The sequence below is a fragment of the Rhineura floridana genome, chromosome 2, assembly GCF_030035675.1.
Source record: "Rhineura floridana isolate rRhiFlo1 chromosome 2, rRhiFlo1.hap2, whole genome shotgun sequence".
In the NCBI taxonomy this organism is placed as follows: domain Eukaryota; kingdom Metazoa; phylum Chordata; class Lepidosauria; order Squamata; family Rhineuridae; genus Rhineura; species Rhineura floridana.
Window position 1 is genome coordinate 239,997,919 of NC_084481.1, and position 101,860 is coordinate 240,099,778.

The 101,860-nt window shown below is 44.8% G+C and overlaps 2 protein-coding genes across 2 annotated transcripts; both read left to right on the forward strand.

The window, feature by feature from the left end:
• The first annotated feature begins 3,679 nt into the window (after positions 1–3,679).
• LOC133378467 (cytochrome P450 2H1-like) lies at positions 3,680–48,610 on the forward strand. Its single transcript, XM_061613328.1, has 9 exons — positions 3,680–3,859; positions 4,680–4,842; positions 6,987–7,136; positions 34,529–34,689; positions 38,261–38,437; positions 42,233–42,374; positions 45,574–45,761; positions 47,917–48,058; positions 48,408–48,610. The coding sequence occupies exons 1-9, from the start codon at positions 3,680–3,682 to the stop codon at positions 48,587–48,589; spliced, it is 1,485 nt and encodes a 494-aa protein (XP_061469312.1). The 3' UTR covers positions 48,590–48,610.
• A 24,650-nt stretch (positions 48,611–73,260) lies between these two features.
• Positions 73,261–77,949, forward strand: LOC133377883 (serine palmitoyltransferase small subunit A-like). The gene is made up of 2 exons (XM_061612681.1): positions 73,261–73,474; positions 77,057–77,949. The coding sequence occupies exons 1-2, from the start codon at positions 73,372–73,374 to the stop codon at positions 77,158–77,160; spliced, it is 207 nt and encodes a 68-aa protein (XP_061468665.1). The 5' UTR covers positions 73,261–73,371; the 3' UTR covers positions 77,161–77,949.
• The last annotated feature ends 23,911 nt before the right edge of the window (positions 77,950–101,860 follow it).

Sequence of the window (101,860 nt, forward strand, 5' to 3'; positions counted from 1 at the left end):
CGAATGCTGAAGACACCTTCAACACCCTATTTTCTGTGGATGTTGTTTACATTGTTTTAACTGTTTTTAATTATGTGTTTGGAATTGTAACCTGCTCTGGGGACCTTTGGGTGAAGGGCAGGTAATTAACAACAACAGCAGCAGCAGCAGCACAGAATGAAGTATATTTGTTTTTAATGTTTTAATTGTTGTAAACCGCCCAGAGAGCTTCAGCTATGGGGCGGTATACAAATGCAATAAATAAATAAATAAATTTGGGTGGGGTGGGTGAATTGCTATGGTCTATACATTTTCTGTCTTACTCACCAGGAGAACTCTCCATCTGGGGGCTGGCCTTGAGGGCCTGCGTATGTGTCAGGCCAAAGGGAGAGACTGGGGATTCAGCTGGTAAATCACCCACCCTGCTGCCTAGGAGCTTCCCTAACTAAGCTAGTGGGGGTGGTCTCTCATGTGGGGTAGGAGAATCCTCTGACTATTGTCCTAGGGGACTTCACTGACTCTGCTGAGGCTGAGCTCATTGGTTCATCTTGGGGCTTCATGGTTTCTCTCAAGTAGTCCTCAGCCCAAAGCACAATGCAGGACACTCTTGATTTGGGTTTGCCCCTGGTGTGAGGTTGATGGTCTAGAAATAACGTGGCCTTGCTCCCAGGCTCCACTGCTGCTCCCCTGAAAAATGGGTCAAATAGGCCCCATTTGCAAGCAGGACCCTCCCCCTCCCACTCTTGTCTCACTGCTTTTGACAGTGACAGATTTTGCAGTTAAAACTAGAGGCCGTTGCAGGGATCTGCCAGTTCTGGATTCTTCTACAGATTGCACCATTGATACTAGGCCAGAGGAACCAGAAATACAACATGACAGAACATAAACAACACATGAAGACCAGAACAGCATTCTGCTGGTCAGTGTGGCTAAATGCGCAAGTTGAAGACAGATATTCTCTATGGAGAACCCGGTTTGAGGTGTCCTTGTAAATACCAGTTGCTGGAAACTGCAGGAGGGGAGAGTCCTCTTGTGCTCAGATCCTGCTTTTGGGCTTCCCTTGGGGACATCTGTGTTGTAAGCCCTGCTGGAGGGGGGTGGACGGATGAGAACAAAGCAGAAGAGGAGGAGGACTTAGAGTGGGATGCTTGAGCCAGTGAGGGGCTGAGCGGGAGTGGGACTCAGAAGGCGCCCCAGCTCTGGACTTGGACAGTCCAACCGCAGCAGCTCTAATACCCCTGTGGAGAGTCAGCCTGGCCAGCCGGTTGTTTCCCAGCCTGACGCTTCCCCTCTCCTTGTGCCTGCGTCGCCATTAGGCAGTCCCCCTCTGTTGAGGGAGGAAGACTTGATGGTGACGGAGGCTCAGTCTTTGCCTCGCACCAGGAGGCGGATGGGGTGGGAGATTCAACAGACACAGTTGAGGAGGAGCTTTCACCCACGTGCACGTTCCCAGCAGTGACAGTTGGCGCAAGCAAGCAAGGTGCCCGCCCAGCCTTACTTAAGCCAAGTAAGGGGGGGAAGTAGTTGCTGAGTCAACGTCTTAGTGCCGCGAAGTTGTGCCTAGTTAGTCCTAGAGAGGTGCTGAGTTCTGAGTAAGCCCTGGTTAGATTCATGAAGTGCACTGAATTGAAACAGTCTCTTACTACAATAAAAGAAGAAACCACAGCAGTGTCTGACTCTGAGTTCTTCGAGTTTGGGCAAGACAATCTGGTTGGCCACTATGAGAACAGGATGCTGGGGTAGAAGGCCTCTTGTGGATCAGGAATTGTCTAGGAAACAGAAAGTAGAGAGTAGGGAAAAAATGGACAGTTCTCCCAATGGAGGGCTATAGAAAGTGGCGTCCCCCAATAATTGGTATTGGGTTAGGAATGAGCAGCGTGGTGGCCAAGTTTGCTGACGATACTAAATTGTTCAGCACTGTTAAAACAAAAAGGGATTGTGAAGAGCTCCAAAAGGACCTCTCCAAACTGAGTCAATGGGTGGTAAAATGGCAAATGCAAATCCATGCATGTTGAAGCAAACAATCTTAATTTCACATATATGTTCATGGGGTCTGAACTTGGAGTGACTGGCCAGGAATAAGACCTTGTGGTCCTAGGGGATAGCTCGATGAAGATGTCGACCCAGTGTGAGGCAGCTGTGAAAAAGGCAAATTCCATGCTAGGGATCATCAGGAAAGGTATTGAAAATAAAACTGCTGATATCATAATGCTGTTGTATGAACCTATGGTGAAGCTGCATTTGGAATAGTGTATACAGATCTGGTTGCTTCACCTCAAAAACGACATTGTAGAGTTGGAAAAGGCTCAGAAAAGGGCAACCAAAATAATCAAGAGTGACTCCCATATGAGGAAAGGTTGCAGCATTTGGAACTTTTTAGTCTAGAAAAAAGGTGAGTAGGAGGTTATAGAATCACAGAACAGTAGAGTTGGAAGGTGTCTATAAGGCCATTGAGTCCAACCCCCTGCTCAATGCAGGAATCCAAGTTTATTTATTATTTATTTGTTGTTTGATTTATATCCTGCCCTTCCTCCCAGCAGGAGCCCAGGGAGGCAAACAAAAGCACTAAAAACACTTTAAAATATCATAAAAACAGACATTAAAATACATTAAAACAAAACAACTTTAAAAACATTTTTAAAAACCTTTGAAGATATATATATATTTAAAACATTGTTTTTTTAAAAAAGATTTAAAAGCGTATTAAAAAGCAATTCCAACACAGCAGCAGACTGGGTTAGTTAAAGCATAGACTTAAAGGTGACAAGATAGAAGCGTGTAGGTTGTGCAAGGGATGGAGAAAATGGACAGAGATAAGTTTTTCCCCCTCTCATAATACTAGAACTTGTGGACATCTAATGAACTTAAACATTGGAAGATTCAGGACAGACAAAAACTTCTTCATGCAGCTTACAGTTAAACTATGGAATTCATTCACACAAGAGGCAGTGACACCACCAACTTGAATGGCTTTAAAAGAAAATTAGACAAATTCATAGAGGAAAAGGCTGTCAAGGGCTCCTGTCCACTTTAGGAGGCGGGATGCTTCTGGATACCAATTGCTGGAAACTACAGGGAGGGAGAGGGTGCTCTTGCACGCAGGTCCTGCTTATGGGCTTCTTCCCTTTGGTTGGCCACTGTGAGAACAGGGTTGGACGGGAGTAGATGGGCCGCTGGCTTTACTCAGCAGGCTGCTCCTTCTTATGTTCTCATCTACTTCTCCTCCTCTTGAAGAGCAGGACAGGCTGCAGCGGATGGGAAAGAGGCCTGAGCCGTGTGCAAGGGTGGAACTGGGGGAGGGGAGGCACCCAAGCAGTGAGCCTTGACGTGGTCTGGTGGGTTTCCAGGAGGTCTCTGGTGGACCTCTGTGGGAAGCTGCATGGTGGATCCAGCTTGCTGTGAGTCAGCAGGACTTCTTATCTTGGCAAGTACCCGGAGTGTCCTGAATCCTGGAGGAGGCTCTGCAAGTTGCTGGGTGTGCCTGTGGGCACCATAGCCCCCCTTGAAGGGACAGGGCCTCCCACTGAATTCCAGCAGTGACCTTTGACAGCCAAGAAACCTGGTTCTTATCTTGAAGATCAGCTGATGGAGATTGGCTAACAGTGGAGCCACACCTTCACCTGCTCAGTTTTGTACATTTTGGACAGTGAACGGCAGCTTCACTCCATTCTACAGTCCAGAGGAGCCACAGCCTTCTGCCATGGAGCCTTTGGGGGCTACAAACATTTGTCTCATGCTTTGTGCTGCCTGCCTCTTTTTTCTTTCAGCCTGGAGGAAGGTGTCTGGGCGGGAGAGGCTGCCTCCTGGCCCCTACCCTCTGCCCTTGGTTGGAAACATATTGCAGTTGGACACAAGGGACTTCCCCAGATCCTTGGAGAAGGTAAGCAAGATAGATGGATGGAGGAGCGAAGCAGGCCCTGGTTGGAGCCAGGTGGGAGGCAGACCCTGGTTGGAGCCAGGTGTTGACTGACGGCTGGGCAGTCCCAGAGCCCTTCACCCCTCGTGTGTTTCCCCTCCGGAGTGGTGTAGGTTTGTCCTCTGATCTTTGCTTTCACATGCTGGAGGGAATGCTCCTTGGAGGAAAGGCCACTCCCAGCAACCCCCTCGCCCCGGGAAAGGCTTTTGGCGAAGCTGCAGGTCAGGCAAGGAGATAGCAGAGGGCACTTGAGCCCAACATGGGAATCCCTTCCCTCCTTGCCTAGCCAGAGGCATCTCTGACAAGCTCCTCACAACCCCAGGTGGACGAGGGAACCACTGAGGTAGGCATGGTGGTGCCACACCTGGCTCTGAGGGCCTGTTTTTCCTGGTCCCAAGAGACTTACACCAGCCCCTTGCAATACATGGCAGGGACGTGGCTCAGTGGTGGAGCCCACAATCTGCATGCAGAAGATCTCAGGTTCAGTCCCCGACAACATCTCGGCTAGGGCTGGGGAAAGACTCCTGCCTAAGCGCTAGAGAGCTGCTCCAGTCACTGTAGAGGGAATATTCTGAGCTGGATGGACTGAAGGCCTGACTCTGTGATCGCAAACGTGCACCTCACCCTGCATGAGCAGTTCTCTAGCAGCGAGATGGGGCAGCCTGAGCCCCTTTGCTGGCCTGGCCCCGGCAGGGCAGTGTGCTGGCATTGCCGCGAGGAGCCCTTGTTGTCCTTGGCTTGCGCGGATGAAGGCAACCCACCTGCCTGCCTCCCTCCTTTGCAGCTCAGCCTGACGTACGGGTCGGTGTTCACAATCTACCTGGGCTCTCAACCGGCCGTGGTGCTCTACGGGCACGAAGTGGTGACGGAGGCCTTGCTTGCCCAAGGGGACGAGTTCAGTGCCAGAGGAAACAGCCCCATCCTTGAGAAAACAGCCAATGGGACAGGTTTGTTTCTAGCAGCGAGCTGAGTACCACGAAGAGCCACACGCCATCACCTCTGACAGAACCTGTGCTTCTTTATTTTGTAAGATTATTTATAGGCTGTCTTTTGCAGCAGCTTAGACAACATAACCCCCCCCCAACACACACACTCTCCACCATGCTGGTCCTTTTGAGCTAGTTCTTTCTGGGCATTACTAGTTCAGTGGGCCTCTCTCTCTTCAATGTCCAGTCAGAGTTATACTGGGGGGAGGCTCATGGGTTAGGGGGTTCACAGAACAAGAAGAAACTGAGTTCAGGTGGCGCAGCTCCATGTTCCATGTAGTTCTGTGACCCACATGACCCCCACTCTCCTGTTCAGGCAAAGCAGTTGGGTGGGGGGCCCCCTTCAAACTGAGCCAAAGGGAAAGGGGCTGTTTCAACCCTTTACAGTCATTCAACTGCTGAAGATACCCACCACAATCTTTTTCCACAGAGGAGACAGAGTCCCTGTGACCCATCATCATTTCTTAAATGAAATAGTAGGAGGAGGTACCAAGGAACAGATAATTGTACCCATTTGCCTGATAGCAGCTGGTGAGGGTATCCCCATTCGGTCACTCTGCCTCTCTATAAATAAAAATATAAGCCCTGTATCCGTCACGCTGCAGTTCACAGCCCAACAGACAGGTGGCACTGCAAACGATGTTGGAGCGGTGGAGTAGAGAGGAGGCCGCGGGGAGCAGCCCAGGTTACAGGAACATTCCCGACACGCCACTCTAACGGGAGGGGGAAAAGGGAGGGCGCTTAGCCATCTCTAAAGGGGAGGGAGAAAGTGGGAGAGGGGCTTAGCCAGCTCTAATGGGGAGGGGGAAGTGGGGGAGGGACCTAGCCAGCAATAAAGGGGAGGGCGAAAGCAGGGGGGGCATAGCCAGCTCTAAAGTTGAGGGAGGAAAACGTGGGTGGGGCTTAATCAGCAATAAAGGGGAGGGCAGAAAGTGTGGGAAGGGCTTAGCCAGCTCTAGAGGGGTGGGGGGAAAGCAGGCGGGTTTTTGCCAGGTATAACCCCCCCACACTAACTCATTAGACCAGTGGTGGGGAACCTTTTTTGCTCCCACCCTGTGAGCCAACTTTGACATCTGTCAGTCATGTGACATTGCAGTTATGTCATATGATTGACATTGGGGTTGCCCTGCCCATCTGCTCAAGTTGGCCCACAGGGTGAGAGTGAAGAAAGGGACACCGTCCCTGGTTTAATGTTCGTCTGGGGAGGTTGGTGAGATCTAAAGGTACAGGTATTAGTGAGGGGTTGGGGGCAGGATTATAGGTGTGGTGGGATCTCTCAGTGTCCTATTTTCTCAATCTGAAATACAGTTCTCCACATTTCTGCAGCAATTTGTGATTTTTTAAAAAAAGACTCATGAAAATTCTCCAGCATTTTAGTGTGAATTTCTTCTAATAAACACACATTTTGTAGGCAGTTATTGACTCATATACACCTTTTTTGAAAGCAATTTCTCATCATATGATTCATTTCTATGTGTTATTTTTCACTCATATATTCTTTTTTATTCACACTTTCCCCTAATGCATGCATTTTTTGGGAACATTATTTGATTGGCAAACTGTATTGCAAAATCCAAAAGTGGAATTTTGATAGATTCAGCTTCAAACACAAACTGAATTGAATTGCTTGCCCATTGTGCGTGTGTGTGCGCATGTGCGTGCTTTAGCCTGGGGTGTGTGGGGAAATTCCACATTCTATCAGCGCAAAGTGGTTGAGGGCCACGTATTGGCAGTTGGTGGGGTCGAAGTCCAAAATGGCTGGAGACAAATCCAAAACTATGGCCATCAGAAGGGCAGGATACAATTTTTTTATATACAACAAACAAAAATGTGAGCAAGATCAAATCATACATCCTTCCCCTATTTGCGCTCTCTTTCTTACACTTACACACACACACACACTTTCAGCTTGCTTGGTTTCTGTGCAGGGTGGGTATGTGTGTGCATGTGTGTGTGAGAAAATTATGGGAGTCTTGCCCCCTCCTGCTCAGCTAATTGGAGATTACAGCTCAGTACCACAGTGGGGAAATGCATGTTCACATGAGAGCCCTTTGGGGCTCTGCCTGTTCCTGAAATTCATTACATTCTTCTTGGGCCATCCTCAGGAATTGGCTTCAGCAACGGGGAAACATGGAAGCAACTCCGACAGTTTGCGGTTGCCACACTGCACAATTTGGGGATGGGGGGAAAGAGCATCGAGGAGAGGATCCAAGAGGAAGCCGGTTTCTTGGTGGAGAGACTCCGAAGCACAAATGGTAAGGAGAACTCAGTTTCTCACTCCAGGCCACTTGGCCCCATGGACTCCTCAAGCAGTCCGATTTGAACCAGACCTCTTTTGTTTCAAGCAGTGATGATGGTATATGCAGACACTGTACTCTGGAAACATAAATGAGGAGATAAAGACTGGTAGTTTGGGTTGCACAAATCCCTCCCCCCAAGCCGCCCCTTGATATTATTATTATTATTGTTGTTGTTGTTATTGTTATTGTTATTGTTGTTGTTGGTTTTTTGTTGTTATTGTTATTGTTGTTGTTGTTATTATTATTATTATTATTATTGCGAAGAGCTCCAAAAAGACCTCTCCAAACTGAGTGAATGGGCGGAAAAATGGCAAATGCAATTCAATATAAACAAGTGTAAAATTATGCATATTGGAGCAAAAAATCTTCATTTCACATATACGCTCATGGGGTCTGAACTGGTGGTGATCGACCAGGAGAGAGACGTCGGGGTTGTAGTGGACAGCACGATGAAAATGTTGACCCAGTGTGCGGTAGCTGTGAAAAAGGCCAATTCCATGCTAGGGATAATTAGGAAAGGTATTGAAAATAAAACAGCAGATATCATAATGCCGTTGTATAAATCTATGGTGCAGCTGCATTTGGAATACTGTGTACAGTTCTGGTCGCCTCATCTCAAAAAGGATATTATAGAGTTGGAAAAGGTTCAGAAGAGGGCAACCAGAATGATCAAGGGGATGGAGCGACTCCCTTACGAGGAAAGGTTGCAGCATTTGGGGCTTTTTAGTTTAGAGAAAAGGCGGGTCAGAGGAGACATGATAGAAGTGTATAAAATTATGCATGGCATTGAGAAAGTGGATAGAGAAAAGTTCTTCTTAGTCAGGCCTCATCTGGAATACTGCGTTCAGTTCTGGGCACCTCATTTTAAGAAAGATATAGACAAGTTAGAGCGGGTTCAGAAGAGGGCGACGAGGATGATAGCCGGTATGGAGAACAAGTCTTTTGAGGAACTTGGCATGTTCAGTCTGATGAAGAGAAGGCTGAGGGGTGACATGATTGCACTCTTTAAGTACCTGAAGGGCTGTCACATAGAGGAGGGTACAGATTTGTTCTCTGCTGCCCCAGAGGGTAGGACTAGGTCTAATGGTTTTAAGTTGCAGGAGCGTAGATTCGGATTGGACATTAGAAGGAACTTCTTGACAGTAAGGGCAGCTCTGCAATGGAACCGACTGCCTAGGGAGGTGGTGGGATCCCCTTCGTTGGACGTCTTCAAGCAGAGGCTGGACAGCTATCTGCGGGAGATGCTCTAGCTGTGGATTTCCTGCTGTGAGCAGGGAGTTGGACTCGATGGCCTACAAGGCCCCTTCCAACTCTATGATTCTATGATTCTCCCTCTCTCATAATACTAGAACTCGTGGACATTCAAAGAAGCTGAATGTTGGAAGATTCAGGACAGACAAAAGGAAGTACTTCTTTACTCAGCGCATAGTTAAACTATGGAATTTGCTCCCACAAGATGCAGTAATGGCCACCAGCTTGGACGGCTTTAAAAGAAGACTAGACCAATTCATGGAGGACAGGGCTATCAATGGCTACTAGCCATGATGGCTGTGCTGTGCCACCCTAGTCAGAGGCAGCATGCTTCTGAAAACCAGTTGCCGGAAGCCTCAGGAGGGGAGAGTGTTCTTGCACTCGGGTCCTGCTTGCGGGCTTCCCCCAGGCACCTGGTTGGCCACTGTGAGAACAGGATGCTGGACTAGATGGGCCACTGGCCTGATCCAGCAGGCTCTTCTTCTTCTTCTTCTTCTTCTTATATCCCACCCTTCCTCCCAGCAGGACACCAGGGCGGCAAACAGAAACGCTAAAAACACTTTAAAACATCATAAAAAGACCTTAAAATACATTAAAATAAAATGTTAAAACATTTTTAAAAAGCCTTAAAAACATTTTTAAAAAAGGGGTTAAAAACATATTATTAAAGAAAACATATTAAAAGCAATTCTAACACAGATGCAGACTGGGATAGGTCTCAACTTAAAAGGCTTGTTGAAAGAGGAAAGTCTTCAAGAGGCGCCGAAAAGATAACAGAGATGGTGCCTGCCTAATATTTAAGGGGAGGGATTTCCACAGGGTCGGTGCCACTACACTAAAGGTCCACTTTATATGTTGTGGAACGGACCTCCTGATAAGATGGTATCTGCAGGAGGCCCTCACTTGCAGAGCGCAGTGATCGACTGGGTATGTAAGGAACAAGACGGTCTTTCAGGTATCGTGGTCCCGAGCTGTATAGGGCTTTGTACACCAAAACTATGGGAGGGAAGAGGCCCTTGGCCCCACTGGGCCCCTGCAGCATCATTTGGGGCATGGGGAAAGTGATTTTTGCCAGGCCCGCATTGCAGGAAGAAAGGCTGAAACTCCCTCCTTTATTGATAATTTTTAAAAGAATCACACACGGACACATGCAGTTTGTCCCTCAGTTGCCTGCCATGATGCCATGCGGGCGCACCAGAATGTGGAAGGAGGACATGGAAGGCATGAGCACAGCTTCACTGGAGGAGGAGCCACTCCCAGGGACCAGTTAAGTTCCTCTCTGCTTTCAAGCGCCTGAGAGCGTTATGTGCCTGGTGGAGCAGTGATCACTCTGCAGCCTTAGTGCAGGCAGGATCTTTTGCCCAAAGGGTTACTTGCATCATTCCCAACTTACCAGTTGTTTACCGGGCCCAATTCAAGGTGTTGGTACTGACCTTTAAAACCCTATACGGTTTCGGCCCAGTTTATCTGAAGGAACGCCTCCAGTATCACTAATTATGCCGCCAAACAAGATCAGCCTCACAAGACCTTCTCTCGGTCCCACGGGTGAAAACAGCTAGGCTGGTGCGGACCAGAGAGAGGGCATTTTCGGTTGTGGCCCCCACCCTCTGGAACTTGCTTCCTTTTGACCTCCGTCATGCCCCCTCCCTGATGGTCTTTCGCCGGGCCTTAAAGACCTGGCTATTCAGGCAGGCCTATGGGATTGCCGGGGCAGATTAAGGTTATAGTGTATTAATTGAAAGATGTTTTAGATGATTGTTGACTGTATTTGTATTATATTGTATTTTATATTGTTGTACGTCGCCCAGAGTGTCCGTTAATTCGGACAGATGGGTGACTAATAAATACAAATTTATTACTTTATTATTATTATTATTATTATACCTGAAGAGAGAGCCTCCCTGCCAGGTGGCATTGCTGGCCCCTTCCTCTCACTGTGGGAGGGGTGGCATCCAGGCACAGACAGAAATGGCCAGCAGAGAGGCTGGCCTAAGAAGCCTAAGCATGAGAGGACCTGAAAGGAGTTAGGCAGCTTAACCCTAAAGGCAGGCTGCTGAAGAGAGTTGCTTTATGCAGCAGAGTTCATTGGAGATATAAAAAGAATATGAAAAGGAGTAGATATCTTAAACAAAATAAACTCATTTTATTAAGAACATGGATAGGAAAACCTAATCATCTACACTAGCTGAATTCAAAAGGGAGGGCAGGAGAGAATTGTGGGAAGAAGGAGGAGGAGGAACTGGAAGTGATGATAGCCCTCAGAATATCAGTCTAACTAATCAGAGGCATGCTTAAACATGGGGAAAGTAACAAGGAGAGAATTCAAGCAAGGGCCCTTTCAACTGACTTGCTATATCTATTGCCACCAAAGGTCAACAGATTCAGAGCACACAGCGAGACAGTGCATTGATTGAAGTGAAACTTCCAACACCCCTTCTCATTTTCTTGCACTCCCACTCACAACCCCCATCACTTCACGGAGATCCTGAAAACGCTCTCTGGGGTGTGGCTTGGTAAGAACATCTCCCACAATTTCTTCTGTTGGGCAGTACTCAACGAGCCCTTTCTGTTGCGCATCCCCATGCTGTGGTATTTGGTATCAATGTGCTTTGTCTGCTGTGTCACCCTTTCTGACTGGGAGAGCAAAATACAGCTCTTGTTGTCTTCATGCATTCTAGTTGGCTTTGGTTCATTGATTCCAAGGTCTAAGAGTAGTCTGTGTAACCAGGTTGCTTCTTGACATGCTTGTGCTGCAGATATGTCTTCTGCTTCTGTAGAGCAGAGGGCTACAACTGACTATTTCTTACTAGTCCAACTGATGACGAGTCCTCCTCCATAATAGAACAGATTACCACTAGTGGACTTTCGGTCTTCTCTGTTTTCAGCACAGTTTGCATCCATATAGTTCACCAGCACGGGATCACTATTTGCAGGTAGCATCAATTTCAGATCTGCAGTTCCCTTCAGATATCTTCCTATCCTCTTGACTGCAGTCCAGTCTTTCTTTGTTGGTGCATTAACTTTTCTGCACAGTATCCCAACTTCTGCTGCAACGTCCGGTCTTGTTGCAGCTGATATGTACAGGAGCTTTCCAATTGCTGTCCTGTTCTGACTGCTGTCTTGCAGTAGTTCCTTGGTCACATTGTCTTTAAAGAAGCCTACTTCCATTGGAGTTTCTGCTACATTGGGTTGTCTCAGCCCAAGGTGCTCTATCAGGTCCATTATCTTCTGTTTCTGGTTAATGGTTTCATCTTCTCCCCTTTCCACCTGGATTCCAAGATAGTAAGAGATGTCTCCCAGGTCTTTCACTTCTATTTCTAAGATTTCTCATGATTTCATCACTATCTTCCTTCCTTCCTTCTGTCACCTTGTCTTGGTGACATAAGACCAAATCATCCACATAGGTCAAGATGAATGTCCATAGAATCATAGAATAGTAGAGTTGGAAGGGGCCTACAAGGCCATTGAGTCCAACCCCCTGCTCAATGCAGGAATCCAAATCAAAGCATTCCAGACAGATGGCTGTCCAGCTGCCTCTTGCATGCTTCCAGTGTCGGAGAGCCCATTACCTCTCTAGGTAATTGGATCCATTGTCGTATGGCTCTAACAGTTAGAAAGTTTTTCCTGATGTCCAGTCAAAATCTGGCTTCCTGCAACTTGAGCCCATTATTCTGTGTCCTGCACTCTGGGACGATCGAGAAGAGATCCCGGCCCTCCTCTATGTGACAACCTTTCATGTACTTGAAGAGTGCTCTCATATCTCCCCTCAGTCTTCTCTTCTCCAGGCTAAACATGCCCAGCTCTTTCAGTCTCTCCTCATAGGGCTTGGTTTCCAGTCCCCTGATCATCTTTGTTGCCCTCCTCTGAACATGTTCCAGTTCGTCTGCATCCTTCTTGAAGTGCGGAGACCAGAACTGGATGCAGTACTCAAGATGAGGCTTAACCAGTGCTGAATAGAGGGGAACTAGTACTTCACGCGATTTGGAAACTATATTTCTGTTAATGTAGCCTAATATAGCATTTGCCTTTTTTGCAGCCACATCACACTGTTGGCTCATATTCAGCTTGTGATCAATGACAATTCCAAGATCCTTCTCACATGTCGCACTGCTGAGCCAAGTATCCCCCATCTTATAACTGTGAATTTGGTTTCTTTTTCCTAAGTGTAGAACTTTGCATTTATCCCTATTGAATGTCATTCTGTTGTTTTCAGCCCAATGCTCCAGCCTATCAAGGTCCTTTTGAATTTTGTTTCTGTCTTCCACAGTATTAGCTACGACCCCCAACTTTGTATCATCTGCAAATTTGATAAGCATGCTCTGTACCTCCTCATCCAAGTCATTAATAAAAATGTTAAAGAGTACTGGGCCCACGACCGAGTCCTGTGTTACCCCACTCATTACTTCTGCCCAGTTTGAGAAGGACCCATTGATAAGCACTCTTGAGTACGATTCTGGACCCAGCTGTGGATCCACCTGATAGTTGTCCCATCCAGCCCACATTTAGCTAGCTTGCTAATCAGAATATCATGGGGCACTTTGTCAAAAGCTTTGCTGAAGTCGAGATATATTATGTCCACAGCATTCCCACAGTCTACAAGGGAGGTTACCCGATCAAAGAATGAGATGAGATTAGTTTGGCAGGATTTGTTCTTCATAAATCCATGTTGGCTTCTAGTAATCACGGCATTGCTTTCAAGGTGCTTACAGATTGATTGCTTTATAATCTGCTCCAGAATTTTTCCAGGGATTGATGTTAGGCTGACTGGTCTGTAGTTCCCCAGTTTCTCCTTCTTGCCCTTTTTGAAGATAGGGACGTTAGCTCTCCTCCATCTATCATTCTTGAACCTTGAGTATGGGCAGGGGTCAGGCTTTCTTTGCATGAACCCTTCCCTAAGTAGTAGTTGGTTTAGTTTGTCATTCCAGGCCCTAGTGGCTTGCTTCAGGCCATAAATGATTTTCTGAAGCTTGCGCATCACTCTTTCTTTCCCAGGTTCTTCAAACCCTGGTGGTTGCTGCATATATATCTTCTTCAATGTCTCCATATAGGAAGGCTGTCTTTACATCCTGGTGTTGAACCTGCGTCTTCCTTGAGGTGGCAATACTGAGAAGTGTCCTTATAGAAGTGCATTTGACCACAGATGCAAAAGTTTCATAATAATCTTCACTGTACTTTTGGGAGTATCCCTTAGCCACTAGCCTAGCTTTGTAGCACTGCATATCCCCTTCTGCACCTCGTTTGGTTGTAAAGACCCATTTATATCCAATGGTCTTTCTCCCATTTTGTAGTTCTGTAAGAGTCCATGTTTTGTTCTTGTGAAGAGATTCTATTTCTTCTCCAGCAGCTTGCAGCCATTTGTCTGTCTCACTATCTGGCATCCCTTCAATGTCTTACCAATTGGAGGACTTTGCTGTCTCTTCCACCCTGGTTCGAAGAGACAGCCTATTGGGTGGCATCCCTTTGTTGGGTCTGCTTGAGTGTCTCACCTCTGAATCAGCTCTTGCACCTCCTTCTTGATCAGGTTCACTTGACGTTTCAAAGGTCACAATCTCTTCTTACTGCAACTGCTGCATTGTTTCTTCTCCTTTTGGGATGTCTAGTTTGATTTCTGACATTTTACGTATTTGATTTTTGTCTCTCATCGAATTATGTGATACTATGCACCTTGATAGTTTCTGTGGTAGGATCAAGTGTTCCGTAGCCTTTGCAGCCCAATTCATAGCCAACAAATATGCCTTCTTCACTTCTGCAGTCTAGTTTGCCTCTCTTTTCTTTGGGAATGTAAGCATACAGCTTAGATCAAAACACTCTAGTGTGCTTTACACTTGGTTTGGTTCCACAGTTGTGCGGGAGAAAAGTGGGTCAGAGAAAACAGAGTTATTATTTTCACAACTCTCATCCAAGTTGTGCAACTGCAAAAATATTGGCCAGTCTTGATGTCTGTTCTTCAGGGCTGCAGTCATCCTCTTGATGATCAGGGATCTCTCCTGCAGCCCTTACCTGGACAATTGAGCCTGAGGGCTCATCCAGACGACTGTATAATCTGCAATATGATCGCTTTGTGTGTTCATTAATTTTCCATGGTCCATACGACGTCACCTGTTAAAGCAGACTTTCTTGCGGTTAAATCTGCTTTGACATTACCGCAAAAAATGCAATTTGCTTTTTTAAACCAGGAATCATCCGCTGTACCTTCAGGCGCTCAGATGCAATACCGCGGACTTTAGAGCAGGAGGCATTCCGTGGGAGGTGTTTGGGCATTTCCCCATACCCCTTCTCTCATTCCCAGCCAATCATGTATTTCCACTTTTGCTCATGTTCGAAAATGACCAGGAAAAGCCAGGGAAAACTGAACCAATCAGAGCAATGGGGTGATGTTGGAGGGGGCTCTGCAACTTCTTCTGCACAGATGCAAAAAAGCACATTTGCGCAGAAGCAGAAACAGCCGTTAATTTTTAGCCAGCGTGCGAACTGGCCGGCAATTGTGGTTGTTTGTAAAGCCCCCCTTTTCCTGGCTGGTCTCACTCAAGTGTGGCTGGTTGGTGCAGGGAGCTCGCTTTGCTCTTTCCTCCTCGCTGGGAGGTAGACAGACATGCACAGGCACACAAAGCGGAGAAAAGTGAGACCCTGCTGCTTTGTAAAGGGCCACGGGAAGGAAAGGGAGGAGGGGGTGAAGCGAGAGGCAGGCAGAGTGAGAGTGAGAGAGAGAATGGGGAGGAGCTGGGAGCCGCCACAGAGAGCTGCACTCTAGAAAAGCTTTGGGGGTGCTCCCCATTAAATGCTCAGCTTTCCTGCCATTCTTTACAAAAGAAGCAAGTAGTAGCAGCTCCTCAGTGCCCCAATACCTCCCCTTTCAGTTCTGGAGAAATAAGTGGAATTGCCAGCCGTGTGTATCTCCAGAAACTGTAATATGCATAAAGGCAGAAAAGCATACAGTTGGTTTTGCGAAATATCGCAAACAGAAGGAAATAAAAACACAGGAATTATTGGCATATAAGTGGTTTGCTAGAGCGTCTCGGACGCCCGCAACCATACAGACTGGTGGTCTGCCTTCCTAGACATGACACATGGTTACTTGCTGTTCTGGAGAAATAAGTGGAATTGCAAGCTGTGTGTATCTCCAGAATGTTTAGTATGCATAAAGGCAAAAACACATACATTCGTTTTTACGAAATATCACAAATACAAGCAAACGAAAATACAGGAATTATTGGCATATAGGCACCTGGAGACACCCCCCTGCTGGCCCTGCTCCAGAGTGGCGAGCGGCAAGGAACTCCATTACAGCCACAGGAAATTCAAACTTTCACGCTCTTGCGTTCAAGCGCATGCGCCTTATTGTGCCTCGTTGCAAAGGGGGAGAGGAGCATACGTCATATTTTGCGGACCAATTGGCTGATGGGGGGAGTGTTATGGGCGGATCTGGGAAAAAGCGAGAAGAAGTACGGATCCTCCCGCTGTGTGTACGGGTGCAAAAAAAGCATTTTTTTTAATCGGGAAAGAGCGAATAAACAGGCAAAGTGAGGACTGTCAGATGACAACCCGAATATGGAAAACATGGATTATCCTGCTCCGTTTGGATGAGCCCTGAGTCAAGACTTTCCTCAGCTGCCTCATCAGCCACAGATCAGTCTCCTCTGGTTTGGAGGTTGGTGGTGGTACCTCTCCGCTGCTTGGGTCAACTGTTCTGCGGGCAGGGCTTGCATGTGTCCACGAGGCTCTCTCCTTTACTCTTTTAGCTGTGTTAGTAGTCAGCAGGAGGCAGTTCTTCCTTCTCTGGTCCCTGACGAAAATGCAGTCACCTGGCTGGATGGAATGCAAGGGCACATCTACAGGAGCTGAGAGGGCCTTCTGTACCTTAGAAGAAAAACTAACAATTTTGTACAAATGTATAACATCACTAGTTCATCATAGTGGTCAGAAGGTTCAAAGGTCTTGAGTTTCTGAGGTGACTCAATTCCTAATAATACAGATCTACCAAGTACTATTTAATGAGGAGTTAATCCATGTTTTCTAATATACATATGCACCAAGGCAAAAGCTAAGGTCATTTGAAACCAAAATTTCCTTTTTGTCTGCACAGGTTTAAATTGCAATGCTGTGCATAATTTCTACATTATTTTTCTGTGTAGTAAATCTATCTTATATGGGATACCCATCTATGAAGCAGTAATGAACCAAATCAATTTGCAGATTTGAAAGAAATTTGAAAGAAATGTGCAGATTGCAGATTTTGAAAAGGCCCTGTTATCACCACTTGTTAGTGCTTTGGATGGTGGTCTCTTTCTGTTGACAAGTGAATACCTGGCGCATACCAGTTTCTGAGGAAATCCTCAGCCTATTGGTTCAGCTAAGCTCTACTACCCCCCTTTTGCTCATGACCCATTTCATGGGTCACTGAGCAAGGGATGGATCAGGAGTCTGGGGGTTTCCTTTGCAAATCTGCTGCTAACATCTAATAGGCATAGAGAGACAACTAAGAAATGAGAAAGGAGCCGGTGATCTGTGAGTTAGGCAGCTGTCAGCTTTCTGAGTACCTAGGGAAATAGAACCTGTTAGATTAGTATGTGCCTTGCAATAAATAACAGAAATGACAGATGGAAGGAGAATCAAATCAAATCAATTAATCAAATGTCCATGTGACACAGGGGACTCAGAAGAAGTTGGGAATCCCATTTTCTTTTCTTTTTTTAATATAAATTTTATTCAGATTTCTAAAACAAAACAAAAGAAAAAGAAAAAGAAAAAGAACAAATTAATAACTAATACAATAAAAATACTGACTTCCAATTTGTCTTAAATCAGCTATAGGTCTATAGTATATAACAAACCTGTCCCTTAATATATTACAAAATCACTTTCCTCCAGTGGTTATCTTGGTTAATCATTAAATCTCATTAACATCGTATCATTTTATTCTTTCCACAAAAAGTCAAAGAGAGGTTTCCAGTCCTTGAGAGATATTTCTATCGATTTTTCTCCAAATAGACACGTCAATTAATCCATCTATTCAAGTCTAATAAATCCAGTAGTTTCAACAGCTATTCTTCCATTATCAGTGTTATTTCCATCTTCCATCGTCCATCCTTGCACACATAATTCTGCTGTCATAGTCATATAGTAAAAGTCTGATAGGAATTTCCTTCATCACAAATATTTTCTTGCCATCAATTCTGACTATGTTACTGAAATATTGTTGTAAAGTCATATCTCTGTTCTTCTTTTTTACGGGGTGCACTAGCACATCTCTTGAAAGTTTTTCCATTGTCACATATCTGGAATTAATTCTATAAACTTTCTCTATCTCAGGTTCCATCAGATCATTCCAGTCCAAAATTTTTTTTGAAACATTGATAAATTTATCTCTGATATCTTCACCAATTCCTTCAGAGACAGCACTGAATTCCAAGCAATAATCTTTGTCACTAGGATCCATCACAACTATAAAGTCCAAATCTTTTTCCAATTCCACATTTGCTATATCTATTCCAATCTCCAGGACTTGCACCTTCCCTTTAATTTTTCTTTCATTTCCTGTTGCTTGTCCAGTTATATCTTTTCTCATAGAATCCTTTATTTCTTTCAGCTCCTGTTTCATTTTGCCAAATTCAATTTTCATCTCTTGTCTGCTCTGACTCAATTCTTGTTTCGTTATCTTAATCTCATCCATTATTTTCTGAAACATGTTTAGAGAGAGAACCCCTTCCTGTACATCCAGGGTCTCGGCCGCTTTCTTGATTGTCATTCTTAAAACCAACCCCCCCCCTTCAATTTCCAATATAACCACTATTCTCAAGCAAAGAGCAATTTATTTCTTTTTCCAGCAACAAAGGAGTTAATATTCCAAGCCTGTTGACATCATCTTCTAGACAGACTGCCTTATCTCTTATGTTACCAAGAGTGCAAAACAAACTTACTTCCCAGCATCAAAATAATTAGTGGCATAAAGAATAAGCAGATTCGTCAAAATAAAGTAGACCAGAAAAAATAGTCCCAAACAAATAGTACTCAAATGTTCATGTTAATCAATTTTTTCTCTTAGATTAGAAGCCCCTCATCCGTTTATATCTTTATAATGCTCAATTCCATGCCAGCTTTTTGCAATAAAAACAAAGATAAGCTATTTCGATTTTCTTCTTCCTTAATTCCGTGTATGAAAGAGAAAGGTATAACTCACCCAGGGATTCTTTGTTGCTGATTCTATAACAAATCTCTTTTACTATAACAATGATAAGAGTGATAGTAGATAGTAGTAGACAGAAGGATGCTTGCCTGTTAAAATCCGTTTTTCTTTAAGGAAAAAAAAAGTCTCGCTTAGTCAGTTTGAGCTTGCTTGAATTCCCTGACTCCATCAGAATTCCCTGACTCCATCAGACGCTGCTGGCTACACCTTCGTTCATAGGCGATCCTGATGAATTCCAGTCCCCAACAAACACAACGAAGCTTCTGTGGGTGATCTCTTCATTTCTCCCTTGCCTGGGAGAAAGTTTTTACCAGTCAAAAAATTCTTCTGACTGGTTTTAAAACTGAAAAAGCTTCCTCTGAGATGGGAGCTCGTCTCAGAGGCGTCACAGGTGGAGCAATCCTCCTGGGAAGTCGGGAATCCCATTTTCCAGTTTGACTTACAAAATGATAGAGACCAAATACAAATTTAGAATCAGTGTAAATGAATACAGTTTAACCAGAGAGTAGGATACAGGCACGGGTGAGTTGAAATTGCTTGGGCACTCTTGATACCTGGAAGAAAATGAGCTTCAAGAATAACATGATCAGAAACCACAGCATAGCCACAATTAAATTCTCAAATTCATCACGCTTACAAAACCCATTAGTGTAAAGAATCAAATCAGGTTAGGAGAAAGAAGATCAGAAAGGTCTGGCTTGGGCATAGCTGTTATTTAACCCAGGGGAACATAGACTCAGGGATCCAAAATATGTGGTTCATCATCTGTAAGGAGAGGGAGTAACAGTGTTAAAAGTGGTGCAGTATACAATGGTCACAGCCGGGAACAAACACTAGGGATTCATTGCCTGAGATATTCTGCAGCTCCCCGCAGGGCGCCTCTTAGTAATTAGCCTGGGAAGAGATGAGGCTGCATTAATCCAGTAATTTCTAAATTTTCTGCGATTATTAGAGATATTATGACCCAAACATAGCACTTCTGGTTGACAACATTTCAACTTGTCCAAGTTCACATAGGAGATGTTTCAAATTTCCTTACATCCTTGACTGTTAAAATTAGTCTGTTACAAGCAGGCTGGTTTTTTTCATAAGTACTTCTTGCTCTGAAAGGGAGGTGGTGACAAGGGCAACGCCCTCCTCAGCCTCTTGGGCCAAAAGGTAAAAGTAAAGGTGTCCCCGCACTTATAGTGCGAGTTGTTTCCGACTCTTAGGGTGATGTCTTGCGACGTTTACAAGGCAGACCGTATATATGGGGTGGGATTGCCAGTTCCATTCCTGGCTTTTCTTTACCCCCCAGCATATGCCAGGTACTCATTTTACCGACCACAGATGGATGGAAGGCTGAGTGGACCTCGACCCCTTTTACCGGAGATTCGACTTCCTCCTTCCATTGGAATCGAACTCCAGCCGTGAGCACAGCTTCGACTGTGTTACCACAGCTTACCACTCTGTGCCACGGAGGATCTTGGACCAAGGGGTACTGAAATACCTCAGAGAAGGAAGGGCCTGTCACGTTTCTGATCGATCTCTCTCTCTCGGCTCACTGTCAGTAGCTTTTCCCACTTCATTGGAATGGGGAAGCCCACAAAAACTCAGGAACATTTCAGAGCTCAGAGCAAGAGGCTACCTCCTCTGCGTCCTCAGCTCCCTGGCTTGTTACCATGAGCATAAGCAAATTTAGGGTCAAATTCTGAGGGAAATCCACATTGGAAGCATTCAATTTGCTCAACAGATCCCTACTCATTAAGTTTACAATTGTAAAAAAAGAAGCATGTGCACATGAAATAAACCCTAAAGTGAGTTATCCAGCCACAGTTTGATGGTATAAAAAGAAACCAGTGTCCACTAGGAAGGTGCATTCCTTGCCACATTCATCCAACAGTTGGTTCAGGAATGACAGAAGAAATGGAAAACTGAGGTGTAATATCCTGCCATAGTCAGTAGGGGGTCTCATTAAACCGTGTTTATGGTGTGGGGGTGCACCCATAACTGAGGTCCTTGGAGGAGAGAAAATCAAAGCTTTGATAATACTTCATGGCAGGGATCCATTAGGATCTGGCCAAAATTTATTTTAAAAATCTTCTGTGGTAAATACAAAAACAGCTGGGGAAAAAAACGTCCTTAGAAAAATAGAAGAATGTTTTCATGGCCATAAATGAGAAAATAAATGGATTAATTAAAGAAAACCCCAAAACAAACAAATTTTAGCAACTAATAATAAGCTGTTTTGAACTTGGGACTGTGCATTCCCATTATTGACTTTAAAAAGTTTCAGACAGACAACACATGACAGTACAACATATTCTAACTCTTTTAGTGTTAGCCTCTGACCACACACAAAGTTCTTACTTAAAAATAGTCATGAAATTTTCTGATACTGGTGTCTGTGGCTGACTTAATTGCCCCTGAAAGCTAATTCCTATTGACATCAAGGTCCACCAGATACTAGGTGCCTTTAAAGTTAGAATTTACAAGTGCTTCAAAGCTACAAGTGCTTCAAAGAATTCAAAAGGCTGTTTACCTCATTACTTCTTAATTTTTTCTAATATGCATCGAGACAAAAAGCAAGTAGGACAAAGGGAGAGGCACGTTTCGACCTTCCAGACACATTCCATTTCTCTAGTACAGCAAAATTGCTCACAGTGCACTGTTAGTAGGACAAGGGGGAAGAAACCTTCAAGTCCCCCTCCAAATTGTTTCAGACTCATGGCAATCCCTAGGACTTTTCATGGTAAGCAAATGGAGATTTCATTTATTTGGGATATCATGGTAAAGACAACATTCAGATGGGTGGTCTGAAGAGAGCTGTAAAAGGTTGTAAAAAGGGAACGTTTGGACTAATGTTATGAGACAAGATTCTCTGGTAAATGAGTTTACCATTTGATGGATTGCTGCCATAAAGGAGCTGCAGCCCTGAATTTACTTTGTTCAGACAGATGCTAGCAGATCAAAGATAAACGAAAGTGGTTGTTTTAAAGTTTGTTGAGAGTAAACAAAATTATTTGTTGCAGCACTGTACTTATCCCTAAAATTCAAAATTTTAATTTCCAATTCAATTCATGAGAATAAAGAAGATTCAGAGAATCTTCAGGAAGCAGAGAAAGAAAATATTTTCACCAGTGATAAAACAAACATTTGTACCTAACAGCCAGGCATAAACATTAATAAACCCTGAAAGCTTTTTCTTTTTCCAGCTGATCACAGCCCATCTAGGCCAAAAAGTAAAATAAGGGAAGGAAAGAGGTTTGACTTCCAGTTGCTATCTACCTGGTGAAAGGCAAGGGGGGGGCGGTCAAGGCAAAGCAAACAAACGAACGACAAATGCTAGCGTCTTTAACTATTTGTGAAACAAGGATAGTTTGAGCTAAGCCCATGTGCTAATTACTTTATGGTTTATGTACTTTTGCAGCACTTCATTACACACGCACACACCCAGACAAATTTATTTAAAATGTATGAGTTGGTTAGTAAAGAGAAGGTTACAGGCTAGTCTGGTGGGGAGGGGGCTACTGATATAGTTAGAAGGGGGGGAAACAGGAGTAAGGGGGGTTGAAGGGGGAACACAAGCACAATTTATCTGTCTTGTACTTGTTTCTTCAGTTCTGCCAATTGTTTTTGCATGTTCTCAAGAAAATCTTAATGGCTAGCTGTGGCGTCCTTCCCTGGTTCTCCCTGTCAGGTTCCCACCTGCTTGTGGCTACTGCCTTTCACTAGGCACCACCAGGGACACCACCAGTCAGGACTGTCCTTTATATGGTTTCTCACTCCGCTCTAGCACAGATCTCACTAGATCCCACCAGTCACTTCCTGTAACCAATACTCCCAGAGACCTTGCCTCAGTCTCTCTATAGCTGGTTACTTTGTGCCTGTGTGCCTATGCTGTTCCCAACCCCCTTGTATCTTTATATATAATAAAGCATACAACTCTGGGTTGCTCTGGATACTTGACTTGTTACAGTATCTCTCTTCACTGCTGCCACCATAGATACAGTTTCTGTTCAGCCTTGGCAATTACCTTGCCCTCCCTTCTGGTCTGTATATTCCCCCAGCCAAGGATCAGGCCTTTGGTAGACCAAATAAGTATTTATTTACTAACAACAGGAAATGACAAGATTACTTTAGGAATGTTTCACAAGCGTATGGTTTCATATATGGTCACTCTTTATGTTTCTGTTCATATATATACTCTTGAAATATCAGCCAAATACAACCCAAACTTCCCTCAGAACTCTGCCAGCCAACCAACCGGCCTCACCAAATGACCTCACTCCAACCAACTCAACAACTTCTCCCTCCCATCACTCATAAACCTCCATTTATACCTTCAGCCAGCCAGCTACTCAGCCAATCATCATCCAGCATACTTCAGCTTCTCACCCATGTACTCCCCCTTTCTCTCTCAGTCAATTATCATACATCACCTAACAGACCCGCATGTACCATATTTACAGATGCTTAACCTACAGGAACATCACACTAGCCATTATGCTTTTATCTCTCAATTAGATATGGACCAAATCAATCAATTTCTTATTGTAAACCAGCTGGCATTTTCCCAAACTGATCATAAACTTTTATCACTTTGAACAGGGTTGTCCTTGGTTCAGGATCCCTTGTTTCCATGCTTATTTCAATTTTCTATCCTTTTTCTGTTTTTATCCTGCTTTTCTAATTTTATTTTCTGTGTTTAATTTTAAAGGGGAAATACAAAACTGCTGGCATTAACTTGTAGGTATTAGGAGTCAATTGAAAATATTATAAGGCAAGATATTACCTAGCCAAATCCAATACATTTGCTGCTACTCTTAAATTCTTTAAACAGTTTTTGTAATTGGGAATGTTCTGGTAGAATATGTTATTAGGAATGTTTGGAGGAAGGGAATTCTAACCAGAGAGAGAACATAAGTCTGAATTTATGCAAGAAGTTTTAATTCTGAGGATGGGCTTAGGGATTTTAAAGCTTTGGAACATCCTCTTTTTAAAATTAATTTTAGCCTTCAATACTAACTCTGCTAATTTTATATTCTAAAGACTTTAAAGTTGGAGGTGCTTCATTCTAGTCAGGTGCCTTTAAATTTTGTATATCAGATATTTTATACCTTGCCTTTTTTCACATCCAGAGCTCAGGGCAGCTATCCATAGTTTGTGGATTTGCTTTACCTAAACAGACTCTTTCGGCATTGTTGTTAAATACCCTTATTTCTTAACATCTTAAGACTTAAGTCAGAGCACCCTAGCGAGGGAGCCTGCTCCACGAGCTAGAGGGAGCACCAGCTGACGAAGCGTCAAGGCCCCAGCTGACAAAGCATCAAGGCGAGTTAAGCAGCAGAGCGAGTTCGGCAGCAGGGCGAGGAGGCCAGGGGCCCCCCCTCTGCCCGTCTGTTCCCTAACCTCAACTAAACCGCAGTCTCCAACCCATTCACGTAATAAACCTTGAACAAAACTATGCAGGTAAGAAGCCAGCAGGGGTGTGGGGGCTTTCCAGTGTTTTGCACCGCCTGCAGCATGTACGACTATCTGCTTGTTGGACAGAAGTCGTGGGTGTGTTCTTGGTGCAATGAGCTCCTGGCTCTCCGGGAACGACTTCATTTCCTTGAGGCCAAGGTGGCGGACCTGGAAAAGCTGAGAGAGGCAGAGGTGTGTGGAGGAGGCCTTCAGGGACGTTATAGCTGTGTCCCACTCCAAGGATGATAGCTCTCCTGCTATCATGGAGAACGATGGTCTCGGGGAAGGAGAGCATCCAGCTGAGGAAGAGGGAAACGATCCCTTAGAAGGGACCCATTCCTTGGGGGATGAGCAGCTATCCTCTCGTGCCGAGGATATATCTCCAGGGGGTGGAGGGATCCTTGTAGTGGGTGATTCGATCATTAGGAACATAGACAGTGGGGTGTGTGATGGGCATATAGACCGCAAGGTGTTTTGCCTGCCTGGTGCGAAGGTTGCGGATATCGCCCGTCGGTTAGATAGTTTGGTAGACAGTGCTGGGGAGGAGTCAGTGGTCGTGGTGCACGTTGGCACCAACGACATGGGGAAATGCAGCCGTGAAGTCCTGGAAGCAAAATTTAGGTTGCTAGGTAGGATGCTGAAAGCCAGGACCTCCAAGGTGGCTTTCTCTGAAATGCTACCGGTTCCACGCGCAGGACCAGCCAGACAGGACCAGCTTTGCAGTCTCAATGTGTGGATGAGATGATGGTGTCAGGTGGAAGGGTTTAGATTTGTTAGGCACTGGGGAACATTTTGGGACAAGCCGGGCCTGTACAAAAGGGACGGGCTCCACTTGAACCAGAATGGAATCAGACTGCTGGCACTTAAAATTAAAAAGGTAGCAGAGCAGCTTTTAAACTGACTGAGGGGGGAAACCCGACAGGAGCTGAGAAAGGTCCGGTTCGGAATAAACCTCCCCCCTGGGATAAAAACCAAAGAAATGATGAAATTTTAAAAGGGGTAGGCCTAGAAGTAGGCATTGTGAGAGCAGGGGCACAGGATATCAATTCAGAAGAGCAAAATTACCCCAGGCCAAACCACAAGTGCCAAAGACACTTGAAGAGAGACACTGCTTACAAGTGCCTGTACGCTAATGCTAGGAGCCTCCGAACCAAGATGGGAGAACTGGAGTGCTTGGTCTTAGAGGAGAGCATTGATATAGTGAGCATAACGGAGACCTGGTGGAATGGAGAAAACCAGTGGGATACGGTTATCCCTGGATATAAACTATATCGGAAGGACAGGGAAGGACGTATTGGTGGCGGAGTCGCTCTATACGTGAAAGAAGGCATTGAATCCAGCAAGCTCGAAACCCCAAAAGAGGCGGACTCCTCCACAGAATCGTTGTGGGTGGTGATACCATGCCCTAGGAGGGACTTAATACTGGGAACGATCTATCGTCCCCCTGATCAAAATGCTCAGGGAGACCTTGAGATGAGATATGAAATTGAGGAAGCATCCAAACTAGGAAATGTGGTAGTAATGGGTGACTTCAACTACCCGGACATAGAGTGGCCGCATATGTGTTCCAGTCATGACAAAGAAGCAAAGTTTCTAGATATTCTAAATGACTATTCCCTAGACCAGTTGGTCATGGAACCGACCAGAGGGATGGCAACCCTGGACTTAATCCTCAGTGGGGACCGGGACCTGGTGCGAAATGTAAGTGTTGTTGAACCGATTGGGAGCAGTGACCACAGTGCTATTAAATTAAACATACATGTAAATGGCAAATTGCCAAGAAAATCCAACACGGTCACATTTGACTTCAGAAGAGGAAACTTCACAAAAATGAGGGGATTGGTAAAAAGAAAGCAGAAAAACAAAGTCCAGAGGGTCACATCACTCGAAAATGCTTGGAAGTTGTTTAAAAACACTATATTAGAAGCTCAACTGGAGTGCATACCGCAGATCAGAAAAGGTACCGCCAGGGCCAAGAAGATGCCAGCATGGTTAACGAGCAAAGTCAAGGAAGCTCTAGAGTGGCTAATTGCCAGATAGGCGACAAACAAATTAAATATTATTACTATTATTATTACTATTATTATTATTTTTATTATTTTTATTATTATTATTAGAGGCAAATAGTCTTCCTTCAGAAAATGGAAGTCTTGTCCGAATGAAGAAAATAAAAAGGAACACAAACTCTGGCAAAAGAAATGCAAGAAGACAATAAGGGATGCTAAAAAAGAATTTGAGGAGCACATTGCTATGAACATAAAAACCAACAAGAAAAAATTCTATAAATACATTCAAAGCAGGAGACCATCTAGGGAGGCGATTGGACCCTTGGATGATAAAGGAGTCAAAGGTGTACTAAAGAACGATAAGGAGATTGCAGAGAAGCTAAATGAATTCTTTGCATCTGTCTTCACAGTGGAAGATATAGGGCAGATCCCTGAACCTGAACTAACATTTGCAGGAAGGGATTCTGAGGAACTGAGACAAATAGTGGTAACGAGAGAGGAAGTTCTAGGCTTAATAGACAATATAAAAACTGGCAAATCATCGGGCCCGGATGGCATCCACCCGAGAGTTCTCAAAGAACTCAAATGTGAAATTGCTGATCTGCTAACTAAAATATGTAACTTGTCCCTCGGGTCCTCCTCCGTGCCTGAGGACTGGAAAGTGGCAAATGTAACGCCAATCTTCAAAAAGGGATCCAGAGGGGATCCCGGAAATTACAGGCCAGTTAGCTTAACTTCTGTCCCTGGAAAACTGGTAGAAAGTATGATTAAAGCTAGATTAACTAAGCACATAGAAGAACAAGTCTTGCTGAAGCAGAGCCAGCATGGCTTCTGCAAGGGAAAGTCCTGTCTCAGTAACCTATTAGAATTCTTTGAGAGTGTCAACAAGCATATAGATAGAGGTGATCCAGTGGACATAGTGTACTTAGACTTTCAAAAAGCGTTTGACAAGGTACCTCACCAAAGACTTCTGAGGAAGCTTAGCAGTCATGGAATAAGAGGAGAGGTCCTCTTGTGGATAAGGAATTGGTTAAGAAGCAGAAAGCAGAGAGTAGGAATAAACAGACAGTTATCCCAATGGAGGGCTGTAGAAAGTGGAGTCCCTCAAGGATCGGTATTGGGACCTGTACTTTTCAACTTGTTCATTAATGACCTAGAATTAGGAGTGAGCAGTGAAGTGGCCAAGTTTGCTGACGACACTAAATTGTTCAGGGTTGTTAAAACAAAAAGGGATTGCGAAGAGCTCCAAAAAGACCTCTCCAAACTGAGTGAATGGGCGGAAAAATGGCAAATGCAATTCAATATAAACAAGTGTAAAATTATGCATATTGGAGCAAAAAATCTTAATTTCACATATACGCTCATGGGGTCTGAACTGGCGGTGACCGACCAGGAGAGAGACCTCGGGGTTGTAGTGGACAGCATGATGAAAATGTCGACCCAGTGTGCGGCAGCTGTGAAAAAGGCAAATTCCATGCTAGCGATAATTAGGAAAGGTATTGAAAATAAAACAGCCGATATCATAATGCCGTTGTATAAATCTATGGTGCATTTGGAATACTGTGTACAGTTCTGGTCGCCTCATCTCAAAAAGGATATTCTAGAGTTGGAAAAGGTTCAGAAGAGGGCAACCAGAATGATCAAGGGGATGGAGAGACTCCCTTATGAGGAAAGGTTGCAGCATTTGGGGCTTTTTAGTTTAGAGAAAAGGCAGGTCAGAGGAGACATGATAGAAGTGTATAAAATTATGCATGGCATTGAGAAAGTGGATAGAGAAAAGTTCTTCTCCCTCTCTCATAATACTAGAACTTGTGGACATTCAAAGAAGCTGAATGTTGGAAGATTCAGGACAGACAAAAGGAAGTACTTCTTTACTCAGCGCATAGTTAAACTATGGAATTTGCTCCCACAAGATGCGGTAATGGCCACCAGCTTGGACGGCTTTAAAAGAAGATTAGACAAATTCATGGAGGACAGGGCTATCAATGGCTACTAGCCGTGATGGCTGTGCTCTGCCAGCCTATTCAGAGGCAGCATGCTTCTGAAAACCAGTTGCCGGAAGCCTCAGGAGGGGAGAGTGTTCTTGCACTCGGGTCCTACTTGTGGGCTTCCCCCAGGCACCTGGTTGGCCACTGTGAGAACAGGATGCTGGACTAGATGGGCCACTGACCTGATCCAGCAGGCTCTTCTTATGTTCTTATGTTCTTACTTCCAATATACAAATTTATACAGATCTCATCCCTCCAAATTCTAATTTCCTGGGATTTTGGGAGCCTTCTGTTCTGACCATGTACAAAGTACACACACACACAAAAACAACTTTGGAATGTTTTGGAATTCCCGGCATTTAACTTCCTTGCAGTCAAGGACTAGCTTAATGCATGAAAATGTTCTTCAATTTGTATACCCAAATGTTCTCCAAAACCAATTAAAGGAAAAAAATACAACCATACTGTTTTGAAGCAGGCTGGAAAAGGAGCCTTGAGTTTGCGATTCTCCCTTCAGAGAGCAGGGGAAAGAGGACGGGTTGAACTTGTCATTAACTCATTCGTTTGCTGTCTCCGTTTGAGTCAATTTGTTTGCCAATAAAGCATTTCTTAACCCTTTCAAACCTTGGTTATCTGCAAAGTAAGATAAGCAGAAAAATAGTCACATTTCCTAATCTTTCAAAACTTAGCTGTCCAGCCTTCTCCACATACATTATTCACAACTTGCTGTATCTCAATCAGTTGTAGCCTTAACTTCCCCTTCCCTGTAATGGCCAGATGGGGCTTTATTTAGAAAATACCTAGCTTTTGCACCAACTGATGCCTCTGTCTTCTATTCTTCATAGGGAATGTTTTAACACAGTTCCCTGGTCTCTAACTCTATCCAGCAGCTCTCCAGCTCTCCCAACATGCTCTAACCTTCAATCTACATTCTTTAGTCACCTAGGCAACCTGTATTTTGTTCATTATTCAGACAGCAGAAAACTTTCTCACAGCATTATTTAGACATGGGAGATTGGGTGGATTGCAAAAACTAACTTTTCCTTTTTCCTAAATATTCTTTTGAAACATCAATTTGCAAAGCTTGCCCCTCCTTTTTGGTGTCCTAGGCAGTATGCATGACTTCCTCAAAGCTTTTAGCTAGGAATTTGTGTCTTTGTGTTAATTTGTGTCTTTGGCAAATGTGAATTAGGTTGCAGCAGTAGCCATGGTGTATGTTCTGCAAATGTGTGTCCTTTATTGCCAGCTATAGTCTGCCCCCAGGAAGAGGTGCTGTTTCAGCCATGCTTGGCCCCCCCCAGCATCCTGTTATTGGGGAACCTAGTGGGAAAGTAGCTATTGTTATGTTGTTCCCCAGGTAGATAGTTAACATTATTTCATCTGCTTGATTCTTGTCCCATATCAATATGTGGGCATTTGGATAATCTCTTGGAAAATCTCTAATGAAATAATTAGGGTTCTCTTGAATCTTTTAAATAACTTGTTTATTGCTTTCAATAACCAGTCAAGCCTACCATCTTTAGTGTTATGGATTTTACCCTTTTCTCTCTTTTTTATATTTCTTTTTTCTTATTTTTATTTGGGTTTTTTTCTTTTCTAAAAAATTATTTAATATTTCCTTATTTTTCTCTTTTTTTCTATTTTCTAATTACTTTCTCTTTCTCTTTTCTTTTCCTCCTGAATTTGTACTTAACCCTAGTCTGCCCAAGACATAGGAAGGGGCTTTACCAGCCAACTGTATTTTACTTAAAAGGTGAGGGAACCCAGTCTCTCTACCCTGTATCCTAGTCTCTCCAAGACACTGTGGCACTCTGGTGCGCCGCAAGAGGTGACTGGTGTGCCGCAAATATTATGAAAGTATATTTTAAAAATGAGAAGAAACCCATTTGTATTTAAGTTATTTTTATTCATAGTTTAAAATATATTAATATATTTTTAATCTTGCACACAAAGTGCACCAGAAAATGTTTATGTTTTACAGTGCGCTGCGAACCAAAAGAGTTTGAGAACCACTGACACAGACAGTGGGGCAACTTCACATTTAATCAACAATTTGGTTGTTTTCTCAGATATAGATATGGATTGTAAAGTCCCAGTTTGTCATGCTCATGGACAATATATTTGTACACAAGGAAAAGAGAGTTAATTTAAAATGTAAACTAGGTGAAAAGAAAACCACTGAGGTGTGCATTCCTGGAGCTTGCTATGTGCCATCTCTACAGAACAGTTTAATGAGAGTAAAAACAGATACAAGGCAAGGATGCAGAGTTTTGTTTAGGAGAGATCATTGTTTTGTGTTCAAAGGCAGAAAACTACTTTGTTGTTGTTTTTATGTGCCTTCAAGTCAATTACAACTTATGGCAACCCTATGAATCAGTGACCTCCAGTACCATCTGTTATAAACCACCCTGTTCAGATCTTGTAAGTTTAGGTTTGTGGCTTCCTTTATGGAATCAATCCATCTCGTTTGGTCTTCCTATTTTTCTACTCCCTTCTGTTTTCCCAAGCATTATTGCCTTTTCTATTGAATCTTGTCTTCTCATGATGTGTCCAAAGTATGATAACCTCAGTTTCATCATTTTAGCTTCTAGTGACAGTTCTGGTTTAATTTGTTCTAACACCCAATTATTTGTCTTTTTTGCATTCCATGGTATGCGCACAGCTGTCCTCCAACACCACATTTCAAATGAGTTTATCCGATTTATTTATTTAATTAATTTATATCCCGTCTTTCCTCTGCCCAGGGCGGCAAACAAAAGCAGTAAAAACACTCTAAAACATCATAAAAACAGACCTTAAAATGCATTAAAACAAAACAACTTTAAAAGACTGAGGGGAGATATGACAGCACTCTTCAAGTACATGAAAGGTTGTCACGTAGAGGAGGGCCAGGATCTCTTCTTGATAGTCCCAGAGTGCAGGCTATGGAATAATGAGCTCAAGTTGCAGGAAGCCAGATTTTGACTGGACATCAGGAAAAACTTCCTAACTGTTAGAGCCATACGAAAATGGAACCAATTACCTAGAGAGGTAGTGGGCTCTCCAACACGGGAGGCATTCAAGAGGCAGCTGGACAGCCATCTGTCTGGAATGCCTTGATTTGGATTCCTGCATTGAGCAAGGGGTTAGACTTGATGGCCTTATAGGTTCCTTCCAACTCTGCTATTCTATGATTGTATGAAAAACATTCCTTAAAAAAGCTATAAAGTATCTTAAATAAAAAGGGTTAAAAATATATATCCCCAACAAAACTATGCCTCAACATAAAGATGAAATCAATGAAAGGTTATCTAGTAGGCAGACAAGAACTTTCTTTGTGGTGGATTCAATGCACTGTTATGGCAGCTCCCCCACTGCTGAAGTAATTAATGGGGTACAAATACTTGCACTACCCCACTGCTAACGGAACATCAGTAGTGTCTGTGGGAGAGACAGTGTGTCTTAATCCTTGCTTGTCTTCTGGAAAATATAGAACCTCCCTCCCTTCTTGGTTTGGAGGTGTGTGATCTAGTTTTCCCAAAATGGAGTTAAGAACATAAGAACATAAGAAGAGCCTGCTGGATCAGGCCAGTGGCCCATCTAGTCCAGCATCCTGTTCTCACAGTGGCCAACCAGGTGCCTGGGGGAAGCCCGCAAGCAGGACCCGAGTGCAAGAACACTCTCCCCTCCTGAGGCTTCCGGCAACTGGTTTTCAGAAGCATGCTGCCTCTGACTAGGGTGGCACAGCACAGCCATCATGGCTAGTAGCCATTGATAGCCCTGTCCTCCATGAATTTGTCTAATCTTCTTTTAAAGCCGTCCAAGCTGGTGGCCATTACTGCATCTTGTGGGAGCAAATTCCATAGTTTAACTATGCACTGAGTAAAGAAGTACTTCCTTTTGTCTGTCCTGAATCTTCCAACATTCAGCTTCTTTGAATGTCCACGAGTTCTAGTATTATGAGAGAGGGAGAAGAACTTTTCTCTATCCACTTTCTCAATGCCATGCATAATTTTATACACTTCTATCATGTCTCCTCTGACCCGCCTTTTCTCTAAACTAAAAAGCCCCAAATGCTGCAACCTTTCCTCGTAAGGGAGTCCTCCATCCCCTTGATCATTCTGGTTGCCCTCTTCTGAACCTTTTCCAACTCTATAATATCCTTTTTGAGATGAGGCGACCAGAACTGTACACAGTATTCCAAATGCGGCCGCACCATAGATTTATACAACGGCGTTATGATATCGGCTGTTTTATTTTCAATACCTTTCCTAATTATCGCTAGCATGGAATTTGCCTTTTTCACAGCTGCCGCACACTGGGTCGACATTTTCATCGTGCTGTCCACTACAACCCCGAGGTCTCTCTCCTGGTCGGTCACCGCCAGTTCAGACCCCATGAGCATATATGTGAAATTAAGATTTTTTGCTCCAATATGCATAATTTTACACTTGTTTATATTGAATTGCATTTGCCATTTTTCTGCCCATTCACTCAGTTTGGAGAGGTCTTTTTGGAGCTCTTCGCAATCCCTTTTGTTTTAACAACCCTGAACAATTTAGTGTCGTCAGCAAACTTGGCCACTTCACTGCTCACTCCTAATTCTAGGTCATTAATGAACAAGTTGAAAAGTACAGGTCCCAATACCGATCCTTGAGGGACTCCACTTTCTACAGCCCTCCATTGGGAGAACTGTCCGTTCATTCCTACTCTCTGCTTTCTGCTTCTTAACCAATTTCTTATCCACAAGAGGACCTCTCCTCTTATTCCATGACTGCTAAGCTTCCTCAGAAGCCTTTGGTGAGGTACCTTGTCAAACGCTTTTTGAAAGTCTAAGTACACTATGTCCACTGTATCACCTCTATCTATATGCTTGTTGACACTCTCAAAGAATTCTAATAGGTTACTGAGACAGGACTTTCCCTTGCAGAAGCCATGCTGGCTCTGCTTCAGCAAGGCTTGTTCTTCTATGTGCTTAGTTAATCTAGCTTTAATCATACTTTCTACCAGTTTTCCAGGGACAGAAGTTAAGCTAACTGGCCTGTAATTTCCGGGATCCCCTCTGGATCCCTTTTTGAAGATTGGCGTTACATTTGCCACTTTCCAGTCCTCAGGCACGGAGGAGGACCCGAGGGACAAGTTACATATTTTAGTTAGCAGATCAGCAATTTCACATTTGAGTTCTTTGAGAACTCTCGGGTGGATGCCATCCGGGCCCGGTGATTTGTCAGTTTTTATATTGTCCATTAAGCTTAGAACTTCCTCTCTCGTTACCACTATTTGTCTTAGTTCTTCAGAATCCCTTCCTGCAAATGTTAGTTCAGGTTCAGGGATCTGCCCTATATCTTCCACTGTGAAGACAGATGCAAAGAATTCATTTAGCTTCTCTGCAATCTCCTTATCGTTCTTTAGTACACCTTTGACTCCCTTATCATCCAAGGGTCCAATTGTCTCCCTAGATGGTCTCCTGCTTTGAATGTATTTATAGAATTTTTTCTTGTTGGTTTTTATGTTCTTAGCAATGTGCTCCTCAAATTCTTTTTTAGCATCCCTTATTGTCTTCTTGCAGTTCTTTTGCCAGAGTTTGTGTTCTTTTTTATTTTCTTCATTTGGACAAGACTTCCATTTTTTGAAGGAAGACTTTTTGCCTCTAAGAGCTTCCTTGACTTTGCTCGTTAACCATGCTGGCATCTTCTTGGCCCTGGCGGTACCTTTTCTGATCTGCGGTATGCACTCCAGTTGAGCTTCTAATATAGTGTTTTTAAACAACTTCCAAGCATTTTCGAGTGATGTGACCCTCTGGACTTTGTTTTTCAGCTTTCTTTTTACCAATCCCCTCATTTTTGTGAAGTTTCCTCTTTTGAAGTCAAATGTGACCGTGTTGGATTTTCTTGGCAATTGGCCAGTTACACCTGCCACAGACACCTCCCCTGTGCTGTTGGAGAGGAGCACTCATTATTTATTTATTTATTTATTTATTGCACTTGTATACCGCCCCATAGCCGAAGCTCTCTGGGCGGTTTACAGCAATCAAAAACATTAAAACAAATACACAATTTAAAAACATTTTTTAAAAACAATTTAAAACACCATTTTAAAATTCAAAACAATATAAAAACACATGCTAAAATGCCTGGGAGAAGAGGAAAGTCTTGACCTGGCGCTGAAAAGATAACAGTGTTGGCACCAGGTGCACCTCGTCAGAAAGATCATTCCATAATTTGGGGGACACCACTGAGAAGGCCCTCTTCCTTGTTGCCACCCTCTGAGCTTCCCTTGGCGTAGGCACCTGGAGGAGGTCCTTTGATGTTGAACGTAGTGTACGGGTGGGTTCATATCGGGAGAGGCGTTCCATCAGGTATTGTGGTCCCAAGCCGTGTAAGGCTTTATAGGTCAAAACCAGCACCTTGAATTCAGCTCGGAAACATACAGGCAGCCAATGCAAGCGGTCTAGAATCGGTTCCTGAAAGGATGCCATCCTTTTTGCACTGGCAGGAAGGCCCTTTGACCCCACCCGCTTCCTCAGCAGCACGGCCACAAACATCATTTGCTCAATTACCTTTGGGAGTCGCTTTGATTATGAAGACAAGGATTTCCTGGAATTCATTCACCTGCTGGAGGAAAATGCCCGTCTCCAGTCCTGCACAATGACGAAGGTAAGTCCACAGGGAGACAGATTAATGGGATTTCCATTCTAGCCATGAAGTAAGGTGGCTGGACAAACCAGGGCAATAAACAGGTTGGACAAACAAGGGGAACAGCTTCAGCACTAATGGGACTGTGAGTATCCGGGTGCTTGCTACTTGTGCCTCTGGGTTGTTGTCTTTCGAGACAGCTGAAGCCCCTGGTAAGTGCTGCAAGGAGTGGGACCCACTGCCTGACCCTGGCTCCAGAGAAGGCTGCAGTTAATCTTGTAGCCTTTTGCATGAGCTCCTGGCTGGGTCAGGAGGCATAACAACCTGGCTGCCCTTGGGCAGCAGGACTGCCACCGGCAGGGTCACCATCGAAGGGGCGACTCCCAAGGGCAAGGGCACTACACTCTTCTATTTCTTTCTTTCTTTCCTTCTTTTCCCCCCTAACCAATCTGGAGGAGATTGGTAGTGGGGAAGGCATATGGCTCATGTGTAGTCCCTGCGCAGGGCCAGAGCCTGTGCAGTGAACTGAATGATAGGAGAAAGTCGCCAGATGCCTACAGAGTGAGAGTCTGTAACTGTCAGAAGGCTGGCCCTCTCTGGGTGTGAGACAGAGGGGGAGTAGTGCCCTGTACGAAAAGCATTGAGTGGGTCTGACTGTTCCCAGTTCTCTCGAAGGCTTACTGGGATAATTGGCTCAGGTAGGTTTTGTTGGTGGGCTCTTGTTGGGTCCATATCAGGTGTTTAGGAGGAGTCTTAGTAAGGAGGGACATGGGTGGTGCCACCCCAATGTGACGTCCTTCCCCAGCACCACCTGTGACGCTCTCACCTGTGGCTACCAGTAGACAGGAACGTCAGGTTTATTCTTACCCTTTACAGCACTAGCACCGATCTCAAAAGATCCCACTGCTAGGCAGCACCACCCGACACTCTGTAACCCTTTTAGCCAATAGACTGTGCCTAGTCTCTGCCTGGCTATTCCAATACCTTGTGTCAATGGGTATAGGTAATTTGTAAACCCCCCTGCAGCCCCTTGACTCTGAAGCATACAGCCCTGGGTTTCTCTGTGGTACTGGATACAATATCTTTTCCTCTGCCGCTGCCACCATTCAATACAATTACTGTTCAGCCTTGGTTACTCTGCCATCCCCCCTGGATTGTGTATCCCAGCTGAAGAATCAGGTGTTTTGTAAACCAAGAAATATATATTGAACACTAAAAATAACAAGATTACTTAATTACTTTGTTGACAAGCTTATGGTTTCATATATGTTCTGACATGCACTTTACTTCTCATTAATTGCCTCAGAACTCCGACTCACTCTCAACAACAACAACCTCCAAACACCACCAAAACCTCTCTTTTAGCTCTCTAAACCTCTAACATTTGCAGTTCAGAATTGTACGTGGGATCCTCTGTTTTCCCCAGTGAAGGACCATGGAAGTTGCCTTATACTGAGAGTGGCTGGCCATTGTTGGTGGGCTCTTGTTGGGTCAATATCACGTGTTTAGGAGGAGTCTTAGTAAGGAGGGACATGGGTGATGCCACCCCAATTTCAGTGATCATGGATGGAGGGAGGTATAGCCATGGGGAGGTGGTGAACTACCATAGAAGACGAGGGCAAGGCTATCTGTGCCTTGTTGCTCTCTCCCACTCCTCTCATGGATGGGTTCCTCGTTTCTCATCTGCTGTGCCCACTGGCCTGTGTGTGTTGTTGTTTAACACTAGGGTTAGGATCGTGGATGAAAGTGCTGATTTGGTGTGCATTACTGAGACCTGGGTGGGTGAGCTGGGAGGAGTTGATCTGACCCAGCGTTGCCTACCTGGATACTCGGTGCAACACCAGCACAGGCTGCAGGGACAGGGCGGGGGAGGGGTTGCTGTGGTCTCCAGAACTTCCATCTCTGTTGCCAGGAAGCCATTCTGTCTTGGAGCTGGCTGTGAGGGCCTGCACCTGGTGTCAGGCCAAGCTGTGAGGTCATCACAGGGACTGCTCTCTAGTTCCTGAAGCCAAGGTGTTGTGGGGCTGAACAGAAGATGTGGCAGGAATTAGCCATTACCAGGCATGGGATCATTGCAAGGTGGAGCTTAACAATCACACCAATATTGAAAGTTAAAAGGCTTTATTAGAATACCTAACTGACACTTAGCAGTTGGTGCTCTTGTGAGTCACCCTGGAAGGCTGTGAAGTATAAATGCTAGAAGCCGAAGTCCCTCATGCATGCGCACACACAGGCAGCACCCTGGTTCAGTGAGCCAAGAGGAGATGCATGGAGAATTATGAAACTGGAGAGTGATGAGCACTCACTGTCTCAGTGGTAGTTGTGGGTGCTTCCCTGTTGGCCTTGGGGTGGTGGTGCTGTTATACCCAAGAGTTTGGTTGAAGTCACCACTGGGCCACCTTTCCCACCAGCCAGCAAATGACAACAAAACCATAAATGTATCAATAACAACTCACTGTTTCCACTCGAGATGGCAATAAAGTCATCAGTAACAACGCTCCATCTCTCCTCAATGACACCCAATACCTATGTTTCCATTGTTATGGAGAGGTGCTATTGGTTGTGGAGTATCCTGTCCTTTGCCATAGATTAAGCGGCCCAGGCGTAAGACCATAAAAACAGCCTGGCAGCTGGATCACACCAAAAGGGGACCCATCTAGGCCAACATCCTGTTTTCACAGTGGCCAACCAGATTCTCAAACGGACATGAGCGCAAGAGACGTGCTCTTCCCTCCTCTGGCCTACACTTTGTCACTACAATTTGTCCACCAACAACCATTTATTTATCAGCATTGTGGACTGCCATTATTTGCTCTCACAGTCTCTGGTCTTATACCTAGGAAAAGTACATTCGCATACCCACATGTATACTCTTTCACTAAGATAAAATGTAAATGTACTGCCTTCAAGTCGATTCCGACTTATGGCGACCCTGTGAAGAGGGTTTTCACGAGGCTGAGAGGCAGTGACTGGCCCAAGGTCACCCAGTGCGCTTCATGGCTGTGTGGGGATTCGAACCCAGGTCTCCCAGGTCGTAGTCCAACACCTTAACCACTACACCACACTAAGATAAACAACTAGCAAAGTATCCTTTAATATGCAGAATAGATAAAAAACAGTGTTTTGCAATTGCCTTTAGGCTTGGGTATTCAGAGTAGAAATGGTTATTACAATATAGAAGACCAAAGACAGCTGCTATGCTACTATTTATTCTAGTGGGTTAAAAGTCTAATAAGCATGATTTTAAAAAGGATCTGCTGAGTGATTTATTTGTGGGCCATACCAAAATACAAAACCTCACTCATGGGCAGCACACACACATATATAAGACCAATAGTAAAAGGTTTTGGTTCCTGTCCGTGTGGGCAGCCCCTCCAACCCTTAAGCCGCTCAAACACTGAACCCCAGCTGACCAAGGGGTGTGTGTGCCTGCCCCTCACCTCGTCCCACTTGACCCCGGCATGGAAGGTTTCTGTGGGGCAAGAATAGAAACATGAGCAGGTGAACTTCCATAGGAGGCAAGAGGCAGCTGGGGGCAGAGCAGGGCCATCTGACCAGGCATATTATGAGCTTTACCTCCTGATCTTCATAGCTGTACAATATATTCCCGGCAATCCTGGAATATTTTCCTGGCTCTCACAAGAAGATATTTAAAAATACAGAGGAATTAAAGCATTTCATCTCAAGGAAGGTGAAGACACACCAGGAGTCCCTGACACCCAACCAGCCTCAAGATTTCATTCATGCCTTCCTCATCAAAATGGAGCAGGTGAGAGGAGTGCAAACTGCCTTCTTGCTGGTCATTAACCTGGCTGATCAATGGCCTGCCTTGTTTGGCAGCTCGTATATTTGTTATGGTGGGCTATGATGATCATCTGAAGGAGGGAGCCAGATATGGAGGGGCCCTGGATGAGCCATGGGAGTGGTCAGTGCCTCATTACAAGAGGGAGTTATTCCCACCACCTTGAAAGAGGGGGTGGTGGTGGTGCACTCCCTTTTGAAGAGGCCCTCCCTGGATCCAGAGGTTTCAGAAAGCTACTGTCCAGACTTCCTGGGCAAGGTGATTGAGAAAGTGCTGCCTGACCATCTGCAGGTATGGCTGGAGGAAGCAGATTATCTAGATCCATTTCAATCTGGCTTCAGGCCCAGTTTTAGTACTGGAAAAGCCTTGGTCACCTTGTTCGATGACCTTTATTAGGAGAGACACAGGGGGAGTGAGGCTCTGTTGGTTCTCTTCGACCTCTCAGCAGCTTTTGACACTATTGACCATGATGTTCTTCTGGAGTGGCTCAAGGGGATGGCACTGTATTAGCGTTGTACTAGGAGATTGTCCCTCACTCTGTGGCTTTTGATATGTGGGGTCCAACAAGAGTCCAGTCTGTCTCCTGTGCTATTTAACATCTTAAGGAAACTGTGGGCAGCTGTCATGTGGGGATGTGGAGCATGATAATAATAATAATACAATAATAATAAATTTAATTTATGTGTCGCCTATCTGGCCAATGGCCACTCTAGGCGACGTACATACAATAAATATGGCAGAATACAATATAAAAATACAGTGAAATATATAAATTATAAGAGCAAACAATACATAATAGGAGGCATTTAAAACAGAAGAATATTAAGCCTCCCCAGAAGTCCCGAAAGCTTGCTGAAAAAGCCAGGTCTTTAAGGCCTTGCAGAACATATTCAGGGAAGAGACGTGCCAAAGATCTTGTGGGAGGGAGTTCCAGAGGGTGGGGGCCGCCACTGAAAAGGCCCTCTCTCTAGTGCCCACCAACCTAGCTGCTTTGGTTGGCGGGACTGAGAGAAGGCCTTGTGTGGCCGATCTTGTCAGGCGGCATGATTGGTGGTGTTGTAGGTGCTCCTTTAGATAAACTGGGCCAAGACCGTGTAGGGATTTAAAGGTTAAAACCAACACCTTGAATTGGGCCCGGAAAACAACTGGAAGCCAGTGTAGATCGAACAACACTGGCGTGATGTGGTCCCAGCGACAACTGTTTGTGAGTAATCGAGCCGCCGCATTTTGAATAAGTTGTAGTTTCCGGACCGTTTTCAAGGGTAACCCCACGTAGAGCGCATTACAGTAATCTAATCGAGAGGTGACCAGGGCATGTACTACCAGTGGGAGCTGATGAACAGGAAGGTAGGGTTGCAGCCTACGTATAAGGTGTAGTTGGTACCAAGCTGCCCGGCTCACAGCCGAAATCTGAGCCTCCATGGACAGCTTGGAATCAAGTACAACCCCGAGGCTGCGGACCTGGTCCTTTAGGGGTAAACTCACCCCATTGAACTTCAGGTCAACGGTTCCCAACCTTCTCTTGTCCCCCACGAGCAGTACCTCGGTCTTGTCGGGGTTCAGTTTCAGCCTATTCCTTCCCATCCATCCACTCACGGACTCCAGGCACTTGGACACGGTCTCCACAGCCAACTCTGGTGAAGATTTAAATGAGAGATAGAGCTGAGTGTCATCCGCATATTGGTGACACTGCAGCCCAAATCTCCTGATGATTGCCCCCAGCGGCTTCATATAGATGTTAAATAGCATGGGAGAGAGGATAGAACCCTGTGGCACACCACAATTGAGAGGCCAAGGGTCTGAAACCTCCTCCCCCAATGCCACCTGTTGGTACCTATCAGAGAGAAAGGAGCGGAACCACCGTAATACAGTGCCTCCTATTCCCAATCCCTCTAGGCGATATAAAAGGATACTGTGGTCGACAGTATCAAAAGCCGCTGAGAGATCGAGGAGGAGAAGGAAGGTAAATTCTCCCCTATCTAATGCCCTCCTCATATCATCTACCAGAGCGACCAAGGCTGTTTCAGTTCCGTGACCAGTCCTGAAGCCCGATTGGTATGGATCTAAGTAATCCGTTTCATCCAAGTGTGTCGACAACTGATTGGCCACCACTCAGTATGCTGATGACATGCAACTCTATCTCTCCATATCATTGGAATCAGCAGAGGGTGAGAAGGTGTCGACTGGTAGCAGTGATGGACTGGATGGGGGCCAATAAACTATAAGAAAAAAGTGCTGTGGGTAGGTGGTTCCAGCACCTGAGAATTAGGTGTACAACCTGTTCTGAATATAGCTTCTCTGCAATCTCCTTATCGTTCTTTAGTACACCTTTGACTCCATTATCATCCAAGGGTCCAATTGTCTCCCTAGATGGTCTCCTGCTTTGAATGTATTTATAGAATTTTTTGTTGTTGGTTTTTATGTTCTTAGCAATGTGCTCCTCAAATTCTTTTTTAGCATCCCTTATTGTCTTGTTGCAGTTCTTTTGCCAGAGTTTGTGTTCTTTTTTATTTTCTTCATTTGGACAAGACTTCCATTTTTTGAAGGAAGACTTTTTGCCTCTAAGAGCTTCCTTGACTTTGCTCGTTAACCATGCTGGCATCTTCTTGGCCCTGGCGGTACCTTTTCTGATCTGCGGTATGCACTCCAGTTGAGCTTCTAATATAGTGTTTTTAAACAACTTCCAAGCATTTTCGAGTGATGTGACCCTCTGGACTTTGTTTTTCAGCTTTCTTTTTACCAATCCCCTCATTTTTGTGAAGTTTCCTCTTTTGAAGTCAAATGTGACCGTGTTGGATTTTCTTGGCAATTGGCCAGTTACATGTATGTTTAATTTAATAGCACTGTGGTCACTGCTCCCAATCGGTTCAACAACACTTACATCTTGCACCAGGTCCCGGTCCCCACTGATCCATGACAGGGCCTTTCCAGTGGTGGCTCCCTATTTGTGGAATGCCCTCCCTGGCAAAGTGCACCTGTTTCCCTCATTACTGATTTTTAGGAGGAATTCAATTTAAACAAGTCTTGTTTACTCAGACATTTAAAGATACTGATCCTGGCAACCCTGAAGTCATTGTCTGAGAGAATGTGATTGTTTAAAACTGTTTTTAGAATGTTTTAAATGATATTGATGGGTTTGCCACCCTTGGCACCTTTGGAAGGAAGGGTGGAATATAAATTGAAATGATAATAACAGCAGCATGGGTCTGCCTTGCCACTTCTAGCGATGAGCTCAGCAGATCCCCTCTCTGTTATAGCTTCAGGGTGCAGATGACAGGAAAGCACAGCCTGTGTTGCTGTCATGGTGGTGGAGAAATGGCAGCAGAAGGGCAAAAACTAGCAGACCCTTCTACCATCTTCTGCTGGGCAGAGATGGCAGGGGAGGGAGGGGAAATAAAGGGCTTCCTTTTGCTTCTTGTTGTGCCCCCCCTCCACAAGCCTAGTTGTAGGCAGAAGGGGAGGAGGGGGTGTTGGGGGTGGTAGCAGCTTTGGGAGTGGTGCTGAGGAGAGGAAGCCAGAGTGGAAGAGTGGGTGAGAAGAGTCGCCTCCAGTCACTCATACATTGCAACAGGGAGAGTTTTCCAGGCTTGGTGGAACTAACCTCTGGACTGCAAAGGTCACAGGCAAAAGTCAGTCCCAAATCCTTTGAGAGGTGCATGTGAATGTGATGGAATTCTCCAATGCCAAATGACATAAGGTGGAGTTATTTCGTCTGGGTAAACAAGTTTTATATGTTTCTTTTCTGCCCCAAACCTTTCTAAGGAGAAACAGAATAGTCAGTCAGTGTTTGACCTTCAAAGTTTGCTGAGGAGCACATTAGACCTCTTCATTGCAGGAGCAGAATCAACCAGCCTTGTCCTGAAGTATGCCCTCCTGACTCTCATGAAGCACCCAGAGGTAGAAGGTGAGACCATAAAGAGTGCACCATGTTCGCCTCTCAGTGGGTCCCCCCCCCCGCTTCAAAGAAAGCAGCGGCTGTGGAGGTACATTTCTCAAGGCAAGAGAGGCTTAAAAAAAGAGGAAGTGGGGGGGGAGGCAGGGACTGAAACAAGAACTGGTTGCTGCCTGAGAGGGATGGCAACGTACCTGCGAAAAAGCTCTGTTCGACTCAGCGGGGATTACTTCTGAGTAAACCTGCCCATGATGTCAGATTGCAAGAGATTGTGTTGAACTGCTTGTGTGTGCTGTTTATTTGCAGCAACATAGTTATTGTTTTAAAGTGGTCAGGGTATATCTTTTTTTCATAATTAAATAAATATGGTAAAGAAAACACCCAAAGAGTTGCTAGTGGGACTGCAAGTCACTCCCCAGAAGGAGGAAGAACCAATGGACCTCTCCTTTCACGCTAAGGATGGCAAGGCTGCTGGGTGAGTGAACTCCTAGAACCCGGATAGCTTTACTATAGGAGCAGGGCTGTGTTTTGTAAATAACCGTGCATGTGTTGTTTGATTTTTGTTTTTAAACAAAGAGTTTCATACACTCAAAGCAGCCAATTCAGAGTGCTCCTCATACATTTAAGACATTGCAGTCCCTCTGGGGATTGCGTGGCAGGGTCACATTCTTACGTACATACATGCACACACTCTACTCCTTTGCAGACAGACAGACAGCACACATACATACAGTAAGGGCAGCAAAAAAACAATATTTTGCTGCCACTATCAAATCATCAATCTGCCACCCAGCGGAGCTCTTCAGAATTGTTTGGGGGCTATTACACTCTGGCCCCAGGGACATGGTAGAACCATCTGAGGCCCGCTGTAATGAATTTGCTAGGCACTTCTAGGATAAAATCTTTAGCATCTGCCAGGACTTAGACTCCAGTGTTATAGCAGGTGAATCAAGCGAGGTATCCAGAGCACAGCCTTGTCCTGACTTCTTGGATGAGTTTCAGCTGGTGCAGCTTGAGGACGTTGACAAGGTGCTTGGACAGGTTCGTGCAACCACTTCTGTGCTGGATCCTTGCCCGTCTTGGCTAATAAAAGCTAGCAGGGATGGAACAGCCGGCTGGGCCAGGGAGGTGATTAATGCCTCTCTACGAGAGTGAGTGGTCCCTGGCCGCCTGAAAGAGGCGGTAGTGAGACCACTCCTGAAGAGACCCTCCCTGGACCCAGAAAATCTTAATAACTATAGGCCGGTAGCAAATGTTCCATTCCTGGGCAAGGTCCTGGAATGAGTGGTTGCGGGCCAGCTCCAGACACTCTTGGATGAGACCGATTATCTGGATCCATTTCAGTCGGGTTTCAGGCCTGGATTTGGCACAGAAACAGCCTTGGTCGTCCTGTATGATGACCTTTGTCGGGAGAGAGACTGGGGGAATGTGACTCTGTTGATTCTCCTTGATCTCTCAGAGGCTTTCGATACCATCGACCATGGTATCCTTCTGGGGAGACTGGCTGAGTTGGGAGTGGGAGGTACTGCATTGCAGTGGTTCCGCTCCTACTTGGCAGGTCGCCTCCGGAAGGTGGTGCCTGGGGAACATTGCTCGGCACCCTGGACTCTCCAGTATGGGGTTCCGCAGGGGTCAGTTCTGTCCCCCATGCTGTTCAACATCTACATGAAGCCGTTGGGTGCAGACATCCGGAGCTTTGGAGTGTGTTGCCATCAGTATGCTGATGACACGCAGCTCTATTTCTCCTTTTCATCTTCTTCATGTGAGGCTGTCAATGTGCTGAACCCATGCCTGGCTGCGACAATGGACTGGATGAGGGCTAATAAACTGAGGCTCAATCCAGACAAGACTGAGATGCTGTTAGCGGGTGGTTCTTCTGACCAGATGGTGGATGTCCAACCTGTCCTGGATGGGGTTGCACTCCCCCTGAAGGAGCAGGTTCGTAGCTTGGGGGTTCTCCTAGAACCATCTCTGTCACTTGAGGCTCAGGTAGCCTCGGTGTCATGGAGTGGCTTCTACCAACTCCGGTTGGTGACCCAACTATGCCCCTATCTCGACAGGAATAACCTGGCTTCAGTTATCCATGCTCTGGTAACCTCCAAATTAGATTACTGCAATGCACTCTATGTGGGGCTACCTTTGAAGACGGTTCAGAAACTGCAGCTTGTGCAAAATGCAGCGGCCAGATTGGTAACAGGGACCAGATGGTCCGAACATATAAAACCGATTCTGGCCCACTTGCATTGGCTGCCTGTATGTTTCCGAGCTGAATTCAAGGTGCTGGTTTTGACCTATAAAGCCTTACATGGCTTGGAACCACAATACCTGATGGAACGCCTCTCCCGATACGAACCCACCCATACACTACATTCAAGATCAAAGGACCTCCTCCGGGTGCCTACTCCAAGTGAAGCTCGGAGATTGGCAACAAGGGAGAGGGCCTTCTCAGTGGTGGCCCCCAAATTATGGAATGATCTTTCTGATGAGGTACTCCTGGCGCCAACACTGTTATCTTTTCAGCGCCAGGTCAAGCCCTTCCTCTTCTCCCAGGCATTTTAGCATGTGTTTTAAATTGTTTTTAAAATATGTGTTTTAAATTGTTTTTAAAATATGTGTTTTAAATTGTATATTTGTTTTAATGTTTTTAGTTGTTGTAAACCGCCCAGAGAGCTTTGGCTATGGGGTGGTATACAAGTATAATAAATAAATAAATAAATGAAGACACACAGAGTGCTACAGACACAGACCAGTTCAGGGAAGAGAATTACACCTCCACCACCACCAAATGCTCTTTGAAAAAAATGTGAGGGGCCAGATCAGGCCTGTGGGACACGGGTTTGCCACCCCACAGCAGCCTGAGTCCTAGATAGGTTTATGCTGTGTTTGCGTGTTGTGTGTAGCAGCCATGCACCCAGCTTAAGGAGACTTTCCAGCCAGGCAGTAGCAATCTGGGCGGGCACAGGGCAGGCCTAGCAAAGAGTCTGTGGCCTGGAGACAGTCCTGAAAATGAGACAGAGAGGCCGGGGAGGAGCAAATTTGGCCCCTGGCCCTGCGGTTCCCTACCCCATTTGATGACCAAAAGGTTTTGTAGTATCTCAATAGTGGCAGGAGCTCCTTGCACGGGGAGCCGTCAGCGATCAGTCCAACATGCCTGTCCTTGTGGGGGAGGCCTCACTATATCACTGTTGCTTCATTTTTATTTTTACATCAGAGAAAGTTCATCAAGAAATTGACCACGTGATCAGCCAATCACGAAGGCCTTGCATGGCAGATCTTGGTAAGATGCCCTACACAGATGCCGTGATCCATGAGATCCATCGATGTTTGGCTCTTGTGCCGCTGAATGTGCCACATGCTGTCACCAGAGACACCTGCTTCAGGCAATATCTCATTCCCAAGGTCAGTCTTGCCCCTGTAAAATGGCCATGATGAAAGCTGTGTGCAGTTTTCCTTTGTCCATGTCCTCTAGCAGACACTGCAGGGCATTTCTGATACTGGTTATAAAAGAAGGGAGCGGATTTGAAGGTTGGTCTAGACATACTCCAGCTGCACTCAAGACTGGCACTCCCTGGAGTGTTTTCTACATAGCCCCTACAGAAGCGCTCAGCAACACTCAGCACATGCATCGGGACTGTCCCTGTCAATTAATCGCATCCATGCAGCTGCAGGCACCCAGGTGGAGCCCTAGACTCATGACGCATGTCTGCAGCATCTGGGAGGGAGGCCGGGTTGGGGTGGGTGCAAGGAATTTCCCCCTCAAAGTGCTTGGCAAAGGAATCACATGAGACTACAGAGGGCTGCTCCTTCGGAGTCAGGCAAGTGGCTACCAGAAGAATTACACAATTCTTTCCCTAGATATTTGTGCCTAGTGCCAGCCTTGTTAGGTTTTAGGGCAGTCAGTCCTGTTCTCTTGGGCTTGTAGTGGTATTTGAGCTTCTAGTTTTTCACTGCAGGCTTTGCTGTTTTTATATTGTTACAAGGCCTGCTCATGTCTCTGTTGACAGATTGTGCTACCAGTTACACATCTGGCCACAGAGGCTAGATAGTTTGGATCTTTTATCTTGAGACAGTTACAAGGCACGGGTAATTTTGCATCGTATATCAACATCTTAATTATTTGGGGGAATTAGCAAAACCAGTTTGGGTTCGGCTGCCATGAGGGCAACAGGATAGTGAGATCTATGAAATGGAAGGAGATACCAAGATTAAGGAGACCTGGAGCAGCCATCAGGAGGAGACCTACAGAGAATGATTCTGGAAGATCCTTGGTTGGCAGAGACTGAACAAAACAGTGTCTAGAGCAAGTGTGGAGAACCTTTGGCCCTCCAGATGTTGCTGAACTACATCTCCCATCATCCCTGGCCATTGGCCATGCTGGCTGGGCCTGATGGGGACTTACAGTTCAGCAACATCTGGAGGACCAAAGGTTCCCCACAACTGGATTACAGAGACAAGAGACTGGGCTTCCTGAGTGTGGGGGGGGGGAAGCAAAGCAACCCCCTCTCCAGGAAACATGCCCTCTGGGGACCAGTCCCTCACTTAACATCCTGGTGTGAAAGTGGGGGGAGGAGAACAAGATACTTTTTCTTTCTCCTAAGTGAAAAAAGGCATCTGTTGTCCCCCCCCATACCATCTTAGTAAGAACAGGCCTTGGAAGGAAAAAGGGGATCTCCCCCCTCCCCACATGTTCTTACCATGCATTGGGGAAGCAGCTCCTTCCTTTTTCTAACCCTTCTTGGAACCAACTGAATGGAATCAATGACCTAGAGAGGCGGTGGGCTCTCCAACACTGGAGGCCTTCAAGAGGCAGCTGGACACCCACCTGTCCAGCATGCTTTAATTTGGATTCCCACATTGAGCAGGGGGTTGGACTCAATGGCTTTAGAGGTCCCTTCCAACTTTACGATTCTATGATTCTTGAAAACCTCTATAAAAAGTTTTAAAGAAAGGTTCTAAAGAAATGAGGAGGACTCCTTCCCCATTTCTTGCCTGGGCAGGGGCTTCCCCTTGCTTTAAACAAATGAGGTGGTTGAAAAGGAGGGCTTGTGTCACTCACAAAGGCATGGATGTCCCACCAACAATGCCAGTGCCCTCTACGACGTCACCATGTTGCTCCATCCGGAACAGCTGGCTGCTTTCTTCTTGCCATACATTCAAGAGGCAGCTGGACAGACATCTGTTGGGGATGCTTTAATTTGGATTGCTGCATTGAGCAGAGGGTTGGACTTGATGGTCTTATAGGCTCCTTCCAATTCTATGATTCTATGATAAACTGCCTTCAGGCCAGCAGAAACTGACTGAATTATGGCCACAATTCATGTAGTGCCTGCTTGAGTGCGTGTGTGTTAAAAGTGCCCTGGGATGCCAAACCCCGCAAAGGCAGCCAGCATATGAAGTCCTGAGGTGGACCTATTCTGTGCCACCGAGAGAGAGACTGACGTGTGTGGGTGCATGTTCGTGTGTGGGTGCATGTATGTGAGGTCTCTCTGTGTGTGTCTCTCTTGGAGAAAGAGCCTCTTTAGCGCTGGATTTGCTATCTCTGTTCTCCAACTAGGGCACCACCATATTTGCTGCTCTGAAGCCCTCCTTGTATGACTGCAGGGAATTCCCCAACCCACAGCAATTTGATCCTGGGCATTTTCTGGATGCAAAGGGAGGCCTGAGGAAGAGTGAATTCTTCATTCCTTTTTCTACAGGTAAACAAATGTATTCTAGTTGTACAGCTGAAATGAATTTTAAAACAAAACACATTGTCATGCACCTTTTCCTAACTCAAATGAATATTCTGTTTTTATTTTGCAAAACAAAGTAGAAAAGTAGCCAAAGAGCCTTCAGCAAATTCTAGATGGATGCGTGCTAGTCACGGCTAGGCGGGGTGGCCACAGTGGAAGCCGCCTTGGAGTTGGCCTGGACCTCCGTCCCCCCTCGGCCCTGCCCCATGTTTGGTCCTCACTGTCATCTCAGCCTATGTGGTCTCTGCTCTTCTAAGCAAGCTGCCACCGAGGACCTTGTGGGCAGCTTACGCTTCCTCCCCTTTCCTTGCAGGCAAGCGGGCTTGTCTTGGTGAGAAGCTGGTGGCCATGACGGTATTTGTGGTCCTGACAGCTATTTTGCAGCACTTTGACCTGGTCCCTCTCACTGCTCCCGAGGACCTTGATACATCGCCAACACCAGGATTTCTGACAGTTGCCCCCAAACCCTACCAGCTCTGCGTTGCCCCACGCTGACAGCTGGGGAGGTTGCGACTGGCAGGGCTGCTGTGGCCATGGCTCAGTTTCCACTGAAGCAGGAATGTGTAATGCTATATTTTTATTGTAATCTGCCCCAGGGAAGCCTTCTTAAAAGGCTTATTGTACACATGTAAACACGACACCAGATAATTGCTTATGTATCGTTTATGTTGTACATTTTGTTTGTAACTGCTTGCTGTTTATCTTGGAAAAATGAATAAAGATACATTTACCAAAAGAAAAGACTCCACTCTGCCACCATTGCATGCAGCTCGGCTCTTAACATATTCTTGTCTCCAGAAAACTCCCAGCTTTCATGCAAATTTTAAAATGACTATTTTCTACATAATCCATGTTCACCATCAAGTCTACTGAATCTGTCAGCCTGTGTCCACTGCTTCCAGCCTCCCATTCACCTTTCATGGTGAATGAAATCCAACAAGGAAATAAACTTTCTGCTTTCCTTTGGAAGCAGTACACAACACACCACATTGCCAGGCAAGACTTGATGGCTAAGGGAGATTGCTCTTGACCATCACTGTTTCTTATTATTGCCTGAGCCTTCTGAGAAGACCAGGTCTTTAGTTTTGTTTCCAAGCACAACTGTGCACAATTGTGTTTTTTAGGCAATGTAGTGCACTAACCCGTTTGTAGCACAAAAAATGTAGTTTTCCAAACCCAGAATAATTCATGCTCATCCTCATCAAGCTGCTTTCAGTCTAGATTGATTCTAGATCTTGCCATTCCTAAAGGTGAGTGTGGTTACTTGATATGCATTTGAACCCCCACCTCCCCAGTTAGGTTATTTATACTTTTCCTTCCCTGCATGTGACCCCAGGTGAATGAAGAAGGAAGTGGTAGATTGCAATCTTGGTATGTGCCCACCCACAACATAACTGGGCAGATGTGAAGTGGATGCACCCTCCTTCCCCCATTGCCAGGATTGCCTATATAAGTTCTCACCTGTTTTCAAATGAACACACTGCAGAGTAATGCAGAATCAATCTGCGATGAGCTTTTATTTTTGGAATGAAACCAGTTTTTCAAGAAGCATAGCTTTTCAGGGGCAAAAAATATGCGATAGAGCTAGATTGTGTGTGGACTATATAAAAATAAAATCTGCTGAAAGAAATGCACTGGCTACCTATTAGCTACTGGACTAAGTTCAAGGTTCTCGTTTTGGTGTACAAAGCCGTGTACAGCTTGGGACCAGGACATTTAATGGGAAACTTATTAATATAACCATCATCCAAGTCTATGCTCCAACTTCAAATGCAGAAGAGGAGGAATTAGAAAGTTTTTATGCAGAAGTACAGGAAGAAATTGATCACACACCAAAACAAGATGTGCTGATATAGGGGACTGGAATGCAAAAGCAGGGATCAGAGAAGAACTAGACATTATGGAAAAATGAGACTTAGGAGATAGAAATGAAGCAGGAGAAAGACTTATTGAATTCTGTGAAGCTAATAATTTGCTTCTTGCAAACACATTTTTTGAGCAACCAAAAAGAGGACTGTACACGTGGACATCATCAAATGGTCAATAAAATGTAAATGGCCTGCCTTCAAGTCGATCCCGACTTATGGTGGCCCTATGAATAGGGTTTTCATGGTAAGTGGTATTTAGAGGGGATTTACCATTACCTTCCTCTGAGGCTGAGAGGCAGTGACTGGCCCAAGGTCACACATTGAACTTCATGGCTGTGTAGGGATTCGAGCCCTGGTCTCCCTGGTCCAGCACTTTAACCACTACGCCACACTGGCTCTCAAATGGTCAATATAGGAATCAAATTGATTATATAATTGGTATCAGAAGATGGAGAAGTTCCATACTTTCTGCAAAAACAAGGCCAGGAGCAGACTACGGTACAGATCATCAACTGGTAATATCGAAAATCATAGAATCATAGAGTAGTAGAGTTGGAAGGGGCCTATAAGGCCGTCAAGTCCAACCCCCTGGCTCAATGCAGGAATCCAAATCAAAGCATTCCCGACAGATGGCTGTCCAGCTGCCTCTTGAATGCCTCAAGTGTTGGAGAGCCTACCACTTCCCTAGGTAGTCCACAGAATAATCAAAACATTAGTTTTCATTGAGGTTAATTAAACCTTCTTGCTTTAGAGCTGGCCTTGCCCAAGATAAACAGGAAAGAGGGGCTGGCTTTAAGCTGCGTGTTGGAGCAGGCGGGCACCATTTTTCTGCCTTCAGTGACTACTTTTTTCTGTCATCTTTAAAACTGGACTCCAATGCAGAATAGAGAGAAGTTGTTCTGATTTTTTTTATCCCGGGCAAAGCAAAGTATTGCTCAGTTAACACTGTCTTGTGGTTGATTCATTGTGTTGCAGGTGGAAACTTGGAAACGTATAGAATAATAGGGCTCCATCTCAGAAATGGAGTAAATGGAGGGTTTCCAACCACGTGCTTGTCTTGCAATGCTGTTGGAGGAAAGAGAGGGAATTTGCAGGCAGGAAGAGGAAATGCCTGTCATAGAATCATAGAATAGTAGAGTTGGAAGGGGCCTATAAGGCCATCAAGTCCAACCCCCTGCTCAATGTAGGAATCCAAATCAAAGCATTCCCGACAGATGGCTGTCCAGCTGCCTCTTGAATGCCTCCAGTGATGGAGAGCCCACTACCTCTCTAGGTGATTGATTCCACTGTCGTATGGCTCTAACAGTTAGGACGTTTTTCCTGATGTTCAGTCAAAATCTGGCTACCTACAACTTGAGCCCATTATTCTGTGTCCTGCACTCTGGGATGATCGAGAAGAGATTCCGGGTCTCCTCTGTGTGACAACCTTTCATGTACTTGAAAAATGCTCTCATATCTCTCCTCAGTCTTCTCTTCTCCAGGCTAAACATGCCCAGTTCTTTCAGTCTCTCCTCATAGGGCTTGGTTTCCAGTCCCCTGATCATCCTTGTTGTCCTCCGCTGAACCTGTTCCAGTTTGTCTGCATCCTCCTTGAAATGCAGAGACCAGAACTGGACGCAGTATTCAAGATGAGGCCTAACCAGTGCTGAATAGAGGGGAAGTAATACTTCATGCGATTTGGAAACTATACTTCTAGCAATACAGCCTAAAATAGCATTTGCCTTCTTTGCAGACACATCACATTGTTTGCTCATATTCAGCTTGTGATCAATGACAATTCCAAGTATCCCCCATTTTATAACTGTGCATTTGGTTTCTTTTTCCTAGGTGTAGAACTTTGCATTTATCCCTGTTGCATTCCATTCTGTTGTTTTCAGCCCAATGCTCCAGCCTATCAAGGTCCTTTTGAATTTTGTTTCTGTCTTCCACGGTATTAGCTGTGCCCCCCAATTTTGTATCATCTGGAAATTTGATAAGCATGCTCTGTACCTCCTCATCCAAGTCGTTAATAAAAATGTTGAAGAGCACTGGGCCCAGGACCAATCCCTGTGGTACCCCACTTGTTACTTCCGCCCAGTTTGAGAAGGACCCATTGATAAGCACTCTTGGAGTACGATTCTGGAGCCAACTGTGGATCCACCTGATACTTGTTTCATCCAGCCCACATTTAGCTAGCTTGCTAATCAGAATATCATGGGGCACTTTGTTAAAAGCTTTGCTGAAGTCGAGATATATTATGTCCACAGCATTCCCACAGTCTACAAGGGAGGTTACCTGATCAAAAAACAAGATAAGATTAGTTGGGCAGGATTTTTCTTCATAAATCTATGTTGGCTTCTAGTAATCACTGCATTGTTTTCAAGGTGCTTACAGATTGACTGCTTTATAATCTGCTCCAGAGTTTTTCCAGGGATTGATGTTGGGCTGACTGGTCTGTAGTTCCCCAGTTCCTCCTTTTTGCCCTTTTTGAAGATAGGGACAGCATTAGCTCTCCTCCAGTAATCCTCCGGCAATTTACCAGTCCTCCACGGTTTCACAAAGATAATAGACAATGGTTCTGAGAGTTCTTCAGACAGTTCCTTCAATACTCTAGGATGCAGTTTATCGGACCCTACCAATTTGAACTCATTCAAAGTGATTAGGTATTCCTTGACCGTTTGTCTATCAATCTTGAGCTCCAATGCTGCCCCTTCCACTTCACGTCTCCTGGAGGGTCATAGACCTTATTTTGGGTCTATGACTGAGCCAAAGTAGGAACTGAGAACTTCTGCCTTTTCTTTGTCATCTGTTATCATTTTGCCATCCTCACTGAGTAGCTGTGCCACCATTTCTTTTCTGTCTTTTACTTTGCATGTACCTGAAGGAAGTTTTTTTGTTGCTTTTAACATCTCTCGCTAACCTCAGCTCATTGTCAGGTTAGCCTTCCTTACACCATCCCTGAAATTCCGAGACACCTGCCTGTACTCTTCCTTTGTGGCCTGGCCTTCTTTCTACTTCCTGTATGTCTCCTTGTTTGGTTTCAGGCCATCTCTAAGCTTTTTGTGAAGCCACATTGTTGGAATTGCTTGCCATTGCGCTTTTAGAATTTCCTTTTTTAGAAACTCCCACCCATCTTGGACTCCTTTTCTCATTAGGGTGGTTTGCACCTTACTTAAAATGTTCTGAGTTTATTAAAATCAGCTTTTCTGAAGTCCAGGGTGCGCGTATCGCTACTCTCAGCTTTTGCTTCTGTTAAAATCAAGAATTCACATATGGTGTGGTCACTTTCCCCCAGAGTTCCCGTAACTGCCACTTCATCCACCAAATCATCTCTATTGGTTAGAATCAAGTCCAGGATAGCTGATCCTCCGGTTGCTTCCTCCACTTTCTCCAACACAAGTCAGAAATTTCTTGGAGGGGCCGTGTTTGGCAGAGTTTGTCTCCCAACAGATATCAGGATAATTGAAGTCCCCCATTGCTACTACATCATGCCTCCTCGAAACATTGGCAATTTGCTTTTCAAAAGTTACATTCTTGTCTTCTCCTTGATTGGGTGGTCGGTAGTAGACTCCAAGCACCACATTCCTTTTATTACTTGCCCCATTATTTTTAATCCAGATACTCTCAGTGGAGTACCAAGCTCATCTTCCTGTATTTCTGTGCAGGGATATATATTTTTAACATATAGCGCAACTCCATCTCCCTTTTTATTCCTTCTGTTCTTTTTGAACAAGTTATATCTGCTCTGCTCAGTAAGGAGTCAGGAAACAGAATGAAAGTCCCAGCACACACAGCTGCTGCTTGTTGCCTTCAGCAGTTTTCAGGCCACTCCCCTTCAGCCAATAGCTATCAGCCACACCCCTTCTACTCAAGCTGCAATAGAGCCCTTCAGAACACACAGCTTCACAGCCCTCTTGGCCTTTTTCTTTTCCTCACCACAGCTCCTTTGTCAAACTCCTTTTGCTCTCCCTGTTTGCTCACTCTATTCGCTCACTCTCTGAAAGCTGGCTTGCTTGTATCCCCTGTCCCGTGGACCAGCTGAGACAGCTCCCTCTGCTCTGCTCAGTTAGGAGTCAGGAAACAGAATGAGTAAAGAACAACAAAGCGATCATAATGCCAAAATGCAATAACATCCCAGAAGAATATAAAGATCAAATAAGGAAGAGATTTGAGGCTTTAAACTTAGTTGACAGAGAACCAGAAGGACTATGGATTGAAATCAGAGACAGTACCAGGGAATAGACAATAATGATTCGATCATTAGGAATATAGACAGTGGGGTGTGTGATGGGTGTGTAGACCGCAAGGTGATTTGCCTGCCTGGTGCGAAGGTTGCGGATATCGCCCGTCGCTTAGATAGTTTGGTAGACAGTGCTGGGGAGGAGTCAGTGGCCGTGGTGCACGTTGGCACCAACGACATGGGGAAATGCAGCCGTGAGGTCCTGGAAGCAAAATTTAGGTTGCTAGGTAGGATGCTGAAAGCCAGGAACTCCAAGGTGGCTTTCTCTGAAATGCTACCGGTTCCACGCGCAGGACCAGCCAGACAGCCACAGCTCTGTAGTCTCAATGCATGGATGAGAAGATGGTGTCAGGAGGAGGGGTTTGGATTTGTTAGGCACTGGGGAACATTTTGGGAGAAGCCAGGGCTGTACAAAAGGGATGGGCTCCACTTGAACCAGAATGGAACCAGACTGCTGGCACTTAAAATTAAAAAAGTGGCAGAGCAGCTTTTAAACTGACTGAGGGGGGAAACCCGACAGGAGCTGAGGAAGGTCCGGTTCAGAATAAACCTCCCCCCTGGGATAAAGACCAAAGAAATGAGGAGATTTTAAAAGGGGTAGGCCTAGAAGTAGGCATTGTGAGAGCAGGGGCACAGGATATCAATTCAAAAGGGCCAAATTACCACAGGCCAAATGAAAAGTGCCAAAGACACTTGAAGAGAGACACTGCTTACAAGTGCCTGTACGCTAATGCTAGGAGCCTCCGAACCAAGATGGGAGAACTGGAGTGCTTGGTCTTAGAGGAGAGCATTGATATAGTGAGCATAACCGAGACCTGGTGGAATGGAGAAAACCAGTGGGATACGGTTATCCCTGGATATAAACTATATCGGAAAGACAGGGAAGGACGTATTGGTGGCGGTGTCAATCTATACGTGAAAGAAGGCATTGAATCCAGCAAGCTTGAAACCCCCAAAGAGGCAGACTCCTCCACAGAATCGTTGTGGGTGGTGATACCATGCCCCAGGAGGCATTTAATACTGGGAACGATCTATCGTCCCCCTGATCAACATGCTCAGGGAGACCTGGAGATGAGATATGAAATTGAGGAAGCATCCAAACTAGGAAATGTGGTAGTAATGGGTGACTTCAACTACCCGGACATAGACTGGCTGTATATGTGTTCCAGTCACAACAAAGAAGCAAAATTTCTAGATATTCTAAATGACTATTCCCTAGACCAGTTGGTCATGGAACCGACCAGAGGGACGGCAACCCGGGACTTAATCCTCAGTGGGGACCGGGACCTGGTGCAAGATGTAAGTGTTGTTGAACCGATTGGGAGCAGAGACCATAGTGCTATTAAATTAAACATACATGTAAATGGCCAATTGCCAAGAAAATCCAACATGGTCACATTTAACTTCAAAGGAGGAAACTTCACAAAAATGAGGGGATTGGTAAAAAGAAAGCGGAAAAACAAAGTCCAGAGGGTGACATCACTCGAAAATGCTTGGAAATTGTTTAAAAACACTATATTAGAAGTGCAACTGGAGTGCATACCGCAGATCAGAAAAGGTACCACCAGGGCCAAGAAGATGCCAGCATGGTTAACGAGCAAAGTCAAGGAAGCGCTCAGAGGCAAAAAGTCTTCCTTCAGAAAATGGAAGTCTTGTCTGAATAAAGAAAATAAAAAGGAACACAAACTCTGGCAAAAGAAATGCAAGAAGACAACAAGGGATGCTGAAAAAGAATTTGAGGAGCACATTACTATGAACATAAAAACCAACAAGAAGAAATTCTATAAATACATTCAAAGCAGGAGACCATCTAGGGAGGCGATTGGACCCTTGGATGATAAGGGAATCAAAGGTGTACTAAAGAATGATAAGGAGATTGCAGAGAAGCTAAATGAATTCTTTGCATCTGTCTTCACAGTGGAAGATATAGGGCAGATCCCTGAACCTGAACTAACATTTGCAGGAATGGATTCTGAGGAACTGAGACAAATAGTGGTAACGAGAGAGGAAGTTCTAGGCTTAATAGACAATATAAAAACTGACAAATCACCGGGCCCGGATAGCATTCACCCAAGAGTTCTCAAAGAACTCAAATGTGGAATTGCTGATCTGCTAACTAAAATATGTAACTTGTCCCTCAGGTCCTCCTCCGTGCCTGAGGACTGGAAAGTGGCAAATGTAACGCCAATCTTCAAAAAGGGATCCAGGGGGGATCCCGGAAATTTCAGGCCAGTTAGCTTAACCTCTGTCCCTGGAAAACTGGTAGAAAGTATTATTAAAGCTAGATTAACTAAGCACATAGAAGAACAAGCCTTGCTGAAGCAGAGCCAGCATGGCTTCTGCAAGGGAAAGTCTTGTCTCAGTAACCTATTAGAATTCTTTGAGAGTATCAACAAGCATATAGATAGAGGTGATCCAGTGGACATAGTGTTCTTAGACTTTCAAAAAGCTTTTGACAAGGTACCTCACCAAAGACTTTTGAGGAAGCTTAGCAGTCATGGAATAAGAGGAGAGGTCCTCTTGTGGATAGGAATTGGTTAAAAAGCAGAAAGCAGAAAGTAGGAATAAATGGACAGTTCTCCCAATGGAGAACTGTAGAAAGTGGAGTCCCTCAAGGATTGGTATTGGGACCTGTACTTTTTAACTTGTTCGTTAATGACCTAGAGTTAGGAGTGAGCAGTGAAGTGGCCAAGTTTGCTGACGATACTAAATTGTTCAGGGTTGTTAAAACAGATTACGAAGAGCTCCAAAAAGACCTCTTCAAACTGAGTGAATGGGCGGAAAAATGGCAAATGCAATTCAATATAAACAAGTGTAAAATTATGCATATTGGAGCAAAAAATCTTAATTTCACATATACGCTCATGGGGTCTGAACTGGCGGTGACCGACCAGGAGAGAGACCTCGGGGTTGTAGTGGACAGCATGATGAAAATGTCGACCCAGTGTGCGGCAGCTGTGAAAAAGGCAAATTCCATGCTAGCGATAATTAGGAAAGGTATTGAAAATAAAACAGCCGATATCATAATGCCGTTGTATAAATCTATGGTGCATTTGGAATACTGTGTACAGTTCTGGTCGCCTCATCTCAAAAAGGATATTCTAGAGTTGGAAAAGGTTCAGAAGAGGGCAACCAGAATGATCAAGGGGATGGAGCGACTCCCTTACGAGGAAAGGTTGCAGCATTTGGGGCTTTTTAGTTTAGAGAAAAGGCAGGTCAGAGGAGACATGATAGAAGTGTATAAAATTATGCATGGCATTGAGAAAGTGGATAGAGAAAAGTTCTTCTCCCTCTCTCATAATACTAGAACTTGTGGACATTCAAAGAAGCTGAATGTTGGAAGATTCAGGACAGACAAAAGGAAGTACTTCTTTACTCAGCGCATAGTTAAACTATGGAATTTGCTCCCACAAGATGCGGTAATGGCCACCAGCTTGGACGGCTTTAAAAGAAGATTAGACAAATTCATGGAGGACAGGGCTATCAATGGCTACTAGCCGTGATGGCTGTGCTCTGCCAGCCTATTCAGAGGCAGCATGCTTCTGAAAACCAGTTGCCGGAAGCCTCAGGAGGGGAGAGTGTTCTTGCACTCGGGTCCTACTTGTGGGCTTCCCCCAGGCACCTGGTTGGCCACTGTGAGAACAGGATGCTGGACTAGATGGGCCACTGACCTGATCCAGCAGGCTCTTCTTATGTTCTTATGTTCTTACTTCCAATATACAAATTTATACAGATCTCATCCCTCCAAATTTAACATTTATTTTATTTATTTTTTATTTATTTTATTTTATTCGATTTTTATACTGCCCAAAGCCAGAGGCTCTCTGGGCGGTGCACAGCATAGAGTAAATACAATACAATAAATACAATAAAATAACGATAGGACACTAAAAACATACATTTTAAGCATTTAACAGCCTGGTATATATTAACAGTAATACAATATATTAAAATGCCAGGGAAAATAAAAAGGTTTTAACCTGGCGCCGAAAGGATAGAAGTGTAGGCGCCAGGCACACCTCGTCGAGAAGACTATTCCATAATATGCATATTGGAGCAAAAAATCTTCATTTCACATATAAGCTCATGGGGTCTGAACTGGCGGTGACCAACCAGGACAGAGACCTCAGGGTTGTAGTGGACAACACGATGAAAATGTCGACCCAGTGTGTGGCAGCTGTGAAAAAGGCAAATTCCATGCTAGGGATAATTAGGAAAGGTATTGAAAATAAAACAGTCGATATCATCAGTTCTGGTCGCCTCATCTCAAAAAGGATATGATAGAGTTGGAAAAGGTTCAGAAGAGGGCAACCAGAATGATCAAGGGGATGGAGCGACTCTCTTATGAGGAAAGTCTGCAGCATTTGGGGCTTTTTAGTTTAGAGAAAAGGCGGGTCAGAGGAGACATGATAGAAGTGTATAAAATTATGCATGGCATTGAGAAAGTGAATAAAGAAAAGTTTTTCTCCCTCTCTCACAATACTAGAACTCGTGGACATTCAAAGAAGCTGAATGTTGGAAGATTCAGGACAGACAGAAGGAAGTACTTCTTTACTCAGCGCATAGTTAAACTATGGAATTTGCTCCCACAAGACGCAGAAATGGCCACCAGCTTGGATGGCTTTAAAAGAAGATTAGACAAATTCATGGAGGACAGGGCTATCAATGGCTACTAGCCATGATGGCTGTGCTGTGCCAACCTAGTCAGACGCAGTATGTTTCTGAAAACCAGTTGCCGGAAGCCTCAGATGGGGAGAGTGTTCTTGCACTCGGGTCCTGCTTGTGGGCTTCCCCCGGGCACCTGGTTGGCCACTGTGAGAACAGGATGCTGGACTAGATGGGCCACTGGCCTGATCCAGCAGGCTCTTCTTATGTTCTCAGATACTCACTCCCATTTCTGCTACATTCCTCTTTTTCAATGTAATATCAGTAGACATCTGGTCAACTGTATGGAAAAGAAAATGGTAAAGCTGTTGTAAGCAGCTGTTAGTCCTTTGCACTAGTGGACAGTTTAAATATTGTACCGTAACAATATTATGCCTTGTTTTCATCTATTAATGACAAGAAGGTAGGATCACACAAAATTGAGATGGTTGGTAAAATACTGGAATTCCACATTTTTTTAATGACCTGGATGAGGAGGTGCAGGGAATGCTTATCAAATCTGCAGAATCGGGAAAGATAGCTAATACCCCTGAGGACAGAAACAATGCCAATTAGCATCTTCAGTAGATGGATGAACTGCCTTCAAGTCGATCCTGACTTATGGCTACCCTATGAATAAGGTTTTCATGGTAAGCGGTATTCAAAGGAGGGTTACCATTGCCTCCTTCTGAGGCTAGTCCTCTCCTCCCTAGCTGGCTCAGGCCTGCTCAGCTTGCCACAGCTGCACAAGCCAGCCCCTTCTTTGTCCGCAACTGCCAGCTGGGGGGCAACTGAGCTCCTTGGGACTCTGCCGCTTGCGGGATTTGAACTCACAGACTCTGGACTCCCAGCCAGGCTCTCCTCCCCACTGTGCTGTACCAGCTGTAGCTACCCATAAATATAGAGGCTGCAGAGCTGTGTCTCCAAATAAGCAGCTCCTTCGCTTCCTCTTGTGACCAATGTTTTCCCTTTATTGGTGCAGCTGCAGGAGCAACAGGATGCTTAGGCTGTCGCCGTTTGCACAGCAGCAGCGCTTAGAGGATAGATGCACATGTAACCCCCACAACCTTGTTTTAGTTGGTTCAGTCTGGTGGGTGGGGCTTCGTAGCAGAAAAACCCTGTTTGAAGAAGAAAGCGAGTGTGGAGCAGAAAAGTTGGTCCTGGGTATGGCTGTTAGGGAAGCTATTATTTAGCTGGTCTTTAACCCCTTGATTAAGGGCCTTGCTGCATCTGTGGACTTTCCGGGCCTGAGCAGCAGGTTAGACCGATTCATGTCCTGAAGATTAAGAAAAAGAACTTTTCAGTTGATTGCAAAGATATTTTGCCAAAAAAAGAAAGGACATGTGGACAAGGATTTTTTAAGTATTTGGAAGCTGAGAACCATATAAAACTGTGTTATATTTAATGTTATGTTTTCTTTATGAAAAAAAGTTCACAAGTTATTCATGGAATCTTTGCAAATTCATTTCGTTTTTGGCCCGTAAGAACCTGCAAGAAATTACACACATACTGCAGAAGCTGCACAATGTGTTTTCCAGACCAGAGCAGCAGAAACTGGAGGAGTCAATAAGAAGTACACACACATCTGATGAGCACAAAAGTACAATGTTTGGGATTGATTTTTGTTTCTGGATCCTTCTGCAAATATGGCAGTTCAAAGAAAATGATCAGGAAACAATATGAAGAGATCTTTATATTTGCCTGAGTATTAAATTCCCCTAACCCTAAATTTTCATTGTAATCAAAAACAGCAGGTAGCTAGTCAACAATTATTTAAAAATAATGGCCACATTTCTAGACCTTGAATTGGGCCTGGAAATGAACCGGCTACCAAGGTCAATATACATATGTCTTATTAAATAATTGCTGTTATGTCAAACAACAATACAGTTAATTGAGAAAACAGCAAGAGAGAGAGAGAGAACAATAAGTGATTCCTCCATTTCCCTGAGGATGAGCCGCCTCTTTGTAATGAAGTGTTCTTCCTCCAGGATGCTCTTAAAATAACAATTTAGCTCATACAAGGACAGCACTGTAAAGAGAAGGGTTGCCATTAGAGCCCCTTTCTTCATCCAGTCTCTGGCCTCATGGGGGCCACAACTCCAGTGTTCTGGAACCGGAGGACCACATCCAGATCTGGAGAGACTCAGGGATGTCATATTGGTTTGCAGTAAGAATGGAAGGTGGGCATACTTGTTCTATTTTGTTCTTGAGGGAGCAACTGCAGATGCGAAAAGGTCCAAGAGTGACGCAGAGGATCGGAAGAGAGTGACAGTGGGATCGAACCAAAGGCCGGATCAAAACAACTGGGGATGGCTTCTTCTGAGGTGCTTCCAACAATCAGTGAGGTCTTGGGTGGTCAGGGGGGGATGGAAATGACAAAATGTAGCTTTAGTACTATATGGAGAAGTGGTCAGTTAAAGTAGAAAGGGAAGTCAAAGGGATTAGTGAGTTTCAGAAGCCCATAGAAAAAGACTTAAACTTCTAACTTTTTAAGAAAGATATAGACAAGTTGGAGTGGGTTCAGAAGAGGGCGACGAGGATGATAGCTGGTATGGAGAACAAGTCTTATGAGGAAAGGTTGAAGGAACTTGGCATGTTCAGTCTGGTGAAGAGAAGGCTGAAGGGTGACATGATTGCACTCTTTAAGTACCTGAAGGGCTGTCACATAGAGGAGGGTACAGATTTGTTCACTGCTGCCCCAGAGGGTAGGACTAGGTCTAATGGTTTTAAGTTGCAGGAGCGTAGATTCAGATTGGACATTAGAAGGAACTTCTTGACAGTAAGGGCAGTTCGGCAATGGAACCGACTGCCTAGGGAGGTGGTGGGATCCCCTTCGCTGGATGTCTTGAAGCAGAGGCTGGACAGCTATCTGCGGGAGATGCTCTAGTTGTGGATTTCCTGCTGTGAGCAGGGGGTTGGACTCGATGGCCTACAAGGCCCCTTCCAACTCTATGATTCTATGATTCTAACCCTAACCCTTAATGATGCCTAATGAACACTAATTAATAACTAATTAAGCATCATTCAGACTAATGAAGACTAGTCAGGCATTATTAAGACTTTCCTCTTCTCCCAGGCATTTTAGCATGTGTTTTAAATTGTTTTAAATTTTAAATTGTATTTTAAATTGTTTTTAAAATATGTGTTTTTAAATTGTATATTTGTTTTAATGTTTTTACTTGCTGTAAACCGCCCAGAGAGCTTTGGCTATGGGGCGGTATACAAGTTAAATAAATAAGACTAAATAAGCCGGTTGAAGCCCTTAGACATCTCCCTATGCCTGTCTGTATATCAATCTATCTGTATCTAGTTCATACTAATGAAGACTAAAAAGACCTAATTAAGACTAATTAAGCTCTTTGAATCCCTAACCTTATCTATCTATCCATCTCTATGTCTATATCTATCTATAGCGGGTAGCAGAAGTGCTATCCACTATTAAATCATATAGATAGATATTATTATAGACAGTATTATCTGTGGATTTATTATTATAGATAATATTATTGTAGTGGGCACAAAAACTGCCAAACTACCAAAACTTTGTATGCTGCAGATGGGGAGGAATTTATCAAAATTCAAATTTAGTACCGGACTTCCTGCTAATTCACACATTTCTTCCATGTTGGGATTGATCCTGCATGCTGCGGATTTGTTTGACTTCTTGCAGCACCGGAAAAACCAGCACAGAATATCTGGTTGTATTCCTTTTAACTCAGGTCAAAACTTTAGCTTTCTCCACAAGTGCAAAACAAGAAAGCATCCAGAAAGTTGGTCCACATGGAGCCCTTTCCTCCCTTTGCCCCTTTGTACCTTGTGTGTGTATGTGCGTGCATGTTCTGCTGATCAATGTGCTAAGATTGTACCCATTTCGCACTGTGTACAACTGCATAAAATTCAAAAGCACAGCGTTGTTTTATTTGTTTTGTATTATTTATTCAAAGATGGACTTAATTAATCTGATGTAGAAATTATATCATAGAATCATAAAATAGTAGAGTTGGGAGGGGCTTACAAGGCCATCAAGTCCAACCCCCTGCTCAATGCAGGAATCCAAATCAAAGCATTCCCGACAGATGGCTGTCCAGCTGCCTCTTGAATGCCTCCAGTGTCGGAGAGCCCACTACCTCTCTAGGTGATTGATTCCACTGTCGTATGGCTCTAACAGTTAGGACGTTTTTCCTGATGTCCAGTCGAAATCTGGCTTCCTGCAACTTGAGCCCATTATTTCGTGTCCTGTACTCTGGGACGATCGAGAAGAGATTCTGGCCCTCCTCTGTGTGACAACCTTTCATGTACTTGAAGAGTGCTCTCATATCTCCCCTCAGTCTTCTCTTCTCCAGGCAAACATGCCCAGTACTTTCAGTCTCTCTTCATAGGGCTTGGTTTCCAGTCCCCTGATCATCTTTGTTGCCCTCCTCTGAACCCGTTCCAGTTTGTCTGCATCCTTCTTGAAATGCGGAGACCAGAACTGGACACAGTACTCAAGATGAGGCTTAACCAGTGCTGAATAGAGGGGAACTAGTACTTTACGCGATTTGGAAACTATACTTCTGTTAATGTAGCCTAATATACCATTTGACTTTTTTGCAGCCACATCACACTGTTGGCTCATATTCAGCTTGTGATCAATGACAATTCCAAGATCCTTCTCACATGTTGCACTGCTGAGCCAAGTATCCCCCATTTTATAACTGTGCATTTGGTTTCTTTTTCCTAGGTGTAGAACTTTGCATTTATCCCTGTTGAATGTCATTCTGTTGTTTTCAGCCCAATGCTCCAGCCTATCAAGGTCCTTTTGAATTTTGTTTCTGTCTTCCACAGTATTAGCTATGCCACCCAACATTGTATCATCTGCAAATTTGATAAGCATGCTCTGTACCTCCTCATCCAAGTCGTTAATAAAAATGTTAAAGAGCACTGGGCCCAAGACCAAGCCCTGCGGTACCCTACTTGTTACTTCCGCCCAGTTTGAGAAGGACCCATTGATAAGCACTCTTGGAGTACGATTCTGGAGCCAACTGTGGATCCATCTGATAGTTGTTCCATCCAGCCCACATTTAGCTAGCTTTAATCAGAGTGTCATGGTGTACTTTGTCAAAAACTTTGCTGAAGTCGAGATATATTATGTCCACAGCATTCCCACAGTCTACAAGGGAGGTTACCCGATCAAAAAATGAGATGAGATTAGTTTGGCAGGATTTGTTCTTGATAAATCCATGTTGGCTCCTAGTAATCACTGCATTGCTTTCAAGGTGCTTACAGATTGACTGCTTTATAATCTGTTTCAGAGTTTTTCCAGGGATTGATGTTAGGCTGACTGGTCTGTAGTTCCCCGGTTCCTCCTTCTTGCCCTTTTTGAAGATAGGGACAACATTAGCTCTCCTCCAGTAATCCTGCACTTCACCAGTCCTCCATCCTTGCCAGACATTTTGTATTGGTAAAACAAGTGAACTTTATATACATAGTTCATGTTTTTCAAACAGCTTCTTATGTATATAATTCTTCTTTATATCCTGTTCAGAGCTTGGAAAAGTTACTTTTTTGAACTACAACTCCCATCAGCCCCAGCCAGCATGGCCACTGGATTGGGCTGATGGGAGTTGTAGTTCAAAAAAGTAACTTTTCCAAGCTCAGCTGTTAATTAGAATTAAAATGTTCTGTTCCTGAGAAACATTAGACCAGGGCTCCATTGTTTGCATAGATGCTGGCTGAAGATACGTTGCTGGAGGCATTTATGTAAGAAGTGAGATTAATGCTGTGTAAATCAGACACTGGTACCACTAAACTCTGTTTAAGACAGAGTTTTGTTTTGTTTGTTCTGTTCTTTACTCAACACAAGTACTTTGGAAACCCAGTGTATTTCTTTCTTGCTACAATTTAAGGTGGCCATCTTGCTCATGTCAAAGCTGCCTTCACTCTCCCTAGCATCAAAATGGCTAGTCTGCAAGAGTACCTGTCTGAAAGTTGCATCTATATGTGCAGTAAAAACGAAGTCACAGAGAGAAGCATTCTTGGTCCCTCAATTGTCAAACTCATAAGTTTTTCTATGGGATAGAACAGTAGAGTTGGAAGGGGCCTCTAAGACCATTGAGTCCAACCCCCTGCTCAATGCTGTGTAAAAACTGTGTAACTTAAACAGACTTTTGGTAGCTGGTAAGAAGTTGAATACTATTGGAGGTCGCTGATTCATAGGGTCGCCATAAGTCTTAATCGACTTGAAGGCACATAACACACACACACACATTTTTATCCCATCCTTCCTCCTAAGAGCCTAGGAAGGCTTACATCAGCCTTCACTTGTGCCCCTCAAATGTTTTTGACCAACTCCCATCATCCCCAGTCAGCATATGCATCAGGTTGACAAAGACTGCCTTGCATGGTTATCTCCTGCATCCCCTTTTTATTCCTGTACCCCCTTTGATCCTCACAACAACTCAGAAACTATGACTGAATGGCATGCCTTGATTTGGTATTGTAGTGACAATGTTCAAAAATACAAGCTACAGATATTAAAAATCCTAGCAGTTATTCTGCTACATATGAGATTTTTAGACAATTGTTATATTTGAATTTGCCCTGCTCTGCTCCAAACTAATGCTATGTTATATCCTAATCATTTTACCTTATCCTTGTTGCTATGCTTCCAGAGGGTGACTTCTCAGAAGCCACGTAATAAGCTTCAAGGCTAAACTTGAAGAGAGCTAAACTTGAATCTTGCCTGTGCAGACCCAACATTGTAGCCCAGAGTAGTTCCATGGCAGAGTACCCATCTTGCCCACAAAAAAGATCTACTAAAAGGCGGATAACTGTTTCCTTCTCTCTGGTGTGGCTTTGAGATACACCTCTTGTTTCTGAGGAGATTAAAAGGATAGCTTTCCCCTAAGCAAAAAATTAATAATTGATTGTGCATTTGCTTTCACTAGAAAAGTAAAGACTTAGCTTCTCAGTTATAAAGCTATGAAAATGTTAAAAGCATAGAACTAAAACATTGCATAAAAAAATTAAATATCAGGATAAAAACAAAACAAAAACTAATTAAATGCATTGCTTTCATAAATAAACCTTTTCAGCTGACCAGATTTCTATAAAGTGCATATTAAAGCAAATTGTTTCAGATTCACCAAAGTAAACATTTTATCACAAACCAGTCACCTAAACAGCCTTTAACTGAATTTGTTTGAATTTTGAGTAACTTGATTCTAATCCAAAGGTTTGGTGTTCAGTATTTATTGTTGGAGTAAACAAATATTGCGTAGTTACTTTCAGGGATATTTGGGGAATATCCCATGTACCTGTTTACCATGATGTAACTTCCTAATGGGTGGGGTTTAGTTACCTGACTTCCTCCTCCTTTGTCCTGGGGGATTTTTGAATATTCTCCATTGCTGATCTATCCACCATTGAGAGAGGCTGCATGGCACAGATGCTCTATCTGAGAGCATCCATACCAAAGACTAAGATGGACTGAGACTATTTTTCTTTCATCTAAGATAGAACCTATGTTTCTAAAAATATGAAGAATTTGTGAGTAAACATTCCTTTTCTTTTACCTAAAGGATTGTGTCTGTTATTTATATAGAGAAAGGTGGGGCTGGTTTATATTCTTATTCTGCTGCTTGTATTTTTACAACTCTGCTAAGAAATAGGACCAACCAAATTAGTTCCTATTTCTGTGTGTATTTTTATAATACTGAACATTTATAACATACTGATTCATCTTTCATGGTTTGCTTATACAGTACATGGCAAAACAAGACACTGGCTAGTTGCTATATATTGCTTGATTGTTAGTCATACATCTGACACAGGCAACCACTATCTCCTTTAAAGCAGAGAAGTTTTAAAGCTTATACATCACTAATGCTCCTCCACCCTTCTGTTGGTAGGGATGTAGAAGAAAAGGATGGAGTTGTGAAGTAGTGGACATCCATCAGATTAATAAAATAAGTCAAAATATTAGTCCTGATCTCAAAATGTTGCTATTAGACATTTTTTTTATCAGTTAACATAAGGTTCTTTTTCACGAGACTATATCTTGTCCTAGTTGTGTACATGGAAATTGCTCACCTGGGAAATGTACAGTCACTTAATGTACAGTTGTAATCAGTGTATTTGGGAACTTGCTTTACTGGAAAAATGAATGCACCAGTCATAAGAACATAAGAACATAAGAAGAGCCTGCTGGATCAGGCCAGTGGCCCATCTAGTCCAGCATCCTGTTCTCACAGTGGCCAACCAGGTGCCTGGGGGAAGCCTGCAAGCAGGACCCGAGTGCAAGAACACTCTCCCCTCCTGAGGCTTCCGGCAACTGGTTTTCAGAAGCATGCTGCCTCTGGCTAGGGTGGCAGAGCACAGCCATCATGGCTAGTAGCCATTGATAGCCCTGTCCTCCATGAATTTGTCTAATCTTCTTTTAAAGCCGTCCAAGCTGGTGGCCATTACTGCATCTTGTGGGAGCAAATTCCATAGTTTAACTATGTGCTGAGTAAAGAAGTACTTCCTTTTGTCTGTCCTGAATCTTCCAACATTCAGCTTCTTTGAATGTCCACGAGTTCTAGTATTATGAGAGAGGGAGAAGAACTTTTCTCTATCCACTTTCTCAATGCCATGCATAACTATATACACTTCTATCATGTCTCCTCTGACCCGCCTTTTCTCTAAACTAAAAAGCCCCAAATGCTGGAACCTTTCCGCGTAAGGGAGTCGCTCCATCCCCTTGATCATTCTGGTTGCCCTCTTCTGAACCTTTTCCAACTCTATAATATCCTTTTTGAGATGAGGCGACCAGAACTGTACACAGTATTCCAAATGCGGCTGCACCATAGATTTATACAATGGCATTATGATATCGGCTGTTTTATTTTCAATACCTTTCCTAATTATTGCTAGCATGGAATTTGCCTTTTTCACAGCTGCCGCACACTGGGTCGACATATTCATCATGCTGTCCACTACAACCCCGAGGTCTCTCTCCTGGTCGGTCACCGCCAGTTCAGACCCCATGAGCGTATATGTGAAATTAAGATTTTTTGCTCCAATATGCATAATTTTACACTTGTTTATATTGAATTGCATTTGCCATTTTTCCGCCCATTCACTCAGTTTGGAGAGGTCTTTTTGGAGCTCTTCGCAATCCCTTTTTGTTTTAACAACCCTGAACAATTTAGTGTCGTCAGCAAACTTGGCCACTTCACTGCTCACTCCTAATTCTAGGTCATTAATGAACAAGTTGAAAAGTACAGGTCCCAATACCGATCCTTGAGGGACTCCACTTTCTACAGCCCTCCATTGGGAGAACTGTCCGTTTATTCCTACTCTCTGCTTTCTGCTTCTTAACCAATTCCTTATCCACAAGAGGACCTCTCCTCTTATTCCATGACTGCTAAGCTTCCTCAGAAGCCTTTGGTGAGGTACCTTGTCAAAAGCTTTTTGAAAGTCTAAGTACACTATGTCCTCTGGATCACCTCTATCTATATGCTTGTTGACACTCTCAAAGAATTCTAATAGGTTACTGAGACAGGACTTTCCCTTGCAGAAGCCATGCTGGCTCTGCTCAGCAAGGCTTGTTCTTATATGTGCTTGGTTAATCTAGCTTTAATAATACTTTCTACCAGTTTTCCAGGGAGAGAAGTTAAGCTAACTGGCCTGTAATTTCCGGGATCCCCTCTGGATCCCTTTTTGAAGATTGGTGTTACATTTGCCACTTTCCAGTCCTCAGGCACGGAGGAGGACCCGAGGGACAAGTTACATATTTTAGTTAGCAGATCAGCAATTTCACCTTTGAGTTCTTTGAGAACTCTCGGGTGGATGCCATCCGGGCCCGGTGATTTGTCAGTTTTTATATTGTCCATTAAGCTTAGAACTTCCTCTCTCGTTACCACTATTTGTCTCAGTTCCTCAGAATCCCTTCCTGCAAATGTTAGTTCAGGTTCAGGGATCTGCCCTATATCTTCCACTGTGAAGACAGATGCAAAGAATTCATTTAGCTTCTCTGCAATCTCCTTATCATTCTTTAGTACACCTTTGACTCCCTTATCATCCAAGGGTCCAATTGTCTCCCTAGATGGTCTCCTGCTTTGAATGTATTTATAGAATTTTTTGTTGTTGGTTTTTATGTTCTTAGCAATGTGCTCCTCAAATTCTTTTTTAGCATCCCTTATTGTCTTCTTGCATTTCTTTTGCCAGAGTTTGTGTTCTTTTTTATTTTCTTCATTCGGACAAGACTTCCATTTTCTGAAGGAAGACTTTTTGCTTCTAAGAGCTTCCTTGACTTTGCTCGTTAACCATGCTGGCATCTTCTTGGCCCTGGCGGTACCTTTTCTGATCTGCGGTATGCACTCCAGTTGAGCTTCTAATATAGTGTTTTTAAACAACTTCCAAGCATTTTCGAGTGATGTGACCCTATGGACTTTGTTTTTCAGCTTTCTTTTTACCAATCCCCTCATTTTTGTGAAGTTTCCTCTTTTGAAGTCAAATGTGACCGTGTTGGATTTTCTTGGCAATTGGCCATTTACATGTATGTTTAATTTAATAGCACTGTGGTCACTGCTCCCAATCGGTTCAACAACACTTACATCTCGCCCCAGGTCCCGGTCCCCACTGAGGATTAAGTCCAGGGTTGCCGTCCCTCTGGTCGGTTCCATGACCAACTGATCTAGGGAATAGTCATTTAGAATATCTAGAAACTTTGCTTCTTTGTCATGACTGGAACACATATGCAGCCAGTCTATGTCCGGGTAGTTGAAGTCACCCATTACTACCACATTTCCTAGTTTGGATGCTTCCTCAATTTCATATCTCATCTCAAGGTCTCCCTGAACATTTTGATCAGGGGGACGATAGATCGTTCCCAGTATTAAGTCCCTCCTGGGGCACGGTATCACCACCCACAACGATTCTGTGGAGGAGTCTGCCTGTTTTGGGGTTTCGAGCTTGCTGGATTCAATGCCTTCTTTCACGTATAGAGCGACTCCGCCACCAATACGTCCTTCCCTGTCCTTCCGATATAGTTTATATCCAGGGATAACCGTATCCCACTGGTTTTCTCCATTCCACCAGGTCTCAGTTATGCTCACTATATCAATGCTCTTCTCTAAGACCAAGCACTCCAGTTCTCCCATCTTGGTTCGGAGGCTGCTAGCATTAGCGTACAGGCACTTGTAAGCAGTGTCTCTCTTCAAGTGTCTTTGGCACTTGTGGTTAGGCCTGTGGTAATTTTGCTCTTCTGAATTTATATCCTGTGCCCCTGCTCTCACAATGCCTACTTCTAGGCCTACCCCTTTTAAAATTTCATCATTTCTTTGGTTTTTATCCCAGGGGGGAGGTTTATTCCGAACCGGACCTTTCTCAGCTCCTGTCGGGTTTCCCCCCTCAGTCAGTTTAAAAGCTGCTCTGCTACCTTTTTAATTTTAAGTGCCAGCAGTCTGGTTCCATTCTGGTTCAAGTGGAGCCCGTCCCTTTTGTACAGGCCCGGCTTGTTCCAAAATGTTTCCCAGTGCCTAACAAATCCGGACCCTTCCACCCAACACCATTGTCTCATCCACGCATTGAGACTGCGAAGCTGGTCCTGTCTGGCTGGTCCTGCACGTGGAACCGGTAGCATTTCAGAGAAAGCCACCTTGGAGGTCCTGGCTTTCAGCATCCTACCTAGCAACCTAAATTTTGCTTCCAGGACCTCACGGCTGCATTTCCCCATGTCGTTGGTGCCAACGTGCACCACGACCACTGACTCCTTCCCAGCACTGTCTACCAAACTATCTAAACGACGGGCGATATCCGCAACCTTCGGACCAGGCAGGCAAAACACCTTGCGGTCTACACGCCCATCACACACCCCACTGTCTATGTTCCTAATGATCGAATCACCCACTACAAGGATCCCTCCACCCCCTGGAGATATATCCTCGGCACGAGAGGATAGCTGCTCATCCCCCAAGGAATGGGTCCCTTCTAAGGGATCGTTTCCCTCTTCCTCAGCTGGATGCTCTCCTTCCCCGAGACCATCGTTCTCCATGATAGCAGGAGAGCTATCATCCTTGGAGTGGGACACAGCTATAACGTCCCTGAAGGCCTCCTCCACACACCTCTCTGCCTCTCTCAGCTTTTCCAGGTCCGCCACCTTGGCCTCAAGGAAATGAAGTTGTTCCCGGAGAGCCAGGAGCTCATTGCACCAAGAACACACCCACGACTTCTGTCCAACAAGCAGATAGTCATACATGCTGCAGGCGGTGCAAAACACTGGAAAGCCCCCACACCCCTGCTGGCTTCTTACCTGCATAGTTTTGTTTAAGGTTTATTACGTCAATGGGTTGGAGACTGCGGTTTAGTTGAGGTCAGGAAACAGACGGGCCCTGGCCTCCTCGCTCTGCTGCTTAACTTGCCTTGATGCTTTGTCAGCTGGGGCCTTGACGCTTTGTCAGCTGGGGCTCCCTCTAGCTCGTGGAGCAGGCTCCCTCGCTAGGGTGCTCTGACTTTATATGTGTGGCTGGTTCCTCCCAGCTACTGCTGCCAGCCAATGATGTGTTACTTGAGGCTGATGACGATCAGCTGGGGCTTAACACTTTAGTATTCTCTCAGGCTTCCTTCCTTCCTGAGTGAGGGGCGAGGCTGTTTAAGCTTTTGGCTGCTTTTAATCTAATCAAGGGGCTGCGCCTTCCAGGCACGTCTTTTGTGTTTGTTGTTTTCCCACCTAGAACAGCCTGACCTTTCTTTAACCTAGGGAAACAGAGCTTGTGGTTGTGTTTCAGGAAGGCTGAAGCTGCCCTTTTTAGCAAGGACTGAGCTGACTCTCTCCCTGTATGTGTCGGTGGAGTTTTCTTTTCCCCCTTCTCTCCGACTGGAATTTAGCCTTGTTTACAGTGTCCCCTGAAGTTTTCCTGCTAGGGTGGTGTTGAAAACTAGCTTTCTATGGGCTTCCTTCTCCTAGGATCTGTCTCCTAAGATATAGGTTCTTTCAGGATTTGGCTCCTAGCTCAGGGTGACCTTGGGCTGCCCTTATTACTTATTGCTCTGAGCTGTTTTACTTCAATTAAGTAATGGAATAAATGGGAGCTACTACCCTCTTTTCTCTCTGCTGCTTAACTCGCCTTGACGCTTTGTCAGCTGGGGCCTTGATGCTTTGTCAGCTGGGGCTCCCTCTAGCTCATCATTATCCAAAGGACTGACAAACCCTTTGAGTTAGTGCTGCCTTTTACTTTTGCCATCTATTGATTTCCTGAATATTGTTTTATTACCTATTGTAAACTGTGCTGGAAATTTGTAACTGAAGTGTGGTATAAAATGTTTTTAAATAAATGTAATGCTTTTGGAATTATCTGATCCATCATTTGCAGAGTAGTCGTAGTGGTTGTCTATTAGAGCATTCTTTTACAGCTAACCACTATTACTACACTGCAAATGATGGATAAGATCATTTCAAAACCATCATTTATTAAAAACATTTTATACAATCCTTCAATTGCAAATTTCTAGGGCAGTTCACAATAATAACATATCCCTTAACTTATAACTTCCCTTATGGGCATTGTTCCGTCTTTTAGCCTTTACCCTTCTTTAGTCTTATCTTGTTGTACTGATTTTTTTCAGTAAAATAATATAGAATCATTAACTGCTAAAGATGCTCAGCAACTGAGGCATTGCCTGAATTCCAGAGATTTGCAATCCAGAGCTCAGGCAGGTGTACAAACAGGAGCTTGTTCCACACTGGAAGGTGCCACCAGCTCTGGCTTGCCTCGATTTCATCTCTTTGAAGGTGGGGACTGTCATCTAGCAAGGTAGCTTCTTCACCTTGTTATAAATGACAGGAAAGAAAGTGCATTCCCTCAACGTCCACCTCCCCTTCGTCAATAAAATACTGTGCTGTAATACCTTCCATTAAGCATGTCATGTCTTTCTGTAAGACGCATTTCTTTGAATAGATCCCCGCGCCTTATACCACACTGTTTCTGAATGTCCTTTGGGTTTCAGAAGTCATTTACCAAGTGGTGGGGAGAGGTAGGGGCTCATTTCCTAGCTAACACCCTTTCAAAGGGCCCCTTTGAACATTTTCTGTGTGACGTTTGTGAAGGATCAACCTTATGTGACAACAGCTGTTTTGTGGTGGGGACTTGCCAAGCAGAGGTTTCAACTTGTGAGTCTTGTGGCTCCGTTTTGCCCGTGAAAGTCACAGTAAGTTTAGAAACATGGAAGACTCCTCAGGCGCACAGGCGCCTTGTTCCCTCGCACTCCTACAATGCAAGCTTATATGTCTCTACTCAGAAGCAGGCCCTACTGAGTTCAGTGGGGCTTATATACGGAATGCATCCGACCCCTATTGCAAAACGCAACTCTAGGAACCCGCTTTATTACACAGATAAACTTTGCATCAGTTGTCCTGGGGGATTGGCCCGGCCTGCCAATGAGGGGAGGGAAGCGGCTTAGCCAATCCGCAAAGAAGCTGGGCGTCGCCTCCCCTCCCCTCCACTGCCTTTCTGCCGTGCCTTGGCTGCTTTAACTGCCTGTCTGAGTGGCGCGCTCTTACGCACAGAGGCGCTGCCGGGGAAATGGCGTTGAACTCGGCCTGGAAGCAAATGTCATGGCTCTATTACCAGTACCTGCTGGTCACCGCGCTCTATATGCTGGAGCCTTGGGAACGGAAGGTGTTCAGTATCCTTTTCTTTTGTTCCGCTGAGGGACCCGTGAAGGAAAGGTTGCTGCTACCGCTGGGAAGTTCCGGTTGAACTGGGTGCGCTGCACCAGGGCAGGGCAGGCAGGGCAGGGCGCCGTGGATGGGGAGTTGTGCTGGAAGGTAGAGGGAGACGGCCGCCTGGCTTTGGCCGAGAAAGAAGGCTGCGGGGCACCTACGAGCGGTGTGTGCGCAGTGAGCTTTAAGGGACTTGGGGGTAATCAGAGTTGTAGCGCAAACCTCAGGTTTGGGGCGAAAAAACGTAGACGTTGGATTTTCTGTCAGGTTGGCTCCTTGGAGGGAAAGTCATGACGAAACTTAACGTGTGTGTTTGTTCAGTATAGATATGCTTCCGCCTCGCTCTTCTTTCTCCCCTCCCAAAGTTCAGAGCGATTTATATGGGGCTCCCAGAGAAACTTTTTTTAGGTACTGCCCAGGTTTACATCTCTTTAGCTTTACCATTGCTATCGATTTAGGTACTCCAGGGCTAATCGCTGTGTTTGGCCGTGGGAGGGAAGGCGCTGCAGCCAACAGGTGACTGCTGGCATTTTCTTCACTTGGCTGCTTAGGATGGATTCTCTACCAAGATGGGAACATTTTGCTGTGTGTTTCGTAAGCGATGTTCAGTTAGCCTTGGCATCTGGTATTGTACACTGTAGTTCTGATTTTGTGGCTATTAAAGGGCTGTGTGAGTTATGCTAGAGCTCTGCCTAGTCCGTCCTGATGCTGAGAAAATCCAGGTTTGATAACAGAGTGCTTTGGGATGGCCCTAAGTGGGCGTGCACTGGAGTAACAGGAACAGTGAGGAATGAAGTACTGAGGTGCTTCTGCATGACTTCCCAAATTTCTCTGTGACCGAGATGGGAAGTAAATGGGGAAGGATTTTGAGGGTAAGAGGCTTTAAGTGCATGTAACTTGAGATGCTATGTTAAATCTCTTTGGGAGGTGTTAAAAAGGCCATATTAGGTTACTGGGTGGCTGTGCAATTGAGGTTTATGTTGCTGTGGTTTGGGACTTTAAAGCATGTTGGCTTTGGGTATTGTGTTTATCAGAGAGGAAGAGGATACAGTGTTGTGCTGCATGTTGTAGTTGAGCGTGAATGGATTTGAGGGTGGTTTTTCACTTGTGTGGTGAGCGATTGGGGCTGTAATTGCTGTGGTTTCCTGTGCAGGATTCACTTCAAAACAAGGTTGAGAATTTGTTATGGAAAAAAAAAGCTGTTGTCATTCATGATAACGTTTGTGCAGTTCATGAGGGATCAAACCGAGCTAATGAAGGAGAATGCTTCTTGATATGTTACTATTTATGTGCCAGAAACAAGGCCAAAAATACTCGTCTGCCTGCTACGTACCATGGTTTTAAATCATAAGGATACTCTTCACTTATGTTGCCAAAGTCTAAAGAGAAACAACATTGTGTGCCTGCCAAGAAGTAATGCACTCAGTATCTATTTCACAGGACTGCTAGTGTCTTTCTACCTTCCATCTTTTTGCTACTAATGAAGTCAAGTGTTGGATGAACCACCATTTCCTACATCCTCCAGGCACACTCCAGTTAGGGTGGAGCCTGATTAATCAAGCAGGTTTAAAAACTGATCAATTAATAGCTTAAATGGTGCAGCACTACCTAGAATATCTTTCTACCCTATCCCTTTCCAGTGGAAGCGAATGAGAGAGAATCTTGCAGATAAGCTAAAGCTAAATGGAGATCAGATTTGAACAATGGTCTTTATTTCAGCTAAATCACTTCTTTGATTCTGGGATAACTGTTCCATTCAACCAAGGATTTGTGCTTATCTTTTTTTACTAATAAATTTTCAAATGGTTCATTAAATCAAATAAAGGATGATAGCTTATTGCTGATTTCAGTTATGAAAGTATTCTGTATAAAATACCAGTTATACAGGTTAGGCCCACTAGGCCATTTGCAATGTGAAATAGCTCCTCTGGTTGCAGTCTACCGACTCCTTTGCAATTGGCACAGTTGCAGCAAATAATCTTTTAACAATGCTCTGTGCTTTGGTTTTGGTGCAGGCTACCACATGCTTTTAGCAATATAACCTCACAGTTCCTTCAAACCTGTAGCTGGCCATCAACACCATTACTTTGTTAATGGTGGTATTCATGTGTTACATTACTAGCTTACTTTGTTATACAGGTATGACATTTGCCTGCAAAAATAATAATGATGCAATATATATACTATGCTGCCATTGGTACACAAGTTGTCCAGATGGTTGTGTGTGCAGCTTATATCTACATAGTGCATTGTTGGATCTGCCAGTGCTGGTGACCAGGGAACAGCTTGCTGCTGGTAACTGGCAAATGATGACACTGACTATATATTGTCAGATGTTTATTCTTTGGAATTAGTGTATTGGTCAGCAACTGGTAGTTGTCCCAAATCAAATTTGGCCTAAATTTGCTAAATCTCTGTCTGTCTTCCCTCCTTTCTTTTGCTTGGGGCATCCTGTAGTGAGGAGTCCTAATTGTTTCTTTTCCATGTTTCTGAAGTCACCATAGGTGGGGCAGAGAAAAGTTGGTCCTCTCATTTTGTGAGTGTGCACACCTTGATCTCCTTTCCCACTTTGTGAAATATGTTTTAACTGCCACTGTGGCACCTTTATCTACCTGCGTAACTCCCACCACCACCACCACCACTCTGGTTCTGCTTCACGCAGTTCCTCTGGGCTGTTAGGGTGAGAAAAACTTGCCTGCTGGCAAAGCTATTATGAACTAGACTAGTGGTTCCCAAACATTTTTCCTTACAGACCACTTGAAAATTGCTGAGGGTCTTGGCAGACCACTTAATGGTTTTTCTGCTTGTTTTAGCAATTGTAATGCACTGTGCTGGATGCTGTATAATTTTTTAATTGAATTCAGATTAACCTTCTTAATACTAGCCTCCCATTAACTTTGCTGCTAAACCTCTCCACGTCTTTCAAGAGCCTCCTCTCCCCCTGTCATTTCTCGTCCATCCAGCTCACCTTTTTTGGCAGACACTGACATCTAGGAATGATGGAGCAGGTGATGCTCCCACTATTCATCACAGATACATTACAGACCACCTGAATGAAGCTCATAGATCACTGTTTGGAAACCCCTGAAACAGACTACACACACTCCCTACTTCACTTACATTGGCCCCATTCTGGATTCAGGTCCTGTAGCTCTAATTCTGTACCAGCCTGGATTCCACCTGAGAGCTGGTTTGTTCGGCCTCTTAAACTGAGCAAAAAGGAGAAGAGATTGATGAGAAACAGAAGAGAAATTTCTGTTGCCAGTGGTATGCAAATCAGATTTATTTTGGCCTTATCAAAAGCTATAATCATTAGTGAGGTTTAATGAAATCCAGCTACTTCATCTTAACTGGTTCAGTGATTATGCTGAGTTTCCAAATGTAGTAGTGTTATTAACTAGTATAGTCTTAATTTTCCCCAGTAAATATTCTGTGTTAGCCCAGCTGGCTGTACTTAAAACATTTTTATTCTCACTTGAGACATGGCTTTATAGCGTTCTTGCATTGTGACTGTCAACATGAGGTTTTCCTTTACTGCCATTCAGATTCCATGTTAATATCCATCCTTGGAATGTCACTTTACACTGGCTATGTTTTCATGCCTCAGCATATTATGGCAATATTGCACTATTTTGAAATTGTGCAGTGATGAAGAATGTCCTAAGTAGTGACCAGTCAGAAGGTGAAGAACTGTCCATCTACAATTAAGGAGTTCTACAAATGACAAAGCAAGCAAGGTGTGATTGCATCCACAACTGGCAGTCACCACTAAGGGATGCAACATAGCCTTTTTGGTGGCATTTTTTCTTTATAAGATTCCCTTGTGTAGTAATTTGTCTATTAACATTGTGATTGTTTGTACCTCTGATATCAGTATTTTCTTAACTTTGTGACAGTCCCAGTATTACACTGTAAAAGCTTTTCTTAATGTAACTTTGAGTACATTTTGCCTTCTATTTTTAATCAAAAACCATCTTATTAAATGGGGCTTAAAGCTTTTGCTATTGTATGGTATATGTCCATCTGGGTATATTTCTAGTAACACATTTTCTAAGAAAAAAGTGTTTAGATTCGTATGGAGATGTGGATATATTCATGGAATCTTACAAAACTTTGTTTGTAAGACCTAACTCAGGTGCTTCAATTGCTGTCTGGATTGTTCAACTGAATATTTGTGTATCATTCTATTTTGCTTTAGTAATAAATGGAAAGCCTTTGTTCCATTTGGAAAAGAATATGACCACCTAGCACCATATGTATGGAACAATATTTTGTAAGGAGAAAGTGCTGGACCTAACTCTGATCTGCGCACAAAGGCTTAGTTTTATGCATGCCACCTGGAGTTTTGTGATAACATCTTAAACCTGCTATTATAGCTTCTAACTGTATATGTTTGTTTCCCAAGGAGCATATTTTAATATAGACTGAGTTTAAAGACCATGGCTGTTGCTGTTGTCTATAGCATAATCATGTCTGTATTATGAACTCTTTACTGTAACTATTGTTCAAACTCCTTTGAATACCCAGACCAAATGACCAAAATATAATGTTTGAAGTGAACTTGAGTTGAAAACAACAGCAATAAGGAGCTGTCTACTAGGCTGAAGTCTTGTCTTAGTTTTTATAGCTTTTTTTCAGATTTGTATTCTGAAATGTAAGATGGCAATTTTTAAGGTGGGGGTTATTTCCCCCCCAAAATACAAGCTGAAAGCATATTTGATGCCTAATGAGTTGTTGCTTTAATTTTAGGAGACTGTATTGCAGGATAGGGATCCTGTGGCCCTCTAGATGTTGTTGGGCTCCCAAACTCAATTAGCCTCAGCCTGCATGGCCAATGGTCAGGGATGAGGAGGGTTTTAGTCCAGCAACATCTGGAGGTCCATAGGTTCCCCATCAGTGCTCTATTGAATAATACTCTTTCAGCAGTGCTCTAGAGAGACACAAAATATGTTATAAAATAATGTGGTGGGAGGATATTTATTTATTTATTATTAAATTTGTTAGTCGCCCATCTGGCTGGTTGTCCAGCCACTCTGGGCGACGTACAAGATAAAACAGTATATAAAACAATTAAAATTTAAAAACATTAAAAAACTAGCCCATCTCAAACGCGTGCCTAAAAAGCCAAGTCTTCAGGGTCCTGCGGAAGCTCATTATAGATGGGGCATGGCGTATATCACCTGGGAGAGAGTTCCAGAGGGTGGGGGCCACTATTGAGAAGGCCCTCTCTCGAGTCCTCACCAGCCTAGCTATTTTGACTGGTGGGATCCAGAGAAGGCCCTCTGAGGTCGATCTTGTTGAGCGGCATCCCTGTCGATGCTGGAGGCGCTTCTTCAGATAGGCTGGGCCACAACCGTATAGGGTTTTAAAGGTTAAAACCAACACCTTGAATTGGGTTCGGTACACAACCGGTAACCAATCCAACTCCTTCAACACAGGAGTGATGTGATCTCTACGGCGGCTGCCTGCAATCAGACGCGCCGCTGCATTCTGTACCAGCTGTAACTTCCGAACCATTTTCAAGGGTAACCCCACATAGAGCGCATTACAGTAGTCTAGGCGAGTGGTGATCAGGGCATGTACCACCGGTGGGAGCAGATGATTGGGAAGGTAGGGGCGTAGCCTCCGTATCAGATGGAGTTGATACAGAGCTGCTCGGCTCACAGCTGAAACTTGAGCCTCCATGGACAGCTGGGAGTCAAGAATGACCCCCAGGCTACGGACCTGGTCTTTCAAGGGCAATCGTACCCCGTTAAGCACCAGGTCTATATCTCCCAGCCTTCCCTTGTCTCCCACAAACAGCACCTCGGTTTTGTCAGGATTCAGTTTCAACTTATTCCTTCCCATCCAGCCACTCACCGACTCCAGACACTTGGACAGGGTTTCCACAGCCAACCTTGGTGAAGATTTAAATGAGAGATAGAGCTGCGTGTCATCCGCATACTGATGACATTGCAGCCCAAATCTCCTGATGATTGCTCCCAGCGGCTTTATATAGATGTTAAAGAGCATTGGAGAAAGGATAGAACCCTGTGGCACCCCACAAGTGAGGGGCCAGGGATCTGAAACCTCTTCCTCCAAGCTACTCTTTGGTACCTCCCAGAGAGGAAGGAATGGAACCACTGCAATACAGTGCCCCCAATACCTGACCTCTGCAGGCGATCCAAGAGGATAGCGTGGTCGACGGTATCAAAAGCCGCTGAGAGATCGAGGAGGACAAGGAAGGTGCCTTCGCCTCTATCCCATGCTCTTCTCATATCATCTACCAAGGCGACCAAGGCTGTTTCAGTCCCATGTCCCGGTCTGAAGCCCGACTGAAATGGATCCAGATAATCTGCTTCTTCCAAGTGTGCTTGCAACTGTTTAGCCACCACCCGCTCAACTGCCTTGCCTAAGAATGGCACATTTGAGACTGGGCGGAAGTTGTTCAGATCTTGAGGGTTCAAGGAGGACTTTTTTAAAATTGGTTTTATTATCGCTTCCTTGAGCACTAATGGCATTATTCCCTCTTCAAGCGATGCATTTATCATCAGCTTGATCCTCTCTCCCAGTCTATCTTTGCAGCTCATAATGAGCCACGAAGGGCAAGGATCAAGTAAGCAGGTGGTCGGCCTTAGAGTTGAAGTTGTCCACGTTATCAGAAGGAAGAAGCTGGAACCGATCCCACGCCACTGAAGCAACATTGTTCACCTCTGGCTCACTCTCTGTATCCACAGTGTACGGAATCTCGCTTTTAATACGATCGATTTTATCCGCAAAGTGTTTAGCAAACTCGTCACAGGAGACCTTATCATGTTCCATTGGTTCCGGAGCAACTGGACCGACCAGGCTCCGGACCACTTGGAATAGTCTCCTGGGACAGCACTCTGCAGATGCAATAGAGGCAGCATAAAAATCCTTTTTTGTTGCCCTTATTGCCACATGATAGGCTGCAGCAGCGGCTCTAACCAGTGTTCAATCGTCCTCAGAGCGAGACTTTCGCCACCGGCGCTCTAGCCGTCTCACCTCCCGCCTCAGAATATGTAACCGTGGGGTAAACCACGGCACCGTCTGAGTTCTATTCAGGGGGAGAGGGCGTTTTGGAGCCACTCGGTTTAATGCCCCGGTGATTTCGGCATTCCAGCCCCCCACCAGGGCTTCAGCCGAATGGTTCTCAGTTAATAGAACAAGGTGTGAGCTGGGAGGCGTCTGCTTCAAATGTCGCTTGAGCTCTTAGTAGGCAAGCTATTTCCTCTCAGCTTAAACCCCCAATTTTCAATAGGATATTACTGACATACCTTAGAGGGTTATTGGAAGGACTGCTTGGAAACGGTATGTACTTTAAGCACTTGAAATCAATGGAACTAGTTCTAAGCCTCGTTTTTCATGTGGAGTTCAGTCCCAACCAATTTTGCTGCCCTGGGCTCCTACTGGGAGAAAGGGCGGGATATAAATCTAATAAATAAATAAACTTTAGCTAGGTTGGGGCCATTATTAAATCATGTGGTTTAATATGTAGTTTAAAGGAGCTGACATAGGCAATCATGTATATGGGCATGGATTCAATTGGAAAATTGGGTTGCATTAGATTTATTTATTTATTTATTTATTAAACTTATATACCGCCCGACTAGCAATAGCTCTCTGGGTATGTTGGCAGCAGATGTGTGGCAGAAGAGGATCCATTGGATCCCCTTGCACTGGGGTGCAGTGCACTGGGGTGGGAAGAGGGAACTGTAAAGAGCAGCATAGTTATGTAGGGGGTAGGGAGTTGAATCATCCCTCAACAGCTTCAAGATATTCCCTGCCCATGCTGCATAAATAATAGCGATGTTATCTATGCTTCCCCCTTGCACCTCCCCCACAAATAGTAGCTCTGTGACACAGTCTGTGTTTCATTGGGAAAACAGTCAAAGGGGAAAGGGTGAAAACCTTCTCTCAGTGCCATGTTTTTGATATGATTTGAGGGCTCTTACACCTGCTCTTAACACTTCAAAACATGTGAGATCATTCACATCTCTCTCACACATATAGTTTGGTCCTCCCCCTATAAAGTTAGGGAGACAATATTCTCCCTTAATCTAACTTTTTTCTTTGGGTGGCTGCAATGTAAAAAAACTATTTTAATTTTATGAATTGTATTTCAGTTTTCCAAATAAAAATTCAGTTAGCTAATCAAAATCTTAATATCAAAATAAAACATTTAAAAGCAGTAGGAACTCCTCTTCGGATGCACACCTTAACATGGTGAAGGGGTTTGAGAGTGTCGAAGAAGCTGAGAGCAATGCCGTCAGGTGGCTAGACCAAGAGGCTAGACTCCTAGCAGGGGCACCCAAGGCGGAATGGTCAAAGCTGAGAAACCAGACTAAGATGCATCCAAACTTAAAGGAAGGCAATGGTAAACCACCTCTGAATACCTCTTACCACAAAAACCCTATGAACAGAGTATCCAAAATGCAACACGAGATAGTGCTGGAAGATGAGACCCCCAGGTCAGAAAGCACTCAACGAGCTACTGGGGAAGAACAAAGGACGAGTAGCGCTGTGACAATGATGCAGCTGGGTCAAAGCCGAAAGGAAGCCCAGAGGCTGATGTGCACAGATGCAAAAGGAGAGTCCGGAGTTGTACGACGCACACAATAGGAACATGGAATGTGAGAAGCATGAACCAGGGAAAGTTAGAAATTGTCAAGCAAGAAATGGAACGCATCAACATCACAATACTTGGCATGAGCGAGCTAAAATGGACGGGAATGGGACATTTCCAGTCAGGCAACTACAAAATATTTTATGCAGGAAATGAGAAATTAAGAAGAAATGGGGTTGCTTTAATAGTGAGAAGTGATGTAGCAAAAGCAATTAGGAGCTACAAGGCAAGGTCTGAGTTAGTGATATCAATGAGATTAAATGGGAAACCTATTAACATAACCATCATCCAAGTCTATGCTCCAACGGCAAATGCAGAAGAGGAGGAATTGGAGGGATCCCAGGGAATACAGTAATTATTGAACTATTGCCTTAATATCCCATGCAAGTAAGTAATGCTGAAGATTCTACAACAAAGGCTCTTGCCATATATGGAGCGAGAAATGCCAGACGTCCAAGCTGGATTTAGAAAGGGAAGAGGTACCAGAGATCATATTGCAAACATACGTTGGATAATGGAATGGAGCAAGGAATTTCAGAAGAAAATCACTCAGTGCTTTATAGATTACAGCAAAGCCTTTGACTGTGTAGATCATGAAAAACTATGGAATGCTTTAAAAGAAATGGGGGTGCCACAGCATCTGATTGTCCTCAGGGCTGTGGAGTTGGAGTCGTGGAGTCGGAGTCGGGAGCAATTTTGGGTGGAGTCTGAGTCTGAGTCAGTAGAAATGTTCCGACTCCGATTCCTTCATAAATGGCAAATGTATATTAACTAGTAATAACAAATTTACTGTAGTAAAATGGTAGCACAAGGCATTTCATCACCACCACGTGAATCCAGAGCTTGGAAAAGTTACTTTTTTAAAACTACAACTCCCATCAACCCCAGGGATTGGGCTCGTGGGAGTTGTAGTTCAAAAAAGTAACTTTTCCATGCTCTGGATTCACGTGGTGGTGATGAAATGCCTTGTGCTACCATTTTACTACAGTAAATGTGTTATTACTTGTTAATATACATTTGTCATTTATGAAGAAGTCGGAGTCGGAGAGTAGGAAAATACAGGAGTCAGAGTCGAAGGTCTGGCGTACCGACTCCACAGCCCTGGTCCTGATGCGCAACCTATACTCTGGACAAGAGGCTACTGTAAGGACAGGATATGGAGAAACCGATTGGTTCCCCATCGGAAAGTGTGTGAGACAGGGGTGTATTTTATCACCATATTTGTTTAATCTGTACACAGAACATATCATACGGAAAGCAGGATTGGAACAAGATGAAGGAGGTGTGAAAATTGGAGGGAGAAATATCAATAATTTAAGTTATGCAGACGATACCATACTACTAGCAGAAACCAGTAATGATTTGAAACGAATGCTGATGAAAGTTAAAGAAGAAAGCACAAAAGCAGGACTACAGCTGAACGTCAAGAAGACTAAAGTAATGACATCAGAAGATTTATGTAACTTTACGGTTGACAATGAGGACATTGAGCTTGTTTAAGGATTATCAATACCTTGGCACAGTCATTAACCAAAATGGAGACAATAGTCAAGAAATCAGAAGAAGGCTAGGACTGGGTAGGGCAGCTGTGAGAGAACTAGAAGAGGTCCTCAAATGCAAAGATGTATCACTGAACACTAAAGTCAGGATCATTCAGACCATGGTATTTCCAATCTCTATGTATGGATGTGCAAGTTGGACAGTGAAAAAAGCTGATATGGCACACTTGCCATTCTGGAGGGACATGATTCAAAGGTGACTGACTCATTTACTAGCTCAAGACGTTTATTTTTAAAATAAAACTATTCAACCCAATTCACAGGGCTCCTATTGGTTCCAACAGAACCGTATCCTATCCTATTTTTATTGTACACATGTAAACACAACACCAGATAATTGCTTATGTATCATTTATGTCGTACAATTCGTTTGTAACTGCTTGCTGTTTATCTTGGAAAAATGAATAAAGATACATTTACACACACAAAAAAGACTCCACTCTGCCACCATTGCATGCAGCTCGGCTCTTAACATATTCTTGTCTCCAGAAAACTCCCAGCTTTCATGCAAATTTTAAAATGACTATTTTCTACATAATCCATGTTCACCATCAAGTCTACTGAATCTGTCAGCCTGTGTCCACTGCTTCTAGCCTCCCATTCACCTTTCATGGTGAATGAAATCCAACAAGGAAATAAACTTTCTGCTTTCCTTTGGAAGTAGTACACAGCACACCACATTGCCAGGCAAGACTTGATGGCCAAGGGAGATTGCTCTTGACCATCACTGTTTCTTATTATTGCCTGAGCCTTGTGAGAAGATCAGGTCTTTAGTTTTGTTTCCAAGCACAACTGTGCACAATTCTGTTTTTAGGCAGTATAGTGCACTAACCCGTCTGTAGCACAAAAAAATGTAGTTTTCCAAACCCAGAATAATGCATGCTCATCCTCAACAATTGTTGTGGGTGGTGATACCATGCCCCAGGAGGGATTTAATACTGGGAACGATCTATCGTCCCCCTGATCAAAATGCTCAGGGAGACCTTGAGATGAGATAGGAAATTGAGGAAGCATCCAAACTAGGAAATGTGGTAGTAATGGGTGACTTCAACTACCCGGACATAGACTGGCCGCATATGTGTTCCAGTCATGACAAACAAGCAAAATTTCTAGATATTCTAAACGACTATTCCCTAGACCAGTTGGTCATGGAACCGACCAGAGGGACGGCAACCCTGGACTTAATCCTCAGTGGGGACCGGGACCTGGTGCAAGATGTAAGTGTTGTCGAACCGATTGGGAGCAGTGACCATAGCGCTATTAAATTAAACATACATGTAAATGGCCAGTTGCCAAGAAAATCCAACACGGTCACATTTGACTTCAAAAGAGGAAACTTCACAAAAATGAGGGGATTGGTAAAAAGAACGCTGAAAAACAAAGTCCAGAGAGTCACATCACTCGAAAATGCTTGGAAGTTGTTTAAAAACACTATATTAGAAGCTCAACTGGAGTGCATACCGCAGATCAGAAAAGGTACCGCCAGGGCCAAGAAGATGTCAGCATGGTTAACGAGCAAAGTCAAGGAAGCTCTTAGAGGCAAAAAGTCTTCCTTCAGAAAATGGAAGTCTTGTCCGAATGAAGAAAATAAAAAAGAACACACACTCTGGCAAAAGAAATGCAAGAAGACAATAAGGGATGCTAAAAAAGAATTTGAGGAGCACATTGCTAAGAACATAAAAACCAACTACAAAAAATTCTATAAATACATTTAAAGCAGGAGACCATCTAGGGAGGCAATTGGACCCTTGGATGATGAGGGAGTCAAAGGTGTACTAAAGAACGATAAGGAGATTGCAGAGAAGCTAAATGAATTCTTTGCATCTGTCTTCACAGTGGAAGATACAGGGCAGATCCCTAAACCTGAACTAACATTTGCAGGAAGGGATTCTGAGGAACTGAGACAAATAGTGGTAACGAGAGAGGAAGTTCTAAGCTTAATGGACAATATAAAAACTGACAAATCACCGGGCCCGGATGGCATCCACCCGAGAGTTCTCAAAGAACTCAAAGGTGAAATTGCTGATCTGCTAACTAAAATATGTAACTTGTCCCTTGGGTCCTCCTCCGTGCCTGAGGACTGGAAAGTGGCAAATGTAACGCCAATCTTCAAAAAGGGATCCAGGGGGGATCCCGGAAATTACAGGCCAGTTAGCTTAACTTCTGTCCCTGGAAAACTGGTAGAAAGTATGATTAAAGCTAGATTAACTAAGCACATAGAAGAACAAGCCTTGCTGAAGCAGAGCCAGCATGGCTTCTGCAAGGGAAAGTCCTGTCTCAGTAACCTATTAGAATTCTTTGAGAGTGTCAACAAGCATATAGATAGAGGTGATCCAGTGGACATAGTGTACTTAGACTTTCAAAAAGCGTTTGACAAGGTACCTTGTCTGAGGAAGCTTCTGAGGAAGCTTAGCAGTCATGGAATAAGAGGAGAGGTCCTCTTGTGGATAAGGAATTGGTTAAGAAGCAGAAAGCAGAGAGTAGGAATAAACGGACAGTTCTCCAAATGGAGGGCTGTAGAAAGTGGAGTCCCTCAAGGATCGGTATTGGGACCTGTACTTTTCAACTTGTTCATTAATGACCTAGAATTAGGAGTGAGCAGTGAAGTGGCCAAGTTTGCTGACGACACTAAATTGTTCAGGGTTCTTAAAACAAAAAGGGATTGTGAAGAGCTCCAAAAAGACCTCTTCAAACTGAGTGAATGGGCAAAAAAATGGCAAATGCAATTCAATATAAACAAGTGTAGAATTATGCATATTGGAGCAAAAAATCTTAATTTCACATATACGCTCATGGGGTCTGAGCTGGCGGTGACCGACCAGGAGAGAGACCTCGGGGTTGTAGTGGACGACACGATGAAAATGTCAACCCAGTGTGCGGCAGCTGTAAAAAAGGCAAATTTCATGCTAGGGATAATTAGGAAAGGTATTGAAAATAAAACAGTCGATATCATAATGCTGTTGTATAAATCTATGGTGCGGCCGCATTTGGAATATTGTGTACAGTTCTGGTCGCCTCATGTCAAAAAGGATATTATAGAGTTGGAAAAGAGGGCAACCAGAATGATCAAGGGGATGGAGCGACTCCCTTATGAGGAAAGGTTGCAGCATTTGGGGCTTTTTAGTTTAGAGAAAAGGCGGGTAAGAGGAGACATGATAGAAGTGTATAAAATTATGCATGGCATTGAGAAAGTGGATAGAGAAAAGTTCTTCTCCCTCTCTCGTAATACTAGAACTCGTGGACATTCAAAGAAGCTGAATGTTGGAAGATTCAGGACAGACAAAAGGAAGTACTTCTTTACTCAGCGCATAGTTAAAATATGGAATTTGCTCCCTCAAGATGCAGTAATGGCCACCAGCTTGGACAGCTTTAAAAGAAGATTAGACAAATTCATGGAGGACAGGGCTATCAATGGCTACTAGCCATGATGGCTGTGCTGTGCCACCCTAGTCAGAGGCAGCACGCTTCTGAAAACCAGTTGCCGGAAGCCTCAGGAGGGGAGAGTGTTCTTGCACTCGGGTCCTGCTTGTGGGCTTCCCCCAGGCACCTGGTTGGCCACTGTGAGAACAGTATGCTGGACTAGATGGGCCACTGGCCTGATGTTCTTAACAAGCTGCTTTCAGTCTAGATTGATTCTAGATCTTGCCATTCCTAAAGGTGAGTATGGTTACTTGATGCGCATTTGAACCCCCACCCCCCAGTTAGGTTATCCATACTTTTCCTTCCCTGCACATGACCCCAGGTGAATGAGGAAGGAAGTGGTAGATTGCAATCTTGGTATGTGCCCACCCACAACATAATTGGGCAGATGTGAAGTGGATGCACCCTCCTCCCCCCATTGCCAGGATTGCCTATATAAGTTCTCACCGGTTTTCAAATGAACACACTGCAGAGTAATGCAGAATCAATCTGCGATGAGCTTTCATTTTTGGAATGAAACCAGTTTTTCAAGGAGGAGTAGCTTTTCAGGGGCAAAAAATATGCAATAGAGCTAGATTGTGTGTGGACTATATAAAAAAAGCTGCTGAAAGAATTGCACTGGCTATCTATTAGCTACCGGACTATGTTCAAGGTTCTTGTTTTGGTGTACAAAGCCGTGTACAGCTTGGGACCAGGACATTTAACGGGAAACCTATTCATATAACCAGTCGAGTCTATCTTACATGTTTTGTTCAACTGTAGATACTATGCAGGGGGCAGAAAAGACCTAATATACCCAATTATGCAGTCCTTCCCAGGCCGCTCCCTTGAGTCTCTTCTGATCGCTCTAGTTGAGGGTTCTGATGAGGTAATTACCGTGCAGGTGGCAAAATTTCTGAACCTGGCCATTTCAATCAGACCCTGTAAAATTGTAAATGGCAACTAACTCTGCATTGCTAATGTCTAATTGTATTATTTTTAAACTAGTTTGAACTCTGAGCTATATGTATGTATGGTTTTAATATTGGAAATAGTTTAATTTTATTTTAATGTAAACCCTATATGTTTTTAATTATATGTATTTTTATCTGGAACCCGCCATGAGTTCCAGTTTTGGAAAACCGGCGGTTATAAATAAAGACAATAATAATAACTCAATTGGACTGTTTTTTTCTGCTATAGTTTCTGATATCAAGCATTTTTATCTTTTTTATCTTTTAATATTTAATACCATGTTTTTGTATCTGTGTTTAGTCGACTGTAAATAAAGATTGTTGTTATTCATATAACCATCATCCAAGTCTTTGTTCCAACGGCAAATGCAGAAGAGGAAGAATTGGAAAGATTTTATGCAGAAGTACAGGAAGAAATTGATCACACACTAAAAGAAGATGTGCTGATGATCATGGGGGACTGGAATGCAAAAGCAGGAAACAGAGAAGATCTAGAAATTATGGAAAAATGGGGCTTAGGAGATAGAACTGAAGCAGGAGAAAGACTTATTGAATTCTGTGAAGCCAATAATTTGTTTCTTGCAAACACATTTTGTGAGCAACCAAAAAGAGGACTGTAGACATGGACATCACCAAATGGTCAGTATAGGAATCAAATTGATTATATAATTGGTATCAGAAGATGTTCCATACTTTCTGCGAAAACAAGGCCAGGAGCAGACTGCGGTACAGATCATGAACTGGTAATAACAAAAATCACAGAATAGTAGAGTTGGAAGGGGCCTGTAAGGCTAGCAAGTCCAACCCCCTGGCTCAATGCAAGAATCCAAACCAAAGCATTCCTGACAAATAATAATAATAAAATTTTATTTATGAGTCGCCTATCTGGCCGAATTAACGGTCACTCTAGGCGACGTACACTGACACAATAAAATACAATATAAACCAGAAAACCACATTCAATAATTAAACTAAACAGCATTAAAAGCTAACCCATCCCAGAAATCCCGTAGGCCTGCCTGAACAGCCAGGTCTTCAAGGCCCGGCGGAAACCTATCAGGGAGGGGGCATGACGAAGATCGAAAGGAAGGGAATTCCAGAGGGTGGGGGCCACAATCGAAAATGCCCTCTCTCTGGTCCGCACTAGCCTAGCTGTTTTAACTGGTGGGACCGAGAGAAGGTCTTGTGTGGCTGATCTTGTCAGGCGGCATAACTGGCGATGCTGGAGGCGCTCCTTTAGATAAACTGGGCCGAAACCATATAGGGCTTTAAAGGTCAACACCAACACCTTGAATTGGGCCCGGTAGACAACTGGTAGCCAGTGTAGATCTACTAACACCGGAGTGATATGATCACGGCGACGGCTGTTCTTAATCAAACGTGCTGCCGCATTCTGTATCAGCTGTAATTTCCAGACCGTTTTCAAGGGTAACCCCACGTAGAGCACATTACAGTAGTCTAAGCGGGAGGAGACCAGAGCATGAATCACCCATGGGAGCATATGGGCAGGAAGGTAGGGTTGCAGCCTCCGTATCAGATGAAGTTGATACCAAGCCGCCCGGCTCACTGCCGAAACCTGAGCCTCCATGGACAGCTGGGAGTCAAGAATGACCCCAAGGCTGCGGACCTGGTCTTTCAGGGGCAATTTTACCCCATTAAACACCAGGTCTATATCTCCCAACCTTTTCTTGTCCCCCACGAGCAATACCTCAGTCTTGTCGGGGTTCAATTTCAGCCTATTCCTTCCCATCCATTAACTTACGGATTCCAGGCACTTGGACATGGTATCCACAGCCAACTCTGGTGAGGACTTAAACGAGAGATAGAGCTGAGTGTCATCCGCATATTGGTGACACTGCAGCCCAAATCTCCTGATGATGGCCCCCAGCGGCTTTACATAGATGTTGAATAGCATGGGGGAGAGGATAGAACCCTGTGGCACTCCACAATTGAGAGGCCAAGGGTTTGAAACCTCATCCCCCAATGCCACCCGTTGGTGCCTGTCTGAGAGAAAGGAACGGAGCCACCGTAAAACAGTGCCCCCTATTCCTAATCCCTCCAGGCGATCCAAAAGGATACCGTGGTCGACGGTATCGAAAGCTGCTGAGAGATCCAGGAGGACAAGGAAGGTATATTCTCCCCATCCAATGCCCTCCTCATATCATCTACCAGAGCGACCAAGGCCGTTTCAGTTCCATGTCCCGTCCTGAAGCCTGATTGGAATGTATCTGTATAATCTGCTTCATCCAAGTGTGTCTGTAGCTGTTTGGCCACCACTCGCTCAATCACCTTGCCCAAAAATGGTAGATTAGAGACTGGGCGGAAGTTATTCAGCTCTTGAGGATCCAAGGAGGACTTTTTCAAGATGGGCTTTATTACTGCCTCCTTGAGGGCTGATGGCATTGCACCCTCTTCCAAGGATGCATTTACCACTGCCTAGATCCATACGCTCAGCCTCTCTTTGCAGCTCATAATGAGCCACGAAGGGCAAGGATCCAGCAGACAGGTGGTTGGCTTCACAGTAGAGAGCACCTTGTCCACTTCCTCAGAGAGAAGAGGCTGAAAACGATCCCACCAGACCGGGATGCAACTGGCCGACTCTAGCTCGCTTCCTGTATCCACGGCGTACGGAATCGTGCTCTTCAGGCGCTCAATTTTATCGGCAAAGTGTTTAGCAAATATGTCACAAGAGGCTTTAGAATGCTCCATGGGTTCCTGAGCAACTGGGCCGACCAGGCTTCGGACCACTTGGAACAACCTCCTGGGACAACACTCTGCAGACGCAATAGAGGCAGCAAAGAAACCCTTCTTTGTTGCCTTTGTTGCCACCTGGTAGGCAGCTATTGCTGCTCTAACCAGTGTCGGATCGTCTTCAGAGCGAGATTTCCGCCACCGGCACTCTAGTCGTCTCACCTCCTGTCTCAAACTCCGCACCCGTGGTGTATACCAGGGTGCTATCTGAGCCCTATTCAGGGGGAGAGGACGTTTCGGAGCCACCCGGTCTACTGCCCTAGTGATCTCCCTATTCCACTCCATCAACAGGGCTTCGACCGGGCGTCCTTCAGCAGGCTCCAAGTCTCCCAGCGCAGTCAGGAATCCTTGAGGATCCATCAGGTGTCTGGGGCGGACCATCCTAATAGGTCCTTGTCCCCTGCGGAGGGTGTGCGGCATTGAGAGGTCTATATTCACCAGATTGTGATCTGACCATGACACCGGGTTAGAAAGAACAGCCCCCATTTTCAGAGCACTTCCCTCCTCTCCTGAGACAAACACAAGGTCAAGAGCATGACCGGCTACATGGGTGGGCCCTATATTACTAAGGTGCAGGTCCCAGGAAGTCATGGTTTCCAAGAAATCCCGAGGGGCTCCAGTGAGGACGGTCTCGGCGTGCACGTTGAAGTCCCCCAAAACCAATAGGTTGGGGAGAGCATCCGTACACCCGAGACCACCTCAAGCACCTTGGTCAGGGAGTCCGCTGTGCAGCGGGGTGGGCGGTACACAAATGGCTGTCCAGCTGCCTCTTGAATTCCTCCAGTGTCAGAGAGCCCACTGCCTCTCTAGGTAGTCCACAGAATAATTAAAACACTAGTTTTCATTGTTAATTAAACTTTCTTGCTTAGAGCTGGCCTTGCCCCAGAGAAACAGGAAAGAGGGGCTGGCTTTAGGCTGCATGTTGGAGTGGGGGAGCCATTTTTCTGTCTTCAGGCTCTACTTGTTTCTGTTATCTTTAAAACTGGACTTCAATGCAGAATAGAGAGAAGTTGTTTTGATTTTTTTTTATCAGTTAACGCTGTCTTCTGGTTGATTCATTGTGTCGCACGTGGAAACTTGGAAATGTATATAGAATAATAGGGCTCGATCTCAGAAATGGGGTAAATGATTTCCAACCCCATGCTTGTCTTGCAATGCTGCTGAAGGAAAGAGAGGGAATTTGCAGGCAGGAAGAGGAAATGCCTATAATAGAATCATACAATAGTAGAGTTGGAAGGGGCTTATAAGGCCATCAAGTCCACTCCCTGCTCAATGCAGGAATCCAAATCAAAGCATTCCTGACAGATGGCTGTCCAGCTGCCTCTTGAATGCCTCCAGTGTCGGAGAACCCACTAACTCTCTAGGCCATTGCTTCCATTGTCGCATGGCTCTAACAGGAAGTTTTTCCTGATGTTCAGTCGAAATTTGGCTTCCTGCAACTTGAGCCCATTATTCCATGTCCTGCATTCTGGGACGATTGAGAAGAGATCCCGGCCCTCTGTGTGGCAACCTTTCATGTACTTGAAGAATGCTATCATATCTCCTCTCAGTCTTCTCTTCTCCAAGCTAAACATGCCCAGTTCTTTCAGTCCAGTGGCATACCAAGGGCGGAGAGGTAGAAGTGGTCTGCCCCGCATGCAGGCAGTAAGGGGGTGCATTGTCTGCAGGGCAGCCGAGGAGAAAGCCGTGCCCAGCTGTGGGACTGTCCAAGCAGCTGTGAGCTTCGCCTCACTCTGGTTGAGTTCTGCCACCGCTGCTGCCCAAGATCGGGGTGGGAAGTGTCCCCCCGGAGCGCGGGGAAGCCGACAAAACTGGCAAACCAGCAATGCCCCTCTTGGACATGCGCATGTAAACAGAAAAGAGATCCCTTTTCCTCCTCCTCTTTCTAAAAAAATGTCTTTGGCATCAGCAGCACCAAAAGGTTGGATTCCAGGTTAGATCTCATCCAGCCGCAGCAGCAGCAGCCCCCAAACTATTCACTTTTTCCTTCTCTGGGTTATGCACTTTTGTTCCTGGTTGCAACAAAGCAGTAGCAAGCGAGCAGCTCTGCACTGGGCTAGTCCAGCCAGCCACTTCTCCTCTTGCTGCTCTTGCTACTTGTGCCGCAGTGGCAAACGTGTGTGCCTTCCCTTGCACACATGACCCAGCTTGTCTGCCTGTTGGTCTTGTGAGTGTCCTTGGCGTCCGCGCTGCAAGCTGCTGCTGCTGTTGCTGCAAACTGGGCTGACTGAGGTGCTCCCGCTGGGTTTCCTCCCCCTCTCGACTTTTTGTTGCTCCTCTCCCGCTGATGTCATGACCTCTGGGGCTTGAGGCTTTTTCGCCAATCGCAAGGTGGCCTGTGGAAGAGCCAGGAGAGCCCAGAAGACACCCGCCGCTGGTGCTGTGAGGAGGCATGACGGGGCGGGTGGTGTGTAAAGGGAACGCTGCCCCCTTGCTGCTCCACCCACCCGTGCACGCTCCACTGTTTCAGACTCTCCCCATAGGGCTTTGCTTCCAGTCCCCTGATCATCCTTGTTGCCCTCCTCTGAACCTGTTCGTTTGTCTGTATCCTTCTTGAAGTGTGGAGACCAGAACTAGATGCAGTACTCAAGATCAGGCCTGACCAGTGCTGAATAGAGGGGAACTAATACTTCACGTGATTTGGAAATTATGCTTCTGTTAATGCAGCCTAATATAGCATTTGCCTTTTTTGCAGCCACATCACACTGTTGGCTCATATTCAGCTTGTGACCAATGACAATTCCAAGATCCTTCTCACATATCATATTGCTGAGCCAAGTATCCCCCATCTTATAACTGTGCATTTGGTTTCTTTTTCCTAGGTGTAGAATTTTGCATTTATCCCTGTTGAATGTCATTCTGTTGTTTTCAGCCCAGTGCTCCAGCCTATCAATTTCCCTTTGAATTTGGTTTCTGTCTTTCATGGTATTAGCTGTGCCCCCCCCATTTTGTATCATCTGCAAATTTGATAAGCATGCTCTGTACCTCCTCATCCAAGTCCTTAATAAAAATGTTGAAGAGCACTGGGCCCAGGACTGAGACCTGTGGTACCCCACTTGTTACTTCCGCCCAGTTTGAGAAGGACCCATTGATAAGCACTCTTGGAGTACGATTGTGGAGCCGACTGTGGATCCACCTGATAGTTGTTGCTTCCAACCCACATTTAGCTAGCTTGCTAATCAGAATATCATGGGGCACTTTGTCAAAAGCTTTGCTGAAGTGGTGGTATATTATGTCCACAGCATTCCCACAGTCTACTACGGAGGTTACCCGATCAAAAAATGAGATAAGATTAGTTTGGCAGAATTTGTTCTTGATAAATCCATGTTGGCTCCTAGTAATCACTGCATTGCTTTCAAGGTGCTTACAGATTGACTGCTTTATAATCTGTTTCAGAGTTTTTCCAGGGATTGATTTTAGGTTGACTGGTCTGTAGTTCCCTGGTTCCTCCTTCTTGCCCTTTTTGAAGATAGGGAAAACATTAGCTCTCCTCCACTCATCCGGCACTTCACAAGGCCTCCATGATTTTGCAAAGAATAGAGAGCGGTTCTGAGAGTTCTTCAGCCAGTTCCTTCAATACTCTAGGATGCAGTTGGCCCTGCCAATTTGAACTCATTCAAAGTGATTAGGTATTCCTTGACCATTTGTCTATCAATCTCAAGGTCCAATCCTGCCCCTTCTACTTCATGTTTCCCAGGAGGGTCACAGACCTTTTTTTGGGAGAAGACTGAGCCAAAGTAGGAATTGAGCACTTCTGCCTTTTCTTTGTCATCCGTTATCATTTTGCCATCCTCATTAAGTACCTGTAACACCTTTTCTTTTCTCTGTTTTTTACTATGGATGTACCTGAAGAAAGCTTTTTTGTTGCTTTTAGCATCCCTTGCTAGCCTCAGCTCATTCTCAGCTTTAGCCTTCCTGACACCATCCCTGCAATTCCGTGATACCTGTCTGTACTCTTCCTTTGTGGCCTGGCCTTCTTTCCACTTCCTGTATGTGTCCTTTTTTGTGTCGTTAGGTGATCTCTAAGTTTTTTGTGAAGCCACATTGGCTTCTTCTGCTGTTTTGCCCTTTTCTCCTTGTTGGAATTGCTTCTCATTGCGCTTTTAGAGTTTCCTTTTTTAGAAACTCCTACCCATCTTGGACTCCTTTTCTCATTAGGGTCGCTTGCCACAGGACTGTACTTACAATTGTTCTGAGTTTATTGAAATCAGCTTTCCTGAAGTCCAGTATGGCTACTCACAGAAGGTTGCTTCTGTTAAAATCAAGAATTCAAGTGTGGTGTGGTCACTTTCCCCCAGAGTTTCTGTAACTGCCACTTCATCCACCAAATCATCTCTATTGGTTAGAATCAAGTCCAGGATAGCTGATCCTCTGGTTGCTTCCTCCACCTTCTGTAGGAGAAAGTTATCTCCAACACAAGTCAGAAATTTCTTGAAGGGGCCGTGTTTGGCAGAGTTTGTCTCCCAACAGATATCGGGATAATTGAAATCCCCCATTACTACTACATCATGCCTCCTCAAAACATTGGCAATTTGCTTTTCAAAAGTTACATTCTCATCTTCTCCTTGATTGGGTGGTCGGTAGTAGACTCCAAGCACCACATTCCTTTTGTTATTTGCCCCATTAATTTAAATCCAGATATTCTTGGTGGAGCTAACAAGGTCATCTTCCTGTATTTCTGTGCAGGGATATATATTTTTAACATGCGACTCCATCTCCCTTTTTATTCCTTCTGTTCTTTTTGAACAAGTTATATCTGCTCTGCTCAGTTAGGAGTCAGGAAACAGAATGAAAGTCCCAGCACACACAGCTGCTGCTGGTTGCCTTCAGCAGTTCTCAGGCCACTCCCCTTCAGCCAATAGCTATCAGGCCACACCACTTCTACTCAAGCTGCAATGGAGCCCTTCAGAACACACAGCTTCACAGCCCTCTTGGCCTTTTTCTTTTCCTCACCACAGCTCCTTTGTCAAACTCCTTTTGCTCTCCCTGTTTGCTCACTCTATTCGCTCACTCTCTGAAAGCTGGCTTGCTTGTATCTCCTGTCCTGTGGACCGGCTGAGACAGCTCCCTCTGCTCTGCTCAGTTGTTGTTATGCGCCTTCAAGTTGATTACGACTTATGGCGACCCTATGAATCAGTGACCTCCAAGAGCATCTGTCGTGAACTACCCTGTTCAGATCTTGTAAGTTCAGGTCTGTGGCTTCCTTTATGGAATCAATCCATCTCTTGTTTGGCCTTCCTCTTTTTCTACTCCTTTCTGTTTTCCCCAGCATTATTGCCTTTTCTAGTGAATTAGGTCTGCTCATTATGTGTCCAAAGTATGATAACCTCAGTTTCATCATTTTAGCTTCTAGTGACAGTCCTGGTTTAATTTGTTCTAAAACCCAATTATTTGTCTTTTGCGCAGTCCATATCTTTGTCACACTTCGTCTTCCCCTCCACCTCTTCCATTATGCCAATTGATTCTAGTTCCCAGAAGGCTCTCAGCTGTTTGGAGATGAGGGATTCTTCCTCTGCTGTGACTTTCAGTACTCTGGCCTCTGTGGTATTGGTGCCTATGAAGGTTGTAGTGGGACCCTGAACAACCCATCCAAATATAGTCTCAAGTGCCATCAGTTCATTTCCAAGTCATTCCACTCGGCCTGTCACTGCCTTCCAGTAAAAATCTCCTCCAATCAGCACTTCTAGCTCCGGCCCATGGTCTTCTTTGGGAGAGATTGCATCTGCCAGCTGGAGGCCTCTTGTTTCTAATACTTGGTGCAGGCCATCTCCTGGGACCTCTACCATGGTGCTGCATACTTGTGGCATTTCCAGGGTCTCCAGTTCAATCTTTTCTCTTTTCCCCAGAGGCCTTGCAAGGTGACTTTAACTCTCTGTCTTTTGGTAGTCACTGGTGTCTTTACCCCAAACGAGTGGATAGTTAGGGTCTCTTCCCCTACTACTGGGAGCTTTAGTGCCTTGGAGATGTCTTCTTGTATAAATGTTCTTTGGCTTCCTCCATCTAGGAGACAGTGCAGTTTTCTTCCCAGCAGTCCATTTGGCTATAGCTTGTACAGTTTGCAGTAATACTGTGTTCGGTGACTTTAAGTGCACTGCAGATGGAGCTATTGATGACATAACAGTGTCATCAGGAGTGGTCTTGTTGGTAACATACACATTGTTATCCTCTGCCTGTTCTGCCGTTGAGGACTTTCTTGGATCGTTCTGTGTCTGGTTCCTCTCCCTTGACCTTACCGTCATGGGTGACCCTGCTGGGAGTACATAACTGCATCGCTCACAGAGTTCATTGGAACACACAAGCCCACTCACCACTGCAAGGTGACCAAATTGACTTATTGCATGGGTAACAGGGAGGATGGAGCTATCAATGGTTTTAGCAATGATGGGTATATGGAACTTCCAGGTTCAGAAACAGTGTATCTTAGTCCCGCTTAACTACCCTAGCTTCATCCCAGAGTATCCTGGGAACTGTAGTTTCAACTGTGTTGAACATTCTCTAGTTTTCCTTGTTGAACTACAGTTCCCAGGGTTCTCTGGGGAGAGGGGATGAGTGCTGAAGCCTGTGAAGTAGACACCTCCAAGAGAAATCCAGCAAATGCGGTCTTTCCCTTTATTACAGCCTCTGCCAAACTGTCCCCAGAAGCTATATTTAGATCATGGCTTGGTTTTTGTGCTTGAAACCTTTCTCGTTTTCTCTTGCAAGACACCAGCTGCTTAGGTGGAGATCTTCCTATGCATCCTACATGGCCACAGCAGAGAATCTGCTGTGTGGAGGAACGTTTAGGATCTTGGATGTATCACGTCATTAAAAGAAAACATTGCGGAATGCACACTGAATGTGCAGACTGCGTCTGTGCAAGCTTCACCTCTGATCTATGCATATTCAGTATCCATGGATATTGGATGCTGGAGAAAGGCTCATGTTCCTAGATCTCATTATTGCCTGCAAAAATGTCTCCATGTCTTTCCTCTATTCCTCACCCGATCCTTGCAAAAACAAATGACCCCCCTTCTTGCTCCAAATCCAAATTACTTGAAAGCTTTGTCTCCCAGGAGAAAATGATGCAGATCCAGGCATATAAATGCAAGCAGGCGTGTCATTTATTTGGGTTGCAGAACTTTGGCTTCCCAAACACAGAACTTTGGCATCCATTTTCTCTGCAGCACACACATCCTGCTTCTGCTTTCCTTACTTCCTCAAGATGTGCTGTGGCAGGAGGGCATCTTTCATCCCCATCCTGCCCTGACAGGTGTCGCATGCAAGAAGTCCCCTGCGTTTGGTCAGAGCTGCCTCCAAATATCAAAGGGGATGTAAAGTGAGCGATGTGTAGAGAAATCCTTGCAAGGGCAGCTGCAAAATGTTACCTCCCCCTCAGTAAGGTCATTCATGGCAAGGGCTGCTGGCTGTAGTCAACCTGGTCCCCCAAATTTAAAGGTAGACCATCAGCATGTCCACTTCCGTTTCCCCTGGCAACCATGAGCATGCATGCAGGGCCATCCGGGGAAGTCGACCACGGAGGAGGTAACATCTTGTACGATCCAACCCTTGGGAGAGTTTCTTGGTCCCTTGCAGAGCTGCCCTTTAGTAAGCCAGAACAGCACAGGAACTTAGGAAGCTGTCTTATACTGACACAGACCACCAGCCTATTTAGTTCAGCATTGCCTACACTGACAGGCAGCAACTCTCTAGTTTCAGGAAGGGGTTTCTCTTAATCCTAGTGGAGATGCCGGGGATTGGACTGGGGGCCTTCTATGCACAAGGCACATGCTCTGCCACTCTGCTATGGCCCATCCCCTGCAGTCTTCAAATAACTAAAGTGAGCATGTTTGAAAGGAATCCCCCCCCCAACTTCTTTGCTGACATACAAACATTGGGAGGAGCTGGAGGTTGGCAGGGAGTAACAGATAGAGTCATGGGGTATGTTGGGGTCAGAAGGAAATTTGGCCCTGCAAGGGCGGCCTTGTTAACCCCTTCCTCATTTATACATGTGTAGGGGGTAAGCAGACTTTGACAACACACCACTATTATTATTATTATTTTGAATACATACCGAAAGCGTCATGAGGCATGCTCACCATGGTTTATTTATTTATTTTATTCAGCTTATATCCCGCCCGACTAGCAAACAGCTCTCTGGGCGGCAAACATAGAAACATATACAATAATAAAATTACAAGATCAATATAACAAATATAAAAGTACACCATCTAAAATAAAAATTACATTTACATAAATAACTTAGATTAAAATGCCTCAGAGAAGAGAAAGGTTTTAACCTGGCGCCGAAAAGATAATAGTGTCGGCGCCAGGCGTACCTCCTTGGGGAGACTATTCCACAATTTGGGGGCCACCACTGAGAAGGCCCTAGCTCTTGTTACTACCCTCCGGGCCTCCCTATGTGTCGGGACCCAGAGGAGGGCCTTCATAGTAGAACGTAGTGTACGAGTCAGTTCATAACGGGAGAGGCGTTCCTGCAGGTATCGTGGTCCCGCGCCGTATAAGGCTTTATAGGTTAGTACCAACACTTTGAATCTGGCCCGGTAGCATATTGGAAGCCAGTGCAAGCGAGCCAGAACAGGTGTTATATGCTCAGACCGCTTAGTTCTTGTTAGCAGTCTGGTCGCCGTATTTTGCACTAGCTGTAGCTTCCGAACCGTCTTCAGAGGTAGCCCTACGTAGAGCGCGTTGCAGTAGTCCAAACGTGAGGTTACCAGAGCATGAACCACTGATGTAAGGTCCTCCTTACTCAGATAGGGACGTAGCAGGGCTACCAACCGAAGTTGGTAGAACGCATTCCATGCCACCGAGGCTACATGGGCCTCAAGTGATAGGGAAGAGTCTAAAACGACTCCCAAACTACGAACCTGCTCCTTTAGGGGGAGTGTAACCCCGTCCAGGACAGGGTATGTATCCACCATCTGACCAGAGAAACCATCCACCAGCAGCATCTCAGTCTTATCAGGATTGAGTCTCAGTTTGTTAGTTCTCATCCAGTCCATTGTCGCGTCCAGACAATGGTTCAGCACATCGACCGCCTCACCTGAAGAAGATGAAAAGGAGAAGTAGAGCTGTGTGTCATCAGCATACTGATGACAACGCACTCCAAAACTCCGGATGACCGCTCCCAATGGCTTCATATAGATGTTAAAAAGCATGGGAGACAAGACCGAACCCTGCGGGACCCCATACTGGAGAACCCACGGGGTCGAGCAATGTTCCCCAAGTATTATCTTCTGGAGACGGCCTGCCAAGTAGGAGCGGAACCACTGCCAAGCAGTGCCTCCAACACCCAACTCTGCAAGCCTCTCCAGAAGGATACCATGGTCGATGGTATCAAAAGCCGCTGAGAGATCAAGGAGAATCAACAGAGTTACACTCCCTCTGTCTCTCTCCCGACATAGGTCATCACACAGGGCGACCAAGGCCGTCTCAGTGCCAAAACCGGGTCTGAAACGCGACTGAAATGGATCTAGATAATCGGTTTCATCCAATAGCGCCTGGAGCTGGTCAGCAACCACTTGTTCCAAGACATTGCCCAAGAATGGAACATTTGCCACTGGTCTATAGTTGTTAAAGTCCTCTGGGTCCAAGGAAGGTTTTTTCAGACAGCTTCTTTCAGACAGCCAGGGACCACTCCCTCTCGTAAAGAGGCATTTATCACTTCCTTGGCCCAGCCAGCTGTTCCATCCTTGCTAGTTTTTATAAGCCAAGAGGGGCAAGGATCAAGTACCAAAGTGGTTGCACGTACCTGTCCAAGCACTTTGACCACGTCCTCGAACTGAACCGACTGAAACTCATCCAACAAAACATGACTAGACTGTGCTCCAGACACCTCATTAGGACTAACTGTCATAAAATGGGAATCTAGGTCCCGACGAATGCATAAGATCTTATGCTGGAAGTGCTCAGCAAACTCATTACAGCGGGCTACCGATGTATCTGCCATGTCCTGTGGGCCAGGATGGAGTAGCCCTCAGACAACTCTAAAATGCTCCGCTGGGTGGGAGAGAGATGACTTAATAGTGGTGGCGAAATGTTGTTTCTTCGCCGCCCTCACCACTCCTACATACCGCTTGGTAGAAGCACAAACCAGCGCATAATTGCATTCGTTGGGAGTTCGTCTCTAACTCCGCTCAAGCTGTCTCCTATCTTGCTTCATCGCTCTTAGCTCCGGAGTATACCAAGGAGCTGTATGAGCTCTACAAAGGAGAGGGCGCGCAGGAGCGATCGTGTCCACTGCCCGGGTCATCTCTGCATTCCACAGATTAGCCAGGGCTTCGACAGGAGCGCCAGTCCTATCAGCTGGAAAATCCCCCAGAGCCCTTTGAAAACCATCAGGATTCATTAGTCTCCGGGGGCGGACCATTTTAATAGGTCCCCCACCCTTGCAGCGGGAAAAGGCCACTGAAAGTCTAAACTTCAGCAAGCAGTGATCTGACCATGACAAAGGGAGAGATGTAAGACTCCCCACATCTAGATTACTATCACCATGTCCAATAGTAAAAACAAGGTCGAGAGTATGCCCCGATGTATGTGTTGGGCCACTAACACGTTGAGACAGCCCCATGGTTGTCATGGCGTCCATGAAGTCCTGAGCTGCCCCAGACAAAGAAGCCTCGGCATGGATGTTGACATCCCCGAGTACTATTAGTCTGGGGGATCTCAACAATACCTCCGAGACCACTTCCGTCAGCTCAGTTAGGGAAGCCATTGGGCAGCAAGGTGGATGGTACACCAAAAGGATTCCCAGTCTGTCCCTCTGGCCCAACACAAGGTGCAAACACTCCAGGCCAGTAACTGCATGAACATGGTGCTTGGTGAGTGAGATGGAACTCTTATAGACCACAGCAACCCCCCCTCCCCAACCCTCAGATCTACCATGATGCTGGACCAAGTACCCCGGTGGGCAGAGCTGGGAGAGACCAAATCCTCCCTGCTCGCCCACCCAGGTCTCGGTTATGCATGCCAGATTGGCTGCCTCATCCATAATCAAATCATGGACGAGGGAGGTTTTATTTTGTACCAATCTGGCATTAAGAA

Excerpts from the sequence above, each read along its gene's own strand:
- LOC133377883 (XM_061612681.1), top strand. The coding sequence starts at position 73,372 with ATGGCGTTGAACTCGGCCTGGAAGCAAATGTCATGGCTCTATTACCAG. Across the intron at positions 73,475-77,056 it reads TTGGGAACGGAAGGTGTTCA|ATTCCATGTTAATATCCATC; the intron begins GTATCCTTTTCT and ends ACTGCCATTCAG.
- LOC133378467 (XM_061613328.1), top strand. The coding sequence starts at position 3,680 with ATGGAGCCTTTGGGGGCTACAAACATTTGTCTCATGCTTTGTGCTGCC. Across the intron at positions 38,438-42,232 it reads TCCTCATCAAAATGGAGCAG|GAGAAACAGAATAGTCAGTC; the intron begins GTGAGAGGAGTG and ends AACCTTTCTAAG. Across the intron at positions 48,059-48,407 it reads CTTCATTCCTTTTTCTACAG|GCAAGCGGGCTTGTCTTGGT; the intron begins GTAAACAAATGT and ends CTTTCCTTGCAG.